At 40.5% G+C, this 144,179-nt stretch overlaps 4 protein-coding genes across 5 annotated transcripts in view; all 4 read left to right on the plus strand.

Moving 5' to 3' along the window:
- Window positions 1-10,520: 10,520 nt before the first annotated feature.
- htatip2 (HIV-1 Tat interactive protein 2) lies at window positions 10,521-18,303 on the plus strand. The gene is made up of 8 exons (XM_063012774.1): window positions 10,521-10,699; window positions 11,369-11,552; window positions 13,656-13,763; window positions 14,197-14,334; window positions 15,368-15,429; window positions 16,332-16,528; window positions 16,913-16,974; window positions 17,877-18,303. The coding sequence occupies exons 1-7, from the start codon at window positions 10,581-10,583 to the stop codon at window positions 16,921-16,923; spliced, it is 819 nt and encodes a 272-aa protein (XP_062868844.1). The 5' UTR covers window positions 10,521-10,580; the 3' UTR covers window positions 16,924-16,974; window positions 17,877-18,303.
- A 1,534-nt stretch (window positions 18,304-19,837) lies between these two features.
- prmt3 (protein arginine methyltransferase 3) lies at window positions 19,838-66,968 on the plus strand. 2 transcript variants are annotated; one of them, XM_063013118.1, is made up of 16 exons: window positions 19,838-19,863; window positions 21,092-21,212; window positions 21,358-21,440; window positions 22,079-22,128; window positions 22,288-22,393; window positions 22,814-22,931; window positions 24,982-25,120; window positions 26,802-26,867; window positions 28,431-28,552; window positions 33,120-33,219; window positions 44,128-44,206; window positions 46,906-47,093; window positions 48,237-48,323; window positions 55,740-55,790; window positions 56,490-56,577; window positions 66,742-66,968. In XM_063013118.1, exons 1-16 carry the CDS (start codon window positions 19,848-19,850, stop codon window positions 66,849-66,851), a joined length of 1,524 nt encoding a protein of 507 aa, XP_062869188.1. In that variant the 5' UTR covers window positions 19,838-19,847; the 3' UTR covers window positions 66,852-66,968. The 2 variants fall into 2 exon arrangements, with proteins under 2 accessions (XP_062869188.1, XP_062869189.1); XM_063013119.1 differs by lacking the exons at window positions 55,740-55,790; window positions 56,490-56,577; window positions 66,742-66,968 and adding an exon at window positions 48,599-49,609.
- Window positions 66,969-76,399: 9,431 nt separating this feature from the next.
- On the plus strand, window positions 76,400-100,973 carry slc6a5 (solute carrier family 6 member 5). The gene is made up of 16 exons (XM_063013249.1): window positions 76,400-76,531; window positions 85,488-85,641; window positions 85,734-85,865; window positions 86,086-86,268; window positions 86,929-87,076; window positions 87,199-87,331; window positions 88,967-89,101; window positions 89,914-90,017; window positions 91,301-91,425; window positions 93,277-93,389; window positions 93,477-93,608; window positions 93,834-93,933; window positions 94,075-94,175; window positions 94,758-94,925; window positions 95,530-95,688; window positions 100,796-100,973. Exons 1-15 carry the CDS (start codon window positions 76,442-76,444, stop codon window positions 95,680-95,682), a joined length of 1,971 nt encoding a protein of 656 aa, XP_062869319.1. The 5' UTR covers window positions 76,400-76,441; the 3' UTR covers window positions 95,683-95,688; window positions 100,796-100,973.
- Window positions 100,974-140,406: 39,433 nt separating this feature from the next.
- LOC134331915 (protein kinase C-binding protein NELL1-like) overlaps window positions 140,407-144,179 on the plus strand; it is a 194,655-nt gene continuing 190,882 nt past the window's right edge. Inside the window, exon 1 of the mRNA XM_063013452.1 lies at window positions 140,407-140,455. Coding sequence (XP_062869522.1) covers window positions 140,407-140,455 — 49 coding nt within the window. The remainder of the gene's footprint in view (window positions 140,456-144,179) is intronic.

Raw genomic sequence — 144,179 nt, forward strand, 5'->3', positions numbered from 1 at the left:
CACAATACATAAACACGGGGTCACTGTAATAATAAAACAAATAAAAATATAACCAAGCTCCTGATTACTAACAATTCCACTTCCTTTATATCTGAGTGACTGATGATCTATCGTCCACAGTGTCGTGTAAACTCAGATTTTGCCGATTTCACTCACCAGTTTATAATCCTATTGTGATTATTATACTTCTTAAACATACCCACTTCCGTCTGAACTCAGTGAATAAATATTCATTTTCATTCCCAGCGTGCCTGGGGAACAATAATGTAGGTGTAGGTGCTTAGATTTTATTTCTATAATACCTAACGAGCCGTTTCAAACATGGTAACGTGGGCCGTAGTTTGGACATCTCTGCTCTACACCAAACATGACTTTATTGATCTTTATTGATCTTAATTTATTCATTCATAGTCTGTTTTAGCATTACGTTATACTGTTCAGGGTCGCAGTTGGTACGATTCATTGGGCGAAAGGTAGAAACACATGTGACACTGGTCTGTGAGGAGTTTAGCATGTTCTCAGCTTGGCCAGTTTTCTTTCCACCTACTCATAAGTCGTGTTTAAGATTAAGTTATGTATTTTAGTAGAGTTTGCATTTAGCAGACGCCTTTATCCAAAGCGACTTACAAGAGACTGTACACATTGCTAATGCAGGTAATGAAGGCTAAGAGCCTTGCCCAGGGGCCAACAGTAGCAACCTGGCAGATGTGGGGTTTGAACCAGTGACCTTCCAGTTACTAGTCCTGTACTTTAACAGCTAAAACTATCAAAATAATAAAAACAAAACTAAATACAAATCAGGCGTCACGGTGGCTCGGTGGGTAGCACTGCCGCCTCACAGCAAGAAGGGTTTGGGTTCGATTCCCAGGTGGAGCGGTCCAGTTTCTTTCTGTGTCAGTGTTCTGTGTTTTCTTTCGGGTGCTTGGGTGTTGGACATCCCTGCTCAACACCAGACGTGGCTTTATTGATCTCGTGTACCAAGACACGATCGTACTGGAATAAAAAGGCTGAATTTTGCAAATGCAGCATTTTAAAGTGAGGAATTAATACATTATTGTTAGTGTTAAAATTACATTAAAGCTTTTTATAGTTTAGCATGATTTTTTTTTTGCTTTTATACATTAAAAACACTTAACAGACACTAATACCAGCTAATCAGAATATTATGTTTTCCTTAAATTGGGTTCTTACATTTACAACACTTACATTATATCACTCAGGGCTAAATTGATCTTCATTATTTACACCAGTTCCTGGTCAGACATTCGTACTTTCCCAGGAGAAAACCAGCTAACTGAAACACTTTCTTCTATTATTTTAATCTTCTTAGCAGATACGCGTGTTTACTTTAGATTTTCTCTTTTATTCGTGTGTGTTTGCTGATTAAATCTCTCTATTGGTGCATCTGAACTAAACTAATGACTCCTTTCAGACACCGACGCTGAATCTCAGACTCTCATCTGTGAACACGCTAAGTCAGTAACCTCTTCACTCGTTCCCACATCGTGATTAGCACATCCGGGATATAAAAATATATTTTATATTAATTTCCATACCAGTAGGATTTTTAAATGTCATGTTTCTTATTAACAAGTGTTAAGATTGCTTGAGCATTAAGTATCTTGTTGATGTTTTATGAACATTTTAGGCTTTGATGGGAGGACACAATTAACCTCTGAGCCCCTTCCAGTGCTTACCGAGCCTCCGGTTCTGTTTACCGTCACTAAAATCCGCCGATCTCGCTCAGATCATCTTAATCAGGTTATTTTCTCCATCCTCGGATCATGCCGGACCCACCACAGCACAGAAAAACATCCCGCTGTTATTTCAAACGCAGCTACAAATGGCTCGGTCGCTGGCACAATGCTGTTCTGAATGAGGCCAAATTAGCTGGAGGCTAACGACACTCTCAGACACCTGTATTAGCATGCTAGCACAGCGGGGAGCGTGGCTGGACAAGCGCTAATCCCCGTATAAGCTCACTAGGGTCCCTACCAGTTAGGGATTTAGCATATTCTTAATTTCGGAGGTCGGTAGGGAGAAACCTGGCAGCGAAACCCGGTGCTCACTTTCACTCTGCGGTCCTTCCTGGGTGGCGGATGATTATCCTCCGGTCGTGTCAGTGAGTGTGAGGATGTGTGTGTGGAAAGGATTAGGTGGAAATTAGCATCAGGGCGAGCTGATACATTCCATCACGGCTAATTTGAGGGGTGGAGAAGATGAGAAAGCCGTTAGTCGGGACTGTTTGCTCAGGGATGCTCTGCTCTGTAGCGTTTTTGTCCGGGTCGGATCGACGGAGAGGAGAGAATGGAGCCACGGAGGAGTTAATCTCATTCCCCAACAAAACAAACACATCTGACTGAAAGATGTAGCGTCTCAAGTACTGACTGAGAGGAATTCACATCAGCTTTCAGACGAGGTTCATTCAGAACACAGCAAAGAACAGAAAGGAATTTAATTACACCAATCAGCCATAACATTAAAACCACCTCCTTGTTTCTATACTTACTGTACATTTTATCAGCTCCACTTACCATATAGAAGCACTTTGTAGTTCTACAATTACTGACTGTAGTCCATCTGTTACTCTCAGGACCCCCACAGAGCAGGTATTATTTAGGTGGTGGATGATTCTCAGTACTGCAGTGACACTGACATGGTGGTGGTGTGTTAGTGTGTGTTGTGCTGGTATGAGTGGATCAGACACAGCAGCGCTGCTGGACTTTTTAAACACCTCACTGTCACTACTGGACTGAGAATAGTCCACCAACCAAAAACATCCAGCCAACAGCACCCCGTGGGCAGCGTCCTGTGACCACTGATGAAGGTCTAGAAGATGACCGACTCAAACAGCAGCAATAGATGAGCGATCGTCTCTGACTTTACGTCTACAAGGTGGACCGACTAGGTAGGAGTGTCTAAAAGAGTGGACAGTGAGTGGACACGGTGTTTAAAATCTCCAGCAGCGCTGCTGTGTCTGATCCACTCATACCAGCACAACACACACTAACACACCACCACCATGTCAGTGTCACTGCAGTGCTGAGAATCATCCACCACCTAAATAATACCTGCTCTGTGGTGGTCCTGTGGGGGTCCTGACCATTGAAGAACAGGGTGAAAGGGGGCTAACAAAGCATGTAGAGAAACAGATGGACTACAGTCAGTAATTGTAGAACTACAAAGTGCTTCTATATGGTAAGTGGAGCTGATAAAATGGACAGTGTCACTACCCGTGTCAGTGTGTGTTTTCTTCCGGGTGCTCTGTTTTTCTTTTACAGTCCAAAGACGTGCAGTCAGGTGAGTGTGGGCGGAAGAAACCACCCTGGACAGGTCGCCAATACATCACAGGGCACAAATACTCTCACACACATTCACACACACACTCACACCTAGGAGTGGTTTAGTATCTCCAGTTGACCTGATTGCATGTCTTTGGACTGTGGGAGGAAACCAGAGCACCCGGAGGAAACCCACACAGACACCAAGAGAAAACATGCAAACTCCACACAGAGAGGACCTGGACAGCCTCACCTGGGAATCAAACACAGACTCTTCTCGCTGTGAGGCGACAGTGCTACCCACCAAGCCACCGTGCCGCCCTATATATTAAATATGCTAAATAAATAATATGTGAATATTTACTGAAGTTCTACATTTCTCCTGTAGTTCTGAGTCACACTAAAATCTTCAGGATTCCCGGTCTTGTCACGCCGTCCTTAGACGCACTTTTAAAAAGGCACATCACAGCTTTAAATACAATAATGTCATGGACACAGAGATGAATCTGAATCTGAATCATCACAGCTGCATGAATCTCCCCCGGAGACGAATATAACAGAATCTGTATCATAAAAAGAAGCTGTTAAAGCGCATTTGACAGCATTCGTAACGGATGGGATCTAGCGTTTTAGTACAAGAAGATCTCACGGTGAAGGAATTTTCATGGTGAAAATCATTTCATGAGCGTCGCGGTACCAGTAGATCAGGTTTACGTGGGCGCTGATGGTCTGATGTCAGACTGGAAGAGGACGTGATGACCGCATGGTCTGACTGTAGTGTTCAGTTAAACGAAACCAGGTCTGTCCAGTCTTTTTCTGGAATGGCTGGTGTGGCTACAGTCCAAACAAACTTGACAAACTGGTTAACATGTAACTCATTATATTTAGCGCTCTACCCTGGTCTGGGTTGCTGTGGGTACAGTTCCACCAGGAGACAGTGGACTGAAGACAGAAATAATCCACAAGGTGCCACCATTCCCTCCTCCCTTCCCTTAGACATAACCGACACGTCTGTGTAGATGCCAGGCCGGCTGATTGCACAGCTGAGATTCGAACCCATTTCTAGCGTCATTTCTAGCTAGCGCTCTACACTGGTCTGGGTTGCTGGGGGTCCAGTTCCACCCAGAGACCGTGCACCGAAGGCGGAAATATACTGCAAGAATTCAGCCTTCCCTCCTCCCTTCTCTTAGACATAACCGACGTGTCTGTGTAGATGCCAGGCCAAGATTCAAACCCGGATCTAGCATAATTCAATTAAACTAATATTGATGTCAACAGAATGTCCAAAATGCTCATAATCAAGTGTCCACATACTTTTGTACCAGTGGGGGTTTAAATTATTAGTACAAGGCATAACACACACACACACACACACACACACACACACACAGCAGGGTAAATGTGCTACTTCCTTGCTGATTGATACAGAAGAGCTTAGCTAATGCTAATGCCCATGAAGCTAATGATGCTAATGATGGGCACTAATGGGGGCTGACAGCACAATCTGCTGCTGATTTGGGCCCCAGCGGTGACCAGTACAGCAGAGGGTCACAGACGGGGGCGAGGATCATGTCGGGCTTATTAGGGAGCCTGTGCAAGGGAGGGGGGAATGGATTTAGATCAGATCCCACCTGATCCACACAGAGGATTAGATTAATTAACCCTGATCTGTTCTGTCAGATTCACACATCAGATATCAGACTGGGAGTTAGAAGTACCGACTGCGCCCGCACGGACCATCTGTGCTGTTAGAACATGATGTCATTATATAGGATAGCAAGGTCTGTAAAGTGGGTGCTGCACAGAAACAAGGCTCCTGGGGACCCGGGTTTAATCCTCGCCTACGGTCAGTGTTTTTCAGAGGTTTGATATGTTCTCCCCACGTCAGCCTGGGTTTCCTTCAGGTTCCCTTTCATCATCCAAAAACATGAAAACAGTGAATTCTTGGCCTTTAATGTACTTACTCATTCACTCACTTACTTATTCACTCACTCATTCACTCACTCATTCACTCACTCACTAACATACTTGCTCACTCATTCACTCACTCACTTATTTATTCACTCACTCATTCACTCACTCATTCACTCACTCAATTACTTATTCACTCACTCACTCACTCACCTACTCACTCGCTCACCTACTCACTTATTTACCCTCTCACTTTTCCATCCACTCTCATTTATCCACTCACTTTTAATGTACTCTATCACTCACTTCCTCACTCACCTATTCACTCACACACTTATTTACTCACTCACTTATTCAGTCACTCGCTCACTTATTCAGTCACTCACCCACTCACTTAGTCACTCACCTACTCACTCACCCATTTACTCACTCACTCATTTACTCATCCATTTACTCACTCATTCTCTCATTCACTCACTTATTTACTTACTTGTTTACTCACTCACTCACTCACCTATTCACTTACTCACTCACTCATTTACTCACTCACTCACCTATTTACTCATCCATTTACTCACTCACTCACCTATTCAATCACTCACTCACCTATTCAATCACTCACTCACCTACTCAATCACTCACTCACTCAATTTGCAAATCCACCTTTTGCATATTTTTGTAAGGATGGAAATGCTAAAAAAAACATGTTGAGACCTTCAGTCACCACATCTCAACCCCAAATAAAAACTTAAGGAACCTTTTGAGTGAATGTGAAACAGCGTCTCCACCATCATCACAACATCAACTTGTTTTTGGGAGAAATACATTTTGTACCTCTAGTACAGTTTCAGAGAGACCAGAATCAATACCATGAAGTACTGAAGCTCTGCTGGTGGCATGTGTGGTGTTAAACTTTACTAAACTAATGAACTTCATGTTTTGGAACCAGAAACCTGATTTTTGTGTTAAATGGCTTTTATTGTGCTTTTATTTTGCAACCTGCACAAAATACATTTAATTCTTTATCACAGGGGTGCAGCAAGTGTAGTTTCTGTCCTGTCAAGTGTTTTTGAACAATCTGTAATGGCTTAGACTTTTTGACAAACATTTCCGTCCTAATTTCACTGCATTAAGTCTTCATAACAATTGTGATAACAAATTAAAACGTTATTAAAGCACAACCAATAAAGAACATATTTACATTTATGCTGCATTGTGGTGCTAATGTTAAAGATGCACGTTTAAATGATAAATAAATGCATGTGGTGTGTATTGGAAGCGCTCTTTTGTCTCTAAGCACATGCATATTCATTGATTAGCGGCTTTGCATGGAGGAGATTGCTAATGCATTTTCTCTTTTCCGTCTCGCTTTATCTTGTAACTTTTTTAGGAAATCAGTTAATCACGCTGTTCTGACATTCGCAGACTGAACACCCTGCGCTAACGTCCATTCTCCATCGCTGCGGGATCTAAGTCAGGCCACAATATCGCGACATGTGTGTGTGACGTGGGTGCGTGTCCAGGCCGATTCCAGCCCAGCGGGCACTCGCGCTCCCCCGCCGGCCCCTACAATGGGCCCCTGTTTTTATTCCGCCTCGGCACTAATTAGAAGACGGAGGGATCGAAGTGCTCTTTTTGTTTCGATGGGAGTGTATTCGTCTTTTCTTCTGCTTGGAGCTCAGTGATGGCAAAAGAGCAGCTTAAAGTTAAAAAGTCAGCAGGGAGGGGATTCATTAGGGAAAAAGGGGAAAGTTTATTCGTTCTAACAAGAATGAAGGAAGGAAATGATTGACCTTCTGGTTTCTGTGTGAGCTCGGCTCTATAATGATATATAGATCTACCAAAACAAGGGTGTACAAACAAGCAAGATAACCAGCAATTCAGGACAGAGACTTATTAGAGACTAAAACTAATTTTCAGCCTAGGCAAAACAATTTAATTTAAAAACCAATCTCAGCGTCCTGTTACCAGAACATCAGGATATTTGATGCAAAGTCTTGAGAACAATTCAGTACAATACATCAGACAGAAGAGTTTTCACCATAGCTCACATTAAATGCTAATATTTAGAAAAAAAAATCTGGTATTTAGTGAGTTGTTTCTATTACTAATGTGCTCAGAAAGGAGTAAAATATAAACAAAGATCCATTTTATTATTTTTATTCTAGCTTTTTTTTATCTGGTCGAAGTTATAAAGCCTTAAGAACTTAAACATGGGCAGGTTGTAGCTAGTGGTTAAGGTACTAGTAATCAAAAGATCGCTGGTTCAAGCCTCACCACTGCCAGGTTGCCACTGTTGGGCCTATACAGTGCCTTGCAAAAGTATTCAGCCCCCTTGAACTTTTCAACCTTTTGCCACATTTCAGGCTTTAAACATAAAGATATGAAATTTTAATTTTTTGTGAAGAATCAACAACAAGCGGGACACAATCATGAAGTGGAACGAAATTTATTGGATATTTTAAACTTTTTTTAGAAATAAAAAACTGAAAAGTGGGGCGTGCAATATTATTCAGCCCCCTTGCGTTAATACTTTGTAGCGCCACCTTTTGCTGCGATTACAGCTGCAAGTCGCTTGGGGTATGTCTCTATCAGTTTTGCACATCGAGAGACAGAAATTTTTGCCCATTCTTCCTTGCAAAACAGCTCGAGCTCAGTGAGGTTGGATGGAGAGCGTTTGTGAACAGCAGTTTTCAGCTCTTTCCACAGATTCTCGATGGGATTCAGGTCTGGACTTTGACTTGGCCATTCTAACACCTGGATACGTTTATTTGTGAACCATTCCATTGTAGATTTTGCTTTATGTTTTGGATCATTGTCTTGTTGGAAGATAAATCACCGTCCCAGTCTCAGGTCTTTTGCAGACTGCAACAGGTTTTCTTCCAGAATGGTCCTGTATTTGGCTCCGTCCATCTTCCCATCAATTTTAACCATCTTCCCTGTCCCTGCTGAAGAAAAGCAGGCCCAAACCATGATGCTGCCACCACCATGTTTGACAGTGGGGATGGTGTGTTCAGGGTGATGAGCTGTGTTGCTTTTACGCCAAACATAACGTTTTGCATTGTGGCCAAAAAGTTCGATTTTGGTTTCATCTGACCAGAGCACCTTCTTCCACATGTTTGGTGTGTCTCCCAGGTGACTTTTTATAGATATCTTTGAGAAATGGCTTTCTTCTTGCCACTCTTCCATAAAGGCCAGATTTGTGCAGTGTACGACTGATTGTGTCCTATGGACAGAGTCTCCCACCTCAGCTGTAGATCTCTGCAGTTCATTCAGAGTGATCATGGGCCTCTTGGCTGCATCTCTGATCAGTCTTCTCCTTGTTTGAGCTGAAAGTTTAGAGGGACGGCCGGGTCTTGGTAGATTTGCAGTGGTCTGATACTCCTTCCATTTCAATATGATCGCTTGCACAGTGCTCCTTGAGATGTTTAAAGCTTGGGAAATCTTTTTGTATCCAAATCCGGCTTTAAACTTCTCCACAACAGTATCTCGGACCTGCCTGGTGTGTTCCTTGGTCTTCATGATGCTCTCTGCGCTTTAAACAGAACTCTGAGACTATCACAGAGCAGGTGCATTTATACGGAGACTTGATTACACACAGGTGGATTCTATTTATCACCATCAGTCATTTAGGTCAACTTTGGATCATTCAGAGATCCTCACTGAACTTCTGGAGTGAGTTTGCTGCACTGAAAGTAAAGGGGCTGAATAATATTGCACGCCCCACTTTTTAGTTTTTTATTTCTAAAAAAAGTTTGAAATATCCAATAAATTTCGTTCTACTTCACGATTGTGTCCCACTTGTTGTTGATTCTTCACAAAAAATTACAATTTCATATCGTTATGTTTGAAGCCTGAAATGTGGCAAAAGGTTGAAAAGTTCAAGGGGGCTGAATACTTTTGCAAGGCACTGTATGTTTGCTAAAACACACACACACACACACACACACACACACACACATGCATATTGCATCACAAATAGTGGAAAACACATTGAAGATGTTATTGAAAATATGCATTTTGTCTAAGTCTCCAGACTTTAGGGACACCCTGTATACTGTGATTAAGGCCTTGATTTTTGATAAGAGAAGCCAATGTCGAACTTCCACCAGCATGGACAGTAAAGTTGCTGCAGACTCAGAATTTATCATAAAAGTGCACAAATCCATGGACCCAAGTACAAGCAGTTTTATTTATCTGGTTTTAAATAATCTGGCCCCACCTGGGTGCTTCACATAAGTGTAAAAATATTCGTACCTCAGTTGTGGAGACCACTAGCATACACCGATCAGGCATAACATTAAAACCACCTCCTTGTTTTTACACTCACTGTCCATTTTATCAGCTCCACTTACCATATAGAAGCACTTTGTAGTTCTACAATTACTGACTGTAGTCCATCTGTTTCTCTGCATGCTTTTTTTAACCTGCTTTCACCCTGTTCCTCAATGGTCAGGACCCCCACAGGACCACCACAGAGCAGGTATTATTTGGGTGGTGGATCATTCTCAGCACTGCAGTGACACTGACTGGTATGAGTGGATCAGACACAGCAGCGCTGCTGCAGTTTTTAAACACCTCACTGTCACTGCTGGACTGAGAATAGTTTACCAACCAAAAACATCCAGCCAACAGCGACCCGTGGGCAGCGTCCTGTGACCACTGGAGAAGGTCTAGAAGATGACCGACTCACACAGCAGCAATAAATGAGCGATCGTCTCTGACTCCAGCAGTGCTGCTGTGTCTGATCCACTCATACCAGCACAACACACACTAACACACCACCACCATGTTAGTGTCACTGCAGTGCTGAGAATCATCCACCACCTAAATAATACCTGCTCTGTGGTGGTCCTGTGAGGGTCCTGACCATTGAAGAACAGGGTGAAAGCAGGCTAAAAAGGTATGTAGAGAAACAGATGGACTACAGTCAGTAATTGTAGAACTACAAAGTGCTTCTATATGGTAAGTGGAGCTGATGAAATGGACAGTTGTTACGGCTGATCAGTGTAAATAATCACTGGCTTTTCTTAAAAAATGACAGAGTAGAGCCACCTACCGGTAATAAAGCGTAATTGCAGCGTCACTCAGAAAACCTGGTCTAATGTAAACACGATTTGTTAAAAACAACATTCATTCTTGTCAGAACATCTTACTACTTATTGTGTTTATTTATTACTTCATAAATTGTGAAATTGTGTGGAAACTGATATAATTGGTGTCAGTTAGTTAAAGATAAACCAGCAGTTTTTGGTGCACAGAACGTGAGTACAGGGCGGTGTTCAGCGCATGCGCGTTACCAGCCAGATGTACACGGAAGTGGAGCGGTCGTTGGTGTTCGTGTTTTTTTTGTGCCTTTTATAAATTGTTAAATTATTAAAACCTCTAATGAAATTATTTTTGTGCAGTTTTAATTTTATATTTACTGCTTTAGCCCTTTTAGTGGCCATAATAGCAGCACTTTTACACTACATGGAGAATTCTAGCGAGTCTGTGGATTATAAAGGGTAATTATTCATAATTGTTTATTAAAATATTAAATAATGTAACCTTATACAAATGCATTGATTAAACATCATTGTTTACGTTTATTATACTTCATGCATTATTAATAATATAATTTAATATGATAATTTATTGTAAATCATGTCTAATGTCACTAATGACATCTTTATAATGTTTTTAAAATAACACACATGGTCTATATTAAAAGTCAAAAGTAAAACCACTGCACCTAATACTGCATTAGAATTTTAAGGGCAGTTGTAACCTAGTGGTTAAGGTACTGGACTAGTAATAAAAAAAAGGTTGCTGGTTCTAGCCCCACCATTGCCAGGTTGTCACTGTTGGACCCTTGAGCAAGGCCCTTAACCCTAAATTGCTTAGACTGTATACTGTCACAGTACTGTAAGTTGCTTTGGATAAAAGCATCTACTAAATGCCAGGTAGTTACTGATTACACAAGATTCACCAGCTCAAGTTTTAATATCAAACACAGTCATGGACAATTTTGTATCTCCAATTTTCCTGATTGGCACATCTTTGGACTGTGGGAGGAAACCGGAGCTCCCGGAGGAAACCCACACAGACACAGGTAGAACATGCCACACCTGGGGGTCGAATCCAGTGTATATGAACATAAATCTCAACGTTATGTGTGTGCTTTTATTGCTCAGGTCAGATGTGGCACAGCTGGAGGATGAATTCAGAAAGAAAAATAAAACGTGCTTTATTCTCGGAGCATCTGGAGAGACAGGGAGAGTTCTGCTGAAGGAAATCATACAGAGGAATGTTTTCTCTAGGATCACTCTGATTGGACGCCGGAAGCTAAACTTTGAGGATAAAGGATATGAGAATGTGGTAAATTGCAGTTCCTGCACGTTTACTGATGTTGAGGTGTAAATGTGGGTGTTATTAAACTAAAGAGTCTTCATGTGGACTTGTTTTAAGGTTTTCCACACATGTAGCTGGTAGAATTCAGTCTATTATATACAGTGTATCACAAAAGTGAGTACACCCCTCACATTTCTGCAGATATTTAAGTATATCTTTTCATGGGACAACACTGACAAAATGACACTTTGACACAATGAAAAGTAGTCTGTGTGCAGCTTATATAACAGTGTAAATTTATTCTTCCCTCAAAATAACTCAATATACAGCCATTAATGTCTAAACCACCGGCAACAAAAGTGAGTACACCCCTAAGAGACTACACCCCTAAATGTCCAAATTGAGCACTGCTTGTCATTTTCCCTCCAAAATGTCATGTGATTTGTTAGTGTTACTAGGTCTCAGGTGTGCATAGGGAGCAGGTGTGTTCAATTTAGTAGTACAGCTCTCACACTCTCTCATACTGGTCACTGAAAGTTCCAACATGGCACCTCATGGCAAAGAACTCTCTGAGGATCTTAAAAGACGAATTGTTGCGCTACATGAAGATGGCCAAGGCTTCAAGAAGATTGCCAACACCCTGAAACTGAGCTGCAGCACAGTGGCCAAGATCATCCAGCGTTTTAAAAGAGCAGGGTCCACTCAGAACAGACCTCGCGTTGGTCGTCCAAAGAAGCTGAGTGCACGTGCTCAGCGTCACATCCAACTGCTGTCTTTGAAAGATAGGCGCAGGAGTGCTGTCAGCATTGCTGCAGAGATTGAAAAGGTGGGGGGTCAGCCTGTCAGTGCTCAGACCATACGCCGCACACTACATCAAATTGGTCTGCATGGCTGTCACCCCAGAAGGAAGCCTCTTCTGAAGTCTCTACACAAGAAAGCCTGCAAACAGTTTGCTGAAGACATGTCAACAAAGGACATGGATTACTGGAACCATGTCCTATGGTCTGATGAGACCAAGATTAATTTGTTTGGTTCAGATGGTCTCAAGCATGTGTGGTGGCAATCAGGTGAGGAGTACAAAGATAAGTGTGTCATGCCTACAGTCAAGCATGGTGGTGGGAATGCCATGGTCTGGGGCTGCATGAGTGCAGCAGGTGTTGGGGAGTTACATTTCATTGAGGGACACATGAACTCCAATATGTACTGTGAAATACTGAAGCAGAGCATGATCCCCTCCCTCCGGAAACTGGGTCGCAGGGCAGTGTTCCAGCATGATAATGACCCCAAACACACCTCTAAGACGACCACTGCTTTATTGAAGAGGCTGAGGGTAAAGGTGATGGACTGGCCAAGCATGTCTCCAGACCTAAACCCAATAGAACATCTTTGGGGCATCCTCAAGCGGAAGGTGGAGGAGCGCAAAGTCTCGAATATCCGCCAGCTCCGTGATGTCGTCATGGAGGAGTGGAAAAGCATTCCAGTGGCAACCTGTGAAGCTCTGGTAAACTCCATGCCCAGGAGAGTTAAGGCAGTTCTGGGAAATAATGGTGGCCACACAAAATATTGACACTTCAGGAACTTTCACTAAGGGGTGTACTCACTTTTGTTGCAGGTGGTTTAGACATTAATGGCTGTATATTGAGTTATTTTGAGGGAAGAATAAATTTACACTGTTATATAAGCTGCACACAGACTACTTTTCATTGTGTCTAAGTGTCATTTTGTCAGTGTTGTCCCATGAAAAGATATACTTAAATATCTGCAGAAATGTGAGGGGTGTACTCACTTTTGTGATACACTGTAGATCAGTGATAGCTAGCCTCCTAGCATTACAAATTAAGAGCAGAAATAAGCCTCTTATAATTATTATTACATGGAAGTTGACACATAACTTTATTATTGTAAAGATACATAAAATCTCTATTTAATATGCAAACTAACTTAAGAATACAAAACCTGACTAGAAGTAAATCCAACATCTTGTGACAACTTTCTGAAAGGAGTGGAGGCTGCTATAGCAGCAAGAACATGAGTCAGCTTCATATTAATTAAGCCCATGGGTTTAAATGAGATTCTCAGGTGTCCCCACACTCTATGCTGTGCTGTTAATTGTGTTGAATGTGACCGTAGGTGCAGGAGCTGGTGGATTTTGAGAAGCTGGATGAACATGCTGCAGTATTTCAGGGTCACGATGTTGGATTCTGCTGCCTGGGAACAACCAAAGCTAAAGCAGGAACTGTGAGTGCTCTAACACAATCCACGTTGTGAAATATATTATTATTATTTTTTAATATGTCACATTTATAATCACTTGATCACCATTATTTCTATCCTAATTTAATCTGAAGTAAAAATGAATGAAAAATAATTGTCAGTTTTTATTATCATCATCAGCAAACATAAATTTAATTATAAATAATTGTATTTATTAAATGACATGACTGCGCTTCATTTTAATCATGAGTGTCAGTCGAGGCTTTTAAAAAATTAAGTTATTACGGTTCTATTTAATAAACGTTCTCCGTTTTTTTCATGTATTTATTGATTTATTTTTATTTGTAGTAACATTGTTGCGTATTTGCTGTGCAGTATAACACAGAACCATGTATAAGAGGCATAACTTTAAGTGTAAAGATAATTATGAGTTTGGTTTTGTGGTGTGTGTGTTCAGGAGGGATTTATCCGTGTGGATCACGACTATGTTCTGAAATCAGCAGAACTTGCCAGAGCCGGCGGTTGTTCCCACTTTCACCTGGAGTCGTCTAAGGGGGCAGATAAAACCAGCAGCTTTCTCTACCTCAAAACCAAGGTTTCATTAAATACTCAATAAAACTCACTTAATGCATAAACTAGATTAGATGTATGAAGGTGCGAAAGGGCAATGCAAACTGTGCTTGGCTGAGGCTGCAATATGTGCTTATAATGCAACTGATAGTCCTGGTAAATAGACTAATATTACTGTCACAGAGCCAGAAAACACTCCAGACTAAGGATGATGTGTAAATTCAATAACATAAAGATGAGATAAAGAAGACTAATGAAGTCGTTTATATAAGAACAGCCCATCAACTCTTAGTTCATTTTCCAAGTCTGGTATGCCTCTCAGATCCCCTAAATACGGGAGCAGCCAAATAAATAAATAAATAAATATATATATATATATATATATATATATATATATATATATATATATATATATATATATATATATATGTATATACAGTGTATAGTCTCAGATTTATATTTTTGGTCTGTAGTGTTTGTGATATAATGGTTATGTGATATACGACAAGCAATAGTGTGTTTGGACCCCAACTTCTGTCATTAATGGGAAAATGTGAAGGTGTCATGTATTTATACATATTATAAACTAAACTATTAAGAAACTAAACTAAAGTAAATTCAAATCATAAAAACAACATTTATTGATTTTTGTTTGTAAGCGCAGCTTTGACTAAAACAATAAAGTTAAATAAACAATAATGACAATATAGACAATGACCAATTAAGAAGTTTTATATTTTGTTACATTAAACATGATGTTAGTGCTGCACAGTTTTGAGACAGGGTTCAGAAGGATTGTGTACTGTAACTGCTGGATGAGTTTGTTTGGTTGCCATGTTCTGTAGAGCAAGGTTTTTAAACCCTTAGGTGGCTCATGAGCCAAAAAAAATGGGTCACAGAGAAAAGTAACAATAATAATTTCGAATTAAATAAACTTGTACGTGAATGCCCTCTTGTGGAGACTATATGTTACATCTTGTAAAGCACAAAGAGTAAAATGCAATAATGGACAAAAAAAAAAAGTGTGTTGTGTTGATGTGTGTTGATGTGTGTTGCAGGGTCAAGTTGAAGCAGATGTTGAGGAGCTGGGCTTTGAGAGATACTCCGTCTACAGACCTGCGTATGTTACTTGTATTGTTAGTCTTTCATTTATTTTCACTAACACATTTATGCTGGTCATTGTGTGTTGTTTACATGAACAGGTACAGATGGGTTTGAGGAATTTACTCTAAATTAGACCTGTTGTTTTTATTATAAAACGACAGAGCTTCTGTGATCATAGTAAACAAATGCACTTCTTTTTTTATACCCTTTCCCCCAATTTGTCCCCAATCTAGTCTCTAAATCTCTTCTGTTTGTCTCTTCATTATGTCGCTAGCAGACATGATACTATCACCCTCCACCACACTTTAGAGACTTGCATCACATTCAAAGAGGCCACAGGCAATATATTGTCAACCTTTTCCCTCCTATACAGGCACTAGCCAGTGGTGCGTGTGTGTGGGCACTTGGTCGGTTGATAGCACAGCTGAGATTCAAACTCAGATCCCAGTGGATGTTGGGCATGTGCATTAGACCACTGTGAAACAGAGTGAATGTTCACTTCTGTAAAGTCTAAAGAGAAAAAACACTTTAAAAATAAAAACTGACAACCTAGCATTATTACTTCTGACACAAAACAACACATTATGCACTTTATTCATACAAAAAAATTATTAAAACATGATAGAGGTTATTGTACATATTATTTATCTACACTGGTTCCTACTTCCCACTTTCATACTCTAGGAGCATGTATTTTTATTTTTGGGGGGGCACAGTGGAATAGGAGATTGTGTAGGGGCATAACATGGTTTGATCCAGTTAGATCTCATTGGCTCCCTTCCTCCTCTTAAAATATTAACTTTTACACAGTGTGTACTTTTTTATATGTTGGAAAACAAGTTTCCCTGTCTGTATGCTGTTCTAGAATTGATTTAATATATTTATTGACTGGACTTGCTATTTTGTTTTTGATTTCAGGGTGCTGTTGGTGGACAGGCAGGAGAGTCGGCCGGCCGAGTGGGTGGCACAGAAGTTTCTGGGTGTTCTCTCCTCTGCATTTCCCACTGCCATGTCCATCCCCATCAGCACTGTGGCTCGAGCCATGGTCACTAACACAGTGATCCATGCTGAGAGAAAGACAGAGATCTTAGAAAACAAAGCCATCCATAACCTCGGCAAGATCTGAGAGAAATAATTTAGGATTGTTTATGTTTTATTTCTGAAGTGCAATTAAAGCTTTAATTTTCTTCTTTATAAAGGGGTGGTGACACAGTTTTGAGACAGGGTTCAGAAGGATTGTGTACTGTAACTGCTGGATGAGTTTGTTTGGTTGCCATGTTCTGTAGAGCAAGGTTTTTAAACCCTTAGGTGGCTCATGAGCCAAAAAAAATGGGTCACAGAGAAAAGTAACAATAATAATTTCGAATTAAATAAACTTGTACGTGAATGCCCTCTTGTGGAGACTATATGTTACATCTTGTAAAGCACAAAGAGTAAAATGCAATAATGGACAAAAAAAAAAAGTGTGTTGTGTTGATGTGTGTTGATGTGTGTTGCAGGGTCAAGTTGAAGCAGATGTTGAGGAGCTGGGCTTTGAGAGATACTCCGTCTACAGACCTGCGTATGTTACTTGTATTGTTAGTCTTTCATTTATTTTCACTAACACATTTATGCTGGTCATTGTGTGTTGTTTACATGAACAGGTACAGATGGGTTTGAGGAATTTACTCTAAATTAGACCTGTTGTTTTTATTATAAAACGACAGAGCTTCTGTGATCATAGTAAACAAATGCACTTCTTTTTTTATACCCTTTCCCCCAATTTGTCCCCAATCTAGTCTCTAAATCTCTTCTGTTTGTCTCTTCATTATGTCGCTAGCAGACATGATACTATCACCCTCCACCACACTTTAGAGACTTGCATCACATTCAAAGAGGCCACAGGCAATATATTGTCAACCTTTTCCCTCCTATACAGGCACTAGCCAGTGGTGCGTGTGTGTGGGCACTTGGTCGGTTGATAGCACAGCTGAGATTCAAACTCAGATCCCAGTGGATGTTGGGCATGTGCATTAGACCACTGTGAAACAGAGTGAATGTTCACTTCTGTAAAGTCTAAAGAGAAAAAACACTTTAAAAATAAAAACTGACAACCTAGCATTATTACTTCTGACACAAAACAACACATTATGCACTTTATTCATACAAAAAAATTATTAAAACATGATAGAGGTTATTGTACATATTATTTATCTACACTGGTTCCTACTTCCCACTTTCATACTCTAGGAGCATGTATTTTTATTTTTGGGGGGGCACAGTGGAATAGGAGATTGTGTAGGGGCATAACATGGTTTGATCCAGTTAGATCTCATTGGCTCCCTTCCTCCTCTTAAAATATTAACTTTTACACAGTGTGTACTTTTTTATATGTTGGAAAACAAGTTTCCCTGTCTGTATGCTGTTCTAGAATTGATTTAATATATTTATTGACTGGACTTGCTATTTTGTTTTTGATTTCAGGGTGCTGTTGGTGGACAGGCAGGAGAGTCGGCCGGCCGAGTGGGTGGCACAGAAGTTTCTGGGTGTTCTCTCCTCTGCATTTCCCACTGCCATGTCCATCCCCATCAGCACTGTGGCTCGAGCCATGGTCACTAACACAGTGATCCATGCTGAGAGAAAGACAGAGATCTTAGAAAACAAAGCCATCCATAACCTCGGCAAGATCTGAGAGAAATAATTTAGGATTGTTTATGTTTTATTTCTGAAGTGCAATTAAAGCTTTAATTTTCTTCTTTATAAAGGGGTGGTGACATATCCAACTTCAACTGACATCAGTACGGAAGGGAATATTTGTTTGATAAATCTGTGATTTACTCAAGGATGTTCATATTTGTATAGTATGTTTACATGTCTTGTCTGCACTATAATAAAGAATGTACTGACAATACTTCAGACTGCATGACGACACTATAAATGTTTATAAAGCTATACAGAGTTTTGATCTAATTTTGTATGTTCCTAATTAACAACGTAAAATCATTAAAACTGAGATGTCTGGTCTAATCTGTTTTGAATGGATCTCATGGTCTCAACCAAATTTCACTTAACAATAACAAAAACCGCTCTAATAATAATAATTCAGTGTTTATTCTAAAAACCTTAATAAGAAAATGTTTTATTATCTTCATTATCTTTTTAAACATTTCTCTGCCTCTGTAAAAAGTACTGCAATATCTGCATCCTTGTAAAATGTACAGACATCTTGGGTGGAACCTTAAAAACGAATTCAACTGGTGGACAAGTATCAAATCAGTTGGTTTCTGAGCTTACAAACAGTCATTTCACAGTGGCTAAGTGGGTAGCACTGTTGCCTCACAGCAAGAAGGTCCTGGGTTCGATCTCCAGGTGGGACGGTCCGGGTCCTTTCTGTGTGGAGTTTGCATGTTCTCCCTGTGTCTGCGTGGGTTTCCTCCGGGTGCTCCGGTTTCCTCCCACAGTACAAAGACATGCAAGTAAAGTGAATTGGAGATACAAAATTGTCCATGACTGTGTTCGATATAAACTTGTGAACTGATGAACTTTGTGTAATGAGTGACTACCTCTTCCTGTCATGAATGTAACCAAAGTGTAAAACATGACGTTAAAATCCTAATAAACAAACAGTCAGTTTGGTTTAGTGAGTTTACATGACTAAACATTTAGCAGAGCAAAATGGAAAAGACGTAAATTAACAAGAGCATTAGCAGTTAAAGGCATCAAGTTAATAAAATGTCACAAGCATAGAGTAAAGATCTCAGGTAAGATAAACAAATCCAGTCTGATATCACTATACAGTGCAAATCATACTGTTTTAAGGTCTGTCTGCTTTTCATAGTGTAACGTGGTGATCTAAATCGAAAGCTACTTTATAAAATTAATTATTTCTAAGGGAATTCAAGTGGCCCAGTGGTCTATTACACTAGCCCACAACCGCTGAGATCTGGGTTCGAATCTCAGCAAGTGTTATCGGCCTGCCGGGCACCTTCACAGACATGATTTGGTATGTCTGTGTGGCCAAAAAGCCCTGCATTTGACTGGTGCTTTTTCTAGGTGAATATTGAGTCAAATGGATCCATTGTCACACTAACCAGGATAAAGTGGTGATAAAAAAATAAAAATACAATGATTTATAGTTATTTTGTTATCGTTATTCTGTCTTTAAGCAACCAAGCTAATAGCTGCTAGCGACTCACTGAGTGGATGTAGTTTTATGAAGACGGGGTAAACATCTTAAAATAAAAAAATATATATATATGATATTAGCAGTTTAATTAGCAGTTATATTTTATGAATTTGTTCATTCTTTTTACTTTATAAAGCGAATTATAGTAGCAGAACATTTACATATAACACGTTAGCACGTTTGTTACGTGTTTAGGCGCTTTGTGGTCGATAGGGGGCGATAGAATCTTTTAGCTTGTGTTAAAGCGCACTGAAGAACAAGGAGGCAGAATGGCGGAGTACACAGGTAACACGTGAACTATGTAAATATGTTCATAATGCGCTTAATAATGATCATAATGTGTGTTTTATTGTGCATTTATTAAGCGCTTTGTTTAAACCCAAGAGCGTAAAACTCCTTTATTGGTTTATTAAATGGAAGTCAGGAGTGTTGCGGTTTGAATGCTGTCAGTGTGAGTAAATGTGATGCGACTGCTGCTGTGTTTATAGTTTATATTATTCCTCCTGTTCACTGCTGTGTACGTGAAATAGGAGATGTGTGGAGATGTGTGGTGATAAAATGATGCTCATGGGGTTTATTCGTTTTGATTTATTGATATTTATTTCATGCATTTGAAAGATTTACATCAGCCAGCTGTATCAGCCCTATATTTAGAGCTTTGATTACGATTTGTATTGTATCATAGACACTAAAAATGGGACCACAGCACCAAACCTTTAATAACTAGGTCTGAAGTGCAGGATGGTGGTGCAAAGAATAAGTGCAAAACTTCTGTCATAAGTTCTGCAGCTGTCTTGCATTTGCATTGTTGTGATAATGTAAACGTTTATATACCTGTAGAATAAAGTTGTTTGTATATAACTAACAATGATGAATCTGTTTCTGGTAAACTGTGTGGGAGCCCTGATACAATGACACCACATAATAATAATAATAATAATAATAATAAGTTATATTTATATAGCGCCTCTCACAGTCTCAAGGTCGCTTTACAGGAGAGAAAGAACAAAAATACTGTTTAAAAAGAAAAGTCTTCAGTATGGACTTAAAGAAGAGATAGAAGAGTAATTTCGCAGATATTGAGATTAAGTCAGAGAGTTCCAGAGTTTAGAAGCAACCGCACTGAAATATCTGCCACCCACTGAGTACAGTTTAGTCAAAGGTGTAGAGAGCAGCCTACCACTGGAGGACCATAGGAAGAGAGGGAATGTAAGGGCGTAGGAACTCTCAAAGATAAGCTGGGGCCAGACCATGGAGATTGGATTTTGAATTGTATGCGTGATGTGATCGGAAGCCTGTGCAATTCATTATAATAGCTATAGTTACTGACTGTAGCCCACCTGATGCTTTGTTCAACCTGTCATCTCAGTTTACCTTAATTAAAGACCACAGTTGTTCCATCACTGAGCAGATATTTGGGTTGGCGGATCACTCTCACCTCAGTAGTGTGTGGTGATGTTAACCCATCCTGTAGTTGATATGTCTGTAAAAATGCTAATTAAATGGCTTTCAGATCTCGATGGAGCCGTTAATGATGTTCCTGAGCTGTCAGACAGCGAGGATGAGGAGCAGTGGATGGAGGAGGACGATCCAGACCATTCTGATGAATCTGTACCATGCCTCTTCTGTAACAGGTACCAACAGATAACACAAAGATTAAAATTGTAGTAATAACAGTGTGCAACCAGAAAAAGTTAACTCAGTTAAATATTATTATATGTTATTATTATTATTATTATTATTTAATATTAGTATTAATTCCTCTCTGATTTGGGACAGGTCCATCAGTTCTGTCTCTGAAACATTCCGTCACTGTCAGGCAGATCACGGCTTTAATGTTGCAGATTTGGTGAGAAAACACAGTAAGTGTGAACTTTTAATAATATTGTATGTAATGCATGTTTACTCGGGTATTATTCAGTAATTCATGGAAATATCAAACAACTGGTGGCTTACATGTAATACTGATACCGATCAGCCATAACATTAAAACCACCTCCTTGTTTCTACACTCACTGTCGGGGCGGCACGGTGGCTTAGTGGGTAGCACTGTCGCCTCACAGCAAGAAGGTCCTGGGTTCAAACCCCAGGTGCGGCGGTCCGGGTCCTTTCTGTGTGGAGTTTGCATGTTCTCCCCGTGTCTGCGTGGGTTTTCTCCGGGAGCTCCGGTTTCCTCCCACAGTCCAAAGACATGCAAGTGAGGTGAATTGAAGATACTAAATTGTCCATGACTGTGTTTGATATAACCTTGTGAATCAAATAAAACTTGTGTGATGAGTAACTACCGTTCCTGTCATGAATGTAACCAATGTGTAAAAACATGACGTTAAAATCCTAATAAACAAACAAACAAACACTCACTGTCCATTTTATCAGCTCCACTTACCATACTGAGTGAAGAAAGAAGGAGGTGGTTTTAATGTTATGATCAGTGTAAATCACAACAATATATTAAGTCTGTATATGGTTTAAGGTTAATCTTTGTTTTTAATGTTCACAGGACTTGATGATTATGGCTACATAAAAATGATCAACTATATTCGAACCACTGTGAGTAATCCTCTACAAACTAATACTGTATACTCTTACCGGCCACTTTATTAAGAACATATTTCATAATTTTTTTAAATATAGAGATAAAAAATGAAAATTATAATGTGAAAAGATTAGATCTGTAAATCTGAGTGCTGTTTTTTTTCTGTTTTGTAGAAGTGCAGCATGGAAACTTTGGTGTCGTGTTCTGGTGACGCTTTACCGTGGAGCTCAGACGAATACATGAAGCCGGTCCTGCCTGATGATCCTCTGCTGCAGATCGGTACTGAATACTGACCAGTGTGAATACCCCTGAATCTGAACTCGGCTTATAGACCTGAAACTTTCATCTCTATTTTGCCCTGAACATCCTCTTCTGTCACACCAACTCTGTCCTCCCACACCACATCCTCCCCATAGAACTCTCATTCCTCTTCTGCACATGCTCAGACTGTCTCAATCTGACCTCCCTGAGTTTGTCTCCAAATCATCCATCCCTCTAATGAACTCATTCCTAATCCTGTCCATCCTCATCACTCGCAGCTTCTTTATCTCTGCCACCTCTAGCTCCCTCTGCTGTCTTTTTGCCAGTGTCAGTGTCGGTGCCTCCAGCTTCTCCTTTGCTGTCTTGTAATCGGGTGGTGAGGTATAAGAGCTGTGCGTTCATTTTATTAAGAGCGTTTGTCTTTCTGTCTGTGTGTAGATGTGGAGGAGCTGACTGGCGATGCTTCGGCATGTGACGATGTATCAGTGTGGATGCAGAGGGCACAGCGGGCAGAGGAAAACCTGAGTCGTGCCATGGACGACCTACATAAACTCAAGTCAGTTTCAATACATTGTGCTCCTGAGACCTGTGCCCACGTTTGCCTTGCTTCTTTTTATTTTTAAAAAAAGATTAGCCCTATAGCCCTGACCTCAGCCCCACTGAACAGCTTTGGAATGAACTAGAACATCAACTGATGCTTTTTTTTATGTTTCATTTGTCTCAGTGTGCATAAATCCCACAGACATACTTCAAAGTAATGTGAGAAGCCTTATCTGTTTTAATGCTATTTTGTTTTAGAAATGGGACATCAAACACTCTCCTGCTCAGGTGTCCAAATACTTTTGGCCACGTTCTGTATATTTATACTTTCACTTTTTATCACTTGAAGCATCTTGCGGAGTTTTGAACGCGGAGTGTTTGGTCAGTGGGAGATCAGGTGCAGCAGGTGGCGCTGTGGAGCTCCACTGTGTGTTTGAGGGGTGCAGTGAGTTTTGGGAAATTTCCACTGCAGTGTTTAAGGTTAAATGCACGTGCACACACACGTGTGTGTGTGTGTGTGTGTGTGTGTGTGTGAGCTCATGCCCTCCCCACTGACCACCCCATGACCCCAAATTCTGTCTGATTTGTAAGTTAATTCTATTTTAAGATGGTTATAGGACATGATTTTACTTTAACGGGATTGTATTATATGTGAGCTGTATCTACACCTTCTGTTATACATTATTTATAAATGTATTTATTACTTTATTAGGATTTTAACGTCATGTTTTACACACATTCATGACAGAGCAGGTAGTTACTGCTTACACAAGATTCATCAGTTAAAGGAAACCGGAGCTCCTGGAGGAAACCCACACAGACACTAGAGAAAACATGAGGGAGAACATGCAGTTGTAGCCTAAGGGTTAAGGTACTGGACTAGTAATCAGAAGATTACCGGTTCAAGCCCCACCACTGCCAGGTTGCCACAGTTGGCCTTGAGCAAGGCCCTTAACCCTCAATTGCTTAAATTGTATACTGTCATAACTGTAAGCTGCTTTTTTGGATAAAAGTGTCTGCTAAATGCTGAAAATGTAAAAATGTAAATGCAAACTCCACACAGAAAGGACCCGGACCGCTCCACCTGGGAATCGAACCCAGGACCTTCTTGCTGTGAGGCGACAGTGCTAGCCACCGTGCCACCCTATTTTTAAATTAAAACAACGTTTAAACATTTTTACAACCCCAGATGTCAAGCACAGTGGCCATGACATTAAATATAAGTTACGTTTAGGTATTGTAGTTTTATGCCCGAGACTGTGTGGATGTGCTAGTTTGTATTTTATGCTTCTTAATATTACATATAAAATCAAAACTATAGTTTGTCACATACGCGGTCATACACGGTACAGCCGACGGTGAAATGCTTCAGTAACAGCTTGGCTACATAAGTAATTAGTCAAAAAATCTACATAAATGTGGAAAAATATTTAAAATATACAGAAATAAGACATTTTAAAAGTAAATATTTAAATTAGAAGTAGAAAAATAGAATTACAAATATGCTAAATAAACATTGGAAGTGTAATCTTATGTGTGAACATGTCATGTGCAAGAAGTGAAACATAATGCTGAGCAAAACAGTGGGAGTTTAATAATAATAATAAATAATCTAAATAACTCCTTATAAAATAAATGTTGTTGAAACATTTTTCAGCAGTGATTAAAGACTTTTTAAATGATTTAAAAAATGTTCGGCTGCCGCGCATCAGCATAAACCGATTGTTTAAACATTAATTTAAACCATTAAAAGCTTAAACAAATGGGTAGCACTGTTGCCTCGCAGCAAGAAGGTCCTGTGTTTGTTTCCCAGGTGCAGCGGCCCGGGTCCTTTCTGTGTGGAGTTTGCATGTTCTCCCCGTCTGCATGGGTTTCCTTCGGGAGCTCCGGTCTCCTCCCACAGTCCAAAGACGTGCAAGTGAGATGAATTGGAGACACAAAATTAACTACCAGTAACTACCTGTCCTGTCATGAATGTATCTAAAGTGTGTAAAACATGACGTTAAAATCCTAATAAATAAATAAATAAATGTTTAAATGATGCATGTTGGTTTGTGTGTGTTCAGGGTGTTTGTACAGGGTCTGGTGTTGAATTCGGACGGGACACAGAAGAGCGCGGGGAGTGTGGCGGAGCTGAGGGAGGACGAGGACGAGGCTTATTTCAGCTCGTACGGTCACTACAGCATCCACGAGGAAATGCTGAAGGTGAGGAAACGTGCAATTATTTACATTTTCGGGATTTAGCAGATGCTTTTTATCCAAGTGACTTACAGTTGTGACAGTATACAGTCTAAGCAATTGAGGGTTAAGGGCCTTGTTCAAGGGCCCAACAGTGGCAACCTGGCAGTGGGGCCACAACTGCCCCATTATAAAAACCCTAGGCCATCCAGTCAGGAGAAAAGTGTAAGGAAGAGATTATTAGATCCACACACACACACACACTCACACACACACTGCAGTAAAGTGCTGGAGCAAAGCTGTTTCCTCATTGGTGCTCCTTCTTTACGTTAACAGTGTGCTTTGCGTCACTTTTTTTTTTTTTACTTTCCAGTGTACGTAGACGTTCTTTGCGTTCACAGATTGCAGCATGACGCAAACCGAAATGCACAGTTATTAGTCATACTGGTACAGAAGATCTATATGATCTATCCAGGAGATCTATATGATCTATATTACAGATCATGCCTGTGTTCATGAATAAGAGGTTTTTAGAAATATGTGATTTGTGTTAGAATTCATTCAGGCTGCTGCTGATGGTTCCTGTTTAATCTTGCTATCCTGCACCTCTATAAAAGCAGGTGCTGCACTTATAACTCCTGCGTTATTTTTATATCTGAGCATTTACACAAGCCGGATGAAGCGCATGCCAGACGTCTTACCCACAGTTGTCTGAATTGTTTGCATTGGACAGCTACAATCCTGGTCTGGGTGGGTTCTCCAGGGCAAAAGGGTATCAAGGGAATATCTAGAACAGAACTACAGAACTGAAAACTGCAGGAAACTCCATCCTATGGAAACAAATAATTCATAATATAATCTGAGGTCCTAAATTTTAGAGTTTACACTGTGGCTTCCATGTTGTGTTGATTATCTGTAAGTGTTGGCGTCTCGCAGAGAGCTGCACCACGTATGGGGAGCTATGCTATGAACTCCTGGAATATCCAACAAAGTTTTTCCAAAGCGACTTGCAGTTGTGTCTATATACAATTTGAGCCATTAGGGGTTAAGAGCCTTGCTATCTATTGCCTTCCACAGCAGCAACGACACCCTTTCAAACCAATCGGCATGTCCAATTGTGCCTGTTGGGAGTGCTCAAGATCTCAGCAGCTGTGGTCTACTGCTTTAGACCACTGCGCCGCCCGAGCGCCTTTTTGTCTCTTAAATAAAAGTAAATGTTTTGTGTTTTTACTTTAATTTTATTGTGTAATATGTTTGTTATTAATAAAACTGACAATGACTTCTTTCACCGTACTTTAGGTGGACGTTAAAACACTTTGGTGCGCATGGATCACACTAAACTAGCAGGAAAAAGCCCAAAAATAAAATATAAAGCTTGTCTTTTATTTTATTTATTAACGTAAATAAAAAAGAAACTGTGTGTCTGTGCAGGATCTGTAGATGTGGATCTATAACGAGCTTCCATCATTTATTGCTTGTTGATTTAGTTCTTGACTTCCACTATCTGATTTTATGAGTTGTTTACTTTAAAGAGAAGCCGGACGGTCATTGTCTTCTTTAACTGCTGCCGAGAGAATTAAAGTTTTAATCAAGTGCTTGAAGGATTTCTGTTTTACTGAGACAAACGAACGATGTTTTATCCTCCTAATGGAAAACGTAATGAAAACGCTCCATCATTTCTAACGCTTCCGTGCTTTCTGTGTTGCAGGATAAAGTGCGCACCGAGAGCTACCGGGATTTTATGTACGGCAACACGGAGGTGTTCAAGGACAAAGTGTGTATCACCTTTCCTAACGTTTACATTAAGACTAGCATTAGCATTAAAGTTAGCTCTTTAGTGGGAAGGGGGTTCGCTCTGGTGATAACCATTCCTGATTTAATTTCACTTTTTATTATTATGAGGTGCTGCGCTTTATTTTAAGACCAGGACGACTGTGAAGTGCTGATAACGGGACACACACACACACACACACAGGCAGGCAGTGTAATATACAGGAGCTCATATAGAGGCAATTTATTATGTTCTGACACTGGTGAGATCGGATTCACGCGCCCCCGGTTAGGAGGGGTTACGGCGCAGGAGAGGCAGCGCCGCCGCCTTATCTGATGTATCGGAGGTCGGATGTCAGTGCTGCGCCGCTGTAGGATCGAGGCGCGACTCACCCTGTCAGAGTTATAAATACTGACGCGCGGACGAGCTGAATTTTAAACTCAGACTTATGTATAACAATGAAGAGTGGACAAAATAACAGAAACAGTAGGCCACAACTGCCCCATTATAAAAACCTTAGGCTACAACTGCCCCATAATAAAAACCCTAGGCTACAACTGTCCCATTACTTCAGAGAGGCGCACAGGTATCCTGCTTGTAGGAAACGTTAATATTTATGAATCTGAAAGGGTTTAAACGATTCAGTCGGGTGTTTTCATTAAGGACAGCCTCAATTCTTCATAGAGATGGGAGGAAGGACTTGGGAGGATCGAGGTTGTGGAGCTCATTCTAGTCTGCATACTGATTTGGCTCAGTTTTTACACCGGATGCTCTTCCTTATTTTATCCGGGTCTGTGACCTGCACTTAGAGTGCACAGACCTCAAGGCTGTTAGAAATACATTACAGAAAAACACAACATAAACAATAGTGCAAACTTCTACCTCGGCTGGACACACCACACATCACAATTTAGTGTGTAAGATGAGTTTACAGGACGAGATTAAAACAATGAAAAGCTTATTTTTATTTTTCCCACTTCTTTTTTCTCTTATTTGAGAGAAATGTGAAGTAAAATCAAACCTGATTGCATTGATAAACTTACAGGTGGGCACTGGGGTAGCAGAGTAGTCTCAGGACGTCGGGACGTAGATGTCCAACAGACAACATCTAGGGAGTGTCGAATAGGGGATTCCACAGCAACCATTCCAAAGCAACAGCACCTCCTACTGTCTGGTTGAGAAATGCGCACAAGCGTCTAAAGAATATAAAGAGCTGCATGGCTGGCGGAATGATGCAGGAGGTGGCTTTAAACGTATTAGAGAAGGCAGGTGCTAAAGAGAAGGCAGAGTATAAACACCCTTGATGATGATCTAAAGGATTTAAACTAAAATTTTCCAGATTGTGTGGGTGCGAAACACCACCTCGCTCATGTATAAGAGGGTCCGACCAGGTAAAATGTGTGTGTGACACAAAGCCGGTCCTTATTGGTTAACCTTACTCGTTATTTAACCTTGAGACTCATTATAAAGACTTAATTAACACATACTGGTGTGTGGATGTACCACAATGCTACTGATCTTATGTACTATGTATTGTAATGTAGTGTCTCTTGTATTCTTGTGTAGGTGGTTCTAGATGTCGGATGTGGAACTGGGATTCTTTCCATGTTTGCCGCTCGCTCCGGTGCCAAGCAGGTCATTGGTGTTGACCAATCGGAGATCATTTATCACGCCATGGACATTGTAAGGTGAGTACTGACTGGTGTATTTGATAACACATAGATTTAGGATCTTTAGCATATATTAATGAATCAGTGGTGTGAAACTGTAATTTACTATTTTTCTATTTACCCTGTTTTTATTAATTCATTTATTTACACCGACCACGTCATCCTAAGTCGTGTGGTCTCCAGGAATCACTAGGTGTAAGGTGGAAATACCCCCCTATCCAGGATGCCAGTCCATTACATTACAGGTCTGCATACCTGATCTGGCTCAGTTTTTACATCGGATGCCCTTCCTTATTTTATCCGGGCTTGTGACCTGCACTGAGAGTGCACTGACGGCAAGGCTGTTTACAAAAAAACACATAACACAAACAATAGTGCACTGGATACACCACACATCACTGGCATTACATAAAACAACAATGGCAGAATCTCAATGAGACAATTCTGTGTGCTGCTTGTACCACCCCGTGCTGTCCGAGGAGAGCTGAGACTATCACACACCCATTCTGACACCCGTTTTTTTCCATCTCAAGTCTATAGAGAGACGTGCTATGCACTACACAAAGCAACCACCCTATAGTGCAGGTGCCTAAACCAGACACCAGAGCTTGCGTCAGATTAAACATTCACTTTCTTTAATGAGCAGTATCATTTGCAAAGAAACAGCCCCAAATCATGATGCTCCCACCACCATACTTCACTGTGTGTGTTAATATGCACAGCTCAAGTGACTTTCAAGTGACCGCTGGCTTCTCTCCAACCTTAATCCCAAACCTGCTCTTTCTCTAACCTCCCCTTCCTCAGGCACAGCCAATCAGAATGTGATGTTATGCTAGCGTGTTTTTTTTCCTCACCCAGCCAAACATTCCACCTTACACACACTTACACACACTTACATTTCCTCACTCTGCTGGTGCTGTGTAATATCATTTTACCCCGTGTAAACTCTTTCACCTTAAGTGTGTTACATTTGTGTGTGTGAGATTATGAGTGTTGTTATTATGTAAGTCAGCAGGATGTATACAGGGAGTGAAGTTTAATTTTACACATCATTGGGCCACTGTGAGGCCAGCTGTGTGCGGTGTGTGTGCGTGCGCGTGCTCGTTGTGTGTGTGTGTGCGTGTAACTGTGTTTCAGAGGTGACAGGTCTAGTTTTAAACGTGCAACACTTTACTCGCTCCTTTATTGATCCCTGCACTGAGAGAGCAATAGAACAGGAGCAGGGAAGGAGGAGCAATAAATAGACCGAGACAGAGAAAAGCAGACGAATAAAACAGAAACTGGTCAAAATAATAAAACCTGGAATAGATTTTTTTATTTATTGTGTCTTTTAAAAGTTTAAGTTCCACCTCGAGTTAAAACAAAAGCTGGAAACTGCCTGCCAAACACTGGAGAGAGTCTGATTATTGTTCACTGAATGGACGGAAGTATATAGACACCTGAACATAAGGTGGAGCAGATTAAAACCACAGGAATTAGTATCAAGGCTCCACTTTTAACTCTGTTCTCTTACTAACCCATTCGTTAACAAGCTAATTAGTGAGATTTATTGATTATCTGTCACCCAGTGGTCTAGAGTGGTTGTACATGATATGTTGTACCTAATCCCAAAATTCCCCATGGATCGCCCAACAATCCCCCCAAATTCTCCCACTGATCCCTCAACATCCTCCACTAATTCCCCCAAATTCTACCACTGATGCCTCAACTTTCCCCGACTAATTGCTCCATGTTTGCCCACTGATCTCTCAACGTTCTCCCACTGATCCTCAATGTCCCCCACTTATACCTCACCATTTCCCCACTGATCCCTCAACGTTCCCCACTCAATTCCTCAATGTTCCCACAATGATCCCTTAATGTTCACCCTCTGATCCCTCAACATTTTCCAATCCCTCAACGTTCACCCACTGATCCCTCAAAATTCTCCCCTTAACATCCCCCACTGATCCCTTAACACACCCCAACTAATCCCGCAACTTTTCCCCACCGATCCACCAACGTTCCCCCCAAATTTTCCCAGTGATCCCTCAACATGCCCCACTTATACCTCAACGTTCACCCACTTGATCCTCAATGCCCCTCCCCCAATTTTCCTACTGATCCCTCAGCATTCCCCCACTGATCCCTCAACGTTCGCTCACTGATCTCTCAACGTTCTCCTACTGATCCTCAATGTCCCCCACTTATACCTCACTGTTTCCCCACTGATCCATCAGCGTTCCCCACTTGTCTTTCAACAATCTCCCCAAATTCTCACACTGATCTTTCAACATTCCCCCATCGATCCCTCAATGTTCCCCCACTGATCCCTCAACATTCTCACAGTGATCCCTCAACATTCCCCCACAAAAACAAAAAAACAAAACACTCGTTCTAACAGGTTTCAGCAGATTCGTGTTCTTTGACTGTTGTTTACTAAAACTTGAGAAATGTAATGTTTACTATGGAAGCACTTCTGTAAGTCGCTCTGGATAAGAGCGTCTGCTAAATGCAGAAAATGTAAATGTGATCCCTCAACATTACCCCAAATTTTCCCACTGATCCTTTAACGTTCCCCCATCGTCCCTCAACGTTCCCCCACTGATCCCCCAACATTCCCCCAAATTTTCTCACTGATCCCTCAACATGCCCCACTTATACCTCAATGTTCACCCACCGATCCCTCCACGTTTCCCCGGTTCCTGCAGACTGTTGTTTATGTTCATGCTGGAATAGAGAAAGTGAGGGGACTGTATCACTCGCCCCATTGTCCTGTGGTAATGAGATCACAGCTCCTCGACTGGAGTGGTGGGGGCGAGAGTCGAAGGATTCTGGGAGTGTGTGATAGTGCCGAGATAAAGATCAGCTTGGACTCTCTCTCTCCCTCGCTCTCTCTCTTGCTCTCTCGCTGGCCTTGACTTGTGCCTCCGTCCTTGCTAACATTAGCTGTCATGATAATGGAGTGTGATGGAGATTGATACACATGCTTAAAGGATCATCATCACAGTTTTACACACACACACACACACACACACACACACGTTTAGGGTTATGAAAGGTCACTGCGGCAGGTTCCGTTGTAGTGTGTGTGTGTGTGTGTGTTTGTGTAATTGGGATGAATGGGTGACCTTGTTGGACGGAGCTAAATGACGGTAATTAACACTCATTTTCTGAAACGAGGTCTTTAAGAGGCCAGATTCACACAGCGAGACGTTTTCCCGCAGCTTCTTGTGTTTCTGTCACTTTTTAATTAAAATTCATTACATTAATAAATGTTGAGCCCATAACAATATTTACACTCACCATTCATTCATTTGTTGTCTGTTTAACCACCACTTTATCCTGGTCAGGGTCGCTGTGGGTCCGATTAATTTGGCAAAAGGCAGGAAACTTTTTGGACAGGTCACAAGTCCGTCACAGGACACACACACACACACACACACACACACACACTTATGGTCATTTTTAGTAGCTTCAATTAGCTTGACTGCATGTCTTTGGAGTTGTGGAAGGAAACCGGAGCACAGGCAGGAAACCCACACAGGCTCAGGGAGAACATGCAAACCCCACCGGGAATCGAACCAAAATCGATCAGTCCTGAATGAAAATGTCTGAGCTCTTTATTGTTAAATGTATTTTTATATTTTGGTTATAAGCGGTGAGGGTGTAGTAAGAGGAGTAATCGTTCGTGTCTGAGAGACTGAGAGACGCTTATAGTCCGGATTTAGCTCCATCTGATTCCTACCTTTTAGGACGCTCAAGGAAGCTTTAAGGGGAAGAAGGTTTTCATGTAATGACTTACCTTATAGAAGCACTTTGTAGTTCTAAAATTACTGACTGTAGTCCAGCTGTTTCTCTGCATGCTTTGTTACCCCCTTTCATGCTGTTCTTTAATGGTCAGGACCCCCACAGGACCACCACAGAGCAGGTATTATTTAGGTGGTGGATGATTCTCAGCACTGCAGTGACACTGACATGGTGGTGGTGTGTTAGTGTGTGTTGTGCTGGTATGAGTGGATCACACACAGCAGTGCTGCTGGAGTTTTTAAACACCTCACTGTCACTGCTGGACTGAGAATAGTCCACCAACCAAAAATATCCAGCCAACAGCTCCCCATGGGCAGCGCCCCGTGACCACTGATGAAGGTCTAGAAGATGACCGACTCAAACAGCAGCAATAGATGAGCGATCGTCTCTGACTTTACATCTACAAGGTGGACCGACTAGGTAGGAGTGTCTAATAGAGTGAACAGTGAGTGGACACGGTATTTAAAAACTCCAACAGCGCTGCTGTGTCTGATCCACTCATACCAACACAACACACACTAACACACCACCACCATGTCAGTGTCACTGCAGTGCTGAGAATGATCCACCACCTAAATAATACCTGCTCTGTGGTGGTCCTGTGGGGGTCCTGACCATTGAAGAACAGCATGATAACAAAGCATGTAGAGAAACAGATGGACTACAGTCAGTAATAGAACTACAAAGTGCTTCTATATGGTAAGTGGAGCTGATAAAATGGACAGTGAGTGTAGAAACGAGGTGGTTTTAATGTTATGGCTGATCAGTGTATTGTTATCATTCATTCTTTTCTCAGAGCGAATAATCTGGAGTCCGTGATCACGTTGATCAAAGGTCGAATCGAGGAGGTGGATCTTCCGGTGGAGAAAGTGGACGTCATCATCTCCGAGTGGATGGTGAGATGGACTGATTTTTATTTCTGCTTAAATCTATTGTATTTTAACTAGTAACTCACCTCATTACAATTCAATTCAAGCTCGATGTTTAGTCATGTTTTGTCTTATGAAACGTTATGTGTCACTTGTAGTGGATCAGCAGCATGTAAAACTGAACCTGGCCGGATGTTCGGATGGATTTGGGTTGAATCGGACGATCCGTCTGGGTTTTACTGTGAGGTTTCGACCCTCATCATGTCGCGTTCTTTCTTAATCATGAGGAAAATTGGAATTGTGACGTGACGTGTCACGCGGTGATGAAGGATAGCGCTCGTAATGCAGAACGGCGCCAAACTCCAGCGTCGTTAATAATATTTTAAGCGTCCTGTCACTTCTTATTTCGGTCCTGATGGGAGATGATTAGTGAAAGAGGAGGAAAAGAGATTCTGATTGGATATTAGTGCTGATATTTAGTTCTTCTGCTCATTCTGTTGGGACGTTTGAGGAAATTTGTCAGACTGCTGCCGGTTACTGTAGTAAACACTCGCCGGCCGGTTTATTAGGTTCATTTGTTGTATGTACATTGTAGGACCATTTTAATTGATTGATTGATTACTTTATTGATCCCTGAAGGGAAATTTCAGTGTTACAGCAGCAATTTACGATTATCACAAGCATCACACAACAACATATCAATGTAGTACAGGAAAAAATAAAAATTACAGATTAAATTAAAGGCGCCCAGGTGGCCACTAGCACACCAGCGCCAAGGAAATTTAGGACGGTGGTAGCCTAGTGGGTAGAGCTTTGGGCTATCAACCGGAAGATTGGCAGTTCAAATCCAGGCTCTGCTATGCAGCCACTGTTGGGTCCTTGAGCAAGGCCCTTAACCCTATATGCTCCAGGGCTGTACGATGTACGATGGCTGACCCTGCACTCTGACCCCAGCTCCCAAACAAGCTGAGATATGCAAAGAAAGAACTTCATTGTACTGTACATCTGTATATGTATATATGACAAATAAAGTAAATCTTATCTTATTCTGAACTCCTCTGTTGCCACTGGTGGGCTGGGCGCCATCTAGCGGGCATAATTGGCAGTGCCTGCAGGGAGGGATGACTGGACTATGTGGGTGGGGTCTTCAAAACACTGTGTAAGGACCCTGATTGGCGGAGAGAGGGTCCTGTACAGAGCGCATGGGTGGAAAAGGGTTCCGTTAAGGGCTGTGCGCGGGTCGGAGCAGGCGTGCGCGGCAATATACCCACCTTGACTGCAAAAAATCGGGGATCACCAGCAGCGGAAGATAGATTGACTACCCTAAAATGGGAGAAAATGCATAAAATATATATAAAAAATAATTAAAAGCAATATAATGTGAAAATAAGATATAAACAAATTAAATATATATAATTAATAACAAAAAAATTATAATATTAGAACTTCTAACACAGAACAAAAAAATCATAAGCCTAGAAGGTGCAGTTTATAGACATTATGTGTGCAATTATAAGCTGTGCACATAAAACAGTACCATGTGCGAATTTGCTAATCAAATAGCACCATTTGCACAGTTGATTGTCTTTTGTGGGTTTTATTGATCCCCGGAGGGAAATAGCAAGCTACACCTACCTTATAGATACACTTTTTAGGTATACAATTACTGTCTGTAGTCCATTTGTTGACATGTTTACTTGGTCATCCATTATGAAAATAGCCCTCTTAAGCATCCAACCATCGGGCCGTGGACCGGTACCGGTCCGTGGGTCATTTATTACCGGGCCGCACAAAAAGAATAAATAATTAGAGATGCTACAAGAGCAATTACATTTCCAAAACTCTTCGGGTGTTATTGTCTACAATCACCACTAGGTGGGAGCAGCGTCTCGTTGCATCGAAAAAAGCTCAGGATTCACACTGATTTTCCATTCAATAGTTCTTCTTTTTAAATCCTCCCGCCCCCCGCCGGTCCGTGAAATTATATCTTATATGAACCCGGTCCGTGCTGCAAAAAAGGTTGGGGAACGCTGCTCTAAAGAACCCACATGCGTGCAGGGTTCAAATCTCAGCAGTGCTACCAGCTGGCCGGGCTGTGTCTGAGGGGGATGGATGGCCGAAGCCCTGAAATGAATTGGTGATTTTCTCCTTGCATGTGGTTCATTTCTCACATCTTTTGGAACTTAAATCTATGTGTTAGTGAGAAGATGACGGGTACTTAGAGTATAAACTTTACTTCAGTCTACGCTTAACCTCCAAATGTTCCAGTTTTGCTGTTAAATATATAAATAAATATAAATCTATATGAAACGTGTTTTTGCAGCCTTCAGTTGGTCGGGGGGGTAGAACTGTCACCTCACAGTAAGAATTCCTGGGATTCCTTTCTGTGTAGAGTTGCATGTTGCATGTTCTCCCCGTGTCTGCATGGGTTTCCTCCCACAGTCCAACTGGAGAACTGGAGATACAAAATTGTCCGTGACTGTTTGATATCAAACTTGTAAACTGAGTCTTGTGTGGCGAGTAACTACCGTTTCTGTCCTGAATGTAACCAAGAGTGTAAAACATGATGTTAAAATGCTAATAAATAAATAAGTGGGTCAGGGGACTGTAAAAAGCTCAAACATGTCACAGTCCGTCAAGCTTTCTTATGAATTTAATTCATTGCTAGAATAAAGGTTGAGAAATTGTCACTTAGTTTGAGTAAATAAACTGTGAGGATTTTTTTGTACATTTATAGAATTGATAAGCTGCACCGCTGTCTTATGGGTTTGGGTTTTTGAGAAATGCGTCGACTGGAATCGAGCTTTTTAGGCGGTTCTGCTGCTCTACACTTTGTGACGGGAGGTTTTTCTTTTTTGACAAATTGAGCATGAATCCAGTCAGTCAGAAATGTTTATAGTTCTTACTGAGCCCCATTATTCAGATATATAAGTGAAGGGAGGGTACACGCACGATGATGGGGCGTAGATATAAATAAATAAATGAATGAATTAGTTCTGTACAAATAGGCTCACTGTGAGTGTTTGGTGTGCAGATTGTCTTGAATATGGATTTTTTTATGATGAATGGGGACGTCCCTCTCCGGGTTTTATCCTAAATAAAAGTGGAGATAAATGAATCATGTGTAGATGTATTTAACTTCAGTGAATGATGGAGTGAGTGCGTCCTTCCTACTTATTCTGTTCCTTTTCTCTCCATCATTCATTCTTAGTCTTAATATAATATAAAGAATTCATAACAAGTTTCTATTTACTGATTATAAGAAACCTAGTTTTGCTTGAAGGGGAAGTTTCTCTAACATCGAACGTTGTCGTTCAGCCGAGACGTTTCGGGTTTGTTTGCTTTTGTAGGTTTGCACTGGTGCTGCAAGGCTAATATAGCAAAGCAGTAATGAAATCTTATAGTTATTGTTCTGGAATTATACAAACTGCATGTATAAACATTCAAAAACATACATCTCTGGACTGTGTCCGATACAGATCGTCATTCAGATTGTTGTTTTCTGTTTATGCTCTGGTTTAGTACAGAGGCTTAATGTCTTTTACAGCCTGGGTCAAACTTATGGGTCAAATATGGGTAATAATAATTGAATAGACAAATTTGAACAGGCACATAAACACAAAAAGAACCTCTCCACGGACGCCCCATGTGGAGGCTTTACGTTACATCTTGTAAACCACAGTGTTTTGTTTTGGTGCGTCGTTTGTGTTACCTGGGTCGTTGTAAAAAATCATGGAGAAAATGTGGGTTGCTTGAAAAAAGCGCAGAGATTCTGAGCTTCCGGGTTCGAATCTCAGCTCTGCTACCGGTCGGCTGGGCGCCCTCTAACAGGTACAATTGGCTAAAGCCTGCAGCAGACAAAACTGCCCTCCAGTCTCTTGGGTAGGAATGACCGGACTAATAGGGTGGGGGGACGGGGGGGATCAGTGCTGTGTAAGGACCTTGGTTGCACTGTACAGTGAAGGAGGAGCGCAGAGATCGGGGCGTGGCTTTCCGTACGCACAAATCTGTCCTCCTTGGATGCCGTTGGGGTCCCCAGAAGCGGATTGGCAATGCTAAATTGGGAGAAAATGGGGGTAAAATGCATAAAAACAAGTGAGTAATAATTCTTACTAAATGCAGTACAATCTATTAAGGGTAAAGGATTTTTTTGCTCTGGAGCCCAACACTGGCAACTTGGCAGTGGTGGGCATTGAACCAACCACCTTAACTGCTTAACACGCTCTTATAATGCTTTTATTATGCGACTTACAATTATGACCGAGTATAATTTGAGCAATTGAAGGTTAATGACCTTGCTCAGGGGCCCTACAGTGGCAACTTGGTGGTGGTGGGGCCTGAACCAGTGACCTTATGATTACTAGTCCAGTACCTCAGCCTCTGAGCTACTGCTGCCACTTAGTAAAATCTCAAAGGTGATGGTTATGCTATGACATTACGCGACTCCAGTGTACTGCCGTTTTCGGCATTTAGCAGACGCCTTTATCCAAAGTGACTTACAGTACTGTGACAGTATACAGTCTGAACAATTGAGGGTTAAGGGCCTTGCTCAAGGGTCCAGTAGTGACAACCTGGCAGGGGTGGGGCTTGAACCAGTGACCTTTTGATTCATAGTCAAAAGGTCTACATCTGTGGTTGCAAATTTGATGTTTCTGAACACAAAGAACACTAAATGGGCACAAATTCCCATACACAGACTTACTTCAAAGTCTTGTGAGAAGCTTCTCAGACGAGTCTGTTGTTCTTAGCACTGGTATTTTAATACCATTAGTATTTAAAATGGGACGCCCCGACAAGCTCATGATCAGGTGTCCGAATACTTTTGTTCACGTTTTGTAGGTCTGGAGATTCAGGCTGATTAGTGTTAAACACGTAAAACACTGTGGATGGTGTGTGTGAGGACAAACGACCTTACCGACAGAGAACGAGGTCGTTACACACCTGAGCCGAAACCCCTGAGGTTGGGGCGGCGCGTTGGGGGATTAATTCTTAAATTTAGAAGCTTTGCTTTGTGGAACAGTTTAACCTACAGTTGTACAGTACAGTGGCTGATTTGGGGATTGGTGTAATAATGAGAGGACAGTTTGTGTTTCCTTTGTGTTCAACGGCAGAGGAAAGAGCGTTTTATTTTATCTATTATTTGTATTTAATTTATTGTTAAATTGATTAGTGTACGATTGCTTCAGGTTCTTTTTTAAGGGTGTATCAGTACTTACGACTATCTAAACTAATTTATCATTTTGAGGCGAGTCGATATGAGGTAAGTCTGTATTAATAACAATAACGGTAATCTGTCCGATTTGGCTTATTTTTGAAATGAATGCGTCTCATTTTAATGACTTTTATCCTGCGATCGAGAAGTTACGCTTCTTTAAATATAAGTTTTAACTTTCTTACATTTTAAATCGGCACGAGAGAGCATTTATACCTACAGGGTAAAAAAAGTGTAAGCTCATTGTGTGTGTGTGTGCGCGTGGTTGAATTAATGCTTTTAGTTGCTGATAGTGGTCTCACTGCCTTCAGGTGAAGACAGCAGTCATCATTCATTCAGTCACCTATCACACACACACACACACACACACACACACACAGCTCAGCTTCACAGTAGAGAGTATCAGTCCACTCTTGACGTTGAACTAACATGATAAAGGATTCATATTCATTTTTCATTTCATTTTTATCAACCACTTCATTCTGGTCAGGGTCTCTGTGAATCTTGTTCCATCGGGAGACCCTGGGGCGCAAGTCAGCAAACTCCCAGCCGGCCAATAGCATGGCTGAGATTTAAACCCGTATCTCGGCGTGGTGGGCTGGTGTAAGGAATTGCTGCACCACCCGAGCACAGGTGATTATTCCTACTTGGGGCAGCACGGTGGCTCGGTGGGTAGCACGGTCACCTCACAGCAAGAAGGTCCTGGGTTTGATCCCCAGGTAGGGCGATTTGCGTCTGTTTTGTGTGGAGTTTGTATGTTCTTTCCGTGTCTGTCTGGGTTTCCTCTGGGAGCTCCGGTTTCCTCCCAGAGTACAAAGACGTCAAGTGAAGTGAACTGGAGATACTAAATTGTCCACGACTGTGTTTGATATTAAACTTGAACTGATGAATCTTGTGTAAGCAGTAACTACCGTTCCTGTCATGAATGGAACCAAAGTGTGTAAAACATGACATTAAAATCCTAATAAATAAATAAATACATTCATTAACCGCTTTATACTGGTAAGGGTCTCTGTGGGTCTAGTTCCACCGTGAGACACTAGGGCGCAAGGCAGGAACACCCTGGACATAGCCAATCATTTCAGCCAATAGCATGGCTGAGATTCAAACCCAAATCTCAGAGGTGATGGGCTGAAGTAATAGATCGCTGCACCACCCAAGTACAGATGGTTTTCTCAATTGATTGCATGATGATTTTTAATCCTGTAATCACTTGAGGTCTTCATTTCATTGCAGTCTAGATAATTGAGTATCTTACCCTGATGATATAATAACGAGGGAACTATGATAACGATCGGCTGTAGGACCTGTGCTGTGACCTATATCACATACTAAACTAAACAGTATAACAGTGTAGTTAACACTATTTTAATCATTATTTAGTGCAGGGCACTAAATTTTCCTGATAGTTCGATTAAGTGGTGCTCGGCAGGGATGGGAAAACAATTCAGGTTTAGAAACATTCTTCTGGGATTTGTTCACAATAACACGTTCAACCTGAAATCTACTATATTCGTAACTTATATATAAGTTAAAAAAATATATAGAAAAATTATTTAAGAATTTAGCATCAGTGCACAGACTTCCAGCATTATCATCACTGTCCTTGTTTGTAATTGTAAAACATTAGATTTTAATTTTATTTTCTCCTTTAACGTGTAATTAAAGAACACTCTGTGTGTGTGTGTGTGTGTGTGTGTGTGTGTGTGTGTGTGTGTAAGAGAGAGAGAGAGAGAGAGAGAGAGAAAGAGAAAAAGAGAAAGAGAGTGTGTGAGTGTGTGACAGTGCTATACCCTGGAGTGTACATGCCATGCATTGGTGTTGCAGTCTTGCTGAAATGTGTATTGGAGCATTTATAATTGTTTTGTGTGTACGTGTGTGTGTGTGTGTGTACATGTGTGTGTGTGTGTACACTCAGGAGAATACAGCTGATGTGCTGTAATTGAAAGGACTGCAAACGAAATTGTGTTTTGATTGAAAGGACAAAAATCTGCTGATGTCGCGGCATGTTTAATAGATCATCAGCATTAAACACACCGACACACACACACACACACACACACACACACACACACACACACACACACAGTGACACTTGCAAATTAAAAGTCTACAATAAATTCCTGAGAATTTACACTTATTACTGGAAAAAATATGCAGTAAATGCATGTAAATATTGTTTACTAAGTTTAAATATTAATACAGGAAGTGTGAATGAAGTTAAACTGTCGTGATGTTGAACAGCATCTTTACAAACCAAAAAAAGGAAGCAGAGGGATCCCAATGCATCCCAAATTTGTTCTCGGATGGATCACAAAAGTGTCTTTACAGCACATTATGTTGTAGTCAGTATGGTGTGTGTGTACATGTGAGTGTGTTGTAGTCAGTATTGTGTGTGTGTGTGTGTGTGTGTGTACACGTGTGTTGTCAGTATTGTGTGTGATGTGTATGTTTCTTTTATACAGTTTGGTATGTATGTGTGTGTACATGTAAAGGTGTTGTCAGTATGGTTTGTGTGTGTGTGTACATGTTAGTGTGTTGCCTGTGTGTGTGTGTATGTTTCTTTTATACAGTTTGGTATGTATGTGTGTGTAGATGTAAATGTTGTCAGTTTGGTATGTGTGTGTACATGTGAATGCGTTGTAGTCAGTATGGTGTGTGTGCACATGTGAGTGTGTTGTACTTAGCATTGTGTGTGTGTGTACATGTGAGTGTGTTGTCTGTGTGTGTGTGTGTGTGTGATGTGTATGTTTCTTTTATACAGTTTGGTATGTACAGTATGTGTGTGCACATGTGTGTTGTCAGTATGGTGTGTGTGTGTGTTTCTTTTATACAGTTTGGCATGTATGTGTGTGTGTGTGTACATGTGAGTGTGTCGTCAGTATGGTGTGTGTGTGTGTGTGTGTGTGTGTGTGCAGATCACACCTTGTTTTAGTAATTAATAATTAGAGAAGATGTGACTCGGGGGTCTCCATCACCCCGGGACGTGTCCTCCTCCCTTCTACTCTTCGGTATCTGGAATCTTCCGCCCCTTGCTCCCTCTCTATCGTTCACTCGTTCACTGCAGAGGAAGCAGCGGCGTGTGAAATTGGCTCCTAAATTACACGCCGCAGAAGCTTTAGCCTCACTCCAACACTCGGAGTGTTAAACAGAGTGAGCGCAAGGACACACACACTGCAGACCTACACACACACACGCATGCATGCACACTTTGTACAGTAGGTGGCTTGATTATTTATTACATAACGGTAAGTGCACTGTAACGTCACTGATGAATGGATGAATTGATGGATCGATGGATGGATGTTGTTGCAGAACATGGTTATTCATACATCATTCCAGTACTGACTGTAAAAATGCAAGGACACATACACACACAGTTAAGGCTATGTGCTTCCTCAGAAATGTGTCCGAGAGATTGGAGACCTGAGGAGGTTCCAAATTGTCCATCAAACAAGGGAGCAGGTGATAAACACCCCCAAAATATGAGACATTCTAAACTCTTGATGTTAAAACATTTCCATTTCATTATTACTGTTACCAAAGTCACGCTGTGCTCTAAGTTTTCCTCCCACTATTTGTGCTGCGCCTTGACCAGACAGCAGGAGGTGCTGTTGCTGTGACAAATATATATATATATATATATATATATATATACTGTATATTTATATACATCCATCAGCCATAACAATAAAACCACCTCCTTGTTTCTAAACTCACTGTCCATTTTATCAGCTCCGCTTACCATAGAGAAGCACTTTGTAGTTCTACAATTACTGACTGTAGTCCATCTGTTTCTCTACATGCTTTGTTTACCCCCTTTCATGCTGTTCTTCAATGGTCAGGACCACCACAGAACAGGTATTATTTAGGTGGTGGATGATTCTCAGCACTGCAGTGACACTGACATGGTGGTGGTGTGTTAGTGTGTGTTGTGTTGGTATGAGTGGATCAGACACAGCAGTGCTGCTGGAGTTTTTAAACACCTCACTGTCACTGCTGGACTGAGAATATTCCACCAATCAAAAATATATCCAGCCAACAGCGCCCCGTGGGCGGCGTCCTGTGACCACTGATGAAGGTCTAGAAGATGACCGACTCAAACAGCAGCAATAGATGAGCGATCATCTCTCACTTTACATCTACAAGGTGGAACGACTAGGTAGGAGTGTCTAATAGAGTGGACAGTGAGTGGACATGGTATTTAAAAAGTCCAGCAGCACTGCTGTGTCTGATCCACTCATACCAGCACAACACACACTAACACACCACCACCATGTCAGTGTCACTGCAGTGCTGAGAATCATCCACCACCTAAATAATACCTGCTCTGTGGTGGTCCTGTGGGGGTCCTGACCACTGAAGAACAGGGTGAAAGCAGGTTAAAAAGCATGTAGAAAAACAGATGGACTACAGTCAGTAATTGTAGAACTACAAAGTGCTTCTATATGGTAAGTGGAGCTGATAAAATGGACAGTGAGTGCAGAAACAAGGAGGTGGTTTTAATGTTATGGCTGATCAGTGTACCTGTACATTTATTCACAGTGCTTTTTTGACCATGAAACATTTGGGAATTGGGAATTGATTTCTCTCATGTTCAGTTAGCGTTTAGCTGTTATTTAGCATTTTAGTTGTGCTTGACGTTCAGTTTTACACCAGGACAGAGAGGACAGAGTCCCGAATCTGTGGGTGATTGTATGTGTCAGCAGGACTGATGTAATATTGAGGACATGGAGTGTACCCAAGCAGAACCGGGGTCAGTGCAGGGTCAGAGCGGGCACAAAGGACTCCCAATGCATGTGGGTTCACGCTTCATAAATCTGAAATGGACGTGTGTGTGAGAGTGAGTGAGTGAGAGAGAGAGTGAGTGATTGAATGTAAAGGTAGATTAGTGCTTATAATGATATCTAACGCTCATTAGCATCACAATACACAATATTTACACAGTTCTGTTTATTCGTACCTCACTGATTTTAACTATCCTGGTCTGTTTAAACTGAACTGAATCTGTAGAATACTTCAAATTCACTAAACAAATCCCTTGGTTCCACATACTTGTGTTCCAAATTCCTTGTTTCATTTTCTTTGGTTTTATATTCCTTGGTTCCAAATTATTTGGTTCCATATTCCTAGGTTCCAAATTCCTTGGTTCCAAATTCCTTGGTTCCACATTTCTTGGTTTTATATTCCTTGGTTCCACATACTCAGGTTCCATATTCCTTGGTTCCATATTCCTTGGTTCCACATACTTGGGCTCCAAATTCCTTGGTTCCAAATTATTTGGTTTCATATTCCTTGGTTTCAAATTCCTTGGTTCCACATACTTGGGTTCCAAATTCCTTGTTTCATATTCATTGGTTCCAAGTTCTTTGGTTCTTTTTTTGGGCCCATGTTTCTCGGTTCTTCGGTTCCAAATTGTAAAGTGTTAAGTTTTGATGTGCAGCGCTGCTGTGCTGACCTCTATTGGTGTGGAGTGTTTAATATAATGTTAAACAGCAGGTTTATGGTCTGACTGAAAGTGTAAAATTTTTAATACAATTCTTAACGAGTTCTTGAAAGCAAGCGGAAGCTAATAAAGAAGAGCTTATCATCACAAAGCTTTAACAGGTAACCAGTTTCTTAAAGAGACAGCTCTCCCAGTTACACACACACACATACACACATTGTAGTTTGTATTATTGATCCGGTACTAAACTGTGTTAATGATCTTTGTACTGTTACAGGGTTATTTCCTCCTGTTCGAGTCCATGCTGGATTCTGTAATCTTCGCCAGGGACCGATACCTTGCGGACGGAGGTTCAGGTGAGCTCTGTGGGTGTGTGGGGGAGTGGGTGTGTGTGGGGGTGTGGGTGTGTTTAAATGATTTGTGAGTGGCAGTACAGTGTAGGTTCCACTATCTGATCATTACTGCCTCACTGAGATTGGACGGAGGGTCACTGCACCGTTCCTGAGAGGGTGGGGGTGGTAGATCTGCACGCCCTTGTTTTCTTATTCTCTTTTTCCTTGTTTCTCTATTTTTATTTTTATACTTTCATTATTCCCAGTTATCTTATTTTCCTGATCCAGATTCCTCATTCCCTAGTTTTCAGTTCTCACTTTCTCTTACTGGTAACTCCCTCTCTCTCTCTCTCTCTCTCTCTCTCTCTCTCTCTCTCCCTATCTCTCTCTCTCTCTCTCTCTCTCTCTCTCTCTCTCTCTCTCTCTCTCTCTCTCTCTCTCTCTCTCTCTCTCTCTCTCTCTCCCTATCTCTCTCTCTCTCTCTCTCTCTCTCTGTGTGTGATGGAGGGATTATTGGTTTCTCCTGAACCTCCTCATGGTCGAGTGTGAGGTGATAAACGCCCCGTGAGCACCCGATCGAGAAGGACGCCCGAGTCAAAGCAGTGAATCATGGAACACAGCCTTTCTCTCCGTCCTGCTTTAGGACCGTCCCGTCCCTCCATCATCACGTTTACCGCCACAAATCTCGGTGTGTACGGTACAGGTTTACCGTGAGGACGGCGCCAGTATGAAATCACCAGAATTTATAAGCAAAACTGAATTCAACTCAAGTTATTGAGTTATTTTATTGTATTCTTTCATATTTGCACATTTTAAAACTACTTTTTATTACTTAAATGCACATACCATGCTCACATTATATTTTTATTTATTTACTGTGTATATTTTATCACATGAGGACCCGTTATATTTATTTAAATTTTTGTATAATATAATTAATATTTGTATATAATTAAATTCTATATATAGGTTATATTTTATATATTTTATTTTATATATTTGTTTTTATTTATATTTTTATTTAATTTATTTTATATATGTAGTACATTATGTACAAATTTTAATGCACTTATCTGTCATTTTTAGTCTTGTTTTTATTTTATTTATTTATTTATTTTGCCTCTGGTCTGTCGTGTGTGTGTGTGCGTGCTAGCTCGGACGTCATTAGCGACGTTAGCGGCCGCACCATTAGCATGTAGCGTGTGTAGCTCAGCAGCAGAAAGTGAACGTAGCTGTAAGCGATTTTCTTATGAGCGACTATAAAAAGCATTAAATCTGATGAATGAACGCAGACTTTATTATCATTATAACCATCAGTTCTGTTTTAGCTGCGAGCTGTTTTGGGTTTTAGCTCTTTCAACAGAATGAAGTTCACTAGCTCTGGAACCGTTAGGATAACGGAACCAACACTGGGTCCTCTCGGAGATGGTTATTAAATTTGACGTGGCAGCATTGTGTTAAGTTCAGAATTGAATCCACGCTGCGGGTCTCTTAGTACATACTGCTAAAACCGATCCAAAATCCCAAAAATATTTTATTTATATAATAAAAAACATTTTTATTTATGCAGTGCGTTTAAAACCCTGCTACTACTAATTAAAAACAAACACTAGGAAAAGGTCAGGGTCCTGGTAAGGGTTCTGGTCAGGGTCTTGGTGGGTAACATTTTCCCAGAATCACTGGGCACAATGCAGCTACGCACCCTGGACAGGATGGAAATCCATCGTAGGGCCTCTGTCACCCGTTCCTCAGTCACAGCCAGTCATGTCTGAATGTAGATGCTGGAGATTTGAACCAGGGATCCCAGCAGTCGTGGGCTAGCATAATTTCCCCCTGCACCACCAAAACAGCCCCCCACGTGAAAATTCCCCACGTTTAGTTATTTCCACTTGCCTTGATTGTGAAATCTACTGTACATACAGTCGTTTTTAAGTACAGCTGTATTACAGATGCCTGTGCTGTCTGTGCCAGCATAAAAGCATTATGTATGAGTTTATGGTCTGGTCACACTGGGTGCCACCCAAAAGCGAGAAGGTCCTGAGTTCGATTCCCAGGTGGACCGGTCCGGGTTCTTTCTGTGTGGTTGCATGTTCCCCCTGTGTCTGTCTGGGTTTCCCCCAGGAGCTCCGGTTTAATTTTTAATAAATTTATTTGTGTAGCTCTTTTTACAATAGACGTCGTCTCAAAGCAACTTTACAGAATCCAGGACCGACAGACCAAAAAAAACAGAGGAGCCAGACTCAGCAGGGACCCCCGTCCTCCTCAGGTGGCCTGGAGAATAAGTTACATGAGTTAGGGGTGGCACGGTGGCTTAGTGGGGGTAGCACTGTCACCTCACAGCAAGAAGGTCCTGGATTCACAAACCTGAGTGATCGGACAGGAGAGGCAGAATGACAGCAACCCAACATCCCTGATCACCACAAGTTTCTATGACCTAGAACCCCCAAGCTCTGAGTCTTTGTCTATAGTCAGGGTGGGCAGGTCCGGTCCTAGGGGTCAGAAACCAGACGCAGTCCGAGGCTAACATGTCTCACTTACAGCTTTCCCCAAAATAAGCTCTCCGTTCTGATGAAAAATACACCTGCCACACACTAACACACACTGCAGGCGTTTTCCTACATGAATTATTAAAAATAGTCGCCTCTGGTCGAGGAAACGTCCCTAATGAATTACAGGAACATTTTGCCGTAATCCATTACATCCGTGTCCTCCTGTCTTCTCAGTTTACCCGGACAGATGCAGCATTAGCCTGGCGGCGGTGGGTGACACCGAGAAACACGACGGCCGCGTTGCATTCTGGGACGACGTCTACGGATTTAAAATGCCCTGCATGAAGAAGGCGGTGATTCCCGAAGCTGTGGTGGAGGTTCTCCAGCCGGAAACCGTCATCTCAGAACCCACAGTGATTCAGGTACGTGCCATACTGCTCTAACTGCTTTTTTAATAATCTGATGAAGCACAGTGGCTCAGTGACTAGCCAGAAGGTTCTGGGTTTGATTCTGGTGGAGTTTGCATGTTCTCCACGTGTCTGTGCCGGTTTCCTCCCACAGTACAAAGACGTGCAAGTGAGGTGAACCGGAGATCGGCCATGATGGTGTTTGACATTGAACTTGAACTAATGAATCATGGGTAATTGTAACTAACGGTCCTGTCATGCATGGAACCAAAGCATTTTACGTAGTTTAAAAGTTATGAATAAATATTTATATTTTTACTTTACTTCTTTATACTGGTGAAGAACTGGTAACCACTGTGTAAGACTTTTGACTTGTTAAAATGTGCATGGAACAGTGGTCTCTTGCTAAAGTTGGGATTGTTTTATTGCTATCAGTGTGACCCTTGTTCTCAGTATCTTAATTTCTACAGCCCCAAATCAGAAAAAGTTGGGACAGGATGGAAAATGCAAAGTTTCTTACATTTACTTTGACTTTTATTTGATGTCAGACAGGATGAACCTGAGATATTTCATGTTTATCTGCTCAACTTCATTTCATTTTTGTCAACAAATGTGTGAGAAAATGATTGAAATGTTTAAAAACAATGAACCTCAAAGAAAGATTGGAAGGGATTTGCATGTTCTCCCTCTACAGAGCATAATATCATTAAACCATTCAAGGAATCAGGAGGAATTTTAGTGTGTAAAGGCCAAGGGTGCAAGCTTAAGCTGAACGCTCATGATCTTCCATCCCTCAGACGGCACTGCATCAAGAACCGCCACTCAACAATAGCTGATATAACCACATGGGTGAGGGATTACTTTGGCAAACCTTTGTCAAGAGGAACCCCATGGCCTTCCCTCCCTCAGACGAGCCAATCGTTGTCCATATAGGCGTCCGGGCTCCCGATAGCAGAGCTGAGATTTGAGCTCCTGAGGTTGAGTTGTCATCTTTAAGTCTGCTAGTGTGTTTTACCACTTTAAAAAAACACGTTTCTACACCACTTCTTAAAAAACATTGTTTTCTACAGTATTTTTTAAATTAATTAAAAAAAAGTTTTTGTTATTTTATCCTGAGATGTGGTGTGTTCATGGTTTCTGTACTGGTGTGTGTTGCAGATGCTGGACTGTAATTCCGTCTCCTTGTCTGGTCTCGAGTTCACCTCAGACTTCATCCTGAAGATTACAGTTAACACACAATGCACTGTAAGTACACACACACACACACACACACACACTAATCAGGGTTGTCAGTGTGGAGATTAATTAGCGTGGGCGAGATGGATGTGGTGTTTGATTGGCAGAGACGGATCAGGTAACACCTGCGTGATTGATTGATGGACGTCCAGACGCCCCCTCAGACCCACAAACACTGAGTGAACTTTAATTACTCTGGAAACTAAACCTCTTCTGTGTGTGTGTGTGTGTGTGTGTGTGTGTGTGTGTGTGTGTGTGTGTGTGTGTGTGTGTGTGACACCCAGATCACCATTTTCAATAAGTAAGCTTTGAACCTGGTCATCAAAGTCGAGGGGTCACCCTAAAGTTTCTACAGGAACACTATGCTACAATCTGAATGGGATCTGTATTTCTAAGGCCCTGGTTCCCACCCATCCTCCTAATGAAGGACACTTGGAACAGTGGCCACCCTACCCAGAAGTGGTTGACCTGCTGAAATTCCTCCAAGAGCTCAGCGGCAACTGTTCCAGGAAGTCGGTCAGAAAATGTACAGAATGCAGATAGTCATCTATCTTGATGTTGGTGAAGAAAGCCTCAGTGGATGTTCCAGTTCATTCCAGAGCTGTTGAGTGTGGCTGAGCTTACTTTATGCACATGGACACAGTCATGCTGGAATAGAACAGGAAACGTCCTTCCCTAAACTGTTGCTGCGAAGTAGAAAGCTTATTAGGTGTAATACATCAATATAAGTGGTATATTACATCCGTTAGCAACTGTTGTGACTGAAAAACAGGGTGTCCCAATACTTTTGTCCATGTAGTGTATGTTAATTTAACAGTTAATAATGTGGTCGATAGTGTTGGTGCTGCACTAGTCACCTGGGTTCAGTTCCTGCCTTCAATTTCTGTGTTTACTGGGATCGACTCCACACTCACCACCAACCTGACCAGGATGAACTGGTTACTGAAGATGAACGTTTTGCTTCATATAGTTTCTGTAGCTGTAGCTAGGGGTGGCACGGTGGCTCGGTGGGTAACACTGCCATCTCACAGCAAGAAGGTCCTGGGTTTGATTCCCAGTTTGAGCTGTTTGGGTACTTTCTGTGTGGAGTTTGCATGTTCTCTTGTTCAGACAAGAGTCTGTTTGGGTTTCCTCCGGGAGCTCCGGATTCCTCCTACAGTCCAAAAACATGCAAGTGAGGTGAATTAGAGATACAGAATTGTTTGTGACTGTGTTTGACAATAAACCAGTGTAACCAGTAACTACCTGTAAAACATGACATTAAAATCCTAATAAATAAATTTTCCAATTGAAAACCCAGTTGAAAGTGCGACCAGTAGTGTTAATGCTGCACTAGTCACCCAGGTTCAGTTCCTGCCTTCAGTTACTGTGTGTATAAAGTGTTTATGAGTTACTGGGATGGACTCCACACCCACCACCAGCCTGACCAGGATGAACTGGTTACTGTATTTGTGGCTGTAGTCAACTCAGGTTTTCTTGCATGCAACGGTCAGCCCGGCCACGCCCTATTCAACTATAAGATGAAAGGAGTAACTAAAATCCCGCCAGATTTCGAGCGTGGCCTTGATTCTTGTCGTTCCTGTTGTGTACTGGTCAACAGTGGCTTCTGAAGTGCTGCTGTGGGCTATATGGGTTGATCAATACATCGTTATCATCTCTCTCTCTGCACCAGTAAAGCCCAGTCTGTAAACAAGCCTCCATCCTGCTTCTCCAGTTCAACACAGAAGTCCCTCCGTCCTCCAGACCCCCAGCATGTGTCCCTGATTTCTTTTGTTCTAAATGGAGTGCTGCTTTAGCACAGATGTACTCTGATAAACCTAAATTATTAGCCTTTAGTATTTTCTCCGGCGTCTGAGGTGGTAATGAAACGTTCCGGTGGGTCAAACGCGCGGCGCAGCGATGATGGAGCGCCGACTTTTATTCTTCCGTCGACACTCCATTCATCACATCAGCCTGCCTAACCTTGCATTAAATGAACAGTGCAGCGGCGCCGCAGCACCGCAGCCACCAAGACTAATAACCCTCGCCAGCGGCAGCGCCCGTCAGCGGGGGGCAGTGCCCTCCGAATACACCGCCGTACTTTTGTTCGTGAGCTATTTACGCCTTCTGGTGTGATAACAATAACACAGAGGTTCTATTAACTGTTCATATAGAGACGGAGAAATGAGAGGGACAAACAGTGATGGTGAGGGAAGGGACCGGAAATATTAAAAACAAAGGTAAAGGCAAGAAAAAAAACAGACAATAAAAGAATATATCCACAAGCGACTGTTATTGGGGTGTCCAGAGCTTCCTGACTCTTGTGACCCAGCAGAGAGTCCAGAAATCAACTTAATTTATCATTTTATTTTACTATGATTGACCAAAACTCATCCTAAAATGCTTACTTAATGCTTACTTACATCTGTAAACCACTAATTACAGACTAGCACTGTAGTTTAAGTGTTAAAGAACCTTTATGTTAAAGACCACGCCCTAGTTTGAGAAGTTCTCAGAAGGTTTAGCTTGCATGGGATAACTTGGCATAAGAGAAGCTGTGGACATCTAAACAAGATCTGACAGAAACAAAGGAATCGCATCAAAAGAGCTGTGGAACATCAGAAACACAGAGAGACGGAATAAAGAAGAATTTCATTTGGAAAGAAGAGCAAGAAAATAGAAAAGAAGAGCAATGTGTAGAAAAATATAAATAAAGGAAATAAAAAGAGTCTGGACGGACTGAAACACTCACTCACTTTCTTAACCGCTTATCCAATTAGGTTTGCGCGGGGAAGGGGGGGTAGGGGATGAGGTACTGGAGCCTATCCCAGCTTTTCAATGGGACACAGTAACACCCTGAATGGGGTGCCAGTCCATTACAGCGCGCACACACACACACACACACACACTTATTCACCTATAGAGCAATTCAGTGTCTCCAATTAACCTCACTGCATGTTTTTGGACTGTGGGAGGAAACCGGAGCTCCCGGAGGAAACCCACGCAGACACGGGGAGAACATGCAAACTCCGCACAGAAAGGACCCGGACCGCCCCGTCTGGGGATCGAACCCAGAACCTTCTTACTGTGCCACCTACAGACTGAAACAACTGACAATAAAGACAATGAGAGAGAAAGAGGGGGGGAAATTATTTAAGTCAAAGGTTTAAAGAAATTAGAAGATATAAAAAGAAGAGTAGGCTGGAGACAAAAAGACTAAAAAATTTAATCAAAGAGGAAAATTGAAAACAATAAAATGAGGGAGGAAACTGGCAAAGACACAAAGCAAGAAATAGAAAAGAAACTGATGGGACGACAAAGAGGCAGTAAAAAGAAATAAAGAAGAGCAGAACGTTTTTTTTCTTCTTGTTCTGCTTCTTGCTTTTACTTTTTCTTGCAATGTATTTTATTTTTTGACTGTCTTTTTTCAAATTTCTCTTGTTTTGATTGTCTTTATTAGTGTTTTGTCAGTGTTTTGTCTGTACTGTGTGTGTTTGCTGAGGTTGTGAACGTTGATGGTGTTCATGCTTCAGTGTTTGGTGCTTCCTCCCAAATAAAACACCGTGTTGGCTTGCTCTGCTGTGTGTGTGTGTGTGTGTGTGTCTGTGTGTGTGTGTGTCTGTGTGTGTGTGTGTGTGTGTGTGTGTGTGTGTGTGTGTGTGTGTGTGTGTGTGTGTGGAGTGGCCGAGCGTGACCGCTCTCAGGCGTGAATAAAGCCCATCAAAAGCGCATTAGTAGTTTTACCCGCCCCTGCGTCCCCACCCTCCCGCCCCCTCTGCAGTGCCGTATAATGGTATCAGGCTGCAGCACGCGCCCCTCCGAAACGATAGCGCCGAGACTCCGCGGCATGATGAATTGCTCCCGCGCCGCTGTTAGCCATGATGATAATTATTAATTTTCTCCTGCGTCCGGTGTGTCGCTCGTGGGCCGTGCCCGCCGACGCCCGCTCATCGGTTATCCCGGACGTCAGCGCGCCAGAGGGCCGGACGCCTTTGATGAGAATGAAAAAGCACCCGTGTCTCTCTCTTCTCTCTTTTTCTTCTGGTTTTTGTCCTCGTGATGTTCTGCACATTCTTACTTTTCTGGTTTGTTGAGGCGTCTGTGTTCACGACATCGGGCCGAGAAGGAATTTAGGGATTTCCTGGCGTAGGTTTGATCAAATTTATGGCCATGTGTTTGAGAAAATTAAGAATAATACGTTCTGACACGTTAAATAAATGAGAATTAATTATTCACTTATTAACTTAAAGTTCACTAATCTAAAGGGGTGGCCTTTGCCTCTATAGCAGTCTCTACTCTTCATGCCATCTTATTACCTGATTTTTGTTGGCTGTTTAGAGAGCGACTACTGAACCATTTAAACGTTAATACCAAACAATGGGTTTTGGAAATGTACATAACATTTACATTTTTGGCATTTAGCAGATGCTTTTATACAAATCGACTTACAGTATGTAGTCTATGCAACTGAGGGTTGAGGGCCTTGCTTAGGGGCCCAACAGTGACAACCTGGCAATGGTGAGGCTTGAACCAACAACCTTTCGATTACTAGTCCAGTACCTTACTTGCTGGGTTACAACTACCCCACACATTTGCATTTATCCAAAGAGACTTACAATTACAACTGAATACTGTTCGAGCAGTTGAGGGTTAAGGGCCTTGCTTAAGGACCAAACAGTGACAACCTGGAAGTTGTGGGGCTTGAATCAGTGACCTTTCGATTACTAGTCCGGTACCTTAACTGCTGAGCTAACACTGTTATTAGTACAATACAATGTACAGTACAATGATTATTTTTCCCCAACATATCCAAGCTTGTTTGGAGGCTGGGGTCAGCCATTACCCTGATGCAGACAGGGTTAAGGGCCTTGCTCAAGGGCCCAACATCCTGGATTTGAACCGACAATGTTCTGGTTAATAGCCGTTTATGGGACGTGTTGTGTTGAGACGCCTGTATTACAAAACCCGACACGAATATTCGTGCTGCTACAACTCTAAAACGAATTGTCCTCACAATGTCACGGTTACTGTGTGTGTGTGTGTGTGTGTGTGTGTGTGTGTGTGTGTGTGTATGTGTATACAGCCTCCAGCAAAGACTCCTGGGAGAGTTTAGCTAAAACGGGTCACATTATCACCGTGGGAACTCGACATTGCTGCGTGTGCACTTAGAAAATCTGCACACAGCAGCTTTTTATATAAAAGCCATTTTCTCACTGCATCCTTTTGGTATCTCGGCTTTTTAATTTTATTATTATTATTGTTATTTATTATTATTTATCATTATTTATTATTATTTATCATTATTTATTATTATTTATCATTATTATTTTATTTTTTCTGTCTTTTTGTCTCTTGCTTGCTTGCTTTCTTTCTATCCTTGTGATTACCCTAATTCATTTTATGACCTATTCTATTCCAGCTCTGTTCTAGTGATGTGAGTACTGTGTGTGTGTGTGTGTGTGTGTGTGTGTGTGTGTGCGCGTGCGCGTGCATGTGCGTGCATGAGTGAGAGCAGATCTCATGTCAGCTGTGTCAGGATTATAAGCTATTAGTTCAGCCTCACTGCCTGTGTGTGTGTGTTAGTCACTTATAGAGTCCTGTCTGTGTGTGTGTGTGTGTGTGTGTGTGTGTGTGTGTGTGTGTGCTCATTATGCTGCTACACCACTACATTAATAAATACACATTTTGTGTTTGTGTTTCTGTACAATAGTGTAAAGGAAGTAGTTGCCGACTGTCTGGTTTCCTCTCTGCATATGTGTCGTGAAGTAATTACAGGTTATTTAGCAAAACATGAACCTACATTAATGAAATTGTAAGTTTATTTATAAAGCACCTTTAGACATCGAGTGTCGTCCAAGGTGCTGCACGATAAAATCAGAACGAAGACATAAAATAGTAATAAAAGACACGTAGCAGAATAAATACATCAGTGTAAATAAAACTATACTAACACCAAGAAGCCTGTGACAATAAAAAGGTCTTTAGGTTGAATTTAAAACCATCAGTCGTGAGGGACGTCTTAATAAAAGGTGCCAGGCTGTTGTATAACTTTAAGGCGGCCACAGAAAAAGCCTGTTCACCTTTAGACCTCAGCGAGTGAAGGCAGATAAGCTCAGATTCATAATATAGAGCTTCGTCCTAACGTAATTTTTTAGTTATTTAATACACATATCACCCTTATGATTACTTAATCACCCAGTTAATTTAATTTCGAGTGTCAGTCGAGGTAATGAAACACAGACTTTCAGCAGCTCTGTGGAAGATAAACCTTTACCACAACTACTAATAATAATAAGTTTTATTTACATGGCGCCTTTCACAGTCTCAAGGTCGCTTTACAGGAGAGGAAGAACAAAAATACTGTTTGAAAGGAAAAGTCTTCCGTAGGGACTTAAAAGAAGAGACGGTAGAGCAATTTTCCAGGGATTGAGGCCGAGAGTTCCAGAGCTTAGGAGCAACACAGGAGTTTCCACAGGAACACTATGTCATGGTCTAAGGAAGTTCCAGAAAAGCTGCGTGATTGTGACATGAATCTGAGCCACGAATCACAGCATCAGGTGTGGATCAGTATGAACAAAAAATATATATATATCTCACATCATACTGATGTTTAAGTCTATCCTAAGTGCACTTCCAAGAAGAGGGCGTGTCTAAATTATTAGATCCCTTAAAATGCTCCTACTGAGGCGCCTTAATTCTGAGTGATGATCTGACTGAATAACGAGGGAGCGTCCGACGCCTCCTCAGCGCTGAAGGCAATCCCAGCATTCCGTGCGGCACGACTTTTCTCACAGAAAACTACAAACGTGGCGGACGAATGAAATACGGAGCAACCAACGGAGTTCTTTTGAAATGTAAATAGATTCTCAGTGATGTTTAATCTGTATAAAGGTGTAATTATACGAGTATCATTTATTTGTAAATTCGGGCTTGTCAGGGACAGTTTAACTGTTTTTGGTATACGGCCCGTCGGTTTCATGCAAGCTAAAACTGTGGCGGGGGGGTGCGGCAGCTGATGATTCAATAATCTGTAGGCAGTCGGGTACACAGTGGGCAGCGAGGCAGCTCACTGTCACAAAGTGTACAGCTACAGTCATTGCTAATAAACTTGTTCAATTACTTCATTACTTTTATAAGCTTCATATAGGAGGTAACTTTTTAATTCATGGTCTTATTGTAGTAATAGTTTGTCAGCATGGGAGCAAATCCTTCTTCAAAGCATCCTAGCGTAGCATCTACACTGGAACCATTCCACGATGTTCTATTTAATCTGTTTATCATTAGCAGTACCGCTTTACTGCTAACATTCCTCTTAAGTCCAGCGTTTTTTTTATTCGACATGGTTAATTATCCCCCCTGCAGCCCTGATCAACCTAATAACCCCTAAATATTTCCCTCTGTACGGTGCTTCACCTTCTCTCCTTCTGTTTTTTTTTTCTTCTCCAGGCGCTGGTGGGATATTTTGACGTTTTTTTCGACCGAGGCTGCGCCAACAAGGTGAGTTCACATTAACGGCCAACCAATTACGATCACACACTCGCATCGTGCCGTTACACTCGCAGCGTTTTACACACTTGCTGACCTCAGCGTTCGGTCGACACCGGCGCTCGAACGGAACCAGAGAGAGAGAGAGAGCATTCTCAGCATTCACAGCATTTTCCGTTTCCCACCATGCACTGCTAACTTTTATAATGAATTTGTCAGTGTGATTTTTACTAACACTGCAGTGCTGATATTGAACCGTGTTATCAGAAGCTTTTATGAGAATCTAAACCAGTTTAATAAGAATTACAACTCCGGTCTAAAGTTTACATACTGCACAATGTGAAGTTCATAGTAATTTTAGAATTTCAATAATTTCTACATATAAACATCTGGATCACGTCTGGGTCACAACGGTCCAGTGAGCTTTACAGTGTCGTGGACTTGGCTGGTTTGCTAAAAAAGGGACGAAGATTTAGTAATCTGAAAAAGCCTGCAGTGTGTTTGCAGGGGTAGAGCACAGAATAGGACATTTACACCTAACAGCACTGTACCTACTGTCAAGAATGGTGCTGGTAGAAAGAGTTTATTAAGGTTTGATACTGGGTCAGAATCTAACAGAATGACTGAGCCTAATAAAAAATAGAACTGAAATCTGAATTGTATCTGAATGTGACGTGTTTTTAATCCACCGTTGTTGTGTGTGTGTTGCAGGTGATGTTCTCCACCGCTCCTCACTGCACTAAAACTCACTGGAAGCAGACTGTGTTTCTGCTGGAGAACCCCATCACCGTCCAGTCAGGTCTGTGGATCATATTAATTATATAAACTTTATTAATACTTTAAAATCATCCTACACTGATCGGATGGGTATAAAATGAGACAGAATTTGAACTAGGTTTGTTACACGTGCAGCACGTCTAAAATGTGTGTGTGTGTGAGCGTGTGTGTGTGTGAGCGAGGGAGCGAGTGAATAATCAGGTGAGTGAGTGAGTGTGAGGTGTATTTAGTATCAGCAGGTGTGACAGGTGAATGCTTTATCTGACAGTGATGAAGTGAATGATGACTTATTGAACATCCATCATAAACTTCATCTCATTTTTACATGTTTGTTTTGATTTCTGTTCTCCTCGTTGATGTACGCTGTCAGAATATCTCACGTTATCTCACATTTCCCTGAGCTTTCAGTCACTGGCAGCTTTTAGCAGAGTCATTTTATCGGGAAGAGGGCGTGTCTAAATTCTTAGACTCCTTAAAATGCTCCTACTGAGTCGCCTTAATTCTGAGTGATAATCTGACTGAATGACGAGGGAGCGTCCGACGCCTCCTCAGCGCTGAAGGAAATCCCAGCATTCAGTGCGGCACAAGTTTTCTCACAAAATACTACAAACATGGCGGACAAATGGAATGTGGAGCAACCAACAGAGTTCTTTTTAAATTGTAATAAATTCTCATTGATGTTTAATTTATATAAAGGTGCACAAGTGTCGTTTATTTGTAAATTGGGGCGTCAGGGACAGTTTAACCATTTTCGGTACACGGCAGGAGGCGTTAGCTGGCCTGCTAGCGTCGGTTTGAATGGCCTGATGCTAACTGTGTTAGCTTAGTAAGCTAAACCTGTGGTGACGTCTTAGTAGAGCGTCTAAATAATCTGCCTTATGAGCTCCATGTGTTATTAGAATCCTCTCTATTGGGGCAGCAAGGCAGCTCACAAGGTCGATGCCCAAGTCAGCATGGGCACTTTGATTGGCCAGCGATTGCGCAGCCCCATACACACAGGGGTTTGACACACTGTACAGCGTTCGAGCGTTTCGTGTTTTTGCGTTTCCGCCCCAGGCGAGCCGAGCCGCGCTTCCCGACTAATCTAACTCACGAAGTCCGTCCTATCGTAATAGGAATCGGGAAAGTGTCATCAGATGTGCAGACGGATGGAGCTTGGCACGCCTCTGAGATTATAAATGACACCCGAGCTCGGATAAACACAGCTAGCACGGCTAGCTCTGTTCTGCGACGCTGATAACATTGTGGTAGATAAACGCGACGTCGGCGTGAATTACAGTTTGGCGACTGATGATAAAAGCTGCGTGAGATAAAGGATCCGAGTCTCCGGAGTGTGCCGTTGCTGTTGCTCCAGGGTGAATCTGTTTGTACCGCTGTAGCGTTCAGGTGGGCGGAGGTGAGGGTGCTGGCTATTAATTGAAAGGTTAAGGGTTCTAGCTCTGTTACTACTGAGCTGTCACTATTGGACCCCTGAGCCCAGCCAGAAGTAGGTTAGCATTATTTATTTACAGTTTATGTGTTTTCGTCCCTTTTTCTTCTAATTTTAGTGTAGCCAGTTGGCGTTTTCTGCTGCTGGGACCCCAATGATGTATAAGGAGGGTATATTTGCCCGCCACGCCCTCCCTCCGACGCGTGCACGCTCCACCGACCCCTTCTTATTCGCCCGTAATTTGGCGGATTGGCACGTGAGGCCAGTCTCGCGCGTGGAGAGTCACGCGCTGATCTCCACGTTCCTCCACTACTAACCAGGGTCCCTACACAGCATCAAGATCCCGCCCACTTTTTTGTCCGGTCTTTACACACCCAGAAGACTAGTGGGCCAATTGTGCCTGCTAGGGGCACCCAATCGACTGGTAGCAGAGCTGAGATTCGAGCTCGAGTTTATATTCCACTGCGCCAGGTTGGCACTGGTAATGTCTAGGAGCAACAACAGGTCAACTGTAAAGCAACACAAGCTGATAGAATGGGATGCCACGTAGAGTGCCACTCTGTAAGGTCTCAGTCTAGGCAAGTGCCATCTAGAGTTGTGTAAATCAGACCACAGTTGGACTCTGGAGCAATGAAGACACATTTTCTGTAGCGATAAATGTTCCTGAATCTTTCTGATTGCTCTGTGCCAGCTGTGCATGTACATATGCAGCGTTTAGCAGATCCAAAGCCACTTGCACTAATCACCGAAACCAATTCAAGCAATTGAGGGCCTTGCTCAGGGGCCCAACAGTGACAACTTGTCGATCGTGTGGCTTGAACCGTCAACCTCATGATTACTAGTCCACTACCTTAACCACTGAGCTACCACCTCCCTGGCTCCCTGCAGCAGTGTTTTAATCTAATGCAAACCCTCCCAGGAGAGCGGAGACTGCTATAGCAGCAAAGTGCACCCACTCTACATTAATGCAGATTTCCTGCTTCCTGACACTCCAGAGATGGATGTCTACGATGTACCGAAAGGAAACGAGGAACGTTTGAGCTCGTTCAGTGTGGTTTGCTAACTCCAGTATTCCCAGATCTCTCGTCTCACACCGCCTGCACACTGATGGCTTTTTAACAGCACTCGCTTGGTTTGCTCACAGCTCTCGCTACAACACACACACACACACACACACACACACACACACACACACACACGTTATTCCCGTGTGAACAGAATCCACAAGAGTTGCAAACTTCTCAAAGTCGACCCAAAGGCGTCCCAAAAAAAGTTATATGATGATAGTGTGGTTCATGCAGGGATGCGTACAAGTGGATAATTATCTTGCTAGTTTTATGAACCCGCAGCTCTTGGTCAAGAAGAGGGGGCGCTGTAGAGCACTAGGTGTTGGTATCGGATAAGCTCCCATTAGAAAGCGGGATATTCTGGGATTCTGACGTACCTGGGTTCGAATCTCAGCTCTGCTAACGGTTGGCTGGGCGCCCCCTAGTGCCTGCAGCAGACAAAATCGACCACTAGTCTGCCGGCTGGGAAAAGACCGGACTAAAAAGAGGGCGGGTTTGCTGTGTAAGCACCCTGGTTAGTACGTGGTGATCAGCGAGTGACTCTCCAGGCGCGAGACCGACCTCACGTTTAAATACACCAAAGTACAGGCGCATAAGAAGGGGTTGGTGGAGTGCGCACGTTTGGGAGGGACGGCGTGTCAGGTAAAAATACCCTCCTCGTACATCATCAGGGTCTCCAGCAGCGGAAGAGTAACTGGTTACGATAAATTAGGGAAGATCCATTAATACAATAGAAAAAGGAAATAAGAAGTGATTATATTCTGTCTGAGCACTTAAGGTTTAAGGACCTTGCTCAAGGGTCCAACAGTAGCCACCTGACATTGGTGAGGCTTGAACCAGCAACCTTTCGATTACTAGTCCAATACTAATTGATAATGTTCTTTTGAAAATCATAATAGTGTATTAATGCTTTTATAAATGAAGATAAAGTATCACATGACATTAGGGCTGCAACTATTGATTATTTTTGTAATCAAGTATTCTATCAATTATTCCAGCGATTAATCGAGTAATCGGATAAGAAATACTTTTGCTTTAATAAAGAGCAAAAATAAATACATATAAGATTAAATAAGACGCGTCTCTTAAAACAAACTGTGCATTTTTATTCCTGCATACAGGGCAGTTTAAAGAGAACATTTGTGAACAGCCTCGAATTTGTGCAACTTTCAGAACTAAAAGTTTCAGCTACAGCTCACACAGAACATAAAGCTTTAATATTTAGTTGGGAGGTTTTGTGGCGTTTGTAGGAGGTTCTGTCAGGATCGTGTCTCCTAGATGAGGTAGATTTGGTGTGTGTGTGTGTATACGTGTGTGTTTGCCTAAGCCCTCAAAAAAGCCTGTGATGGTTGCAATGAAGAAAAATCAGAGTATCAACACGACACTCTGATTGTGTGGATGTTATACTGAGTTTTTGTTTTTCCATCTTAAAATAATCTCAAACTTTCTGTGGTTATCTCTGTCCAGTCTCCTCTGTCCTGTCTCCTCCGTTCGCCCCTCGTTATTTTCTCTCTCTCTCTATTTTGCAGTCCGCGCTATCAAATCTCAGCTTTGTTTCAAATCGCACTTTCATACTGAACAGTACGAGGGAGCGGCAAGCGTGTCCACCGCGTATTTATTGAACTGTACGTGAAAAGTACCCAGTTTAAGTCCTGTTAAGTTCTGTTTAAGTATGATATTTCGGACGCAGCCCTTGGCTTCTTTACGCCACCTGCCCACAGCGTGAGCTGTATATAGTTGTATGGATTAAACGATGCCTTGATGCGAAAAATTTGCATCGATGATTTTTAGTACTCGAATTACTCGAGTTTCTCGAGGACATGACATGCAGTGTGAACGCAGCCCTTGACTCACTTGACCCCACTGTTCCCAGGCCTGGCACGAAAAACACAGATTAAATAATAAATGAGTCTCATAGAACTGAATTAGTTCTTGTAAATACAAAAATAAATAACTAAATAAATGTAAACCGTGGTGTGATGTGTAAATACATCTCGAGGTGCTAATGAGGAAGGAGGAAACATATTTAACATGTTTAACTAACACTGATAAACATCCTGCAGAAACCCTGACGGAGACGCTGGGTTCCCGAAAAAACCCTCATCAATTAAATCCACCTCCATTCGTCATGCTTTACTTCGTTACCGTGGGCCATTACAACTCCACCAGCGGCAAACGCTTTCTCACAGAGCATCATCTCCACCGCACTCACTTCATCTTACGTATTAGTGAGGGATTCCAGGACTGAAATGTGTTTTTTTTTTTCCTTTCTATTGTTCCCACTTTTTCCCCCCAATTTTCTCCCCTAATCTAGTCGTGTCCAATTCCCCTGATTGCTCCTCTATACTGATTCGACCCTTCACCGCTGACTGAGGATGCCTCTCAACTGACATACGCTCCCTTCGGCACGCACAGTCAGTACAGACTGCATTTTTCACCTGCACGAGTCGAGTTCATACACCGACGGGCACTGTGTACGGAGGGCCACACCCCCATCAGCATTACTCCTCAGCCCTGTGCAGGCGCCATCAGTCGGCCAGCAGGGGCCGCAGTTGCACCAGTTATGAGGACCTATGGTCCGACTTTTTACCCCTATGAACAACAGCCAATCGTTGTTCATGCAGCCGACCAGCCCAATTGGAAAGGCGGAGCTGAGATTCGATACGATGTATTCGAAACCCCAACTCTGGTGCGCTAGGGTACTTTACCGCTGCACCACCTGAGGGGCATGTGTTGGTTTTTTTTTTAAGGAATCTCCTGATTGGACCACACGGTTGAGCATCACACCTCACTTGGTTTGTTATATTAAATCTGCAGATGCTTCCAACTGAAGGAATTCACATAGAAGCATAGTGGTCAGGAAACAAGGAGCCTTGCTCAAGGGCCCAACAGTGGCATTTTGCACTATAAAAAATAGCTGTCAAAAAATATGATATAGGGACGGGATTCAGATCTGTGTAGCGATTTGTTAAATCTAGAAGCTTTAAGAAAGGTTTAGCGCTCGGCTGGCGCATCGGAGTTCAAATCTCAGCTTTTGTCCAAGGGTGGGACTGCTGAAGAGGATTCCTCACGACCTGCTGCAGTTGCGACCTCTGCTGGCTGATCAGTGCCTGCACAGAGACGGGGGACAATGGGGATCGTTGCGTAACTCTCCGTGCGCGATACAGATCTTTATTAGATTATCCAATCAGAAAATTCTTCACTGAACAGCTTTATTGACAGTCGCCCAGCTACCATCCTAACTTCTAAGATCAGGTCACTCTTGCACCCCTGGTCATATCTAATTCCCCGATTCTACTGCTGCAGACCTCCACTCCTGACATGTGTCATGAGACACGGGATTACGGAGATTGGTGCGTGTCTCTCCGTGCGCGATACGAATCTCTGTGCAGGTGAAAAGAAGTGGTCAGCTACTGCATGTGTCGGAGGGGGCGTGTGTCCGGTCTGCAGCAGTACAGGAGGTGAAATACGATCAGGGAATTGGATACGACCAGGGGTGCAAGAGTGACCTGATCTTATATAGAAGTTAGGATCATTGCTAGGAGACTGTCAGTCCCCTAAAAGATGTAGTCACTAGTAGTTAACCATAACTAGGTATAAAGCTGTTCACTGGAGAATCTTCTGATCGTGACACATTTTGGAGAGGTGGAACCTGTTCTTATTTAGGGATTTCTGATTGGATAAACTGGAACAATGTCGCACCGATGCCCAGAGGTCCTTGACACGCCCGAGTGAGCTAATTCTGAACAATATGAATAAATAAAAACGGATTAAGAAGTGAATAGAGGGATAGAAGGAGAAAAGAAGGACTCCTGAGTCCTAATTACCTATCAGTCAGTTTACCTAAGGAAGGTCAGGGTGTTGTATAAATCTCCCATGATGCTCAGTAAAGGTTTAATCAGGAGGGTTCTGTTTGGACGAACACAGACGTGACACCACAGTTTGTCACCACCTAATAAGTTGTAATTCATTTGAGGCGCTGATGTTGGAAGGTCCTTGAGGTGCTCGTGAGAACCGGGTCTGAATTAATGGGATGGATGGACAGAGGGTAAAGAACAGAACGAGTGGACAGAGGAACCCTGTGATGACCTCCTGTTGGCAGGAAAACAAGCTTATTAAATCGCTTACTTAGCAAATACAAATGTATATTTTAAAATGCATTGGTTGTGGTAATATGATGTAAATAATGGTTGATATTTCAGAACAACATGAAATGATCATGCTTTCTGTATTGTATTGGTAAAAGAGAAGGACCGGTTTACATTTTATTTATTTTTTAAGGACGTATGTGTTAAACGTGGCATTAAAACCCAAATAAATAAATACATTTATGATTTTAAGGTTGTACTAAGCAAATAATTCATCACACTGCTGGTGTATCTTTGTTTTCCTTTGCTACGTCAGGACGAGTCAGTCTGGCACTGTTATCTTAATAAATAAGCTTAGTGGGTTGAGCATTGGGACTTCAATCGGAAGGTTGTGGGTTCGAATCAAGGCTCTGCCATGCAACCACTGTTGGGCCCTTGAGCAAGGCCCTTAACCCTCACTGCTCCAGGGGTGCCATACAACGGCCTTCCAAAACAAGCTGATATACTGAAAAAGCATTTTATTGTGCTGTCCATGTGTAGATGTATATATGACAAATAACGGCGTTTTATTCTACCTTCCCCGACAACTTAGAGGTTTAAGGGCCTTGCTCAGGGGCCCAACAGGGGCTGCATGTGTGCAGGAAGACTGTACAGCATCATGCTTAAAATATTAGAATCAGAATCACTGTTATCTTAATGAATAAGCCTAGTGGGTTGAGCTTTGGGACTTTAATCGGACGGTTGTGGGTTTGAATCCAGGCTCTGGATTCTAATGTTGTATTTTTATACATTTATACCCTGTTGGAGATACCATAACAGTCTCCTCCCTCGTATATAACAGCCTCGACAACTCCACAAGATTTTGGAGTGTGTGTGTGTGTGAGAATGTGTGCCCATTGAGTGAGGCACCGATGTTGGAAAAGAAAGCCTGGCTCTCGGTTAAAAGTGTTTAATAGGAATGAGAGGTCAGAGCTCCATGCAGGTTACTGGAAATCCTTCATACAAGAAGTTTTGTGCACCAGAGGCCCAGTCATGGAACAGGAGAGGACCTTCCTCAAACTGGGGACACAAATTTAGAAACATATGACACACAGTGGGTGTGGCTGAAACATCAGAACTTGATTTATGTGAAACATCCATATACTTTTGGTCTGTTATTTGTTTCAGTATTACATAAATTGTATATCATTTTACCCTGGCGTGTGTAGAAGGGTAGCTGTGTGTGTGTGTGTGTGCGTGCGTGCGTGCGTGCGTGCGTGCGTGTGTGCGTGTGTGCGTGTGTGTGTGTTTTATAGCTCTCCGTTTCTCATTACGGCCTCCGTCGCTCTTGGTTGATTTTTCATGTGTTTAATGCAAATAAAGGCCTGATGGACGACCCCTGCTTTTTTTTCTTCGTTTTTTTCTTTTCCATCTCTCCTTTGCACGCATGGCTGATGTCTGGCTCCCTCCGATTCTCCCCATCCTCTAAAATTACTCACTTTAATGAGATTTTACAAGTTTTATTTTGGGCGAAACAAGTTCTACGCGGCCCGTTATCGATCATAAGCCGTGCATTCTTCAATCTGCAGGGACGAATCTTCTATAGACTGGAACTGTGGCTGATCGAATTAATAATATAAAGAAGATTACATGCTTCCAACGTTGCAGAAACAGTTTAGGGAAGGGCCTTTCCTGTTCTCTTCTAGCATGACTGTGTTCCTGTGCATGAAGAAAAGCTCGGTTTAAAGAAATTCCATTTAAATAGGCACAAATTCCCACAAACATACTTTAAAGTCCTGTAAGACTTTGTTCTAGTTGAGAAGATCACATAGAGGTCACTGTACTTTAATATAGCTTGTTTTTGAGGTGGGATGTCCAACAAGCTTAGGCATACAAATACTTTTGGCCATGTTGTGTGTGTGTGGGTGTGGGTGTGGGTGTGTGTGTGTGTGGGTGTGTGTGTGTGGGGATCAAACTACCAAACTTACAGCACATGAAGCGAGTACAATAATAATCACTTCTGATTTAGAATCAGTGTTCAGGCCGCCAGCTCCAGATGGAGGAGGAGGATCCACACACACACACGATGATGGCAGATAATCACTCTGATTACGTTCATGTTCCACCGTTGGGGGTAAATGAATGTTTACTCATTTGGGAAACAAGCAAAAACATCCTGCTTTTTATTTTTCTGTTAGAGCTGAAATGCTGAGTACAGTCACGCTAACATAACATCTGCTCCAGCGCCGCAAACGTCGCCGAACAATAGCGCAGTCACACAGCGCTGCGATGTGTAATTGAATTAATGCTTTTTTAGGCATTTTACCCAATCGTCCGATTGCATTTCACCCCCTTTACTGCTGCAGACATCCACTCTTGCACCAACCGGGCTCATATGGAGATCCGTATCGCGCACAGAGAGTTACACACCAATCTAAGGCTGTTCTAATAGTCGCACTGCTGGTGTATCTTACCATTACAGCTGGTAGAAATTTCAATCACACTGTCTCAGCGTCAGAAATAAACATTAAATAATATATTTAGGTTCTGTGGTGGAAAGATGCGGTTGATTGACTGTTTAGCTCTCTGTAAATGAGTTGTAGTGCTAAGTGCATGGAACACCAGGTACTTTACTTAACTCAGTTTACTCTTCAAAGAACATGGGGATTAATATTTAATTGGGAAAATGTGTTTTGTGATTCAAAATGAATCCCAATCAAATTTCTTGAAGAATAAATATTTTAGAAACGACACAGATCAGCCATAACATTAAAACCACCTCCTTGTTTCTACACTCACTGTCCATTTTATCAGCTCCACTTACCATATAGAAGCACTTTTTAGTTCTACAATTACTGACTGTAGTCCAACTGTTCTTCAATGGTCAGGACCCCCACAGGACCACCACAGAGCAGGTATTATTTAGGTGGTGGATGATTCTCAGCACTGCAGTGACACTGACATGGTGGTGGTGTGTTAGTGTGTGTTGTGCTGGTGTGAGTGGATCAGACACAGCAGCGCTGCTGGAGTTTTAAACACCTCACTGTCACTGCTGGACTGAGAATAGTCCACCAACCAAAAATATCCAGCCAACAGCTCCCCGTGGGCAGCGTCCTGTGGCCACTGATGAAGGTGACCGACTCAAACAGCAGCAATAGATGAGCGATCGTCTCTGACTTTACATCAACAAGGTGGACCGACTAGGTAGGAGTGTCTAATAGAGTGGACAGTGAGTGGACACGGTATTTAAAAACTCCAGCAGCGCTGCTGTGTGATTCACTCATACCAGCACAACACACACTAACACACCACCACCATGTCAGTCACTGCAGTGCTGAGAATGATCCACCACCTAAATAATACCTGCTCTGTGGGGGTCCTGACCATTGAAGAACAGCATGAAAGGAGCTAACAAAGCATGTAGAGAAACAGATGGACTACAGTCAGTAATTGTAGAACTACAAAGTGCTTCTATATGGTAAGTGGAGCTAATAAAATGCACAGTGAGTGTAGAAACAAGGAGTGTTATGGCTGATCAGTGTATATTATAATAACATGACAGTTTTGTGTTTGTCTGGGAGTTTTCACATTTTATTTCTCTTTATTTTTCTGTTTACATTCAGGTGAGGAACTTCCAGGCCAAATTACGGTTCGCAAAAACAAAAAGGACCCGCGAGCGCTGATCGTTACGTTAACCATCAGAGATTGGAGGCAGACCTACAGCGTCCAGTGAAAAATCTAAAATCGCTGATATGTTTTAAACTTCGGGCCAAAACAAAACTGTGTATTAATGCTAAAACGGAACTGATGGTGAGTTTTTTTTTTTATATGTAATAAAGCTCAGGATTCAGGTTCAGGATTCAGACGTGTGTGTTTCTGTATTTTCATGAGCGTCGGTTGCTGAACGTTTTTTTGCTAATAAATTATCGTTTCCTCCAGCTGGTGAAATGTAGCGTCTGCAGTACGAAGTGCTTATGCTAGATTTATTTCTGTATACTTCACTGACCAGCACTGCTGATGCTACACTTCATCACAAAAACATGTTAGAAACACCCAGGACTCGGGCGTTTGTGTTCAGTGTTCGGGTGATTGGATTTTTTCAGACTGAAGTGTTTCATTTGCTTTTCAAGAGGCGATTTAGGACTAGAAACATTTTTAAAGGTTTGCAATTGATCCCGAACAGCCAGTGCATTTATACCTGGGTGTAAGTTTAGTCCTTTGTCAGCAAAAATGGGATGAATTTTGCCACAAAGCTAAAAAAAATAATGCACCAGAGAACAGATTAAGTACAATGTTCCTCAACATGATTGCAAGAACTTGCAAGGACGTTGTACCCTCTACTGGGCATACTACAATCAAAAGATTTAGGGAATCTAGACAGTTTGTTTCCGTGATGAGCTGGTTGATATCGCACAGTGGGAAAACTGTCGTCAATAAACACAGTTGGCCGCTGCGTCCACAAATGTTATCAGTTATCAACATACTGTCTTAAGACTCTAATAAAACATAACCACATAGTACCCACATAGTCACATAGTACCATTAACCCATCAGAATCTTTATTATTCGCCAAGTACCAGATGTACAAGAAATTTATTTTGGTGCAGGTGTCAACATACAGTACATACATCAAGTTAAATAATATAAAAGGAACACTATCTTAACGTATAATAAACAATATAGCAGCAGCATGAACAGTACATCAGGCAAAGTGTGCAATGAAGATGTACAGTACGGTACACTGACAGGTAAGTAAAAAAAAGAAAAGGTATATTATATATAAACATAGAATAAAATAAACAATATAGCAGCGATAAAAAAATTTTGCAACAGAGATTATTTACAAGTAGGTAAGGTGCATATTTGCATTAACTGTATTAGGGGAAAATGCGGGAAGCTCAGTATTGGGCGTCTGTTTAAAATATCTTTCCAGTTGGTTGGGCTCTCATTTACTGAACCTTCTATTATGGCCAATCCTGAGAGATAAACGTATATGATGCTTCCATTAAGAGGAGAGTTCTGACAGGATTTACAGCACAAACACAGCATTAAGTTTTAGATTATATTAATATTCTAGTGATCCAATACTGCTAACTGTACTATATGGCTAAAGTATGTAGACACCCTCATATTGGTGTGTAGTCATTAAATCATGCTTCTAACTTTGTGAGGTCAATATTAAATCAAATCAAAGTTTATTTGTCTCATACATAGTCATAAACAGTACAACTGGCAGTGAAATGCTTTTGTGACTGCTGTGCCACATTAGTAATTGGACAAAACTGGACAAAAATATTACTCCCGGATAGAAATGTTATTTGCATTGTAAAAAGTGTAGAAAATTAAAATAAAAATGTAAATGATAATTTAAAAACATATAAGCAATTTCAAGTAGTAGCTCGGTGGGTAGCACTGTCACCTCACAGCAAGACAGACCTGCGTTAGATTCTTAGGTGGGACGGTCCGGGTCCTTTCTGTGTGGAGTTTGCATGTTCTCCCGTGTCTGCGTGGGTTTTCTCCAGCAGCTCCGGCTTCCTCCCACAGTCCAAAGACGTGCAAGTGAGGTGAACTGGAGACACTGAATTGTCCATGACTGTGTTTGATATTAAACTTTCTGTCCTGACATTAATGTAACCAAACATGACGTTAAAATCCTAATAATTAAATAATTAAATAAATAAATAAGAACTGAGCATAATACTAAACATAATACTGTACCACATAATGCTGTGAAAGTTCTGAGTATTATGTACAAAACTATACACACACACACACACACACACACATTGCGCTGAACTGAAATGTTGATTACCAGCCAGGCCTTCTTGTCCAACATCAGTCCCTGATCTCATATATGCAATTTATCAACTATATTGTTTACTATATTACTGTACTATATTAAACACTTCTATTATTTATTATTTTAAACAATGAGTTTCAGACAGTTATGTACACACACCAGATTATTGTGTCCTTACTTGCTTGGCCGTCTCATTGCCTGTTCAATACCTCTTATCTCTTACTGGAGTGTAGAAAAGAAAAGCAACTGATTGGCCTCGTAATTAATGACCCACTGATCACCATCATTATCTCAGGTCAAGGAGAGGTAACGTCCCCCTCAAGTGTGTGTGTGTGTGTCTGTGTGTTTTTTGAAGTGTTCATTTGAGTATACTAGAGCATGATGTAGAGTTTATATGTTTGTGAATCATTTACTTAGATATAATAGATGATGGAGAAGCCGAGAGGGATGAATATAATAATAGATAAATAGAAGTATAGCAGACGCTTTTATCCAAAGCATTTGGGGGTTAAGGGCCTTGCTCAAGGGTCCAATAGTGGCAACTTGGCAGTGGTGGGGTTTACGCTTACTAGTTCAGTACTTTTACTGCTAGGCTACAACTGGATGCATAGAAATATGGGTAGATGGAAATATAGGGATGAGTTGAGGATAAAATAAGGAGTTGGAAAAGAACTTGGGGGAAACTTGGAGTCAGTAGACTAATAAATATAAATCTAATACGTCTATAACTAATATCTTTTAATTACAGTATGGTGTGCTGCTTGTAGAATTATTTCAGCACTACTGTTTGTGGGATGTTTAGTTTTTACACGTCTCCAGTAATCAAGCCTGTGTGTGTCTAGTTTAATAAACTAATTTAATAAATAATTACCATTTATTAAATTGGTTAACTGAGTAGCTACGTTTTCCCTTTAGTAAATAAAATCATTTAAAAGAATAGACTGGATGAATAGATGAAGGGATGACTGGGTGAGTATAGGGGTGAAGTTTAGATGAGGTAGGAGGATATGAAGGGATGAATGAATGAATGGAGGGAGGGAGGGAGGGAGGGAGGTGGTGCAGGACAGATAAAGAAATGAACGGATGAATTAAAAGACAGGATACGGGACAGAGGAACAGAGAAAGATGAACGGGTTAATAAAGAGACAGGACACAGGACAGATAGAGGGATGAATGGATGAATGGAGCGATGGCGAGTGGGCTGGAGGAGCAGAAATCAATTACCATTATTCAGTGTTGACAGTGTAATTAAAGCAGCAGTGAGAGCAGCGTGAGGATTTATCTCTGATTTACTGTCGACACTGACGACTGAGCATCATCACCGTCATCATCTTCACCACACACACACACACACACACACAGACACAGCAGACGACCAGCGAAACTACACACAAGAAACAAAAGCTCTTAGAGACACTGTTGAAAAGAAAACCCAGACTGTCAACTTCTGCTGAGAGGAATTTGTCTAGATGGTCAAATACAATTCAAGAAGCACCAAAAATGGGTCTGCCGTGAATTTAAGCTGCTGGAAGACAGAGAAAACTTCCTATAGTCGAGCAGGCTTTACATCACCATGGATGTGTTGCAATCAACGATCTTTTGACAACATTTCCATTTTTGGCACTATCCAAAGCGACTTACACTACTGTGACAATTTACTGTCTAAGCAATTGTCGATTAAGGACCTTGCTCAAGGGCCCAACAGTGACATTCTGACAGTAGTGGGGCTTGAACCAGCAAAATTTTGATTACTGGTCCCGTACCTTAACCACTAAGCTAGAACAGCCTTTTGATAAGGTTTTGGGTTCCAATGTTTGAGCTGGGGATTCAATCATAGTAATGTAAAGCATGCTTGACTGTGGACAACGTCATTCATGTTTCTGTAGGTTCTGATTCACGGCTGATGACCATCCAGTGCCCTCCTAGAATACTGTGACAGTTCGGAATTTCTCAATCGCCTTGGCAAAGAGATCACTGTTCCATGAAATATTTTCGGAATATTCTAATTATCAGGATTAATAATGAAAGAAAAATTAAGAGACTGTGCCATAGTTAAATATATACACCATCAGTTTAATAATTTACGTTACTGTCTATTATAAATTCAGCAGATTTTCAGAAAACCTATAATAAACATTTAAAGAAAACTCAAATTCATGTTACGTTTTTAAACAGTGTTCCAATCGTTCAGTCACAGAACAAATGTTTGTATTGTTTGCAGGAATAATTAAAATCCCCAAAGTGCAGTAAAATACAAGTGTATTTAAACTTTCGACCTCTAGCTGTAATAAAGCACCCACACACTGCAGCAGTACAGCTGAGAGTACAGCACAGCAACACTGTAGTTATAATGCAAAGCTTCAATCTTAATGCTTACATGATTTTATCTTTAAATGAGTTTATCTGTATAAATGTAAAGGGTTGAATTGGATAGCAGCTCCAAACAGAGGCCGGTGAAGAGCCAACCCCTCATTCCTTTAGCTTTAAACACTTCATCAGCTGATCAGAGCACATTTAAACATTTAGGCTATTATTTAAGTAAAAACTGCATTTTTTTATATGGGCATAATTATCTATGTATGTATTATTAACATATAACACACAGTATTAATCATTTATATGTTTGAATAACGGTTTGGTGTAATGATGCGTAATATTTTTAATATTTCATCATTATGAGCATTTTGTCATTTTTTTTTTTTTTAGAATCAGTAAAACAAATTCAATGTATGTGTGTTAATCAGGTTAAAACAATCTAGCTGTGATGTGATACCTTCTAAAATCCTTCTGTATTTAATGATGCGATAAGAATCTATAAGGTGACACGTCGTGTTCGGTAGAGTCTGATAAAACGCTCAACGTGAACAGATCTTAATGTGGTTTAATGTACTAAAACAACGACACAGGAACAGCAAACTTCTCTCAGTTATTACTGATCATAATTGAGATACCTGAAAAATAATGACCAGTAATGAGCAGTGATGAGTGAGATAAGTTTTGAGGTCCTGGGTCGTTGTTTTAGTACATTGCGCCACTTTACGCATTTTAAACTGTCCCTACTGTTCTCACTATAGTTTATCTTCATGTCGTGTAGAATAAAGATAAATAACATTGTAAAAAGAGGTAAATTCTAAACTCAATCTCTACATAAATGTAGAATTGGAAACCCGCTGTTTACAGGAATAAACACAATTATTAATGCAAAGTCGCATATGGGAAATACAACGGGCTGGTCTTTCATATTCATTCATTCATTCATTCATTCATTATAATCTGTATTTTATTGCAGCTAAAAACAGAAAGTTGTATTTGCACTAAAAAGATTGTTGAATTGGTTTATTTTTGATCAAGCACAGTCTAAAAATAGCAAAATAAATCTATTCCAGGCCCGGAAAGTGAGGACGAAAATATATTTAAATAAAGATATATATTAAATGCATTTTTATATTAAATGTATTTTATATGCATTCCTGCATTAATCCAACACACCTCTGTTATCACCTCCCCCCTTTTAACCCCAGAAACCAGTTACAACATGATAACTGGTGGCACTTTCCCAATAATCCAATTTAAGAATTTCTTGATATGTTTTCTATTAATTTTATGTTAATCAGGCAATATGCAGCAGGTCATTTATTTATTTATTTATATATTTATTGATAGATTAATATACAGTAAACATGAACAAAGTCTCATATCAGCTGGAAATACTAATGTGCACTGTATTAAATTAATCCAAATCAATGTTAAATAAGTCATGCACATACAAGACTGGACTACAGATCCTGCTAGCTGCGTTTATCATTTAGAAAAAAAGGTTTAATTGATTTGAAATAGGTTGCTTTTATTATTATTTTTTGTAATTTGAACGACAAACTCGTAATACAAATTTAATACCAATGCAAACATCTGTAATACCTCATCACAGGAGATGTTGCTGTGAATATCACACCAAAATCAGGTTAATCTGTATAAATGTCTCTAAAACAAATGTTAGCAAAAAGCATAATGCACCATGAGGTTTATAAACGAGTTTATATGTCAGTAATAAACCAAAACGAGTTCTAACAACGAGTTTATACCCAGGCAGATCTGTAATAGGTGTTTTATAGCCTCGCAGTGCGCTGCTTTACGCAGTGGCGACAGTAAGACATGATGCGCAATGCAGATGTTTCTTTTCACGCGTTTTAAGGCTGGTTTTGTACAAAAATGTGATGTAAAATGTACAAATATTAAGAAGCAGGGTACCAGGGGACCGGGCAGTAAAGCACATCCTGTAATAAGTAATAGTGACACACTCCACAGACCAGGAGATCATCTAGATCATCCAGCTTATCCAGATCATCCGCATGTACACATATGCACAGTTGCAGTTCTGGTGCTGCACTGCACTGTAATTGCTGCAATGAAATAAATGTACAGGACAGTAAGTGCAGTCTAATTTTATTCTAGATTCATTAAAACTGGGACAGATTCCTACAGTTGTGTTATGATTTACGGTTTAAGAGAAATGTTTTAAGCAGTGTTGTAATGTGAAGGCCTTTCAATACTTTGTAAGCTTATAGGTTCATAAGATATAAATAATTATTTTTTACAGCCATATAGAAAAAAAATACAAATAAAAAGAGCTTATAAACAGATTTTTCTGTAGTGAACACAATCCAGCTGTGAGTAATCCAGAGATTGTGGCGCATGGTTTTACAGAGTGGACATGAAGAACATGCTGCTCAGTACAAATTGTGAACTATGGGGTCTTTTCTTTTTGCTGCAAAAATAGAAAATTGCACCAGATTGGGGTTTATAAACCAGTTTATTTATCATCCGTGACCAAGGTGCAGTGTGGGTGGTTTATGGTGTTGTATATAACTACAAAGTGTGCATAATAAGCAAGAAGTGTTCTTGTTCTGTACGTGTTTTATATTTACTAATACTTATATAATCTTCAGTTGTGAATAAGTAATAATTTTGGCAATGCAGAGGTTTGGTTTGACTTGTTTCATGCATTTAGTCTGTAAATGTAAACTGTGTTCCAGCCAAACTATAAAGAAGTGCCAGATTAAGTCCTCTAAACGAGTTTGTGAAGGCATTCCACCACTGAGTGAGCCCGAATCGCTTTATGGTGCCGCATGCTTTTGCGCAGTGGGCATGATGGACATGGTGCGCAATGCAGAGGCTTCTTGTGCTTAAACGCTTTAGGCACTCTTAAAGAAGGGGGTGTGTTAGGCTGGGTGTGAGGATGGCTATTAAGAGAAACTAAAAATAGCCCATAGGTGATGAAGTCTACAACACTTTAGCCCAGATGAGGCTTTCTAAACAAGTTTTAATCAATAGTAAAACAAAATCGGGTGCCAGTGTCATCCACAGTTACCCCCCCCCCCCCCCCCCCCCCTTCCCAAACAACACAGACGAAAGCTGATGATTTATTAAACTAAAGGAAGCTGAAGGAAACTAAAGGAAGTGTGTAATATATGACGAGGTGAAGGGCACCTTGCTGCGCACTGACGCAAACCCACACACACTTATAGAAAGCTTTGCACACTTTGCACAAACCAAATTGACTCTGCTGCCTGCTGGCTGCCCGCTGCTCCCCATCAGGTCCGCTTTTCATTATTTATTTTTTATTCCAACTCTGCAGTCCGCCTGCGCTGGTGCACACATGGTGAGTAGAGCCCTGACTGCACTGCACTGTTTCATTTCTGTACTCCTGCATGATTTTGCTGTAGTTCTTGATGCTTTTTACACCATTATTGCATTTTTGTTACAGATACAGTCGCAAAACTTTAATGTAGTTTTTTTGCTGATGCTGCTGCTGCAGTCTTGAGTCTTGGATTAACACTTGGATAGATCTTGGACCTGTCAAAATGCAGCATAAACTGGAACTACAAAACAATAGCTGGTCATTTAGTATTGAAAGTCTTACTAGTATATGATTGGGTATATGATTTGTATATGAATTCAATGGCATCTATGGAAATTGGAACTATTAGGGTGCTAGAAGAACCACGTTCGGTCCTTTAAAGATGCCTGTAATTGATGGTTCTTTAACAAGTTTTGTTAAATGAATGAATCACAAAATATTCTTAATATTTCTGAGGATTTTTGTGTGAACTGATTAAATACTTGTAGAATCAACAATCAGTAATCAGGACCATGAACTGGACGCTTCTTTAGAAAACTCTAACTCTAATAATCTAGGGATGGATTAAGCATTCCCTTGGTTCACAATTAAAATCTATTTACTTTGAGATTTGGACTAATATTAGTCCAGAAACCCTGGAGTATAACGAGTATCACAGGAGATGTTGCTGTGAATATCACACCAAATATTAGTCCAGAAACCCTGGAGTATAACGAGTATTATTTTATTATATACAGAAATATTTAGTGTTGGCATAGTTCTGCAATTTTATGTTTTTTCGTTTAACATTTTACTTTTATGCAACTATCTAAAATAAGTTGAACTGAACTGAAGCAGATAAATAATTAAAACATTAACGAAACGTTCTTAAATTAAATAAGCTGGTTTTACCATTTAAAAACAAACCTTGTTTGCTCGTTCGAGCTGTAATAATTTAATTCGTTTTTCCTCTGCTTAGTTTTATCCTTTGTTGTATTTTTCCTGCTGCATGGTGCCAGTGGGGGTGTCTGGGAGAACCCCAGCGCCCGTAAAGCGGCGGCGTGTTGAGTGACATCGGCGCAAATGGGGCGGAAAATTAAAGCATCTTTCTGTAAGGGGTAAAAAAAAACGAGAAGCAAAACGAAAGAAGAAGGGAACGCGTTCTCGAAAATGAGCTAAAACGATGCGGATCTTTAAAAATAAATCATTCTTATTTTTTATGCAGCATAAAATCGTTTTCCAGCCTGCGGGGCTGGATGCATTTTAATATTCGGTGCGTATTTTGTTTTATTTAATTAATTCTGCTCAAGATTAGCTGTTCAGGAGGAGAATTGTAGAAAATAAATATTTTAAAATGTGTCTGACGATAATCATTGCAATTTCGGATTCATTTTAGACGTGTTTAAACTTAAACCAGCATTCGTTTTTAACGCGAACTTTTGTTTTATTTATTTTATTTTTCTAAAAAACCTTTTATGTTGTTTTATTTGTTGTTTTATTTGGTGTATTTGATGTTACATTACATTTTAATGTTAAAATAATCATATCTGTTGGATTTGATCAGAATTCGGATTGATTTGGTTCGTATAGGCTGTATGGATGCGCATTAACGCAGATGCTCTCCGCACTTTTGCAGGATTTCTCCGAGCAGAGAGACATGCATAGGCAGGAGGGCACAGTCGGAACTGCCCCCAACAATCAGGGGGCAGACGGAGTACAGTTGCCCCCCGATGGCACCGAGGGCACAACTTTCGGCCTCTCGGAAAGAGATTTGGATTCCAATAAAGTGTACGGGACGTTTCCGAGCGGCGCTCCACCTCCTACCCCGGTTCCTACCCCCGTACCCCCTCTATCCGCCCCTAACAAGAACGCCTCGGGGCCGTATTTACCCCAAACGGATAAAGCCATGTCGCAGAATAACTGCCCCTCCTCTGTGAGGCAGGGTGCTGTGGTGGTCCTGGGCACAGATGGCACCGCGTCTGTTCATCTTAACCGGGTAAGTGGATATCAAATCCGCGTTTTGTACTTTCCAATAGGGGCATTTACGGGCAATTAAGCCCGAATTAACCCCTCGGGGTTGAAGAGGGGGTTCATGTTCGAGCACGTATAGTGAGAATTAAAAAACTGGGGCATTTGAGGTGGTAAAATTACACCTGGCAATCTGCTTTAGTGCTGAGATCGCCATCAAACCCAGATGTGGGTGTCAAGTAAAATTCTGCAGTGTTGAATCAGCACCTATAGCATTAAATTAATAGTATTGAGGTGTTAATTGTATTGATTCCGTGTTGACCTCAGAAATGTGAACAAAAGCTGGGATTTGAACTTAATTTATTTAAAATATGTGGTTTTGCTGGTGGCACCAAATTCTATAAAAATTTAGATTAAAGACTTTCTTTTTGTGTAGCTCCAACAACTTAATGAACTTAATGGCTGGAAAATAAGCTATGGACTATGGAGTTACCATAAAAGGCTTTCTGGAACCTTTACAGAGCATTTTAAATAGCAAGTGCAGAATAAAATATCCTGCAGTGTCTAATTAATACCTGATATTATCAGTGTTGGGTTTGATACCTGCAACACCTCTAGTAAACAGTAATGAGTTAAAACCTACACAATTAGATTCACTCTGACATTGATAAAGTGGTCGATAATGTAGGCTTGTTATCATCGCGTATTCAGGTTGGAAAATCCTGCAGTGTTAAATGAACACCATTAGCATTCATTTAACCTTATTCCAGCAGTGTTGGGAAAGTAAACCGAACAAAACAGTGGATAAAATCTCGAGTTTGTGCAGTTTCTGCGGTGTTAAAATAACTTATACATTTACATTTATGGTATTTAGTAGTTGATTTAGTCAAAGTGGCATAGAATTGTGAATACAGTGCAGTTTTCATAGTGTTAAAATACTTAAAACTATAGAACACATTTTCCAGTTCAGCACTGTAGCATTGACTCCTTTATAATTAAATGTAATCAATTGATTTCATACTTAAACATCTAATTGAATGTCAGGAGTGTTAAGGTGGTGGTAACTGTAGACATGATGCATTGCGATCTACATCTGTGCCGAACATTTAAGCCTTGTGCAGTGTAAAGTCGAAGGAAAAATGCATCTGCAGAATTAACACCTACAGAAGGAAGTGAATGTGCAGTGTGATGAGCTGAACTACAGCAGACTGGATGTGCTGAACTGCTGAGATCAGCACGTTTTCAGGTCTGAACAGCGAGAGCATCTCTGCTTTGTTTACAGGAATTAATTATGCAGATTTAAATGAACAGAAGCAGAGATTCTGAGAGTAAAAACTGTGCTGAACTCAGCATATGGAGAGAACATCTTGAGCTCTGTGCAGAATTCTGATTCATCTGCAGTGCTGAATTAACACTTACAGTGGTGCATTGACGTATAGTGGCATATGTACAGTGATACAGTAACACCATGATTAATAAACCTTCATATTTATGCACAATAATATGAATATACTATATTAACACCATGGTGCATTAACATGTGCAGTAAAGTATTCATCTTTGCACTAACATTACTGCCTGCATTGCAACTTTAATGTATAAATTGTTTTGTTAACATGAGACAGTGAAAATATTTACAAGTTGTAAGGCAGAACTGACATTAATTGATGCCCTGTACAGTGCTGCCTTAACATGTTCTGTCAACACATGAAGTGATGCATTAGCATGTAATGACGCAATAATAAGCACAGCGATGGATTTACACAAGTGCAGCAACGCACTGACAGGCAAACTGAAGCATTAGCACGTACAGTGATGCAGTAACACGTACAGTGACGCATTAACACGTACAGTAACATATTAACACATACATTACTGCCTGAACACATACAGTGACGCATTAACACCTACAGTGACGCATTGACAAGTACAGTGACGCATTGACACCTACAGTGACGCATTAATACACACAGCATGAACACGTACAGTGATACAATAACAAGTACAGTGACGCATTAACACCTACAGTGACGCATTGACATGTACAGGGACGCATTCACTAGTACAGTGATGTATTAACACCTACAGTGACCCATTAACAAGTACAGTGATGCACTAACACATACAGTGATGCATGAACAAGTACAGTGATGCAGTGACGCATTATCACCTACAGTCACGCATCAACACCCACGACTTGTGCAACATCTTTATTCATTAAAGTGTTAACTCATAATCAGTACTAAATACAGTCCTGACAGAGTGGTGCATTGACACCTATGCGAGACATTGACTCATACAGTGATTCATTAACATATACAGTACCGCACTGACAGGTACATTAACATTAAAACACACAAACTGATGCATTGACAAGTACAGTAATGCATTAACACTTACAGTGATGAAATAGCAGGTGCACTAATGTCCTAACATGTACAGCGACATATTAACACAGATGCTGGCGTATTCATTAACACCTACACTCAAACATTAACACGTACAGTGATTCACTGGAACATACAGTGGTGCTTTAATACATACATAGACACTTTAACATACACATTACCACTTAACAATGATGTGCCAATGTATACTACCATACTTTTACTGGCACTGGTGCAATGGCACATGCAGTAATGCATTAACCTGCAGTGATGCAGTGATTCGTGACTCCTGCAGTATAGAAACTGCATTTGTGGAGCACATGAAAAATAATGAACACTGTTTTATAGATGCATAATTTATAAACGTACAGTGACGCATTAACACACACAGTGACACATTATCGCCTACAGTAATGTGTTTAGAACCTAGACTGGTGCATTAGCTCACACAATGAGGCATTAACACCTGCAGTGCTTCACTCATCTGCAGTGATAAATTACACCTGCAGTGTTTTTATCAGCGCTGAGCTCAGCATGTGTGGAGGACGGTTCTGCTTTATGCAGCTCAGGCTTTAATCGTAGAATAATTCGTTTGCAGTGTTCAGTGTTCAGTTCTAGCATGTAGTGTTGAGTTTATCCTGTATGTCTGAGATCAGCATGTGTGGAAAAATATCTGCACTGTGTATTAGTCTTTATTCACGGAACAATCAACTGTAGTGTTAATTATCACACATAATTAACACCTGTAATGTTAAACTGGTTGAATTATTCCTGATGTAATTCTCTGTATTGCTAAGAAAAGTAGTTTGCAGAAATGAAGAAAGAATTCCAGCTTTCTGTGCAAAAGTGTTAGTATTTATTTACAGCTAAAGAAATCAGTACATTTAAATCGATTCGTAAAGCTTCGATTAACACTTAAAACACAAATCTTATTAAATGCTTATTGTTATTCCACAGTCTCTTTTTTTGCTACGATTATAACGTGTACAAAAAGCAAAAAATAGAGCAATTACTTTACAGGAAAGAGTAGAATTTGTTGTTTCCTTCAGCTGAAGGACTGAACAATGGTGAACCGATTCTTACCAGATACCGATTCCTTACATCCGAGTAAATAAACACATGTAGGATTTGATTAGTGTTTTATTACATTTAACAAATAATAGTAAATCTAAAATCACTCGCAACTGCAACTATATAAACTGCAAAATCTCTTTCTTACTAAATGTTAAGCATTATAGGAAATTATTATAATAATGGGAACAAGGTTGTCTGCCGCAATAATCGCTACAGCCAAAAATTTACCCCATGCACCTACAGTGGGGTAAAAGTGAACCTTGCAGTGTGTTCATTACTGCTGAGATCAGCATGTTCTCGAATCTGAACAGCAAAAATCCTTTGTTCATATGTTCTGATTTCATTTAATTGTCTTAACATATCAATACTGAATGCATACCTACAGAACACAGAGCATTAACATTAAAAGTGTTAAGGTGCTGAACACAGTTAGATCTACAGGATGGGATGCACTGCTGAGATCAGCATAATTCTGCTGAGACTTTATTCGCTTGCAATGCTGAATGAACATGTACAGTGAACTCATGTGTGAACTCATACAGTGATGCATCAACTACATTTGCACACACACACACACACACACACACACACACACACACACACACACACACTTACTCGTAATCTTTCTTACACTTCTTACTGTAGCTTTACAGACTTTTCTCAGTGTACTTTACTGTTTCCACCTAATCTGTGCACAGTCACTTTATTTACACATACTCTTTATTTACATTTTATTTACACATGCAGTCCTTTGTAAATATCCAGATGTTATGTAAATACTTTTTCTTTTGTCTTTTGTTGGAGAGTGTCACACTAAATTTTGTTGCAAGTATACTGACAATAAACACATACAAAAAAAACAAAAAAACACTTTGGTTCTAACAGGTTTCAGCAGATTCGTGTTCTTTGACTGTTGTTTACTAAAACTTGAGAAATTAAATGTTTACTATGGAAGCACTTCTGTAAGTCGCTCTGGATAAGAGCGTCTGCTAAATGCAGAAAATGTAAATGTAAATGTGTCACAGACACATACAGTGGGAGCATAACATGTATAGTGACACATTAACACAAACACTGATGCTCAGACACACATGGTTTTATAATAATGTACACAGTAACTAACACATATGTGTTATAACGCAGAAATGCATATAGTCATGCAGTAATATTTACTATGATGTTCCTACATGTGCAGTGACACATTTACCACTTTACACATTCACATATTCCTGTGCAGTTAATGCATACAGCGATGCATTGTACACATAAATTACAGTTTTAATGCATTAACACATTGGTGCATTACAGTAAAGCATTCACCCTGGACTGGTTGGTAAAGAAATAATAAGTTACACCTCCAATGAAAGAACCTTATTACAGAGGTCATCACCTGTAGAAAAAATCTTTATTTATAGGAGACTGTTGTGTTAAAATTACATCTAGATTAATAAATAAACATATACTATTCATGCCGTGTTTAGAGGAATAGTTATGTATGTTATTCACAGTTGCAGAAGTCTATTGTAATGTATAAGTGTCTTGGTTTGATTCCCTGGCCAGGCTGTCAGGGTCTTTTCAGTGTGTAGTTTGCATGTTGGTGGGTTTCCTCCGGGTGCTCTGGTTTTCTACCAAGACATCCAAAGACATGCAATCAGTGTGTGTGTGAATGTGTGTGTCTGACCTGTAATAGACTGGCAGTATGTCTGTGGTGTTTTCTGCTTTAGCCTAGTGAATCAGACCCAAAGCGACCCTGATCAGGATAAATCGGTGGTAAAACAGACAATGAATGAATGAATGAATGAATGAAAAGGTCCATTTATTTAATTATTTTCAAATATATGAACATCTATTGCATTGAATGAAGCTGGCAGTGTTTTCAGTCCTTCTGAACATAAGCTGATCATGGCTTTGTGAGGAGGAATAGTCAATACTTACAGCAGCAAAATTCCACTGAGTTTGACTGTATGAAATGAAACTCTACAGTGTTTAGGTGGTTAACTGAATCTGACAGTTTGTTCAGTCCTGCTGAGATCAGCATGTGTTCAGGTTAATCAGATCTGAATAGCAGTGTTAGGACACTGTGATGAGACAGTTAACTGTACTTGACAATATCTGATGCATCTCTGAACACAGCATGTGAGGATGAATTACAAGATTACAAGGCCTGTGTGCCACATCTGGCCCAAGGTACAATTATATCCGGTCTGCCAGTATACAGGATGCACACCGCTGATACTACATGTCCCAGAATGCACTTCAACAGCCAGCATGGCTGGGACTTTCAAGCCCATTTAAATTAGCTGTAAACCAGTTTGAAAGAATAAAAAATATATATTTTCCTTTTCACTTTATCCAATATCCTGTTTAATAAATAAGAATAGTCCCAGATTTTAATTTTGGCCCTCTCTGTGATTGAGTTTGACACCTCTGCTCATTAATAGCTGTGCTAAATGTGTTCACATGTACAGAATATTAATAAAAGTAAACTGTTAGTCAGTCAGTAATCTGAGACCTCAGTGTGACCTGTGGTGAAGTCACTGCATTATTGTACTGCAGATTATTGCACTATTCTACTGTAGATGATTGCACTATTCTACTGCAGATTATTGCACTTTTCTACTGCAGATTATTGCAATATCCTACTGCAGATCACTGCATTATTGTTCTGCAGATCAGTGCATTATCGTACTGCAGATCACTGCATTATTGTACTGCAGATCACTGCATTATTGTACTACAGATCAGTGCATTATCGTACTGCAGATCACTGCATTATTGTACTACAGATCAGTGCATTATCGTACTGCAGATCACTGCATTATTGTACTGCAGATTATTGCACTATTCTACTGTAGATGATTGCACTATTCTACTGCAGATTATTGCACTTTTCTACTGCAGATTATTGCACTATCCTACTGCAGATCACTGCACTATTGTTCTGCAGATCAGTGCATTATCGTACTGCAGATCACTGCATTATTGTACTGCAGATCACTGCATTATTGTACTGCAGATCACTGCATTATTGTACTGCAGATCAGTGCACTATTGTACTGCAGATCACTGCATTATTGTACTGCAGATCACTGCATTATTGTACTGCAGATCACTGCACTATTGTTCTGCAGATCAGTGCACTATTGTACTACAGATCAGTGCATTATTGTACTGCAGATCAGTGCATTATTGTACTGCAGATCAGTGCATCATTGTACTGCAGATCACTGCATTATTGTACTGCAGATCACTGCACTATTGTTCTGCAGATCAGTGCATTATTGTACTACAGATCAGTGCATTTTTGTACTGCAGATCAGTGCATTATTGTACTACAGATCACTGCATTATTGTGCTGCAGATCAGTGCATTATTGTACTGCAGATCAGTGCATTGTTGTACTACAGATCAGTGCATTATTGTACTACAGATCACTGCACTATTGTTCTGCAGATCAGTGCATTATTGAACTACAGATCAGTGCATTGTTGTACTACAGATCAGTGCATTATTGTACTACAGATCACTGCATTATTGTGCTGCAGATCAGTGCATTATTGTACTGCAGATCACTGCATTATTGTACTGCAGATCAGTGCATTATTGTACTACAGATCAGTGCATTGTTGTACTGCAGATCAGTGCATTATTGTACTGCAGATCAGTGCATTGTTGTACTGCAGATCAGTGCATTATTGTACTGCAGATCAGTGCATTGTTGTACTGCAGATCACTGCATTATTGTACTGCAGATCACTGCATTATTGTACTGCAGATCACTGCATTATTGTACTGCAGATCAGTGCATTATTGTACTACAGATCACTGCATTATTGTACTGCAGATCACTGCACTATTGTTCTGCAGATCAGTGCATTATTGTACTACAGATCAGTGCATTATTGTACTGCAGATCAGTGCATTATTGTACTGCAGATCAGTGCATTATTGTACTGCAGATCAGTGCATTATTGTACTGCAGATCAGTGCATTATTGTACTGCAGGTTATTGCGGTAACTCTGCAGTTTGGGACACAGCCACCCATGTGTGACAGTGCTTGTGTAACACTGCAGTATAATTACTATTGTCTCTTCATTGAGGAGAACCAGTTATACATACTATTGAACACACACACATATTTTATATGAGTGTGCTTAAATGAGTGTCTTTGCATTTGTGTTTTTACATTATTGTTCCTAAATAGTGTTTTTGCTGTAGTGTTTTTACATTAGTTTTTTACATTAATGTTTTTACATTAGTGTTTTTGATAACCAGTGTTATTTGTGTTAATATTTTAGATTAGTGTTTTCATTAAGCTAGTGTTGTGGGGTTTGTGTAGCTCAGCGGTTAAGGTACTGGACTAGTAATCAAGTTGCTGGTGTTGGGCTCCTGAGAAACCTGTAACCTTCAATTACACAGATTGTATTCAGTTATAAATGGAAGTTGCATTCGATAAAAAATTCTTACTAAATGCCACAAATGTAAATGTAGAGTTATGGATGAGTGTTTAGGGTTTTTGAAATAGTGTTTTGGGTTAGTGTTTCTGGGTTTGAGTGGGTAGCACTGTCGCCTCACAGCAAGAAGGTCCTGGGTTCAATCCCCAGGCGGGGTGGTCCGAGTCCTTTCTGTGTGGAGTTTGCATGTTCTCCCCGTGTCTGTGTGGGTTTCCTCCCACAGTCCAAAAACATGCAGGCAGGTTAATTGGAGACACTGAATTGCCCTATAGGTGAATGTGTGTGTGTGTACCCTGCCCATCCAGGGTGTTACTGTGTGCCTTGCGCCAATTGAAAAGCTCGATAGGCTTCAGCACCACCCACGACCCTAATTGGATAAGCGATTAAGACAGTGAGTGAGTGAGTTTCTGGGTTTGAATTAAAAGTTTTTATAATAGGTAAATCATGCAGAATAAGTTCTCTCTAAACACATTAATAAGGAAAAGGTTTTATTTAATGTCTGAATGTATTTTATACACGTATATGTATCTAAAACAATTATCCTGAAAACAGTGTTAGCAGGTTCATTGTGTTGGGTAAACTGGGTTCATTCTGAATAGCTTTGTTCAGTTTTTAGTTTTTAATTTTATATGCACATTAAAACATGTATATAGAATATAGATGTATATTCGAGTCGATGATTCTTTAAACTCCCCTCCAGTTTCTAAAGTTTACACTTCATATAAACTTGTTGTGGTTCAGTAAACTTGTATTAATTCCCAAAGAATTATTTTCATAATAGTTTCTAATAGAAATATGAGACTTAGAGAATTTTAGGATCTTCGTGAAAGATTATTCATTATGATTTGGTCTGTATGGTGATGTATTGTTTATTTATCTTTAAATATGAATATTATGATGACTATAGTTACAGTGATGTTGATGATGATGGTAACTGTGATGATGGTCGTTATGTTGATGATTTTGGATGTTGTGATGATTACAGTGACGTTAATGGTGTCTAATGATAGTTCTGGTATTCATGATGATTTCTGCAGGTTGTTTTATTGAGCTCTGTTCTTATAACAGGAAGAACAAGAAGATGATGATGGTGATGGAGATGAGAATAAAGCCAGAGGAAACTGGTCCAATAAACTGGATTTTATTCTCTCCATGGTGGGCTATGCTGTGGGTTTGGGGAACGTCTGGAGGTTCCCGTATCTCGCCTTCCAAAACGGAGGAGGTAAGAAAAAGCATCTAAATAATCCAGCCAATAGCAGGTCATGATGAAACACTCAATACTCAACACTCTGTGTGTGTTATTTTGGTGTTCAGGTGCGTTTTTGATTCCTTACCTGATCATGTTGTGTCTGGCTGGAATTCCTATCTTCCTATTGGAAGTTTCTCTGGGCCAGTTTGCCAGTCAGGGACCAGTTTCAGTGTGGAAGGCCATTCCAGCTTTACAAGGTAAACTTAAACACTCAAACTTTACACTTAACACTTGTTAAAACACACTTAGACTCTTACTTACTTACATCTTTACACAGATGTGTATACACGCTATATTAAACTGTGTTTACATTATGAACCCTGTAACAGTTGTGTAATGTTAATAGTCAGTGTAATAGCCGTGTGTTCTGTGTATTTAGGAATAATGTATTCTATCTCGTCTGGTTTATTTTGATAGGTTGCGGGATTGCCATGTTGATAATATCAGTCTTGATAGCCATATACTATAATATAATAATGTGCTGGACTCTGTACTACCTGTTCGCTTCGTTCACTTCGTTGAAGGGCTCATTGCCATGGACCTACTGCAGGAACGAATGGAACACGGCCGAGTGTAAGGATAAAGACATGCTGCAGCTCGGTAAGATCTGGGTGTTCCTACCCATCCGTCTGTCTGTTTGTCCGTCTGTAGATACACAGCGAGCAAATCTTCACTACGTGTTTGTTATGCTATACAAATTCAGATTGCTAAGGCCTCCGGATAAAATTTTGGGCTCTCTTTTAGAGTCAGGCTGGTTTACTGTTGCATCATAAGTTTTTAGACCACATGTGTGGTCCACTCCAGGCCCACCACGTCATTTTATGTGGCATGTGAGAGCTTAAAAGACGTATGATTGTCCTAACACATATAGTAAAATCTTACGTAAACTACATTTCCCACAATGCATGTCGATTATGTGTCCCGTGAAGTGACAGCATCCTGCCACTAGTTGTGAGCTGCTCTTAGTTTACACCATGGTTGCATTACACTTTGACCACTTGGTGGTGTTAATATAACACATCACAGCTGAAGCAAATGAAGGCTGGTTATTGAGTTGAGTCCCAACAGTTTTATTATGTCGTAACCCAACTTTAGGTCCTCCAGACTAGCAGTAGGTTTTAAGATCAGCAATATTATGTAGCGTTTAAATACACTGACACATCAGTACGAACAAAATATCCTGCTGCTCTAAAATACTCTAAACTCTTTCATTCCAATGAAGACTTTATTTAATGTAAAGGTTTTTTTTTTCTGTAACAGATTCCTGTATCATCCGGGAAAGAAATTTCACCTCCTTAAGAAACAGCACTTTCTGTTTATCTGCAAATGCTGCTGGGAGTTTAAGCAAACTGTTAAACATCACAACTGATAACAGGAGCTACGCCAGTCCCAGTGAAGAATATTTTAAGTAAGAAATTGTTCACATGTTTTGTCATTATTGTGTTTCATACATAATAACAGTATATTAATGTTGTTGTTGTATTGTGTTTATTTTTTATTTATTTTTTATTTTTAAATACATTTTTGTAGATATAATGTATTGCACATCTCCAAAGGAATTGAGTACCCAGGTGATATCCGCTGGCCTCTGGCTGCCTGCCTTTTCTTGGCATGGATCATTGTTTATGCATCTTTGGCTAAAGGAATCAAGTCATCAGGAAAGGTAAAAAAACATACATATATAATATAACATATATAATTGATCTTTATTGTTAATTATCGTTTCACTGTTACCAGTTATCAGCTGTATGAGTGTAAATTGTAAATTCTTTATGAGTTTGCGGTCCTCTTGTGGTCAAAATGCGTCAATGCAGGCCGCCTACACATTAAATGCTTTAAATGCAAATGTCTTTGGCAGATTTAGAAGCAATTATAAAATAATTACATCATAAATAATAATATACAAAGACATTTATTATTTTTGAAAGCCCTATACCAAACTTTTTTATTAATTGAACTGAATTTGATTAAAGTAAATTTAATTTATTCTGTTTTCTAAAGTGGGCCCTATATGATCCTGTAACAAAGGATTTTACTAAAATATGGACATGGGTTTGTTTTAGAGGGGTATAGAGGGAAGGGTTATTGGCACAGTAGAGGTACAACATGAAACACTGCACATTAAACCATTGTAAATATATATATTTTCCCATCACTAAAGTGTTAATCCCTAAACAAAAAAGTTGGTGTATCCATAAAAAGCCATACAAGTATTTTACTTGCTTCTTGTGCATGGTGGACATCCCTAGTGTGTTTCTATTTCTTCATGATTCTACGTTAATTGTTTGGCCCTTTAGTAGTTGGCTGTAAACACATGTGAACGTTTGGTTATTTGTAGGTACTATACGCCATGCTGGGACTTCAGTGCAATGTTATATTTACTAAAACATGATTAAATGTATTTTTAAAAGATGAAATAAAAATAAATTAAGTTAAACTGGCCCCATTATATCATAAACCATTTATTAGTATTGTTTTTAATTTAGATGTGATTAACTTGATCGGTGCACATAAATATAATTCCGTTCATGTAAACTATTTGTGTAGAACCAGTGTCCATATTACAATAAAGTTAATTCTATTTTTATTTTGAAGTAGATCATTTAAAGCTCAATTTAATGCAAAGTACTTATAGTACTGAATCCATGTACTGCTATTATTATTATTATTAAATAAATCACATATTTGAGTTTTAGCAGGAAATCAATTTATAATAAATGTTATGCTTTTGCCTATCAAGGTGAAATTGTTTTAAAACTATTAGATGATCGTTCTGAGCTGGTTAAAGTTATTTAGTAAACATAAAATGTCCTTGGTTTGTTAAACCACTTTTGGCGTCTTTAGTTTTTGATTAATTACAGAGTTTAACGGCATGAGCTTCAGGCACACAGCACCGACTGTAGTGTCTAATTATTAATGATATATTATGTACTTTATATTAAGAATAATGTTTAGTGTGTGTAATGCTGTGAGCCACGGTGCTGGAAACAACTGAATTCTGAGGGTTCGAATCCCGAGCTGGGCTCACAAATACAGAAGACGTTCCCAGCCATTAGGGGGGTACATCAGTGCACTCTTAGTGCTGGTCCCAAGCCTGGATAAATAGGAGGATTGAATCAGGAAAGGTGATTGGTGTAAAAACTGTGCCAAATCAATTATCTGCTGTGGCGCCCCCTAACGGGAGCAGCTGAAATAAATAATTCATTCTGCTGCTGGTTTCAGAACAATCATTGTAATATCTCATTGGAATTTGTGAGCCATCACTGAGGTTTTTTTTATTTTGATGCTCTGTGTACAGGTCGTGTATTTTACAGCCACGTTTCCGTATGTGGTTTTGGTGATTTTGTTGATTCGGGGAGTGACTCTACCTGGTGCTGGATCTGGCATCCTGTACTTCATCACACCCAAATGGGAAAAACTCAACGATGCCAAAGTAAGAGAGAGAAAGAGCTTCATTTTATGGTTTGGGGTTTGGGAAATAATTACTAATAATCAGAAATAATCAGAAATAATCACAAATAATCATAAATAATCCACAGGAGGTTTGTTGATGTCACAGGGCTTCAGGGTCTTCAGGGCTTTTGATGGTTTAGTTTCATTAGGATTGCTGGTGCTGTGACTGATTTTCACTGCTTTACCTTCCATTATATTCATTTATATTAAACTTCTGTCAAGAAATTAAAACTTTAAACGTTTATTTTATATTTTTTATAAGGTAACTTATGCCGATCAGCATTTACGATGTAACATTATACTACGAACCTAATTTAGTGATATGGACTGTAATATCCTGTAATATCAAGATTTGTGGGTATACAAGTACTAACTGTAGCCCATCTGTTGCTGTGTACAATTTGTCACCCCCCTGTAGCTGATTATTAGTCAAAAGGGACCCCCACAGGACCCCTATGTTTCCCCAGTTATGATCCACATCCTTATTTAAAGAAACTGCATTGTTCAGGGAAACACAGTCATCCTAAAAAATAAAAGGTCCCTCCCTAAACTGTTGCCACAAAGTTAAAAGCACATGATTTATTTAACAGTATTGATTTTAAACACAGTGGGTGTCGCTACAACACCTGAACTCAATAATTAGTGGATGTCTCAAGACTTTTGAGCATATGATGCATGTGTGTGCCAATGTAGGAATGTGATGATATATTTGTGATTAATTAAGATTAGGATGATTTATTGACTACAGAATAATTAAATTAAAAACCTAAAATAATGATGTCTCTGTTTCAGGTTTGGAAGGACGCGGCGACTCAGATCTTTTTCTCTCTCTCAGCAGCGTGGGGAGGATTAATCACTCTCTCCTCCTATAATAAATTCCATAACAACTGTTACAGGTGATTTTTTACTTTTCCTACTTTACATTTAATAACTTGAGCCAAAAGTTATGCAGCATATACACTAATTAAATATTCAAATAAAACAAAATCTGTTAAAGATGATATTAAATGTATAATAATAAAAATCTATATTTTAATAATAATAATAATCGGTTGGTGGCTCGGTGGGTAGCACTGTCGCCTCACAGCGAGAAGTTCCTGGGTTTGATTCCTAGGTGGAGCAGCCGGTTCCTTTCTGTGTGGAGTTTGCATGTTCTTCCCGTGTCTGTTTGGGTTTCCTCCATGTGCTCCGGTTTCCTCCCACAGTCTAAAGATGTGCAGCCGAAATTGCCCCTAGGTATGAGTGTGTGTGTGTGTTTTTGCCCTGTGATGAACTGGTGACCTGTTCAGGGTGTTTCCTACTTTTTGCCATGTGAATGAGACCCACCACGACCTTGAATAGGATAAAGCCACGGTAAAATGGACAGCAAATGAATAATAATAATAATATTAACAACAAATACTCCATGCATGATACGGATCCCCATATGGAGACACCTTGTCCAGGTAAAAAGAAGCGGTCATTACTGCTGTCCTCGGTCAGGAGTGGAGGTCTGCAATAACAATAATAATAATCACTATTTTATTTACTTAAGGAAACACTTTAAGAGTGTAATGACCTAATACATTTATAAACACCACAACATACATACAAATACACTCACTCACTTTCTTAACCGCTTATCCAATCAGGCCTATCCCAGCTTTTCAATGGGCGCAAGGCACACAGTAACACCCTGGACGGGGCGCCAGTCCATTGCAGAGCACACACACACACATACACATACACACACACACACATTCACCTATAGGGCAATTCAGTGTCTCCAATTAACCTGACTGCATGTTTTTGGACTGTGGGAGGAAACCGGAGCAGACACGGGGAGAACATGCAAACTCCACCCAGAAAGGACCCGGACCTCCCCGCCTGGGGATCGAACCCAGGACCTTCTTGCTGTGAGGTGACAGTGCTACCCACTTAGCCACCGTGTCACCCCATACAAATGCACTTCACTCTTTATTTTAAATGCACCATACAAGCTCAAATTTGTCCAGTAAACATGCAGGTGAACTGGGTTTACTGTCGATGAATTAATAATGTATATTTATCATAGAAAATTTACAGCACCACATGTAAACTTGTGAACTCAACATAGAAAAGCAGTGGTGAGCTCTGAATGAAAAACTAATGACCTTCTTAATGATTAATTTGACTAAAATCACATTTTCCCTCCCTGCAGAGACACGATAATCGTGACGTGCACTAACAGCGCCACCAGTATCTTTGCTGGTTTTGTGATTTTTTCTGTCATCGGCTTCATGGCTCATGAGCTGAAGGTGCCGATTGAGCAGGTCGCGGATGAAGGTACGAACATTCAGCAATAGTTTGGGTTTAAAATACAGTGTATCACAAAAGTGAGTACACCCCTCACATTTCTGCAGATATTTAAGTATATCTTTTCATGGGACAACACTGACAAAATGACACTTTGACACAATGAAAAGTAGTCTGTGTGCAGCTTATATAACAGTGTAAATTTACTCTTCCCTCAAAATAACTCAATATACAGCCATTAATGTCTAAACCACCGGCAACAAAAGTGAGTACACCCCTAAGAGACTACACCCCTAAATGTCCAAATTGAGCACTGCTTGTCATTTTCCCTTCAAAATGTCATGTGATTTGTTAGTGTTACTAGGTCTCAGGTGTGCATAGGGAGCAGGTGTGTAGTACAGCTCTCACACTCTCTCATACTGGTCACTGAAAGTTCCAACATGGCACCTCATGGCAAAGAACTCTCTGAGGATCTTAAAAGACGAATTGTTGCGCTACATGAAGATGGCCAAGGCTACAAGAAGATTGCCAACACCCTGAAACTGAGCTGCAGCACAGTGGCCAAGATTATCCAGCGTTTTAAAAGAGCAGGGTCCACTCAGAACAGACCTCGCGTTGGTCGTCCAAAGAAGCTGAGTGCACGTGCTCAGCGTCACATCCAACTGCTGTCTTTGAAAGATAGGTGCAGGAGTGCTGTCAGCATTGCTGCAGAGATTGAAAAGGTGGGGGGTCAGCCTGTCAGTGCTCAGACCATACGCCGCACACTACATCAAATTGGTCTGCATGGCTGTCACCCCAGAAGGAAGCCTCTTCTGAAGTCTCTACACAAGAAAGCCCGCAAACAGTTTGCTGAAGACATGTCAACAAAGGACATGGATTACTGGAACCATGTCCTATGGTCTGATGAGACCAAGATTAATTTGTTTGGTTCAGATGGTCTCAAGCATGTGTGGCGGCAATCAGGTGAGGAGTACAAAGATAAGTGCGTCATGCCTACAGTCAAGCATGGTGGTGGGAATGCCATGGTCTGGGGCTGCATGAGTGCAGCAGGTGTTGGGGAGTTACATTTCATTGAGGGACACATGAACTCCAATATGTACTGTGAAATACTGAAGCAGAGCATGATCCCCTCCCTCTGGAAACTGGGTCGCAGGGCAGTGTTCCAGCATGATAATGACCCCAAACACACCTCTAAGACGACCACTGCTTTACTGAAGAGGCTGAGGGTAAAGGTGATGGACTGGCCAAGCATGTCTCCAGCCCTAAACCCAATAGAACATCTTTGGGGCATCCTCAAGCGGAAGGTGGAGGAGCGCAAAGTCTCGAATATCCACCAGCTCCGTGATATCGTCATGGAGGAGTGGAAAAGCATTCCAGTGGCAACCTGTGAAGCTCTGGTAAACTCCATGCCCAGGAGAGTTAAGGCAGTTCTGGGAAATAATGGTGGCCACACAAAATATTGACACTTCAGGAACTTTCACTAAGGGGTGTACTCACTTTTGTTGCCGGTGGTTTAGACATTAATGGCTGTATATTGAGTTATTTTGAGGGAAGAATAAATTTACACTGTTATATAAGCTGCACACAGACTACTTTTCATTGTGTCAAAGTGTCATTTTGTCAGTGTTGTCCCATGAAAAGATATACTTAAATATCTGCAGAAATGTGAGGGGTGTACTCACTTTTGTGATACACTGTATGTTAAAATATATTTTAAAAAGTCAGCTGTATGAAGTAAAACATATAATATCAATTATTATTCTCAATATTTAATAGAGCTTTAATGAGTGAAGGCCTTTATCATAATATAAACCTTTAATTATATAATTTATGAATTAAAGACATGTTTGGGAATGTCTAAATCAATGTGTCTGTATTTAGGGCCGGGTATTGCATTCGTGGTTTACCCAGAAGCCCTCACCAGGTTGCCAGTCTCTCCGTTTTGGGCCATCATCTTCTTCCTCATGCTGCTCACGCTCGGCCTTGATACCATGGTAATGAGCACATTAACTTACCTGAATATAATCGAGATGTATAGAAATAAAGTGATATTTTTATTTACACGCTCTTGTACTTTGCAGTTTGCCACCATCGAGACCATCGTGACATCGGTAGCTGACGAATTTCCTAAATATCTGCGCAAGCACAAACCCATCTTCACCCTCATCTGCTGCGTTTTCTTCTACATCCTGGGATTTCCCATGATCACAGAGGTCAGAGGCGACACAATCTAGCTCAGTTGTACTTCACTGAACCTGGATTTTTTTCACGTTGGGGATTAAATGAAGGTTTCTGTGATGTAGCATGACTGTAGTTGCATGTGTATAACACGCTAATATACACACATGTATATTAGTGTAATAAAGGCATTCTATTTTATTCTATACATGAGCAGTTATTAAATACTGTGTGTGTGTGTGTGTGTGTGTGTGTTACAGAATGGAATGTACATGCTTCAGTTGGTTGATACGTACGCAGCATCATATTCTCTCGTCATCATCGCCATCTTTGAGCTGGTTGGAGTTTCATACATCTACGGTGAGTTCACTGTTACTACTACTAATAATAATAATAATAATAATATTGGTGGAACAGTCGATTGGAGGGAGGAATACTACTTCCTCTTGACTGTTTCTGTTGTCCTGATTGTTCTTGTCGTTTTTTTTTTCTGTGGTGCAGGTTTGCAGAGATTCTGTGAGGATATTGAAATGATGATCGGTTTCCAGCCAAACAAGTTCTGGAGGATTTGCTGGGCTTTTGTAACTCCGACTATCCTGACAGTGAGTTTTAGTGTTAGAACTGGCCTTAGTCTCATGGTTGGGGTTAGTGTTAGGGTTGGGCTTGGTTTTAAGTTTAAGTTTGGAGTTAATGTTTGTGTTGGAGTTCGTTTAAAGGGTTTGGGTTGGGCTAGGGTTAGGGTTAAGGTTGGGGTTAGTGTTAGAGTTTGGGTTTAGATTTAAGCTTGGAGTTATTTTTTTGGTTAGAGTTAGTTGAAGGGTTTGGACTGGGATTAGTGTTAGGGTTAGTGTAAGGGTTTGGGTTAGGATTAGTGGATTTAGATTATTGTTAGGTTTGGGGTTAGTGTTAGGTTAAGGTCAGGCTTGGTTTTAAGTTTAAGTTTGGAATGGATGTTTGGGTTGGTGTTTGTTTTAGGTTTGGGGTTAATTTAAAGGTTCGGTGGGGTTAATGTTTGGATGGAGTTCGTTTAAGGGTTTTAATTAGTGTTAGGGTTAAGGCTGGGGTTAGTGTTAGGGGTCAGCAGTATACAGAGATAAAAGCAGTGGTCCCAGAGCGAAGCGTACAGATCTGTAAGCATCTGTATATAAGAGTCCAGCTGTTGTAACCCTGTCCTGTGTGTGTAGTTTATTTTAGCTCTGAGTCTGTATCAGTGGAAGGGGATGACGTACGAGGACTACACCTACCCCACCTGGTCCATGGTGCTCGGCTGGCTCATGGTCATCTGCTCCGTCATCTGGATCCCCATCATGTTCGTTATCAAGATGCTCCTGGCGCCGGGGTCCTTTATAGAGGTAATAATGAACATATGAATAAATTCGACCATTAAAGTGCAAATGATATAACACAGAGGAAAACGGAGTAAAAGAAAATAGCTTCTGTAAAGCACAAATTAAAGAATTTAACGTTACTATGAATTTTACCCTACATTTTAAAGTAATTCCTCCTCTTGGTCAATTGAAAAACCAGTTTAGCTAATTAAACACAACCAGGTTTAGTTTTAGACAGTCGGGGCAAAGTTTCATCAGCTGAAAGTGTCTAGAAATGGTAAAAACATTATTTTTAAAGTTTTAAAGCAAACGTTTGTCTGAATGATGCCAGATGTAAAATAATGTGATAGTAACGTCAACGTACAAAAAAGAAGTTTAGTTACATCCTAGATTACAGCCTTGTGGTACACCTGACTTACTCTAGAGTATAATGTTTCTGTGTATTTACTTGTTAAGTATTAATATTAGTGACCAGTGCTGCGATTTAAATAATCATACTAAAACAAAATATTTAAAGTCTTTATTTTGAAATTTGCTATGAAATAAAACAGTTAATATTAATTAATAACAGTGAATCTAACTTTATAACGCTAAACCTGAACCCATTCGTCTCTCTGTGTCTGTGCAGCGCTTGAAGCTGGTTTGTTCCCCTCAGCCGGACTGGGGTCCGTTCCTGACAAAACATCGGGGTGAGCGCTACAAAAACATGATCGACCCCCTGGGAACGAACTCGCTGGGTCTTAAACTTCCACCGAAAGACTTCCAGCTCTCCGACTCCTAACCTCGGGTCTTTTATTTATCATTCTTCTCTGCTTAATGTTCATCTGTTTGTTTGAGGAGCACTTTTCTCACTGGAAGAAAGGTTTTATTGTTCTCAATGTCACAGGTCCTTGTTTCATTTGTTTATTTCACAGTTAATCAGACGTTGGGCATCTTAATAACAAACAGCTCACAAAAAATGAAGACAGGTTTCACCTTCTTGCTGTTTCTTTTACTCTGAGTGACAAAAAGCAATTTTAAGAAAAAAGTAAAGAAAAGAAAGTAATAATTATATATTTTTTACAGTCAAAAACTAGACAGGCGGGGCTATATTTATATTTATCTGATTGTCTATTTTTTTCAGGTTTAAATAGACATCAAAACAGTGGAAATCAAGGATGTGGCTCTCCTTTTTTTAGGCTTTTAATATAATCCAAATTATTTGGTCATTTCAAAAGTCTCTGCTACCTTCCAAAGTCCAGATTGAGTTATTTATTAATATTAATGTCAGAAATGTTAATCATAATAATTAGGATTAGGATGTATTGCAGTGATTTATATTCATATTTAAATTCTATTTTCAGCTCTTTATCCTGTTCTATCTGTAACTTTGTGCCTCTGATCTCTAAATACTATAATAATAATAATAATAATAATTTTATTGAAATAGAAAGAGCCTTTCCTAAACTCGAGGTTGCTTTGAGATGTAAACAAAGCTAGGATGCAGCGTTATGCTAACTGCTTATATACAATATTTATACATCTTATATTCCTGCTTTACAGGAAGCTCAAAGCTAAACAAACTAGTATTTAAATAATGAATAAATTGTTTATCTTAATCACAGCCGGAACATCTCCATGTTAGTCGTATGTATTTAATGCTAACTGAATGTTTGTGACACAGAAGGAGAGTCCCTAAAATAAGAACACATGTAGAACCCATATATATAAATATCTATCTGTAGTGAGAGACGTGTAGCGTGTGTGCTAAAGGTGTGTGCCTGTTCTATAAGATATTTCTATATTTTAGATCTGTAGTCGGGTAAATCGTGTATTAAGTGTCGTCGTCTTCCTCAAACGTCCGTAGTTCACAAAAAAAATAACCGCTTTAATAAGTTGTTCGCGTTTAATGTTTGGGGACGTTCCTCCTTCTCCGAAGCGTTTTTTTCTCCAGTGTCTCTTCTCGATGTCTTGCCATGAAACAGGGTCTCAGGTATAATTTCATCGGCCTTATTTTTTCCAAAAAAAACAACCAAACGTAGATTTAATAATGTTAAGAGTGTTAATCTTTTTTATTTGACCCTATATACCGCTAGTGTGAAATTTCTACTGCGCTGTGCTAATAATGTGCTTTTGCTAAGCTGTAATCCTGATACTTCAGTGTTTTTTCCTCACCGTATAACAGAGGAGCGAAGTTAACATTATTTATACGCATGTTTCCCTTTAAACGCCGTGTGAGCATTTACTAGAGTTCATTTCAGATGTGGTTCAAAATGCTGTACATAGAAACAAAAGCAGTGAAATAAAAAATAGCATAAACAGAATCTACTCAGAAGCAAACGTAGTTCATGTAGATGCTGAATTATAACTCAGTTAAACACCAATATTCATCTAAACTAAATTCCTTTTAAATTCCATTCCATTCGACACTAATATTTCATTTATAAACACATTTATCATTGGTAAACATCCCCTACTGTAACAGCTGGTCTAAATTTATTCTTATTCATTTATTATCCTTTAATTCTTGATCATTAGTGAGGTTGATGATGATAAATAATTAAAATAAGCACAGCCCACAAGCATAGAAAAAATCACTCAACAAACCTGTAAATAAGAAATATAAACTTTAGTGATAAATTAGGTAGCTGCTTTTAATCTGATGTGATTAAAATGTATATTAAAAATATTAAAATGTATATTATATTCCGCTAGCACACCAGCGCAGAGATTCTGAACTCCTCGGCGTGGCCACCGGTCAGTCGGGCGCCATCTAGCGGGCATAATTGGCAGTGCCTGCAGGGCGGGATGTCCAGACTCCTGTGCATAAAACATGGGTAAAAAAGGGAGAAAATGCCATAAAATAAATATAAAAGAATATATACTATAGTATTTTTAAAAGAAACCCACAGTCTCATTTTAGCCCTTCCAAACAAACTATCAAAGACTTTTATTATGAGCTACGTGTGTAAATTAAATGATAAATTCAGTATAAAGTATAAAATAAGGGTTTTTCTTTGTAGTTAAATCAGTTTTGATTTACAAATGCTTCAGTCACTTTTATAACCTTGCTTAATCATAACATAACACAACAATGATATTCAGCAACTTTAATGATGTGTTTTGTTTATATTTAAAAGAGTAATAAGAGTCATTAAATCATTTTTTTATATTTAATCAGCTTGGGGGATCACAAAATGTTTATGAAATCCTTGTTATATAAAACAATCCTTCAGTTTATCATAAACAAAAGCATAAACAAGGTTGCTCAGTCATTTTCACACCAACCAGATTCATACAGAAACACGTAAGGAAGCAAAGCCATGAAAAACAAACCTGCACTCTGAACCTGAGGTTCTTTAAGGGTTCTTTAGTTACGTTATCGATTATTAATTGAACCCAAATAATTTAAAGAACCATTTTAATGCTTATAAGGTTTGCAGGTTTGTGTGTTATTTAAAATGTATCATAAAGGCCTCAAGAGCTTTCAGTGGCCATTTATTAACTATAGTGTGTTTATTTAGTTAATTAGTTAGTTAGTCAGTTAGTTATTAGTCAATGAATGTACAGATATTTTAGCCAAATCTGATCTGTATAAAACCATTACACACAGACTGTAATCGTTGACTAGGTTCCGCTTTATAAACAGTGCTGTAGCTGGATTAAACACTAAGAAGAGAAAATGATTTATTTAATAAATGCAGTTCTTCGCTAGTACAGCACGCTGAATACAGTGTAAATAAGATGATAAATCTAAATATAAAGTACCTTTTACTTCTATATAACCTTAAAATAGTTTTATTGTAAACGTTATTTACATATATAGCTCATTTTGGAACCTTTTTTGCTCAGAATGTGTTGCTCAGAGTTTTAATCGTAATCTAATATGATAATCACCGATCGTGATTAGTATGTGTGATAATGCTTCAGGCGACCAATCAAATTACTTTATTTGAAAGCAATTAAAGATAACAGGCCCACTATCTTACCACGATGACCTCAATCATGTGGAGGAGCTCGTCCTGATTGAAAACGGCCGCCGCAGGAAATCTGATGCTCGTTTAAGAGTAGATTTACACTATCGAAGTGATTGAAATTACTAGTGTGTCCCGACTGCTCGATGTTCAGCTTTGACATGAAATTATTAGAATGTTTGCGTGTATTTTCATACTTTCAGCCGTGAGTAGTTCCTGCTGTGTGTGATAAAGTGACTGAACCTATTTAACATGTTTAATTGGTGTCTTCAGGAAATGCACAGCATGTGTGACCCCAAATTTAAACATAAAAAACATCAAGCGCTCAAACTCGTCGGTTTGAAACTCAGCTCTGCTATCCGGCTGGGCTGGACGCGTACTCGAACGACGATTTGCTTATTGTTCAGACAGGGTGGGAGCCGGGTGGGACCCCATAACTGATGCAATTACGACCTCTGCTGGCTGATTGATGCCGCCTGCACAGAGTCGAGGGTGTGGCTTTTCATACACAAAGCTGATCCACATATGAACTCACCTCGCGCAGGTGAAAAGATGCAGTCGGGTACTGCACACGTGTCGAAGGGGGGCGTGTGTCAGTCTCGCTGTCCTCAATCAGGGTGGAGATCAGCATTGGTAAAATTGATAAAAATGTTTATACAGATCATGATTGATCACGAAGTGAGGGGGCAGTGGTAGTTCAGTGGTTAAGTAATCAAAGGGTTGCCAGTTAAAGCCCCACCTCCACCAGGTTGCCACTGTTGTGCCCCTGAGTGAAACCCTTTACCCTCAATTGCTCGAATTGTAAGTTGCTTTGGATAAATATATCCGTAAATATATAAAATTTGCATCTTGGCTGTGGTCTGATATTCTAATGAGATAATGAATTGCTTAATTGACACCCCAGTGTGCAAACCATCACCTGCTTCACCTGCTTAAGCACAACTAGACATTTTAGAAGAAAGCATGAATAAATATGCTAAAATAAGCACTGTTAAAAGATATATTAATATATTTATATTCATTTTGAATTCTTGCTATGCTGTTGCATTGTCCAGCGTTAGTGTTAGTACCCTGACTTAAGATAAGATAAGATAATCCTTTATTCGTCCCACAGTGGGGAAATTCACAGTGTTGCAGCAGCGAAGGGATAGCAAGGCACTCGGTACAAAAATAGACAAATTAACAGTACAATGCATAACAATATAGACATTAATAAAGTCAATAAGTCAATAATAAAAGTAAAAAAACGATATTATATTAATGCTAGATTTTAAAATTGTTTAAGAAGTACGTACATAAACAAAAGGTCGACATGTTAAAGACACACAGAACTGAGGATTCCAGCCATAAGCAATCACGTCGTGCATGTTAAAGTGACTGAACTCAACTGAAATATTAATGTGTGTTTTGGGGAATGTGCACCAGAATGTATTTGAACTAAAGTCACAGAAGAATGATTAATATATTTATTATAACATATAGCATATAGAAGAATATTGTACAGTATCTGAAATCCCATAATCTTGTCAGATAGACGTAATAATTCTAAATCCTACATTCTTATAAGTCTTATATTAAATATTTAGAACATATAAATGAGGCTGATGTATGAGACTGAGACTGATCTGACTTATACGTGCTTGTGTGATTGATCCTGAACTAAAGCTCTGTAATCAGTCTAGCCAGGATAAACAGAGCCTTGCTAAAAAATGACTGATATTTTGTTAGAAATGTGTGTTTTGTTGTTAGAAATGGTCTGGGATGCACAACAGCAAGCTCATGCAGTAGGGGGCGCTGTGGGTACTTGAGCTGAGTCATTTCTGATTCTCCTCTGGAATCTGGACTTAATTATAATCAGAATATTTACATGGTATGGATGTGAAATTGTGAAATTATATCCTTTAAAAATTCTGAATACATGTTTCTGTAATACCTCTGCAGATCAGAAAAAGGAAAATATCAGCACAGAGACTCGGTGAAGCCTTTAAGGTGCAAAAATAACTTCTTCTGATGTTGCTTCTTCCTCAGGATGAAAACTTTGGGATGTTAGAAACTCATAAGACTCCAGGTCCAAATAAAATAAAACTGCACCTTTATACATTTAGTCTGAATATTAGATCCTGCAGCCAACAGATCTGACATGTTTATGCTGTACAGCAAACAGAGACATAAAAACATGGTTTAAAATATTTAAAATCCGTATACAGGCTGTTTAAAAATGCTAAGATTTATTGTTTATTGTAAACAAAACTTTGACAGCAGTGAATATAAATCATTAACGTTGTAGGTTTTGCATTGTGTGTGTTTTAGCTGCTACATAAACGGTGAGAGATGTGCATTAGTAAACAACTGATCTAAGCTACATTTATTTATTACAAATACAGCTGTAGTCGAGATTATTCTGTATTTTATTTCAAGTAAACTCGTCCCTTATGACAAAAAGCAAAATAATAATAATAATTAATGAAATCAAACACTAATCTATATAACACAAATCTGTAACAATAACAAGCTTTTGCATTTTTCATCTGTATATATATATATATTGTATATATTATATAGAATTTGCATTTTTATTTACCTGATGTTTCTTTCAGTATTTATTTAATTACAGATCACAAGCTGAACTTAGTCATCGGTGTATTTAGACCAGAAATAAGAGCCTGAAATTATGGATTTTATTACAAAATCAAGGTGGTACCACAGGTTTAGTAATTTACCCCATAAAATGCAAAATTTTCTGTAGTTTTTAAACATATTAACATTCAAACAAAGCATAAATATTTATCATAAAATCTATATTTATAAGACTACAGATTGTTGTAAATAAGGAAACAATTTGGCCATAGACAAGCACGTTTTAATTAAGTTTGAATGTTTAGTATTACAGCCAAATGCAATATATATATATATATATATATATATATATATATATATAAATATATATATAATTAAGGAATATAAATATCAAATAGCATGAGAACAAAAGAACATGGGGTTTGGTTGCTCTAAATACAGACAAACAAACAAAAAACTACTTCACATCACTGCGTGAACAGATCCTCTATAGTATCCTAGTGTTATTAACATATTTATATATTTTAATTATTATTGTTTGATTTTATGATCGTTTAACATCACAAAGCAACACCAAAAATTCTTATTAGTACCATTTTTATGCATTTTGCCATCTTGGACATCTTGGCATTTTAGCCAATATTTAAGGAGGAACTTAGAACTCATTCTGGTTTTACTAAGCATTAATTCATCATTAATCATATAATAACTTTCTCCAGGTCTACTCTGAACCTAATTATTAATAAAATATAAAAAAATAAGGATAAAAATAGCTGGCAGACTGACTTGCATGAGCTGTTTGTGTTTAGCTGTATTACTCCTGAATTATTTTCATCTCTCCTTTCTCTCCTTCATTCTGTGTTCTGCATGTCGTTCTCCCTTTACAGCACAAAAGAACTTAATCTTCTGATTTTAGTAGATTTTCCCCTTCTTAAAAATATAAACACTAAAAAAACCTTTAAAAAATGACCTACGGTGTAAAGGGGGCAGTAGGTAACCAAAGAAGGAGAGCCTTGTGAAATATTTATTAAATAAAAGCTATAACCTGCGTATAACGTGTATAAGTAGCGTATGTATGTATGTATGTATGATTAGATAACACAACGTGTGTTTATGAGACGAAGAAACTGCCACTCATTCTCATCTAGAGCTCACCAGTCACATCCACCAGCCTTAGAGATGTTAGTCAAGCAAAAATACTGAAATATACTAAACTTATTTATTCAAAAGTATGAATACAGTAGCTTCTAGTCAGTCATCATCCCTGTCCATGGTCCATGTAGATCTCACATAATGTCTGTCGTGTGTCTCGGCACTTTATGGTGAACCTATCAGTGCATAGGTCAAATTTCTAATTACTTATGTAATATAAATATTTCTGTGTGTTTTATTAAAGAGAGGAAAATCTGCCTATGGATACAGATTCATACCTCCAACATTGTCACGACGTCTTCTGTTTCAAAAAATTATATATATATATATATATATATATATATATATATATATATATATATATATATATATATATATATATATATATATATATATATATATATATATATATATATAAAGACAAAAGAGATATCTATAAATATATAAATAAATATAATATATACGAGTTTTAAATCCTGTGCCAGAAAAAAAAGAATCCTGTATGTGAACATTTATTTTAATGTCATTGAGGCCCTACCTCAGATTTTTGTATTTATGTATAGAAATGCGATTATAGTATCTTTATCAATAATGTAATAAAATCCAGAGTTAATCAGAAAATGTATAAGCTCTAAATCCACAAATAAACGTCAATGTTTTCAACTTCAAATGTTTCCTGATGTGATTTATTATTAATACTAAATGACTGATTCTTATAGCTGATTGCTGTTTTTCTGATTGGGGTGGCACGGTGGATAGGTGGGTAGCACTGTCGATTCCCAGGTGGAGCTGTCTGGGTTTTTTCTATTGGGAGTTTGCATGTTTTCCCCGTGTCCATGTGGGTTTCCTCCAGGTGCTCCGGTTTTCTCCCACAGTCCAAAGACATGCAGTCAGATTAATTGGAGGTACTAAAACTGCCCTAGGAGTGAACATGATTGTGCCCTTTGATTGACTGGCAACCTGTCCAGGGTGTGAATCTCCTACTTAGAAACAGCAGGTTGTTCCAAAGCTGATCCAAAGCTGTTCCAAAGCTGATCTAAAGCTGATTCACCCACTGTGACCCTGGATATGATAAGGCGGTGGTGGTAAAACAGACAATGGATAGATGAATTAATGTTTTCCTGACTACATGGATGAGTTGCTTCCGAGATCTTGAAGAAGCTGGCTGTTCCTAGGTAGGAGATTCAGGTTTGTTGATCATATAGAGATAATGAATCTTACTGTTGTTCGGTGAAGTCCTAAAGCTTTATAAATGGCTTTTGGTCTTACCTATTACATTGTCACCTGATTAAATTGATTGAAAAGAAAGGGGCAATTTATTTTTCTTTTTACTTTTATATATTTGTTTTATTTTTAATAAAGGGGGATACGAGTGATAGATAAAATAAACAAAACGTTTTACAGCCACTAGTACCTGCCTTTTGGAATCAGTCTCTTTTGTTAGCAGTGTAAACACCAGTGAACTTTACCCAGATTCTCTGATCAGAATTGACACACAACATTAAATCCCTCCTAAGAGAAGAAACAACTCAATTAAAAGTGTCTTAATTCTATTTGCTTTCCTTTTGCTTCACACTTTCCTTGTATGAGCATTTTATCCTGCTCTTGTTTGGTGATTAATCTTACCTGTCGCTCGTTAACCCTGATTGAACACTTCACCTGTTTGTTTCCTGCTTCAGCTTTTTAAAACAATGCTTAGAAAGCAAATCATCCAGCCCCGGTTCTCACCACCTAAAGGATTTCTCATGAAGAGAAACAGTACTTTCTCTGTGCAGCTGTTAGAACATCTGTCTCTGTCAGGATTTCTCTCGGAGCAGGTTTTTTGTTTACTCTGATGCCCCCGGTCCTGCTGTTCAACCAGACTAATTAAATGTAGAAGCTGAGCATCAATACATTACTGGAGCTGGGTTTGTCTCAGGTGGAATGAATGTCTGATGTATAACAGACTGCAGCAGGATTTATTAAAGGTACCTGTGAAAGTTTGTTTAATTCTGTTTTCTGCAGCACCCACTGAGCCACATCTGTGATCATTAAACTACTCATTTGCAAAATAAAATAAGCGTCTTTATTTTTCTCCTTCGAGCTGTTTGACCTCATTATAAGTGCAGATGAAGTGCACAATCATGCAGATCACTTTCAACAATAAAAAAACATGAATACAAAAGCATGAATATATTTTTTGGTTCGACTGATTACATTGTTAGGGCACACGGTCAAGTCCTTTACATACCCCAATAATTAATAATACAATTAAAATTAAAACATTCCAGCACAATAGACCCAATCAGCCTGTCATCAGTGCTCATTAATTCTTTTCTCTGTGTTTGTAGGCTAGTGGTTAGGGTACTGGACTAGTAATCAGAAGGTTGCTGGTTCAAGCCCCACCCCTGCCAGGTTGCTGCGGTTGGGCCCTTGAGCAAGGCCCTTAACCCTCAGTTGCTCAGATTGTACACTGTAATAGTACTGTTAGTCGCTTTAGATAAAGGCGTCTGCTAAAATGCTGAAAATGTAAATGTAAAATAGTGAATTTTGCTCTGTTCTGTGTTTCAGGGTTTGAAATGTTGAGTCTGTAAGAGTGTTTTTACTCTGTTCGGTACACTGTTACTGTTATTAAACTCAGTTAACTCAGCATTTCTATTATTTTATATTTTTATATATACTTTTTAAATCCTATAAGCTAAACTTTCTACTTACTACATTTGTCTTGTTATTCTAATATTTAACAAGACGTTTATTTATAGAACAATAAATCATTTTGTTGTTGGAGAATCTTTTTTCCTACGTTTAAATTGATTTAAAAATTCTATGTATTATTAAGCTTAAGTACCTGAATCCTACACAGTTTCTGTTGGACATAAAATATACTAAACACCCCCACTGGATTCAACAACATTTTATTATTTATTTTATTAGAATATTAATCAATAACATGTTTAGTGTGTTTTCCACTATTTATGATGCAATATGTATGTGTGCGTATTTTAGTAAACATGTAGTTAGTTACAGATGTGATATTTCCTATGTGTCCAGACTTTAGGGACACCCTGTATTATTCTTGTAAATAGTCTTCAGTGGTTTGACTGACAATTTGACAGACACATCTGGGTTTGGTAAATGCAGCAGAGAACGAATACATACATATACAAACATGACTGGGTCCAACTGTGAAATGTGGTGGAGGGGGAATGATGATGTGGGTGTTTTTAAAGATTTAGGCATTTATTTGTTAGTACTGTTAGTACTTTGGATCTAAAGTAGTTTGTGCTTCCAAATTTTGATGTAGTTCTTAAAAGAAGCTTTAAGTACGTCTCGGTGGGTATTTTAGAGTAATAATTAAATTATAAAATTATCTACGTAAAATAAAATAATAATGCCAACTGGAAGGGTGATGCAGGACAGTATTCTTACCACACGGTGGTAGTGTTAGCTTTTGTTTTAAATTAAGTGAGTGCGACTGGGTGAGTGTGGTCGCTGTAGATAAGCATAAGTAAAAAATGTGGTGTCCACTGTAATAAAGAAATCTGGAATACATTCATTCACTCAAACACGACAGAAATACCCTCCTGTCAGGACATCAGTTTATTACAGGGGATCATACACTTACCTATTTATTCAATCACTTACATATTTACCAATCTCCCAGTCACCAGCTCACTCACTTACCCATTCATTCAATCCTTTACTTGCTCACTCACCCATTCATTAACTTCCTTACTCACTCACCTGTCTGTATTTTTGCCTCTTTAGGCTGTTTAATGGCTTGTTCATTTTTCCTCTACAGGAGGAACCTACCAAAACAATTATTGTTATTACAGATTTCGTCTTCTGAACTATCTAACTCAGCTGATTAAACATGTTCTAAACTTTTTCGCTACAGTTTTACTGTCTAAAATTAAGTAATTTCAGGAAAGTCGATTTGTCAGTAATTATTGAGGTTATTATAATATTACTTTTTTTTTAAATCCATCATTAGAATCCAGCCAAGAGTGAAATAATCTTATTATTCATGTCTGGGAATTAAATACTACTGTTTAAACCGGAGACTTTGTATGATTTGTGTCAAGCTTTGGGACAGTTTTGTAACAGCTTTGTATCGGCTTTGGAACAAATCTGTATCAGCTTTGGATCCACTTTGAAACAGCTTTGGATCAGCTTTGGATCAGCTTTGGATCAGCTTTGGATCCACTTTGGATCCACTTTGGAACAGTTTTGGATCAGCTTTGGATCTGCATTCGAACAACTTTGGAACAGCTTTGGAAGAGCTATGGATCAGCTTTGGAACAGCTTTGTATTGGCTTTGGAATAACTTTGGAACAACTTTGGATCAGCTCTGAATCCACTTTGGAACAGCTTTGGAAGAGCTATGGATCAGCTTTGGATCAGCTTTGAAACAGCTTTGGATAAACTTTGGATCGGCTTTAGATCGGCTTTGGAACAGCTTTGGGACAACTTTGGATCAGCTCTGGGTTCGCTGTGGAAAAGCATTGAAACAGCTTTTTTAACTATAAACAGTCCTATGTTCCTTAATTTCCTCCAGAAATAGTGAAGTATCTATCTATCTATAAGGAACTCTTTTTCCATCTAACATCTTCAGAAGTCTGTACGAGCTCTCACGTAGAACCATTCCCAATAGCTCCCGTTAATAAAAGAGCTTTTGGGAACTTTATTGCACAACAAAACAGCAGAAACAGTTACAAGAGGAGCCAGGCGGGTTCGAAAAGCTTCAAAATAAATCTGCTAGAGGCTTCAAGAAAAACAGTCAGAGTGAAGCACATTGGCACTAATTTAAATAGAAAAGCTTTCTCAGCCTGAAAACAGGTTTCAGAGCTCCATAATGAAGTGAGTGTGAGTGTGTGTGAGTGTGTGTGTGTGTGAGTGTGAGTGTGTGTGTGTGTGTGAGTGTGTGTGTGTGTGTTTGTTTGTTTATTGTTGGATGTTTAAGGTGGACCTGGTTCTGCAGTTTATTCGTCCCCTCAGTCTTTGCGTCTTTGTTTCTAAAAAATCAATTGGAGAAATTACCAAACAACCACTGTTGAGTGTAACGACCCCACAAGCAGCCCTTCTCCCCCAGTAATTACCCTGTGTGTACCCCAATCTAATGAGCTCAAACTTTAAATGTCAATGAGAGGTGAATGAAAAGGATCTGGCGTCATTGATTGGGCCCGAGGGGAAACGGGACGAGGGTTTAACGTCTTCCAGCTCCCTACAGACCCAATTATTGATAAGCTCAGATAGGCAGGAGGGGTTTAGAGGAAGAACTCGGTTCTAATGAGCTTCCTGTTTAGAAGCTCGTTCATTCTGCAGCACTTCCTATTGAAAAGCGATTTACTAAGTTTAACAGTTCGGCTCGACTGTTTTTGTAAAGGAAATGAATCAAACGCAGGCTGAGATTAGCTTCTAATCTACAGCTGCAAAATACATCTGCACATTTACATAACAGGCCTCAAGTATTTCGTTTTCAGTAATAAAAAATACATCTATAATTAGAGAAAAATTTGTTGCATTGTTCGTACCAGACTCACATCGCACAGTTTTTACACCGGATGCCCTTTCTGATTCAACATTTAACCCTAATATTTCTATCCAGGCTTGAGACATATTTCTATGTATATATGTAAAAGAAATATATATATATTTTAGGGCTGTCAAACGATTAAAATTTTTAATCGCGATTAATCTCAGAATTTCATATAGTTAATCGCGATTAATCACATTAAAAAAAATCTGTGTAAATGTTATAGAAAACAAGGATTTTTAAGTGAAATGTTACAATTAAAATGGTGAACACATTTTATGCTAAATGTACTAATGTTAAAAACTGCTGGGACAAGAGAAAACTGTAAGGGAGTTTTATTCACTCACATACTAGGTAGTAATACTATCCAATGGTTTGATGGACGTTTCTACACGAAGTGAGTGTGTTTTGACCCTTTGGGGCTTCCATAGTTCATGGACAACGTGCTTGACTCAGCTGTCCGGTATTCTTTACCGTAACAGAATAAGTTAATAAAGTGTTCTGCTCCCGACAACTTGTGAATATAGCGTGTATTTATTTCCTTATTATGCAAGTGCAGATGCTACGACGCTCTTTTACATTTTGTTAACAAACCGCAAATGAAAAACGGTGACATGTCCGACATTAAAACGTTTGTTCTACCAGTCAAGTCTCAACATGAACTAGAATTTGCGTTAATGGCACTATTTATCTTAATCGCGTTAAATTGAGATTGCGTTAATGCGTTATTATCGCGTTAACTTCGACAGCCCTAATATATTTATATACATTCCTAAATTAAGACCTGAAACACTTTATCATTTGGTGTCTGGCATCGAGGGCACACTGACCAGCACACCTCCCAGTGGTTGGGCTGTTTCGACCATCCTCCTTCTAAAACATCTGTGTTTACTATGTTTTATATATACATATATACATATATATATGTATATATACAGTACATTCCTCTATTATCTTCATAGCACCTTAATCTGTATCACTTTAATCTGCATAGCACCTTAATCTTAATATGCACCTTAATCTGTATATTATGTCTTTAGCTATATATCTTGTTTATAGTACATTCAATAATATATTCACCTGTACATCTTGTTCATATCACTGCCTATATCCTGTAAATAATGTATATCGTAGATACCGTTTATCCTGCACTTGCTGCTTATTGCACTCCTGGTTAGATGCTAAACTGCATTTCGTTGCCTTGTACTTGTACATGTGTAATGACAATAAAGTTGAATCTAATCAAATCTAATCAGCCAATCATATCCGTGCAGATATTCGAACTCTAGATGTCGGCAATAGTGTCACCCGCGCAACTGTGCTTATGTTGAATCTTAGATAACAGAATTAAAGTGAAACCAAGTGATGTATAGTTATAAAAATATTTATTTTAACTGAGAAACGTTAAACCAACCACAGTCTTCATTCCAGAAAAGTTAGGACTGTTTTTTTTAAACTGTATATAAAGAGACAGCAATGATGTGCAAATCCTTTTTGACCAGTACAAAGACCGGTCAAACTATTTAATATCTTAACTGGGCGGCATGGTGGCTCAGTGGCTAGCGCCTCACAGCAAGAAGGTCCTGGGTTCAATTCCCAGGTGGAGCGGTCTGGGTCCTTCCTGTGTGGAGTTTGCATGTTCTCCCCATGTCTGTGTGAGTTTCCTCAGAGAGCTCCGGATTCCTCCCACAGCTCATGGTCAAGTGTCCTTTCAGTGTGAAGTTTGTTCTTCCCGGAATTATTTCCTTTATATAATTAGATTATTACACCTGTCAAAATAAATGAATGAATGAAGTCCACTCACTTATAGAAACAATAAGAAATATTAATTATAGTATATATAGGGCGGCACGGTGGCTCGGTGGGTAGCACTGTTGCTTTTTTTTGTATTTGAATCCCCTCCCAGCTGTAGCAGTAGAATGAAAAGCTCAGAAAGGCTGAAATTTGCAGCGCAGTGATTGAACATCAGCAGCACAGAATCAGAATCAGCCTCTATTGTTCTGCCATTTATCTGTTCAGAGAGAAGCCGAGGAAACATAACAATCCTGCATCCAATCAGAGAGAGAGAGAGAGAGAGAGAGAGAGAGAGAGCAGTACTTTTATTATTACCACCATCATCATCTTCATCATTACTGATGACCAGAGTCACTAGAGGAGGAGATAAACAGTATTAGTAAAGTATAAGAAGCAGTTTTTACTGTTAAATCTTCATTTTAATGTCAGTTTTATTAATATCAAAGCACCAAAAACAATAAAAAATTTTATATAAATAGATCAATCAAAACAATCAATGAGTTCAATCAGTTTATTTTCAGTTCATGTTAACACAGCAGTGTGAGCGCAGAGTAATTAGAATGTGCAAACGTTAAATCAATATTTGCATGATTTTATATCGAGCTGGATTGTAAACGATGTGTTAATTATACGCTGTAGATTATAATTCTGACGTGTTTGTGTGTGAGATGTTTTAATGACCACTGTCGGTCAATTTCGCTTCCTGTGAGTGACCCTTTCAGTATCATAAAGCTTATACATACAGTACATACACCGATCAGCCTTAACATTAAAACCACCTCCTCGTTTCTACACTCACTGTCCATTTTATCAGCTCAACTTACCATATAGAAGCACTTTGTAGTTCTACAATTACTAACTGTAGTCCATCTGTTTCTCTACATGCTTTGTTACCCCCTTTCATGCTGTTCTTCAATGGTCAGGACCCCCACAGAGCAGGTATTATTTAGGTGGTGGATGATTCTCAGCACTGCAGTGACACTGACATGGTGGTGTTGTGTTAGTGTGTGTTGTGCTGCTGGAGTTTTTAAATATCGTGTCCACTCACTGTCCACTCTATTAGACACTCCTACCTAGTCGGTCCACCTTGTAGATGTAAAGTCAGAGACGATCGCTCATCTATTGCTGCTGTTTGAGTCGGTCATCTTCTAGACCTTCATCAGTGGTCACAGGACGCTGCCCACGGGGCGTTGTTGGCTGGATATTTTTGGTTGGTGGACTATTCTCAGTCCAGCAGTGACAGTGAGGTGTTTAAAAACTCCAGCAGCGCTGCTGTGTCTGATCCACTCATACCAGCACAACACAGACTAACACACCACCACCATGTCAGTGTCACTGCAGTGCTGAGTATCATCCACCACCTAAATAATACCTGCTCTGTGGTGGTCCTGTGGGGGTCCTGACCATTGAAGAACAGCATGAAAGGGGGTAACAAAGCATGTAGAGAAACAGATGGACTACAGTCAGTAATTGTAGAACTACAAAGTGCTTCTATATGGTAAGTGGAGCTGATAAAATGGACAGTGAGTGTAGAAACAAGGAGGTGGTTTTAATGTTATGGCTGATCAGTGTATGTATATAAAAGCAGTAGTTTTGTTCTGTACAGTTCTCTCTGAGTAAAAAGCTTTTTTATAAAATAAAAATAGAAGAAGATGAAAGATCTGCTCCCTTGCTCTTTTTCAAAATAAATCAGATCCCAAAAGTAAGAAAGCATGAACGCAGGCGTGTTATTTATTTCACTTTGGGTCAGAGCGTCGCTGACAGAACAGCTTTAAATAAAAGAAGAGTGATGGCCCGGGCCTGGCGTGGTGCTCGTCCGACCGTAACGAGTCCTCCAGTGCTGTTTGAAGCCGAAAGCCCGGCAATAAATTAGAGCGATCGGGCTCTGATTTGTACCCCAGGTAATAAGCTTTTATTTTTTATCAGGCAAAACTCATAAAGGAGTGCGTTTAATAAAATCTCCAGGGTGTAGGACTACAGAACGGGTCCTGATTTAGAACGTCTTCCTCCGCTGAGTCACATAAACACTGTATAGTGTATAACACTACTTTTATTAATCCTGAATGAAATAAATGTACCAGAGATTAAACTGTGTACAGGAGTAGGACAGAGTGGAGTGAGGTGTGATTATTCACTATCACAGATGAACGATATGGATTTAACATAATAGAACTACTTTATACTATATAAATGTTAAAAATGGTCATTTAGAAATTAAATGATACAGTAATTAATAAAGTGAATGGTGCAGTTGGGTGGTATGTACATGTATGTATGTGACTGTATTCATGTGTATTAATAGATTTGGTTCTTCTGTGTTAAATGGGTAGCGCTGTCGCCTTACAGCAAGAAGGTCCTGGGTTCAATTCCCAAGTGGAGCGGCCCGGGTCCTTTCTGTGTGGGTTTCCTCCGGGTGCTCCTGTTTCCTCCCACAGTACAAAGTCGTGCAGTCATTTACATTCTCAGCATTTATCAGACGCTTTTATCCAAAGCGACTTACAGTACTATGACAGTATGCTGTGTAAGCAATTGAGGGTTAAGGGCCTTGCTCAAGGGCCCAACAGTGGCAGTCTGGCAGTGTTGGGACTTGAACCAGCAACCTTTCAATTGCTAGTCCAGTACCTTAGCCACTAGGCTACAAGTGCCCAGTCAGAATAATTGGAGATAGTAAATTCACCCTAGGTGTGTGTGTCTGTGTTTGTCCTGTGATGGACTGGTGACCAGTTCCTACCTTTCGCCCAGTGAATTTGACCCACTGCAACCCTTAATATGATAAAGCGGTGGTAAAACAGACAATGAGGAGTTCACAGAGGTCAAAAATATGACAGATATGACAAATCACTTAAATTAACAATAAAAAAGCAGTGATAATATTGCTCAGTTACTTATTATATCATATATTTATTCATTCATTGTTTGTTTTACCACCACTCTATCCTATTCAGGGTCACAGTGGGTACAATTTACCCGGCAAAAGGCAGGAAACACAACGGACACGTCGCCAGTCCATCACAGGTCACACATACACACACACATACACTCACACTTTAAAGGACTTTAGTAGCTCCTATTAGCCTGACTGCACGTCTTTGGACTTGTAGGAGGATACCAGAGGAAAGTTAGCTAAACTGAGCTATCTTAATTCATGCAAATAAGCTTATAAAGTTTTTAATAATCTTATTTAGCCTCCTAACTGAATAAAACTTACAATTTTATGAAATTGATTGAAATATCCTCTAGGCCACCAAAGGAGAGTCTGCTCTCGTTTAAGTCTGGTTCCTCTTCTTTATGTCCTAATATGTTTACTTGTGCTGAATAATGTCTGTCTTCCCTTGTGTAATATGTAAAGTACTGTGACACTGCTATATTCTTCGGGATCAATAAAGTCTTATCTTATCTTATCTTATCTTATCTTATCTTATCTTATCTTATCTTATCTTTTATCTTATCTTATCTTATCTTATCTTTATACATTTTAAGTAGATTTATTTGCCAGTGTTGATTTAGGTTGCTTATTACTTGTGTTGGACATTTATTTCTGTAGATCTAGCTGCTTTGAGAACAAATTGTATTGTAAAACGTGCCACACCAACAGATTTGATTTCATTACCCTAATCTAAAGCTGTATGAGACGTATGAAAGTCCTCCAGCATGTGTCCTTCTTTGAATATGTGCATAATAATAAATGTTTTTCTTTGTTAATGTCGTCCTCTTCGACGCTGAGCTTTCTGATGGTTCTATGGTCAGTCAGAGGGCAGTTAGTGGGTGATACCAGGAGCATTCGCATGATTAACTACAGCCTTAGTAAATCAGATCTTAATATCAGATGCCAGAACATTATGTGGTCGCATCAAAGTGCCGTTTGTGCAGCATCATCTCACCTTCAAACATCCTAATATCAGTGAAACGTCACTTATGGTTCCTGTTGTCTTGGTGACATTTAGAAATGCAGCATAATGGTCCACACACACACACACACACACACACACACACACACCCCGGTGTGTGTTTGGGGTCTGAAAAATGGTAGATTGGTGTAAGCTGATTATGTGTTCCGGTTTTCCAGCTGAAGTGTGACGGATGACTTGTGATGGAAAGAGAATTACCCAGCATGCCTTGGGGCTAGCAGTTTAACTTCTCCCCAAATCACCGCTGGCTGGGACAGGGACACAACATCAGTGATCATCTCAGCAGAGCTTTATTACAAAAAAAAAATTTATGTTTCTCATAATATAATATAAAAGAATGAATCCATCATTCATTCATCCATTCATCATCTGTTTTACTATCAATTTATCCTGGTCAGGGTTGCGGTGGGTCCTGTTAATTGGGTGAAAGGCTGGAAACACCCCAGACAGGTTGCCGGTTCATCACACGCACACACACAGAGGGAAACAGAAGCACCCGGAGGAAACCCACACAAACACAGGGAGAACATGAAAATTCTACAAAGAAAGGATATGATTGGCTAAAATCTGCCGGGTGGGAGGGCTATCAGGATTCCTTATAACTGCTGTAATTACGACCTCTGCTGGCCGGTCGATGGTGCTGCACAGTGAGACGGAGGATAACGGAGATCAGTGCTTGACTCTCCTTGTGGGATACGGATCCCCATATAAACCAACCTTACAGGTGAAAAGAAGTGGTCTGCAGCTGCATAGTTGTCGAAGGTCTGCACCAGTCAAGGAGAGATATAACCATGGTAATTAGATTTGACTAAAAATTTATATTTTAAAAAGCAGTAAAAAGGAAGGTGTGGATCCAGCAGTGAACTACAGGAAGTGCACACACTCTGATCCTCACACCTCCACGGTTCAGCGTGTAAAAATAAAGCTTTAACTCCATCCATCTTTATAACGAAGTGCAGCTGATAATCTGTACCTTCCTCATCTCCAGGATAGATCTGTATAGCCCTACATCCATCTCCTCCTCCTCCACTTCATTCAGAGATGGAACTGATGCCGTTCTGCTCGGCGAGAGAAAACGAGAAAATTCCAGTGCAAATTCACTTTAAATTTACACAATGTCGTCCGACTTGTTTTGTTTTAAAATAAACACAAAAAATGTTGTGATGTGCATCTTTATACGTGGTTTTTATTCCTAGGGTCACCACACGTCGTCTTACGTCTTGGACTTAAAAAATGCGTCCGGCCGGGATTTCTAAATCACCAAAAATGTCCAGGATTCGTCTTTTCTAGTCTGCGTTCTTTATTCTGTGTGTGTTTTTGCACTGATTTCATGGTTCTCTTAAAAAGTGCTTGAGTGCAAATGAAAAATCACAGACGAAATTCACAGATGGCACCCAAGTGGCGCAGCGGGATATTCCGCTAGCACAGCAGCGCCGAGAATCGGTCGACTGGGCACCATCTAGCGGGCATATTAATTGCCATCATCAGTAGTAGTATTATTATGGTTATTGTTATCATAATTAGTGTTGTTGTTTTTATATATTATATTTTATTAGTAGTAGTAGTATTAATAATAATAATGTCCTTAATATTAGTAGTAGTATTATTATGATTATTATTGTTGTTATTTTTGGGCGGCACGGTGGCTAAGTGGGTGGCACTGTCGCCTCACAGCAAGAAGGTCCTGGGTTCGAACCCCAGGCAGGGCGGTCCGGGTCCTTTCTGTGTGGAGTTTGCATGTTCTCTCCGTGTCTGTGTGGGTTTCCTCCGGGTGCTCCAGTTTCCTCCCACAGTCCAAAAACATGCAGCCAGGCTAATTGGAGACACTGAATTGTCCTATAGGTACCTAGCCGCTAGGATGCTTAAATCAGTGCATTGTAGTGCCGGTCCCAAGCCCGGATAAATAGGGAGGGTTGTGTCGGGAAGGGCGTTCGGCATAAAAACTCTGCCAAATCAATAATGCGGATCACGATCCGCCGGCGACCCATAACGGGAGCAATAGGAAATAGATAGATTATTGTTGTTGTTTTTGTTGTCATTTCATTAGTATTGTTTATTATTATTATTAATATTATCAATAATTTCAGCAGTAGTATTAGTACTATTATGATTATTACTATTATCTACGTTATTATTATTATCATTATTGTTGTTGTTTTATTATCATCATTTATTATTATTAGTAGTAGTAGTAGTATAATGTTTGTTTATTTATACATATTTCTGCTAGGGCGGGATGACCGGACTATGTGGGTGGGGTCTTCTAGCACTGTGTAAGGACCCTGATTAGCAGATAGCAGCACGTCTGCCCTGTTAAAAAGTCTTTTCCTGACTGCGTAAACAGCATAAACATTTCCAAATGTGCGGTATTGTCAACATCGTGTGTGTGTGTCCAGTGATGGACTGTCAGGGTGTTTCCTCTCTTTTGCCCAGTGAATCAGTAAATGAATGAATTAAATCTACGTCATGATGTTTTTCTGATGTATTTGTAAATATTATATAAAAACTCATAATCATAATAAAACTTCATGTCTATCACATAAAGAATAAATAAACAGGTTAAGTGACTCTAGGAAACGTCGTAGCACTTTCTCTCAGACTAGCACAAACAACCGTGTTGATTCTTCTAATAAACGTTTATTTACCGAGTGAACATTTGATCAAACACATGATTTATCATGATTGTGTCTCGTTAACGTCTCCAGCAGAGATAAGGGCATCATTTTCTCCTCATAAGAACCAACCCACAGCTCCTCCAGCCCCTCTGCATTATTCAGTAATCAGCGTGTACGATTCTCAGCGTGGATAAATAATGCACGCGTGATTGGAGCGCGTTATGTGTTCGCCTCTCGTAATTAGAGCCTCGCTGCAAATCTTTTACAGATGTTTTACAATCAGGCGTCCCTCTTTCGGCGGGTTTTGCAGGTACGTCCTGAACCGAACCAGTTCTCAATGATTACGGACGACACAAACTGAAATCCTGGTTTTCATTACTCACGTGGATTAATTATTACACTGTGTGTTTTTACTCTCCCAAACAAAGATGTAATTGAAAAATGTGTCGAAACATCTGGCGGCTCTGTGATCTGATCATTATTTACATTCGCGGCATTTAGGGAAGCTTTTATCTAACTGGCAATGAAAACAATCTGAGCAACTGAGGGTTAAGAGTCTTGATCAGAGAACAGTAGTGCCAATTTGGCCGTGATGGTGCTCGAACCAGGAGCCTTCTGATTAAGTACCATCCACAATAAGTTCTAACAGGTCTTTTCCCACACATCAGACTTTAGTGGTTAATTTTGTCTGCTGCAGGCAATGCCACTAGGGGCCCAGCACTTAAAATACTGGACTAGCAATCAGAAGGTTTCGGGTTCAAGCTTCACTACAGCCAAGTTGCCAATGTTGGGCACCTGAGCAGAGCTCTTAACCCTCAATTGCTCAAACTGTATTCAGTCATAACTGTAAGTCGCTTTGAATAAAAGCGTCTGCTAAATACCACAGATGTAAATGTAAAGACTGGTGCCTGCTAGGGGTGCCCAGTTGAGCGATAGCAGAGCTGAGATTCAAACTTGGAAGGTCCAGAATCCCAGTGCTGGTGTGCTAGCGGAATAAACAAATATGATTTTTAACATGCTTACGGCCACACCACTCTTAGAACGCCTGATTAGTGTGTGTGTGTGTGTGTGTGGGTGTGTGTGTTTGCCCTGTGATGGACTGGTGGCCTGTCCGGGGTGAGACCAGGGTAAAGCCGTGGTAAAACAGACAATGAATGAATGAGTGAAACCTTCAGTGTTTGACATAAGATGAAACTATATTCAGCTTTATTTCATACTGTTCAGTTACTTAGCAACAATAATAATTCATCATGAATAATTTAATAAATTAAGTCTTTAATTTATTGATGGACCTTAATGTCTAAACTTAGATCAGAATAATAACGACATTATTTTTTACCTCTGGATGTCGGGGTGTGTTGGGTTCGTTCCCTGGCCGCTGAGGTCGCCGCTAATTGCCGAGCTCGTCACTCAGAGCGGATGATGACATGAATTATTCACTCTGTCATTTCAGCGCTGGGGTTTTACTCTCTGCTTCTTCAGCCAGATGATCAGTGAAATGACCTGCAGTGTGTTTGATTCACTAATCCATGAAGATCTGCTGCACTGCTGGACGTGTACAGAAACAGAGGAGAGCAGCTCTGCTCCTGATACCCATCAGTACCCACTGATACCCACTGATACCCACCAATACCCATCCATATCCACCGACACCCATCAATACCTACTGAAACCCATTGATACTGATACTCATCAAAACCCATCGATACCCATCAATATCCACTGATACTCATCGATACTCACCGATACCCTTTCCAAACCCTTTGATACTCACCAATACCCATCAATACCTACCAATACCCTTCGAGACCCTTTGATACTCACGATACCAATCAAGATCTTTTTGTACTCACCGATACTCATCGATACTCACCGAAACCCATCAAGACGCTTTTATACTTACCAATACCCATTGATACCTACTGATATCTATCGATACCCATCAATACCCACTGATAGTCATCAATACCTACTGATACTCAATGATACCCATCAGCACCCATCAATACCCACAACACCCATTAATACCCATCAATACCCTCCGAAACCCATTCATATCCATCAATACCATCAATACTCACTGACACCCATCAATACCCATTAATACTATCAATATTCACCAATACTCATTGATACCCACTAATACCATGAATATCCACCAATACTCATCAGTACTCATCAATACTCACTGATACTCATCAGTACCTACTGATAACCATCAATACTGACCAACACCCATCGATACCCATGTATACCCATCAATTCTCATCGATACCCACTGATACTCATCAGTACCTACTGATAACCATCAATACTGACCAACACAACCCATCGATACCCATGTATACCTAGTGACACCCATCCATACCAATTAATACCCAACAATACCCACTGACACCCATCCATACCCATCAATACCCATCGATACTCACTGATACTCACTGATACCCATTGATACCCACTGATACCCATTGATACCTACTGATACCTATCAATACCTACTGATACTCATTGATACCCTTAAATACCTACTGATCCTCATCTATTCCCATCGATACCCAGCGACACCCAAACCTACCCATCAATATCCAGCAACACTCATCAATACCCACCAACACTCATTGATATCCATTAATACACAAGATACAGGGTAAGGGGAAACCCAGGGAAGGAGCTGTAAATGTGTGTAGGGCATAATATAGTTTTTTTTAAAATATATCGGCACTCACACATACGAGCTTTAATACCAATAAAAAAACATAATACCAGCACTGCATTGCAAAAAAAAAGATTCATCCTCGACTCTCTCAGCAGAACAGAACAGACGATCCCTGCTGGCTGTGATTTACCCAGAATCACCCACATCTTATTCACAGCATATCAGCACATGGTATCAGTAAACCCCTCGTCACTTCTCGCTTGTGTTTTCGTGACTGAATGTAGTTTGGGAGACCAGACAGACTCGTCTGAGGTTCATCCTGGTGATAGATGGTGTAGTGGGTGACCCCCTATCGCCGCTCAGTCGTGTAGTGTGAGAACCACGACGACTTAAAACTCTCCAGATTACAAGAGATCGAGACGTGTAGTGTGAACTTTGCATTACCAGTTTTCTTAAACCCAGGCGAGTGCTTGAGATGAAGAAATCTGGACTCTTTTAGGTTCTTGAGGATGTTTCACCTCTTATCAGGCTTCTTGAGTTCTGATAAGGTGATGAGAGACACAAGACAAGCACGACCTGGATGACTGAGAACCTACCCAGACAACCCATATCTAAATTCACCCTCACCGGTCAAGAGCGTTATCCAAATATGATTTACCTTTATTTTCTTTACGGTTAGCAGGGGTTCTTGTTCTCGTTCTCGTTCAATTCTGGTGGAATTACGAAGGCTGACCTTATCTAAACTAAGCAGAGCTCTCGGTGTACATAGACAGAAGCTTCCCGCTGATAAATCGAATATTTTCGGAGTTCTTTATAGTAACGTTCAGCTCTGAGAGACTCATTTATTGTGAAAAATTGCCGGAAGAAACAATCAGCCGATGTTTTGATAGAGAAAGAACCAAACATAGAAAATCATTTACTGTCACAACGTTTGAAATGAACATCTAGTGTTCAGTGTTCACCTTAATCCAAGCATGAAAAAACACAAAATTCACTTCCTTTGTACTGCGTAACAAACCAGCCGGCAAATTTATCATTTAAATAAAAGGTCTGACCTTTCGGAAGGCAATAAACATGATAACAAAGCTCTATAGGAATTTAACTTTCTGTGTTTTTACATTGTGTTTGTTTAATAAAGAACATGACTGACTTATAGAGGCTTTAAAGGGCTTTATGAATGTAAGCTGGATTGTTTAGATCAAATTATAGCCAGAAAATGACAAGTCAGATTAGAAAAAATGAGGAAATAAGATAAGGTACAGAATTAAACTCTATAAATTCTGTATAAATACACTTTTCCTTGTCGTATCTAATTACTGGACCTCTTGCTCCAGACGTTCACTCCTCACCGACACGTGTTCAATACTGACCGCTTCTTTGCCCCTGCACCAGACGGGTTCATACGCACGGAGAGTCATGCACCGATTTCTATTATCCCCCGTCTCTGTGCAGCGCCATCGATCTGCCAGCAGAGGTCGTAATTGCAGCAGTTTTAAGGAATTCCCCCAGCATTTTCACCCACAGACGATCCAATCAATGTCCGTATAGGTGCCTGGCCTGCCAGCTCTGGTGTACCACCCGAGAACCCCAAATATTAGCAGTTTAATAGCTGAAGTCAAAGTTTACGAACACTTGCAGGCAAAAATCGACATTTTATGGCTGATATGAGAACACAAGATATAAGACACCAGGAAACAACAAACATCACCAGTGATCCTGTGCAAATAATTAAAACCCCTGCCGTTATTTTTGACTTTTACTCATCAATACTCATTGACACCCATCCATACCCATTTATACCCACCAATACCCATCAATACCCACCAATACCCATTGATACCCACCAATACCCATCAATACCCATCAATATCCATCAGTACCCATCAGTAGCCACCAATATCCACCAATACCCATTCAAACTCATCGATACCCATATATACCAATATATACCCATCAATACTCACCGAAACCCATCAACACTTGTCATTGGAAATCTACATTTTATGGCTAATATGAGGACACAAGATATAAGACATCAGGAAACAACAAACATCACCACTGATCCTGTCATAATAATTACAAACCCTGCCATTATTTTTTACTTATACCCATCAATACCCACTGTTATCCATCGATACCCATCAATAGCCATCGATACCCATCAATATCCACCGATACCCATCAATATTCACTGATAATCATTCATACCCATCGATACTCACCTACACCCATCAACACTTGTCATTGGAAATTTACATTTTATGGCTGGTATGAAGACAGAAGATATAAGACACCAGAAAACAACAAACATCTTCAGTGATCTGTCATAATAATTTAAAACCTTGGTGTTATTTTTGACTCATCACTTTCTTTTCAAGGCCCCTGTCAAGTCTATCACTAAGAACCTTCTACTACTATTTGCAATCCTTCACATCTTCGCCATGTGCTCAGCGATGACGATGTTAAAGTTTTGTTTGTCCATGCCTGAAGTTTTGCGATTAAATTTTTAACAGTGTTCCTGACAATCTGGTAAACCGGCATCAACTTGTTCAAACTTCAGCAGCCAGCAGTCCTCAAATCTACCTCGCGCTTCTGCCCACATCACTCCCGTCCTCCCTCAGCAAATCTGAAATAATTCTGCTCACTTTAAAGCCCTTCGTGGCCTCGGTTCTACCTTCCTCAGTGCACTTCTTCACCTCTACTGTCCTAAACGCTCTGTTAGATCCTCTGGCTCTGGCTTTTGAGCTATCGCCCGTTTTAGACTTGCGTCTGTGGGCGGCGGATCTTTCTGTTCCACGGCATTCGCGACTGTTCCTGCAGATCTTTCTTTAGAGGTCAGGTAAAAACTTTTCTATATACTGCACATGTATTAGCTTCGTCGTGTACTTATCTATAATACTGTTATGTGTTCTTTGTAAAGCGTCCTTGGGAATGTGAAAGGCTCTTAGGGGGTGAGGGTGGAGGAGGAGTAATCGGTCGTGTCTGAGAGACTGAGAGATTTAGCTCCATTTCACTCACTCACTTTCTTAACCACTTATCCAATTAGGGTCGCGTGGCGGTGCTGGAGCCTATCACAGCTTTTCAATGGGCGCAAGGCATACAGTAACACCCTGGACAGGGCACCAGACCATCGCATGACAGACACACACATACACACATTCACCGATAGGGTAATTCAGTGTCTCCAATTAACTTGACTGAATGTTTTTGGACTGTGGGAGGAAACCGGCGCTCCCAGAGGAAACCCACGCAGACACAGGGAGAACATGCAAACTCCACACAGAAAGGACCCGAACCGCCCTGCCTGGGGATCGAACCCAGGACCTTCTTGCTGTGAGGCGACAGTGCTACCCACCGAGCCACCTAGCCCTAGCTCCATCTGATTTCCACCTTTTTGGACACTCAGAGAAGCTTTAAGGGGAAGAAGCTTTTCATGTGATGATGTGAAAGCAGCGGCGCATCAGTGGCTACGAGCTCAACCACACACATGTTTTGCTGACAGCATTGGTACAACGCTGGTAAAATGCATGGTAAGGTGACGATGTAGAAAAGTGATGGAGTATTATAAAATGAATTACAAAACAACACATCTACCATCCTTGACGATTGTGGTGGCAGCAGGATAAGCAGTTCTGTCCAGTCTCTCTATACATGAGCACAGGTGATCTGTAGGTGTCCAGTCCTAGAAATAGTCTGACTGTGGGATATTCCCATTAGTGGCTCCCATGGTATCACCTTCCAAGTGCCAATTTTATCATCTAGTCGATGTAAATTGGTCTAGCACATGCCTGACGCCTGACTGTCATTGCACCCAGTCTCGATCTTGTAGGTGGAAAGCCCACAGCGTAGATGCTATTTTGGACTGAGCTCAAACGGTAAAGTTTAGGCGTGGCTCCAGGGGTACACGCAATGTTCTCGGTATCTTTAATGGAATTATTTAGTGCCATCAAGTTGATTTTGACTCCTAGTAATCTTGTGGATCTCTGTTCTAGCGCCGAAGTGGTGGAATGAACTTCCTCTGTCTGTCCGAACATCTGAGTCTCTTGCTGTCTTTAAAAAACGATTAAAAACCCACCTTTTTACTAAACACTTAGGCTGACTTGTACTTATTTACTAACATTTTGTTCCATTCTATTCCATTTAAAAAAAAAAAAAAAAGGCACTTTGGTTCTAACAGGTTTTAGCAGATTCGTGTTCTTTGACTGTTGTTTTCCTAAACTTGAGAAATGAAATGTTCACTATAGAAGCACTTCTGTAAGTCGCTCTGGATAAGAGCGTCTGCTAAATGCTGAAAATGTAAATGTAAATGTAAATGGATCGTAAGTCTGTCTGAAAGACGGATTTTATGTCATCCTACACTCCTGAGAAGAGGGCGTGTCTAAATTCTTAGATCCCTTAAAATGCTCCTACTGAGGCGCCTTAATTCTGAGTGATGATCTGACTGAATAACGAGGGAGCGTCCGACCCCTCCTCAGCTGAAGATCAATCCCAGCATTCAGTGCGGCACGACTTTTCTCACAAAAAACTACAAACGTGGTGGACGGATGGAATGCGGAGCAACTAACGGAGTTCTTTTCAAATGTAAATAAATTCTCATTGATGTTTAATCTGTATAAAGGTGTAATTATACGAGTGTCGTTTATTTGTAAATTGGGGCGACAGACCCAGGCTTCCTATTGGCTTCTTCATTCTATTACTAATTAATACCTCTTTTACCTGAAACTCCTACTTCCAAGCATTATTGTCTTTTACAATGAATTATTCCTTCTCATGGGCGGCACGGTGTCAGTGGGTAGCACTGTTTCCTCACAGCAAGAAGGTCCTGAGTTTGATTCCCAGGTGGAGCAGTTTGAGTCCTTTCTATGTGGAGTTTGCATGTTCTCCCTGTGTCTGTGTGGGTTTCCTCCAATAGTACAAAGACATGCAGACAGGTTGTGTGTGTGTGTGTGTGTGTGTGCGCGCGTGTGTGTGTGTGTTGCACCCACTGAGACCCAAAATAGGGTAAAGCAGTAGTAAAACAGACAATTAATAAATGAATTGAGTTGGTTCTTTCATAATGTATATATGTATAAATAACATATCAAACCCCTTGTGTGTGCACGAGTGTGTATGCACACGTGTGTGTGTGTGTGTGAAATAATTGCTTCACCTGCTTAAGCAGCAATTGGCCTAAAAAATAAACCCACTGTGTCCATATATCAGTATAATAGTAAGCATCTCGGTCCCGGCGAGCTCACCTGAGTAGAATTTGGTGATGAATTAATGAAAGTACCGCCGGGTTTCCCCTCACAAATACAGTTAGTGATAACAACGAGGGAACAAATCCTCGATTTTCCTTCCCTTTTTGTCTCTTTGCCTCCCGGGATGAATAATTGATGCTCCTGTGGGTCCGTTTCTCAGCCTCGGCTGCCCCGGTTTCTCTGTCGGCCGGTGCATGCTGATTAAAACGTGATCTTAGTCTCATTACTGCGGAGAGGAATTAGATTCGGAGAGATGCTCACGGCGCCCGTGTCGTAACTCCTGAAGTACAAGGCCAACGTTAGCAGTTCAGCTGGTAGACTGGGTGCCACACAATAATGTGAGTCCTGGGATTGTGGGTTTGATCCCTGCCTCTGGTCAACATTTATGAGGGTTTGTTTTAATGTGGTGGACTTGCAGCTTTAAATGCATCATTATTCTATTATAATAGATCAGCAGTGTGTTGCATTATGGGAACTGTACTGTCTGTAGTGAATTTGAATATTATGTTGTGTGTCCAGGGCAGCATGGTGGCACTGTGAAGGGCCTGGGTTCGAGTCCCTTCTGTCTGGAGTTTGCATGTATGCATGTTTCCCCCCACAGTCCAAAGATGGACTGGTGACCTGTCCGGAGTGTCCAATAAACCAGACCCACCGCAAGCCAGATAAGGATAAAGCGATGGTAAAACAGACAATGAATTAATTAATTGGTTTTCCAGAAACACAAACACCAGTAAACTGAATCTAATGGCGCCCCTGGACAGAGGTACCAGTCCCACACAGATATAACCACAATCATACATTCATTTACTCACTTATTCACCTACAATAACCATCACGACTTTCTGCAGCTGTGTTTTGATCGTGGGTTTGAAACCCGCCACTATACAGGATAAAGAGACGAGCAGCTGCCAGACCTGACTGTATAAAAGACGGACTAAATCCCCATACTCACAGTAAGCTCCTCCACCTGAGCTCAGGTCTTTTTTGTGCTTTATCTCTCTTTCATGTGAAACAGACTCTGAGAATCCAGCTGGGTCACTTTCTGTTCCTCTCCAACCCAAATTCTTTTTGTATTTGTAGTGAAGAATACGTACGGAGGCATACCAGGGGGCTGTGGGACCCTCAGTGAGCCTAGAAAAGAGGAAAAAATTATCACACACGATGGGACATGAAAATCAACCAGCTATTAGTATACAGGAGATTCTTGTGGTGCCATATAGATTTATTTCTAACTAGTTATAGACTACGTCGAGTCTCTGAGATGGAAGCATGTTTGATTTGCCCACCCCAAAAGCGCAACGGTCAACGGACATCAACTATAAATGATCCTGAGGTAAGGAAGCTCCTACCACTCGCCAACATCAAGAAATACCAAGATTAATTCCTTCCGCCCCTTCTAATGTTGGAGTCACATGTTTCAGCCAAAACAATTCCTAACAGGTGTAATAAATCAGAAATATAAGGGACATTGTATGCTTCTAACTTTGCAGGAACAGTTTAGGGAAGGCCCTTTCCTGGTCTAGCATGACTGAGCCCTGTGCACAAAGCTCTATAAAGAGAAAACTCATGCAGACATGAGGAGAACATGCAAATTCCAGACAGAAAGAACCCCGTTTGCTCCTCCTTCATTCATTCATTTATTCATTATTTATTCGTTTATCATGGTCAGGGTTTTGGTGGATCCAGGGCCACTTCATCCAGCAAAGTCTGTCCACTTCATACTCCGTATAAAAGCATTTAAGTGTTACGCAGCTCTTTCTACAGGAGCTCATCGGATATATCCAAGTGCATCAAAAAGTGTCACACGTTCCTCCGCTTCTGTACAGGGCTACTAACCAGGGTCCTTACACAGCATCGAAGACCCCGCCCTCTTATTAGTTAGACTATTAGACTGAGTGGCCAGTTTTTGTCTGCTGTACTGCCAGTTTTACCTGATGGACGGAAACCAGAGCACCTGTAGGAAACCCATGCAGACATGGGGAGAACATGCAAACTCCAAAGAGAAATGACCTGAACCGCTTCACCTTGGAATCAAACCCAGAACCTTCCTACTGTGAGGCGACAGTGCTACCCACCGAGCCACCGTGCCGCCCCCTTTATAAATCAAATCTGTTGATTGTTGAAATTCGTTGATCATTCGCTATATTACTTTATTTATGTTAAAGAAAATGATCAAATTTACAAGCTTTCCCCTGAATAAATTCACCTCCTCTCTGATTTATGCGGGTTTATACCCAGCCTGTATTTGTACTTCTGTTTCCAGCCTGTTCCAAACAACACTTTCCAAAGTGTGACAGTCTGAAGCTCATTTTTTTTGTGCCTGTCGTTCCTGTTGTTCAGTCTCTTTTTTTTTTACTCTACCACAAAGCTTTTCACCCCAAACCTGAGATTTTCAAAGAGTGCAATTTCCTGTCAGCACAAAAACCTCAAAGTACTGCAGGCACAATGGCTTTAGTCGTTCTGTAAGTTATTACTGTTGTGCCACAAGTCATTTCTGCTCCTGCCTTAAAAAATAACATCAAAATAATGATGGTTATTTTCCCAGTGTGGATTCTACACCTTCAGACTGTGAACCTTTCTTATTTTCTGACTGCTCCTGTCAGGCTGCATGTGTATGCACACTCAGGCAGCACACGTTGTGTTTAATGAGGTGCTGATTAATTAAATGATCACAGTGCTAGTAACTGGAACAAAAAAGTTTAGTAGTGCAGCGGTAAAATGTGCTAGAATTGAGAGTTGACATATTTCGAGGAAAAATGAGGTCAGATGATAAAAAAGAAAAAGACTTTTGACTGGATTGGAGAATTTATTGGCACGATCGTGGGTTCTTTACATTTAGATTTTAGACATTTAGACGTTTTTATCCAAAGCGACTTATAGTACTGTGACAGCATACTGTCTAAGCAACTGAGGGTTACAACAGTGACAACCTGGCAGTGGTGGGGCCTGAACCAGTGACCTTTTGATTGCTAGTCCAGTACCATAACCGCTAGGCTACAGCTTCCTTGCAGATGCGTATAAACTGAAGAACAAGGAGCAGAACTGTGAGCCTCTCTTTATCCTGCTCTAGTCACAACACATTGAGTGTTGGACTTTGGAACCTCCATTCTGTGCTAACTGTTGTTACTTATCTGCTTACAACATTTTACAACAGCTTAACAACAGACATGTGGCTCATCTCTGTACTTTAGACTCCCAGCCACACCTCAAGCATCTTAAACTTGTGAGTTCGAATCTCAGCTTTGTTATCGGCAGGCCGGGCGCCTATACAGACGATGATTGCCAGAGAGGATTCCTCATACCTGCTGCAATCACGACCTCTGGTGCCTGATCGATGGCGCTGCACAGAGTGCAGGTAGGAACAAGCAGTCAGCTAATGCACACGTGTCGAAGGGGGGCGTGTGATAATCATGACCCTACTTGTTTAGGAGTAGAGGTCGGCAGCCATAGAGGTAATTGAATATGACTAAATTGGGAGGAAAATTGGAACAAATGCATAAAAAGTTTTAAGTGAAGAAAATAATGAAAATATTTTGTATTTTTGATTTTACAAATTTTCGGCATTTAACAGACGCCTTTATCCAAAGCGACTTACATTACTGTGACAGTACACAGTCTAAGCAGTTGAGGGTTAAGGGCCTTGCTCAAGGGCCCAAAAGCAGCAACCTGGCAGTGCTGGGGCTTGAACCAGCGAGCTTCTGATTATTAGTCCAGTACCTTAACCACCAGTACCTTAACCACCAATTACAACTGTCCTAGCAGTGTCGCCTCACATCAAGCACTGTAGCACTGTCGCCTCACATCAAGAAGGACCTTAGTTTAGTTCCCCGGTTGGGTGCTCAGGGTCCTTTCTGTGTGGAGTTTGCATGTTCTCCCTGTGTCTTTCTGGGCTTCCTCCCACAAGACATGCAGACAGGTCAATTACGTCTGCCCTGTGATGGACTGCCGACCTGTCTGGGGTGTTTCCTGTGTTTTGCCCAATAAATCAGGACCACCGCATTTAGCAGATGCTTCTATCCAAAGCGACTTACAGTTGTGACAGTATACAGTCTAAGCAATTGAGGGTTAAGGGCCTTGCTCAAGGGTCCAACAGTGGCAACCTGGCAGTGGTGGGGCTTGAACCGGCGAACTTCTGATTATTAGTCCAATACCTTAACCACTAGGTTACAACTGCCCTATTTCTATACATCTGTTAGCAATTAGTGTGACAATTAGATTTTTCCCATAGTGCTTTTAACACTATAAGTGGCTCGGTGGGTATAGCACTGTCGCCTCACAGCAAGAAGGACCTTGGTTTGAATCCCAGGTTGGCCGCTCAGGGTCCCTTCTGTGTGGAGTTTGCATGTTCTCCTTGTGTCTTTCTGAACTTCCTACCACAAGTCCAAAGACCGGTGCCGACCTGTCTGGGGTGTTTCCTGTGTTTTGCCGAATAAATCAGACCATTGCATTTAGCAGACGCTTTTATCCAAAGTGACTTACAGTACTGTGACAGTATACAGTCTAAGCAATTGAGGGTTAAGGGCCTTGCTCAAGGGCCCAACAGTGCAAACCTGGGAGAGCTTGAACCTTGTGATAAAGGACCAGTTCCTTTATTCACTAGGCTACAGCTGCCCTGCGCCAGGATAAATCAGTGGTAAAAAGACCACAGATGAATAAATGAGTTTTCAGGATCATTAAATATATTTAAGAGTTTCTTTTGCTTTGAACACACATTTCCTCTTCACTCATTTCCTGTCTGATTGATCTGATTGTTTATGCAGTTTTATGTGGAAAATGTTGAAAGGCCGTGAATAGTTCAGGGTTTTAATTCTGTATAATACAGAATCAAAGCAGGAATCTGGAGAGGAACAGTGCTGATAAGATTCACTATAGGGGGTTAATTAGAACCAAACAGCCCATTGCAACGTTTTTAAAAAAGATAAAATGAATCAGTCGTCGTCTTGTTTGCATTTCCGGAGTGTGAAAGTTTTAATTGGTGCAAATGGCAGCAGCCTCACACTTAATCACATGTGGCGATGGGTTTTTATTTGTGATTTTCTCCTCACATCCATCTCTGAATGCAAATTAGTCACTGTGCACCATCCAAAACTCCTATTGATCCAATTTATCCACTTTATTCCTGATTTTTGGACAAAGGCAGGGTCCATCTGCATTTTGGACACTCAAATCCCAATACCGTGTTCTGTTTCACTGTACTGTAGAACAGGCCTTACTAATAAAATTGGTGACATTCTACATGGTGCTGTCAAATAATGCCACATTTCTATTAGGTTAGTACCTGGAATGTGCCTCCTGTCAGAGCTCTAGGTCCTGTGACAGTGTGCTTTACACCACTTGGCATCATAAATAGCTCTCTGAGGTCAACTGTTCCAGTCCCAGTTTCTGTCTGCCCAGTTCTGTGGACTCATGTAGCTTTTACAGTTGAGCTGTTGTTATTTCTAGAGGTTTCCACTTCACAATAACTGCACTGAGAATGTGGAAGAAATTTCTGGGTCCTCATGAGAAAATCTGAGCCAGATTAAACAAAAAAAATACTCTCAAATTCCTGTATTAATAATTCATTCATTCATTCATCGCCTGTAATCAGCACTTAATCCTGGTCAGGGTTGCGGTGGGTCTGGTTCATTGGGCGAGAAGAGAAGGGTTAGGGTTTACGGTTAGGGTTTAGGGTTAGGGTTACTGTTAGGGTTAGGGTTTAGGGTTTAGGGTTTAGGGTTAGGATTTAGGTTTAGGGTTAGGGTTAAGGTTAAGGTTTAGGGTTTAGGGTTTGGGTTTAGCGTTAGGGTTAAGGGTTAGGGTTAGGGTTTAGGGTTTATAGTTAGGGGTCAGGGTTTGGGTTTACAGTTAGAGGTTAGGGTAAGGGTTTAGGATTAGGGTTAGGGTCAGGGTTTTGAGTTGGAGTTTAGGGTTAGGGTTTAGCGTTAGGGTTAGTGTTTATGGTTAGGGTTTAGGGTTAGGGTTTATAGTTAGGGGTCAGGGTTAGGGTTTAGGTTTACAGTTAGAGGTTAGGGTTAGGGTAAGGGTTTAGGATTAGGATTAGGGTTATGGTCAGGGTTTTGAGTTGGAGTTTAGGGTTAGGGTTTAGAGTTAGGGTGAGGGTCTATGGTTAGGGTTGGGTTTAGTGTTAGAGTTAGGGTTTAGGATTAAGGTTAGGGTTAGGGTCAGTGTTTTGAGTTAGGATTTATGGTTAGAATTTAGGTTTTAGGATTAGTGATAGGGTTTAGGGTTAGAAATAGGGATAGGTTGCCAGTCCCTCACAGGCCACACACACAATGTAATTTCTAGTACCTCATGTTGACCTAACTACACATCTTTGGACTAGTGGGAGAAAACCGGACCACCTGGAGGAAACCCACATGGACACAGGGAGAACATGCAAACTTCACACAGAAAGAACCCTGGCAGCCCGACCACAGAATCAAACCCAGGACCTTCTTGCTGATAGGTGACAGCCATCCAAACACATCTCTCTCTAAATTAGGAGCAGTTACTTCACTAGACTGTGTAAGTTTAACCTCCAGCTCAGTATCTACAAACGTAAATGTATTTTAACTTAAATATTGAATTTTTATTAAAATTCTCACAGTGGCAGGAAATCTGTGGTCAGGATGGAACTGAAATGTTCTTGCAAGTCTTATTATTATTATTATTATTATTTGCTGTAACCTGTCTGTCGGTGTTGCTGTGTTTGTGAGCAGTAGGTTTGATTCTGCTGTCGAGTGTTTTCGGTGAGCAGGATGTGATGTCGTTGGCACTGGAGACAAATCCTGATCACAAACACAGCGCCATGCTCGAGTCCCAGAGGGTTTTTCATTTACAGGATGCTCTGCATGGCTGTGCTGTAGAGAGCACTGAGAAGATTGAGAAGATGGTGGCGTTGAGGTGGCAGATCTTTCTTTTACAGCCAGTTTGGAATGTAGTTCTACCCTGGTCATTTAGGGTGATCTGTGGGGAGAAGAATTTAAGAACAATCCAGGCACAGTGACTTATCTGTCCTAAATTAAAAAATAATTAAGCTTTTTGTCATGACGTGGGTAAAGGTTGTGGGTTTGAATCCCCTGCCTTGCAGCCAGTATTGGATGCTATGCAGTAGGATTGAGTAGCTGTGGTTCTGAAACCTGATTGATGTTTGGTTTTGGAGAGTAGCTGTCTGTGGTTCTGAAACCTGGTTGATATTTTATTGGTGGATTGAGTAGCTGATTGGTGTTTATTTTAGGGATGAGTAGCTGTCTGTGGTTCTGAAACCTGACTGGCGTTTGTTTTTGGATGGAGTAGCTGTCTGTGGTTCTGAAATCTGATTGGTGTTTGTTTTGAGATGGAGTAGCTGTCTGTGGTTCTAAAACCTGATTGGTGTTTGTTTTTGGATGGAGTAGCTGTCTGTGGTTCTGAAATCTGATTAGTATTTTATTGTTGGATTAAGTAGCTGGAACCTGATTAATGTTTGTTTTGAGATGGAGTAGCTGTCTGTGGTTCTAAAACCTGATTGGTGTTTGTTTAGGGATGAGTAGCTGTCTGTGGTTCTGAAATCTGATTAGTATTTTATTGTTGGATTAAGTAGCTGGAACCTGATTGGCGTTTGTTTTGAGATGGAGTAGCTGTCTGTCGTTCTGAGGTTCTGAAACCTGATTGGTGTTTTATTGGTGGATTGAGTAGCTGTCTGTGGTTCTGAAACCGGATTGGTGTTTATGTTAGGATTGAGTAGCTGTACAGGCGCCTCGTGCTACTAACCAGGATCCTTACACAGCATCAAGACCCCACCCAATTTTTAGTCCTGGCTTTTCCCACATAGCAGATTAGTGGCTGCTACAGACGCTCCCGACTGTGCCTGCTAGGGGGCGCCTATTTGTAGGTTACTTCTGGGGTAGATTCTTCCTAACAACCATGTGTCATGTGTTTTTAACAGTGTTGGAAAATGTTAATGATGCTGTAAATACAGAATTGTGATTTTAAACAGATAACGAGGTAAAAATAATAAAAGATTTAAACGTCTTCGTGCTTTTTGTAACAGAACATAAAGGTAGAATTTTATTATCATTTTAGACGTCTTAGAGGTCATGATGTTATTGTAGCTGAACAGAGGACATGAGAGGTTTTCTCCTGCTGTGACTGTAACAAACATCAGCAGGCTATAACCCCCCCCCCCCCCCCCCCCCCCCCCCCAAAAAAAAAACCTCCCCACCCCCCTGCTGAGCCTTCAAACACACAGCATGTTGAAGTTTACACGCTGAGCCCAAACACACCCCACCGAAACAAAACGCGTACATCCCGACCCTACGTATCTGATGTGGATAGCCGAGAAACAGAGACCCTGTCAAAACCCCTTTGATCCTGCTCACGTGTTCTCCAACATGCATGTTCACTTACTGAGCACTTTATTAGGAATGCCTGTCACCTGTACAAACAGCGTATATTCACTGGCTATTTTACCACATTGATGCAGTGTATGGGTATACAATTACTGACTGTAGCCCATTTGTTACCCTATAGAACCCGTACAGACCATATTTTATTCAGGTGATGGACTTTCTTAAGCACTGCAAACACACTAACGATGTAATCATATGTCATGGACACTATATGGACAAAAGTATTGGGACACCCCTGCTTCTAACCTTGCAGCAACCGTTTAGGGAAGGCCCTGTAAATGAAGAAAAGCTCAGTTTAAAGAAACTCCAGTGTCCTGCACAGAGCTCTGACATCAGCCCCATTGACCAGCTTTGGAATGAACTGGAACATCAACTGAGGCTTTCTTGACCAACATCACTCCCTGGACATGCATATTTCTAGACTAATTGATCACAAATTCCCACAGACGTACTTTAAACTGTTGTGAGAAGCCTTTTCAAATTAGTCTTTTAATACCATTTGCAAGTGGCACAGTGGCTCGGTGGGTAGCACTGTCGCCTCACAGCAAGAAGGTCCTGGGTTCGATCCCAGGCGGGACGGTCCGGGTCCTTTCTGTGTGGAGTTTGCATGTTCTCCCCGTGTTTGTGTGGGTTTCCTCCGGGAGCTCCGGTTTCCTCCAACAACACGCAGTCAAGTTAATTGGAGACACTGAATTGCCCTATAGGTGTGTGTATGTGTGTGTGTGTGCCTTGTGCCCATTGAAAAGCTGGAATAGGCTCCAGCACCCCCCTGCGACCCTGATTGGATAAGCGGTTAAGACAGTGAGTGAGTAAATATCATTAGCTTTTTAATATGGGTCGTCCAACAAGCTCATCGTCAGGCGTTCAGATACTTTTGGCCATGTAATGCATTTGTGAAAAAAGTACATCTTATAATTGATTATATTTTCTTTTCTTTTTACATCAGTTAGCTGCCTTTATGCTTTTTGGCTCAATTCTAAATAAGTCTGTTATGAATCTACAGTCCACATGTCATTAATAGGGGATAAAGACTTGGAATAAATTATGATTTAGCCTCATTTAGCCATTTTTGGGTCACTATTGAGCTGAAACACCTAAAAGCATCTTAGAACTCTGCAAACTTCACAGGCTAAACCTCAGACATCCCTGACCTGCGGTATTATGATAATATCATAAACCACTAGAATAAAAGGAATGACACTGCAGTGTAGAAACACGCCACACACCATAGCTCTTCAGTTCAGCTCAAGCTGAGTATTATAAATGATAATTAATACCTTTGTTTCCAGTAGTGTGTTATATTAACAGTGTCACACAGTTCCTGAATCCAATCATTACAGGTGTAATAACACATTCCTATAAAACAAAATAGGAGGAAATATACGACTCCCCTGTGATACCTCTCACAAAATAATTTATATTTGTGTCTAATTATTTCTACAATCCATGTCACACTAAACACTATACCTCGTACTAGGAGCTAATCAGGATGTGAGGTGCTGAAAGCCAGCGCTTATTTAATCAGATCTGATTGATTGTGTGTGTGGATCTGAAATCTAAGAGCCTGGTGTTCCAGTGCCCTGAAACCAAACTCAGAACTGGGTCGCTCTCCAGTTCTGTCGGTTTATTTCTGATTTTGCGAGTTAAAATAGGAATGTAGAGTGTCTGTGAAAAGTATTCAGCCCCCAGACTCACGACTGGGTCTGTACGGTGGAGGGACAAGGGTTTTATTAAAGGGACAAATATTGGGACAAATTAAAACAGCCAATCTACCTTCTGTACTGTCAACTATTATACTCAACTGGACTTTTTATCCAAAGTGACTTACAGTACTGTGACAATTTACTGTCTAAGCAATTGAGGGTTAAGTGCTTTGCTCAAGGGCCCAACAGTAACAACCTGGCAGTTGTGGGGCTTGAACCAGTGATCTTTTGATTACTAGTCCAGTACCCAAACCATTAGACTACAAGAGCCCCTGACAGCTAATACTGTTGTCCAGTATTGATCCAGTGCCACCAGTAAACACACCAATCGGGGAAACGAGTCCATCACAGGAAATCACACACTCACTTACTCACGCCTGGGGTTAGAGTTTGGGTTACCCAGCCACCAACAAGCAAATTTTTAACAGGGAGAACTGGTGTACATTGGATTAAACCTATGTAGTGACATGGTTCAAACCCAGATCCCCAGGTGGCACAGTTACTCTACCAGCAGTGCCAAGAGCTTTGATAGAAAACTAAGCTTATTTGATCTGCCACAAAGCTCTAACCGGGAAAGAAGTTCAAGCACATGGACCCCTAGCAAAACAACTTTGATGTCCACGGGTCCTGATTTTAACTTCATATTCCACCCACCTCTAGCCCACAGAAACAGTTTGCGATAATAACAGGGTGTAGAAAGGTGCCATACTGGCAGTATTAGCTGTCAGAGGGTGGCTTATCCACATACCACACAAGCACAGTAAAAGCTCTAATCAATAATGCTGTAAACATATGCTAAACTACTTCTGAGATCTGAGGATCCAGGGTTCGAATCTCTGATGTGTGCCATTGGGAGGTGCACTTGTCAGTCCGCTCTCAGTACAGGTCCCAAGACCAGAGAAATTAAAGCTTTTGGTGTTAAAACTGGCATGTGCCAAGACAAGGAATGATCCGCTGTGGCGACAGTTCACCTCAATAGTGGATGCACCTGTGGTTACGGTGGGTGATGTGTTATTTTATCTCTTTGTGTTTGATTCAGTCTGTTCTACAGTCATAGAGGACAAAATAAATCACTTGTAGGTGAAGTGACAAACTCAAGTTAAACCATTGATCCCTGCGGGTGTCGTTATAACCCGGTCGTGGTGTGAAGCTGCGGGCTTCGACCTTGGTGGAAGAAAAAACGTCCTCGGAGCTCATTTCTCTCACTCTGGTGTCGCTGGCAGCTACTGATGAGAAGACAAATAATGAAAAATAAGATATATACCCTGACAGAGTGGCCTGCACTTAATACTGCATTCATAACAATACAGAAATACACTATATGCCCAAAAGTATTTGGACACCTGATCATGAGCTTGTCGGATATCTCATTTCAAAAAGTCATGCTATTAAAACAGAGCGACTGCTGTGTGATCTTATCAGTTAGAACAACAGCCGCTCTTCTGAGAAGGTTTCTTACAGGACTTTGTAGTATGTCTGTGGGAATTTGTGCCTGTTTAGTCAAAAGATAACAGCATTTGTATTTGGCCGTTCCGTTAATACAAAAGCAGTTGAGTGAGGCCTCTGGAGTTTCTTTAAATCGAGCTGTTCTTCATGTCTTTATTGAGCTTGATTGATGCTGCAAAGTTGGAAGCATATAAATTATAATTTTACTGTATTTATATAACTTAATATATAACTTTTTATAAATATAAAAAAAAAAATATATATAACTATATAATGATTTATTACACCTATGAGATGTGTTTCCACTGCTTCATAATCCGGAAGTGGTGTGCTTTATACCACTAAAGATTCAGTGCATAGAAAATCTAGGCATATTTTCAGCTACTTGGCTACAAAATCTGATTTAAAGAGCTTCTTACAACACCTGATGTTTTCCATGAATATTTAAGACCTGTATAGTGTAGCCAGACCACTTATGGAATTGTTCAGATCAATACTGGTGAAAGCAGGATCTGGTAAAAAAAAAAGGTTCTTTGGATGTTTACTTTTATTTAAAGCTAATTACAGTGCAAGCAGTTGATAAAGGATGAGGACCTTGCTCAAGGGTCTAACGGTGGCAACTCGGTGATGGGGCTGGAACAAGCAACCTTCTTATTCCTAGTCCAGTACACTTCTTGTTTGACTTTCATGTTCCTTTCAATCACCAGATCCAAATCAGAAAGTTTTTACTTGCCAAGTACAGGATATACACAGAGCAGTTGTGGCCTACTGGATAGGGTACTGGACTAGTAATCAAAAGGTCACTACTGCCAGGTTGCCACTGTTTAGTCCTTGAGCAAGGCCCCTAACCCTCTATTGCTTTGACAATATACTGTCACAGTACTCTAAGTCACTTTAGATAAAAGCGTCTCCTAAATGCCGAAAATGAAAATATACAAGGAATAGTTTTGGTGTGGTGACTGTAAAGTACCGAAGATCTCCACCATCTCCACCTCTAACTTCAACTGGAAGATTTTCTACTCAAAGAAGCCTCGACAGCTTATCATAAACCATTCATAACCTGCACAGGAGCACTCATGTTCTGTTCCTAGACTCAGAGATGATGGGGACAGGTCCCTGAAGAACCTGCACCGGGGGGTAAGTGTGATTATAAAAGCTCTTCAAGGTCCCAGAGGTGATGCACTCACACCTGATGGATAGATGGAGACACCACGAGTTAGAGAAGGTGAACGGGGACGCGAGGACGACTGCCTTAACAGTCCTGATGTCTTTTAGTATATGGCTGTAACTGCATTATTAACAGGACACGTTCATGAGTGTGCACCCTCAGTTCTGTCGCACTAGGTAATTATATAGGGCTTTTTATAATCATAGAGGGTTGTCTCATAGGATTCGCCCTGTAGAATAACATTAATCACGCTGCCGTCATCTCTAATTTGTGCCTATTGTCACGTCGTCCAGGCAACATGCCTCATCAGCGCGTCGGAACCTGAAAAATTAAAAACAAAATTAAGAAAGAATAAAAGGGAAAAAAAAGCATTAAAAGATGAAGTCAAAAAGTGTTCAACAGTGAGAAAAGCCAAACTATAAACATCTCAGTTCTTTACTGTTAGACCTTTCTTTTTATGCAAAACAAAAGTCCCACTAACGCCGCTAATTGAAGGTTTCAGCGCATTTTGATGAAATGTGACACCAGTACAGAAGTGGGTGTTTGTTTTTTTTGCTGGTATTTGGCCTCCGGTTCAATTTAAATGGAATATGATCCAGCTGTGTTATGACAGCTGGGTGTAAAACTCTCCATATATAGATTATACGTGTGTGTTCGTGTATGTGTGTGTTATACACTGTTGTCTGTTGCCTCGTGTTGCTCTGTGATACCGAAGATTTGATATTTCATAACACGCGACATGAAATACGTGCACATTAGAGAACAGCAGGCGTTCGAAGCTAATCAGTCTGTTATCATGCTGCTAAAAACACTTGGCTTGCTCCAGCTGGTTAAATGGTTGATCAGAATGTTAGCTTTTGATCTGATCATGCTTTGTTTTTATTTCGGGTTAATTGTTTAGCTGTCTGCAAGCTCATGACAGTCAACAAAGCTGCTCTTTGCTGGTTTTTTTGCTTTATTGCTTAGCTGGTCTACATTTATAGCATTGCTTGCAAAACCACTGGCTGACCAGCATGATCAGCTTTGCTGAAATTGCTGAAATCATAACCAGCTTGACTAATGTGGACAACCGGCTCAGCCAGCTAAACCACTGGCCATCTAGCATGATCAGCCTGGCCATTGTGCCCAACCAGCATGACCAGATTGAATACGGAATTAAAATAATATAACTACTTGACTAGGCGGCACGGTGGCTCGGTGGGTAGCACTGTCGCCTCACAGCAAGAAGGTCCTGGGTTTGATTTCCAGGTGGAGCAGTTTGAGTCCTTTCTTTGTGGAGTTTGCATGTTCTCCCTGTGTCTGCGTGGGTTTCCTCCGGGAGCTCCGGTTTCCTCCCACAGTCCAAAAACATGCAGTCAGGTTAGTTGGAGACACTGAATTGCCCTATAGGTGAATGTGTGTGTGTGTGTGTGTGTGTGTGTGTATGTGTGTCTGCCCTACGATGGACTGGTGCCCACATCCAGGGTGTTACTGTGTGCCTTGCGCCCATTGAAAAGCTGGGATAGGCTCCAGCAACCCCCCGCAACCCTGATTGGATAAGCGGTTAAGACAGTGATTAAGTGAGTGAGTAACTCCTTGACTAGGATGGATGACCATTATAGCCAGCTTTATAAAGAACAACAGCATTTATAACCAGCTAGACCAATGTGGCTGGTTATTATAACTAACTAAAGCAAGCTGGTCAACTAGCATAAGCAGCCTGGCCAACGGAAATGGTAGAAATACATAAACTGTGCATTATAACTAAGTAAACAAAATTGGCAATTAATTATTATTAGGTCCTTAATAACCTTATTAACCCCCTTTAATCCCTTAAATGTGCTGGACCGGGGTCATTTAGTCATTTCAGGTAGTTGGGCCCTTAATGATAGTTATTTTAAACCTTATTTTAAGGTTTTACGTTGTTGTTTAAGTGTTAACCCATTTTCCAATGAGAACAAATGAAATGTAACTGGCACTGGTACTGGAAATGGTAATTTTTGCTTGTAATTATTTAAAACACATCATAATTATATTATCATCTGGGAAATGTGCTGTATCTCCACCCTGAGTGTGCTATTAACAAAACAAAATCCATCCAGATAAGAAGATAAAGTGATTATAGTTAATGTTTGGTGGAATATGTAAGAAAAAGTCTGTTTATTTACATGCAGCTAAGCTAAGCGTGAATTTAATTTTGTGAAGCAAACTGTCACGCAATTAGTAAAACATTTTGAGGAAAACCTTGAGGCATGAAGTGAGAAACTTACTGAGAATTTTTATGATGATAAACATCAGTCTGCTGTACCTGTGACTTTAGGTGAATTTATGTGACAATTCAGGTTTAGGAAAGCAGAGTAGATTCGGTTTATACAGTACATATGTACGTACACTGATCAGCCATAACATTAAAACAACCTCCTTGTTTCTACACTCACTGTCCATTTTATCAGCTCCACTTATCATATAGAAGCACTTTGTAGTTCTACAATTACTGACTGTAGTCTATCTGTTTCTTTGCATGCTTTGTTAGCCCCCTTTCATGCTGTTCTTCAATGGTCAGGACCCCCACAGGACCACCACAGAGCAGTTATTATTTAGGTGGTGGATCATTCTCAGCACTGCAGTGACACTGACATGGTGGTGGTGTGTTAGTGTGTGTTGTGCTGGTATGAGTGGATCAGACACAGCAGCGCTGCTGGAGTTTTTAAACACCTCACTGTGATGGCTAGACGACTAGGTCAGAGCATCTCCAAAACTGCAGCTCTTGTGGGGTGTGTCCCGGTCTGCAGTGGTCAGTATCTATCAAAAGTGGTCCAAGGAAGGAACAGTGGTAAACCGGCGACAGGGTCATGGGCGGCCAAGGCTCATTGATGCACATGAGGAGCTAGAATGGTCCGTGTGGTCCGATCCAACATACGAGCTACTGTAGCTCAAACTGAAGTGAAGTTAATGCTGGTTCTGATAGAAAGGTGTCAGAATACACAGAGCATCACAGTTGCAGGGCTGTTTTGGCAGCGAAAGGGGGACCAACACAATATTAAGAAGGCGGTCATAATGTTATGCTTGATCGGTGTATTTACAGTACTGCATTGAAAATAAATGGAAGTCAGGGTCCAGAAACAATGGATTCGAACATAGTGATGACCACAGAGTGGACCTGAGTCTGGGAATCGCTGGACGTCAAAGCGTCAGATTTTATCCAGCCGTTTATTAAAAACAATTCAAATCCCTCCTCTGTATTTCTATTGGTCGATGGTTGCCGCTCACATCCAATCAGAATGCGCTGTGCCCTGAAAGGCGGTTTGGCTGAGTACGAGTCCCGCGAGCTCGGCAGCTCGCGCTCACTCCCTCAGTCTCTCCCCGGCTCGAGCTGCTGGTCGGCTTTCTGCGTTTATAACCGTCCTGAGGAGGATTAAATCTCTTCAAAATGTCGATTATATTCGCTCTTTTCCCGCTTTTAATAATCATTAGTACAGGTAAGATGAGTTTATTGTCTTATGAAACGTTTCAGACCGTGTTAATGTGTTTTTAGATGAATTGATGAATTGAATGTGAGGGATCGGGAGGCTGCGCGTTCCTCTCAGAACATCAAGTCTTGTCGTCTATTCAGAATCATTACTTAGCCTTTATAATGCTTAGAATTATTTCCAATTGTGGTCTTAATTATTCAAAAACAGTGTATTTTAGCCTAATGTACTCTGATGTAATTCTTTCTGAGCTATATATAGTACTGTATTGTGTCCAGGTGCCATCAGTTTGTCTGAGGTAAATAAAGGATTTAAAATGAAATAAAAACATAACATTTATTTATATAAGTGTGTAATAAAGCCACATCTGAGGTCGATTAATCTCATTATAAATTATTCCAATTTAGAGAGCTGAATTAAGGTGTAAACTAATAAAACTGCGCATGTTTATTGGAGAGAGGGGTTTACTCTAATCTAAAGTCGCAAGAAAAAGTTTGTGAACCCTTTAAAAATCAAAATGTATTCATTAATTCTCATAAAATATGCCATGTTTTTTTTATACATGTAATAGTAATACATCTCACACACTCAACACTTGACATTGGGGGTCAGTAATGTGTTTTCAGCAGGGCTGATTATGATGTAGATCTTTGGTAATAACAAATGTCAATATTCAATATTTACATCCCCTTATGGTTGAAGTTTAGGCCTATATGTTAAAATTCTTTACATTAATACAGCATGTACTGTATGAACTTGTGTATCCTAATAAATGAAAGGACCAACATAACAAGTGCAGATGATTCCAGCCAGGTTGCACTGCATCATATCATTATGCACTTGACATCCCCTATTGTGCTCTGGATCCTCTATAAAGATCTTAACCAGCACCACTTCATCTCCACTCTGCGTGAAGATGGCAATTGAAAGCGGTCTAAGTGAGTTTTAAGGAGGGTTTAGTGTTGGGACAGGTATGAAAGCGAGCTCAGGTCACAAAGATTGCTGAACTGGCTTGTGTTTTATGAGTGATGGATCAACAGAATAGTAGAATCTGAATGTGCTGGGGTGCTCGTATACTTTATGGGCATTTTGTTGGCACCGTTGGGATCCATTCCAGTAAATCTGTACACGTTTTATACTTGAGATGCACTAATTAGGAATATCCATGCTTACAATGCCAGTAGCAACATCGACAGATATTTATTCGGCATTTAGCAGACGCGTTTATCCAAAGCGACTTACAGTACTGTGACACTATACAATCTGAGCAATTCAGGGTTAAGGGCCTTGCTTAAGGGCCCAACAGCGGCAACCTGACAGTGGTGGGCAACCTTTTGATTACGGGTCCAGTACCTTAACCACTAGGCTACAGCTGCTGACAGCATTTGTTCTGTACACTGGCTAGACTGGCTTTTAAAATTCTCAGATAAACTCCTCACTTGTCTATGTAAATGTAATAGAGTTGCCTTAAAATGCCCTAAAAATGGTATACAGAATAAAAACACACTTAATATACGTACATCTGCTTTAAGTGCATGTACTGCGTTTGCCCCTTATTTGCATATAATATGCATCTGACACTCCCAGTCTGCATTCATTTACACAAAAACTCTCTTATTCATGCAGACGTAGTAAAAAAGTATTCTGGCTGTGTTCACCAAAGATGAAAGGACAATGAAAGTAATTAGTTTAATCAAAGAGAAAATTTCACCAAAGCAGAGAGAGAAAGATTTGTTTTGGTAGTCATAGCAAGAAAAGTTAAATCCTGGAATAAAATCATCAACTGTCCAAGCATTTTTAACAGAGAAAAGCCCACAAGGTCCAAACACTCCAGGCATAACATTATGAGCACTGACGGGTGAAGTGAATAACACTGATCATCTCGTCATCACGGCACCTGTTAGTGGGGGGATATATCAGGCAGTGAGTGAACATTTTATCCTGAAGGTTGATGTTAGAAGCAGGAAAAATGGGCGAGCGTGAGGATCTGAGGGCCACATTGTGATGGCTAGACGACTGGGTCAGAGCATCTCCAAAACTGCAGCTCTTGTGGGGTGTGTCCCGGTCTGCAGTGGTCAGTATCTATCAAAAGTGGTCCAAGGAAGGAACAGTGGTAAACCGGCGACAGGGTCATGGGCGGCCAAGGCTCACTGATGCGCGTGGGGGGCGAAGGCTGACAGACGAGCTACTGTAGCCCAACTGCTAAATAAGTTCATGCTGGTTCTGATAGAAAGGTGTCAGAATACACAGTGCAGCGCAGTTTGTTGCGTATGACGCAGCAAAAGGGGGCCAACACAATATTAGGAAGGTGGTCATAATGTTATGATCGGTGTAAGTCATTGTATTTAGCATTTGTGTAGCTCTTAACGTTCAGACGTACTTGTTTTCAATCAATTTAGCTTGAACAAAGTTGCGAAGTTGCTAGTACAGTGTATCACAAAAGTGAGTACACCCCTTACATTTCTGCAAATATTTCATTATATCTTTTCATGGGACAACACTATAGACATGAAACTTGGATATAACTTAGAGTAGTCAGTGTACAGCTTGTATAGCAGTGTAGATTTACTGTCTTCTGAAAATAACTCAACACACAGCCATTAATGTCTAAATAGCTGGCAACATAAGTGAGTACACCCCACAGTGAACATGTCCAAATTGTGCCCAAATGTGTCGTTGTCCCTCCCTGGTGTCATGTGTCAAGGTCCCAGGTGTAAATGGGGAGCAGGGCTGTTAAATTTGGTGTTTTGGGTACAATTCTCTCATACTGGCCACTGGATATTCAACATGGCACCTCATGGCAAAGAACTCTCTGAGGATGTGAGAAATAGAATTGTTGCTCTCCACAAAGATGGCCTGGGCTATAAGAAGATTGCTAACACCCTGAAACTGAGCTACAGCATGGTGGCCAAGGTCATACAGCGGTTTTCCAGGACAGGTTCCACTCGGAACAGGCTTCGCCAGGGTCGACCAAAGAAGTTGAGTCCACGTGTTCGGCGTCATATCCAGAGGTTGGCTTTAAAAAATAGACACATGAGTGCTGCCAGCATTGCTGCAGAGGTTGAAGACGTGGGAGGTCAGCCTGTCAGTGCTCAGACCATACGCCGCACACTGCATCAACTCGGTCTGCATGGTCGTCATCCCAGAAGGAAGCTGACGCACAAGAAAGCCAGCAAACAGTTTGCTGAAGACAAGCAGTCCAAGAACATGGATTACGGGAATGCCCTGTGGTCTGACGAGACCAAGATAAACTTGTTTGGCTCAGATGGTGTCCAGCATGTGTGGCGGCGCCCTGGTGAGAAGTACCAAGACAACTGTATCTTGCCTACAGTCAAGCATGGTGGTGGTAGCATCATGGTCTTGGGCCGCATGAGTGTTGCTGGCACTGGGGAGCTGCAGTTCATTGAGGGAAACATGAATTCCAACATGTACTGTGACATTCTGAAACAGAGCATGATCCCCTCCCTTCGAAAACTGGGTCTCATGGCAGTTTTCCAACAGGATAACGACCCCAAACACAACCTCCAAGATGACAACTGCCTTGCTGAGGAAGCTGAAGGTAAAGGTGATGGACTAAACCCAATTGAGCACCTGTGGCGCATCCTCAAGTGGAACGTGGAGGAGTTCAAGGTGTCTAACATCCACCAGCTCTGTGATGTCATCATGGAGGAGTGGAAGAGGATTCCAGTAGCAACCTGTGCAGCTTTGGTGAATTCCATGCCCAGGAGGGTTA

This window comes from Trichomycterus rosablanca, chromosome 17 (assembly GCF_030014385.1).
Source record: "Trichomycterus rosablanca isolate fTriRos1 chromosome 17, fTriRos1.hap1, whole genome shotgun sequence".
NCBI lineage: Eukaryota > Metazoa > Chordata > Actinopteri > Siluriformes > Trichomycteridae > Trichomycterus > Trichomycterus rosablanca.

Coding starts and splice junctions, on each gene's coding strand:
- htatip2 (XM_063012774.1), top strand. CDS start 10,581: ATGAAATTATTTTTGTGCAGTTTTAATTTTATATTTACTGCTTTAGCC. Junction 10,700..11,368: donor GAGTCTGTGGATTATAAAGG/GTAATTATTCAT, acceptor TTTATTGCTCAG/GTCAGATGTGGCACAGCTGG. Junction 14,335..15,367: donor TTCTCTACCTCAAAACCAAG/GTTTCATTAAAT, acceptor TGTGTGTTGCAG/GGTCAAGTTGAAGCAGATGT.
- prmt3 (XM_063013118.1), top strand. Junction 22,932..24,981: donor GACGACCTACATAAACTCAA/GTCAGTTTCAAT, acceptor GTGTGTGTTCAG/GGTGTTTGTACAGGGTCTGG. Junction 26,868..28,430: donor CGGAGGTGTTCAAGGACAAA/GTGTGTATCACC, acceptor ATTCTTGTGTAG/GTGGTTCTAGATGTCGGATG.
- slc6a5 (XM_063013249.1), top strand. CDS start 76,442: ATGTCGCAGAATAACTGCCCCTCCTCTGTGAGGCAGGGTGCTGTGGTG. Junction 90,018..91,300: donor TTCCATAACAACTGTTACAG/GTGATTTTTTAC, acceptor CCCTCCCTGCAG/AGACACGATAATCGTGACGT. Junction 93,390..93,476: donor CGCTCGGCCTTGATACCATG/GTAATGAGCACA, acceptor TGTACTTTGCAG/TTTGCCACCATCGAGACCAT.